Source organism: Bactrocera neohumeralis, chromosome 4, assembly GCF_024586455.1.
Source record: "Bactrocera neohumeralis isolate Rockhampton chromosome 4, APGP_CSIRO_Bneo_wtdbg2-racon-allhic-juicebox.fasta_v2, whole genome shotgun sequence".
Classification (NCBI taxonomy): domain Eukaryota; kingdom Metazoa; phylum Arthropoda; class Insecta; order Diptera; family Tephritidae; genus Bactrocera; species Bactrocera neohumeralis.
In genome coordinates, this window is record NC_065921.1 from 48385033 (window position 1) to 48529211 (window position 144179).

Here is a 144179-nt window from a genome sequence, read left to right on the forward strand (position 1 = left end):
TTAAACTAATAGCGAGCTCCACGTAATGCTCGTCCTCCAAGTCACCGGTGATGCGGCTAATTGAATGGTGCGTCTTTGTTATACGCATCCAAACGCTCCAAATGATTTCTGTAATATTAAAAATTTTAATTACACACACGACATTCAATTCACAATGCTTACCTTTTTCTCGTTGTTAATCTTTTTCGTTTACTCTATATAAAAGAAATTAATAACATATATAGTATAAATGTATATAAGAAATTAATTATAAAATGTCAAATAATGAAATAACGAACTTACCTCTTTAAAAACCAAAATAAACTGCGCTTTTCGTTTTCTTCTTCTTGAAAAATTGGGCATTCGTCTCTCCTATTCTAGCAAGTTAATATTACAATATGTTTAGAATGTCGATAGTTTTTCTCTATCTTACTTAGGTATTTTCCCATTCAATTGAAAATTCCAGAAAATGTAACAGTGTTAGTGAACAGCTGAAAATATTTCAATGTGTTTGTGCAATCTGTTACCTCCGTCTTGCAGGGTTACCTTCTTGTTGAACGAGCACGAATTACATGCGTCTTTCAATCGTTTTTTTATTACCGTTTCTGGGATTTTCTTTTGGGTCTATTGACATTTCTATCTTATTTGATGTTTTCGCCTTCGCACTCATTCAAATAAATCAAGAAATGAAAGAAAATTTTTTTCATCGCATTTAGGTAAAAAAAAATTACCCGAAAATGTACGTTGGTGTTAGTGCATAGAGAAAAAATGTGTAGTTGTATTGAAATATTTGAGAAAAGTGGTTAGCCGTGACTGGCAGGGAGTTCAACTGGAAATAGCACACACACATAAAGTTGCAGATCTAAACTTAAAATAAAACAAAATAATCACCGTTATTCACACTAAATAAAATCTTAACACCTTCTACCCGGCGCATTTTATCTATGTTTCTACATATGTATGTTGTCAAAAAAATCTTGCGGTATTTTCGCTAGTTGGCGCTGAAAGCGCGTAGTTCTAGTTTTATTCGTCGCATCGGGTCATGCTACTCGTATACCTTTTTGGAAAGCTCATTTCACGCGCTAACACGTGTTTGATTGATTGTCGTTTCTTTTAAGTGGTTCGTGAGTAATAGCGTCGCAAACATGGAGCAAAATAAAGATAAAATTCGGCATATTTTCCAGTACTACTACGATAAAGGCAAAAATGCATCTCAAGCCGCCAATAAAATTTGTAGTTTATGAACCCGATACAGTTTCCATTTCCACCGCACAACGATGGTTTCAACGTTTTCGTTCTGGTGTAGAGGTGGTCGAAGATGCGCCACGCTCCGGAAGGCCTGACGTCGAAAATTGCGGTAAAATCACTGAATTGGTCGAAAGAGACCGGTATAGTAGCAGCCGTAACATCGGTCAAGAGCTGGGCATGAGTCATCAAAAATTCATTTCAATAAAAAAAAATTCAATAAAAACACCGCAAGACTTTTTTGACAACCCATTATATTGTGTGAACAAGATTGCCGAGTTTTTCGTATAACGACACTTTTCTAATTGTTTTGTTTTAGAAAGAACTATAAAAAATAAATCTATATATATATATAAAAATCAATGCCACTTTCTTTGTAATTTCATCACTCATAAACTGCTGAACCGATTTGGCTGATTTTTTTTGTTGTATTTGTTATTATTAGGAGAAGGTTCTTATGTAAGAAAAAATTACGAAAGTTGCCGTAAAATCCCTAAAAACAGCCCTTTTCTTTTTCCCATACAAACGTTTTATTTTGTATGTACATATATACATAGTATGTATCTTCATGAAATCAGAAGTTGTTCGCTGTGGATCTGGAAAGGGTGAGATGTAAAAAAAACCATATACTTTTCATAAGGAAAAGTCGAAAAATTGGAAATTTCCAAAAAGTGACTTTTCATACAATTCTTTATTGTTTTGTTTTTCAATATTTTGATTTGTAAATTATTTGAATCGTTCAATTTCGGTTGCTTGCTTTTTTATTCCGGCTATTTAAAAGAATAATTATTGAAAATTATTCAGTGAAAACTTTATGTGTGTTTCAAACGAAGTGATCATATAAGAAATTATTTTAAAGAAAATGCCGGCACGTCCAAAATCAAACACAGGTCGACGGACTCGAAATGCTCGGGGCGTGTTGTCACAAAGTGCAGTGCGACGTCCACGAAATAGATTTGAAGAAGCTCATCATGCAAGAAATCCAGCAAGACCTACGCGAATACGACGTCGTGTTTTGGAAGATATGTTCCTTGCTGCATTTGATTACGACCCTTCAATCGACTATAATGTACATGGATATATTGGAATGATGGATGTTATATGCCCACATGGTGAAGCGGCTAAATTCTCGGGTGAAACGGCTGGAATGTGTTGCGCTAACGGGAAAGTAAAATTTTCGGAATTTGAACCGCCTCCTGAAACATTACCATTAATACAACTCATAAATACAAAAATTATATTTCAAATAATAAGCATTTTTTCAAAATTTGAATATTTCATTTCTTCAATAAAAAAACCTCACTTCTATATATCTATATATGTATGTATATAAAAGAAAGTTGTTGTTAGTTACACCATTTATAACTGAAGAAGAGCTAAACCGATTTGGCTCAAAATTGGTAGGGAGGTAGCTTAGATCCAGGGTAAGGACGTAGGATACCTTTTATCTCTTTATGTCAAAATTTAATACAACTCATATATACTAAAATTATATTTCAAATCATAAGCATTTGTTCAAAACTCATATTTGCAGGAATCATTTGAATATATGCCTACAATTTTATACAGATTCTTCTTCAAAAATAATACAATTTCTAAGTATGTATTTGTAATAGTAGAAAGGAACTGCAACTAAATACACAGTTCAATGGATTATAACTGGCTCAGTAATCAGTCCTTGAGTATGTATTATACAACATGCATTCGAAAAGACTGATGTCATAACCTTTCCATCCGACTTTTTCGTCTTTCCACGCCTAAGAACCGGTTCATCATATGCAGTTCACTAGAATGACAGTCGACACACACCGACGCAAAAATTCGGTTTTATTACCATTAAAGAGCGCTTAAATACTTCTCAGAATCAGTTATTCGTTGTTTTCATTGGATTATGAACTTGTGAGGCACCCACTTTGCACATTGCTTTCGAATCTTTAGAGCATCTTTGTCCTCGGTACTCAATTCGCCTGTTTCCAGCTTAGAAAATATCTTTTCAACGGTGTATCTCCCTGAGCCCAAATTCAACAGTATTTTCCATCCAAAAGCAATACTTTATTAACAACCGAAATGCTTTATGATCCATTTTTTTGTAAACTAACACAAGTTGCTTCACAAAAATGCTATATCGCATTAACAAATAGTTATTATCCAACTAATAGAAATCATATAGATGGTAATAGTAGTATTATCTATCAGCCACAGTGAAGCGTGGACGGGTCCTCTAGTTTTATATACATTTGTTGAAAACGCCTACAACAAATATACTCACAAATCCCGAATATATTTTATTTCCACGGTCCACGCCGCCAGATAAATGAATTTGCCTGTGAACCACCGGTGGTCCACGCCGCCAAATAAGCGTAGTGCCCGTGGACCACCACGCCGGTAGAACGTGTTAATACTTGTATATGATCAAACCTCAAAACAAATCTGGACATATGAAACATCGAAACATCAAATGAAAATGATTCGCGAAATTGGATCGAAACATGCAACAAGGCTACAGTATCATGAAAGCTGGAAGAATCAACTAAAAAATTTTATTATTTATAGATTTTGAAAAATATTGTTTTTTAGAATACTTCTTTGTGCTATTCGCAATTGAATTAAATGTAAACCCATAACTTATTCAATAAAAAACGTACATATGTTTTAATAAAAAAAAAATCCAAGAACAATGCAATCAGAGGTGCAATGATGCATTTGAGGACATAATAAATGGAAAGTACTTTTAGAACTTCATAAATCAAAAACTTATTCCTTCCCTGAATGATTTCAAGTTTTCTCTTATGTATAGCTAAAAATTTAATTAGTAAATAACTTGAATCAAAAAATTTTTAGGTACTCTGCGGATATTAAATACTGCAAACAAAAGGTTATTTGCTTGTGAGAAATTCTAGCAACAAGGAATGCAGGAACGTAAGACTGGCAACCAACAACGTGACTTAAAACCATTTCGACGAAGATGCATGTTATTGCCTGCGTGGAGCAGATTGGAATAGTGATACGGAAGGGTAGTAACTAGGCCGGAAGCAATGGGGCGCATGAAGCGTTGCAAAATTTTAGTTATTTCAGATTTTGAATACTTAATTATGAAACTGTCAGATGCAAAGCATTTTGGGTGGTAAATTCTTATGGAAACTCTTCCCGCACTGCTTAAACCTATGAAATAATGGATATGATGTTGTTTTTGGTGTTTTTGTAACAGCTATTGTCTTGTTTGTATTGGACTTGTTAAAAAGAAACAGCTCCTGTAGCTGAAATGCATTCATAGATGTTGTAGCAACATAAAGTATTAAGTAAAAGTACAAGAACAGTATGCATACGAATGTTGTTGTTGAAACGTAATTATGCATCCAAAGTGTGACCAAGCATATTATTTGCCGTAGCCGGGTGAGTCGCAGGCGCGGGTGGCACTAAATGGTACGTGAAAAAACATGTAAAAATTTCAAGACGAATAATTTGTGAGATACATATAACGTGTTGAGCGTCGCAAGTGTTCGCATTTCTGAAAATACTAAGTCGACAGCCTTCCGAATATCTTCTTCTTTACTGGAGTAGAGGAGGTATTCCTCTTCCTCTGCTTCCCCCGACGGGTACTGCGTCGAATACTTTCAGAGCTTGAGTGTTTTCGTCCATTCGGACGATATGACCTAGACAGCGTAGCTGCTATCTTTTAATTCGCTGAACATTACGTTGTAATAATATGCCGTTTCCAAAAAGGGCCTTACGGTACTAAAGATTTACCTGCTTACACTCATAACTCGAGGCGAGGTAGTCTCTAATTTTTCAATATTTGGTGAAATCTTTCCTTGATAAGTAAATGTCTACTTTAATTTTTTCTTCTGTTATTACATACGTCGTGCTTAATTAAACCACATTACGTTCAGTTTTATACAAAACGCTATAATTAAGTGAAAATTGTGTTTGCCAATGTTTCAATTTTTCGTTAAAATTTATATTCGTTCATAAGCGTTTCTGGCATATGCTGCAACTATAAATACTGTTCGGTACATCTGCGGCATCCACAATTTGTCGAATATGTTGGAAGCACATTAACGTAACATGGAATATCCCCCTCACACATCCAATACATACCTAATGTCACCTGAAAGTAAGTGAGGGGTGCGAAAATGTTTGCGTACACGCACCAGCATTCGCATCCGTACATATGTACATAAGTTGGCATATACACACACATATGTATATGTACATATTTGCATATTTAATGTGTTGGTCGCACTGAGTACGAAACACGTGTACACCTCGCCGACCACCTTCACCACAACAGCACGTGTTCGACAACAACATCTTTTTATGCTGCGCTGCGGTATGGTGGAGCGGGAGAAGCAAATGTACGGAAATGTATGTGAACGTCACATAGCAGTAGTTGAGAAATTATAACATTAATCCTACAATAACAGCCGTCGTTGGTACGGGGAGAAGGTGCTTGTTAGACTGCTGCTGGCATCGATCAATGCAAACTAAAATGTTAACCCGACTGACCAAATTTCTCTTCCAATACCAAAGCAGAGTGATAGGAAAATTCGTGAAACACAACTTTATTGTGAACTTGAAGAGAATGTAAACTATTGGTTTTAACTAGTTTATTTAGTTCCTCGAGTAATTGTTAGAAAGCATGAGCCTTAAATTATTAAATTGTCCTTAAAAACGCTTAGTTTTCTTTAAGTGAGTTGTTGGGAGCCAAAGTGACTTAAGAGAGCAACGACCTGACGATCGCTGGTGTAGAAAAATGTTTTAGCTTTATTATAGCGTGAGCCGCAAAGCGAATAAGTTCTCTTCTCTTTGAATAGTTGTATCCAAAAATCCGTACATATTTAAACAAGTAAGGAAGGGCTAAGTTCGGGTGTCACCGAACATTTTATACTCTCGCATGATAAAGTGATAATCGAGATTTCATTATACGTCATTTACATATTTTTCAAATACCGTATTTTTGTAAAGTTTTATTCCGCTATCATCATTGGTTCCTAATGTATATACTCGTATTATACAGAAAAGGCATCAGATGGAATTCAAAATAGCGTTATATTGGAAGAAGGCGTGGTTGTGAACCGATTTCATCCATATTTCGTACATGTCATCAGAGTGTTAAGAAAATATTACATACCGAATTTCATTGAAATCGGTGGAGTAGTTCCTGAGATATGGTTTTTGGTCCATAAGTGGGCGAGGCTACGCCCATTTTCAATTTTTAAAAAAAGCCTGGGTGCAGCTTCCTTCTGCAAGTACTTTAGTAAAATTTAGTGTTTCTGACGTTTTTTGTTAGTCGGTTAAAGCACTTTTAGTGATTTTCAACATAACCTTTGTATGGGAGGTGGGCGTGGTTATTATCCGATTTCTTCCATTTTTGAACTGTATATGGAAATGCCTGAAGAAAACGACTCTGTAGAGTTTGGTTGACATAGCTATAGCAGTATGGGGCGGGGCCACGCCCACTTTTCCAAAAAAATTAAGTCCAAATATGCCCCTACCTAATGCGATCCTTTGTGCCAAATTTCACTTTAATATATTTATTTATGGCTTAGTTATGACACTTTATAGGTTTTCGGTTTCCGCCATTTTGTGGGCGTGGCAGTGGGCGTGGCAGTGGGCCCATCTTCGAACTTAACCTTCTTATGGAGCCAAGGAATACGTGTACCAAGTTTCATCATGATATCTCAATTTTTACTCAAGTTACAGCTTGCACGGACAGACGGACGGACGGACAGACAGACATCCGGATTTCGACACTACTCGTCACCCTGATCACTTTGGTATATATAACCCTATATCTGACTCTTTTAGTTTTAGGACTTACAACAACCGCTATGTGAACAAAACTATAATACTCTCCTTAGCAACATTGTTGCGAGAGTATAAAAATATAGGAAAGATAAGTGTTGAAATATCGGAAAGCAGAAGTTTTATTTGGTTATTGTTGCTGCACATTATTGTAATAACGGTGTAAGAATCAAAATAATTTTCGCGTTTCTGGTAAAATACAACGGAAGAGAAGGCTTCTTTAGGTGCATAAATTATATACCAAAATGGCAGAATTCCGATTCCTTTGGCGACGCGATTTGCGATCAAATTTAGAAAAAAAATATTTCGTAGTTTCGTAGTGTTATTATTGTGTGATTTTAAGTCGTGTGCTGATTAAAATATTTTATGAAAATATAAATAAAGTTCGAAGAGTTTTGAAGTGTGCAGAAAAAACTATAAATTTTGTGAATTTAGTGCGGAATTGAAGTGAGTTTATTTCTTACAAATTTTTTTTTATTAAATTTTCACGTGCATTCATTAACAACTACACTAACCTACAAATTAATTTGTATAGCTCTATGATTTCATAACGAATTTTTTATTATTGTTGTTATTAAATTTTTTTGAAATCTATATATATAAAAGAAAGTTGTGTTAGTTACACCATTTATAAAGGTAATGGCTGAACCGAATCATTTGAATATATGCGTACAATTTTAAACAAATTCTTCCTCAAAAATAATACAATTGCTAAGTATTTGTAATAGTAGAAAAGAAGTGCAACCAAATATGCAGTGAAATAGATAATAACTGGCTCAGTAATCAGTCGTTGAGTATGTATTATACCACGTGCATCCCAAACGACTGATGTCATTACCCTTCCAGCCGACTTTTTCGTCTTTCCACGCCTGAGAATCGGTTCATCATGTGCAGTCCACTGGAATGACAGTTGATTGGACTTCAGTGGGAAATGATGGAGCTATGTTTCTACTGTCACACACCGACGCAAAAATTCGGTTTTATTACGATCAAAGAGCACTCAAACACTTCTCAGAATCAGTTATTCGTTATTTTTGTTGGATTATGACCTTGCGAGGCACCCACTTTGCACAGAGCCTTCGCCTCTTTAAGCTTAGCAAATATCTTTTCAACGGTGAATTTCCCTGAGCCCAAATTCAACAATATTTTCCCCCAAAAAGCAATGCTTTATTAACACTCGAAATGCCTTATGATCCATTTTTTTTTTAAACTAACACAAGTTGCTTCATAAAAATGCTATATCTCATTAACTAATAGTTATAATCCAACTAAAAGAAATCATATAGATGGTAGTAGTAGTATTATCTATGGTTCAGCCACAGTGAAGCATAGACGGGTTCTCTAGTAATTAATAAAAAAAAGCAAAGAAATAAAATCACATGTTTTTTACCCAACAATAATATATATATATATGTATATATATATTTACAATAAATCTTTTAAGTAAATTAATTGAAATTTCATCTTCAATAAGTAACTCACATTTAACAGCTTCTTATTTTTACAGAAAAATACCACGACTTCGTGAAGAGCAAGAAATATTGGTCGACGTACTCAGATCGCGCAATCGGTTGATGATCGTCGATTTAATAGATCAGTCGAAAAACAATCGGCAGATAATATAAATTTAAGAAATCAAGTTGCACGTACACGTGCAAATAAAAATTGAGGGCAACGCACTTAACGTCTTCGTGCTAATACCTTAAGACAACGAGGTGCACGTCAACAAGCGACCAACGCACATAGAGAAAATAACCAACGGCGAATGCAGGATAATCGAGCATTGGAACGAGCATCACTTAACCGTCTCGCGTTTGAATATGATCCTGAAATAAACTCCATATCGTCATATCCATTAATCACGATCGGTAGTATGGACAAAGAGTGTCAACATTGTTATGCTTTTAAGTACAAAGGTGAATCAGCTGGTTTATGTTGCGCATCTGGGAAAATGTCATTGTCATCTCTCAATATACCACCCGAACCACAATTTTAGCTGGAACTACATCTCAATCGAATTTTTTTTTTGCAGAAAATTCCTAAATTCAATTCATAGTTCCAAATTCAAGACCCTTTCTAACAGACTGCAAAACGACAACTACGTCATTGTCATTAAAGCAGAAAAATTGCCCTATGGAGAGCAGGCGGCAACTGTATAATGTTCGAACTATTAATGAAGTTGCAGTTGTTATGGCTGGTGACCCATGTGAACGTCGAGACGCATACAACGCAGAGATAATACGAAGCAAATAATTCAAGACAATCATCGTTCTTACGATGCTTTGCAGTATCTGTTGATATTTTGGGAAGGAGAAGATGGATATCATTTAAATATTAAACAAAGAAATCCAACTACAGGTACCACTTATAGATTATCTTACAATTTTTTTAAGTCAATAATTTCTGTTTATATCATAAATATATTCATTTGCAGGAGAAGAACTGATGCAGACAGTTAGTGCTATGAACTTCTACGCATATCGGTTGATGATTCGTGCTAATGAAGACAACAACATTCTCCGATGCAGATAACTATTTCATCAGCACATTGTAGATACATATGTATGTATGTAATTATCGAAAGTGAGAGATTGCGATAAATAAAATTTTATCAAGCAAAACTTCGTACTGATGAGTACATTAATTTGCGCGATGTCATAATCGGTAACGTAGATGCAACAAAAGACATCAACAACATCGCTACTGCATATATCCTCTCATCATCATACATTGGTAGTCCAATATGCAAGAATATATTCAAGACGCTATGGCTTACTTACGCGCATATGGCCGACCAGATCTTTTTATCACATTGACGTGTAATCCAAAGTCAAACATCGGTGCATCGCCATGATATCACTGCACGTGTCTTCAAACAAAAATTGAAATCTTTGATAAATTTGATTACACATCGGTATTGGGTGAAACACGTTGTTGGCTTTACTCTGTTGAATGACAAAACCGAGGTTCACCTCATGCGCATATTTCGATTTGTCAATTCTTCCACGGTCAATTATATGTTACATGTTCCAGAGTTGGAAAACCATCGAATTTGTTTGTTTATACGCCTCAAGGATTAACCAAAAATATTGTACATACATACAATAGTATTACGATAAACTAAGTTTGTGCAAATTACAAAAAATATATAATAACAAGTCCGTTCTTTTCGAATTGGTTGAATTGTGATAAGTGTACCTGTATTGAGGTTAGATATTGTAATAAATTTTTAATAATAATTTTCATCAAAAAGGTTCAGATTGTTACAGCTTATTGAAAAAAGTTTGAAATTTTCGCATTAAAGACTACACACGTCAGGACTACGTCTATCGGGTCAGCTAGTATACATATGTATATAAATTATCAACATGACGATACGAGTTGAAATCCGAGTGACTGTCTGTCTGTCTGCGTAAGCTGCAAATTTGGATTAAAACTGAGATATCTTAATGTTATTTGGTACACCCATTTCCTTGGCAGAAAAAAATTCCTAGATGAGCGTAATCGAAAAACTGCCACGCCCACAAAACGCCATTAATTTAAAATGTATAAAGCGTCTTAACTAAGCACTAAATTATTTTAGTTATATATACAGGGGATCGCAGTAGCTAGAGGCACCTTTGGACTGAAAACTTGAAAAAGGTGGGTTGGCCACGTTTAATGTACAAATCTTCTAAACTACTTAAGTTAAAACAACCAAATTCCCATAAGACTAATCCCTTAAGCATCCCAAATGACACTGAGAAAATGGATGAAAACGGAAGATAATCCCGTCCACTCCCAATATAACGGTTCTGTTAAAAACTACTAAAAGTAAGATTAATCAATAACTAAAAACTCTGAGACATAAAATTTTACGACCGAGATGGTATGAGAGGGATTTATTCTTCTTCTTAATTGGTGTAGACACCGCTTACGCGATTAAAGCCGAGTTAACAACAGCGCGCCAATTGGATATTCCAAGCGTAGCCAGGTCCTTCTCCACTTGGTCCATCTAACGAAGTGGAGGTCTTCCTCTGCTTCCCCCGGCGGATACTGCGTCGAATACTTTCAGAGCTGGAGTGTTTTCGTCCATTCGGACAACATGACTTAGCCAGCGTAGCGCCTGTCTTTTAACTCGCTGAACTACTTGTATGTCAATGTCGTCGTATATCTCGTACAGCTCATCGTGCCATCGAATGCGATATTCGCCGTGGCCAACGCGCAAAGGACCATAAATCTTTCGCAGAACTTTTCTTTCGAAAACTGGCAACGTCGACTCATCAGTTGTTGTCATCGTCCAGGCCTCTGCACCATATAGCAAGACGATTGAGTGACTTATAGAGTTTGGTTTTTGTTCGTCGAGAGAGGACTTTACTTCTCAATTGCCTACTCAGTCCGAAGTAGCACCTGTTGGCAAGAGCAATCCTGCGTTGGATTTCCAGGCTGACATTGTTGGTGGTGTTTATCCTGGTTCCAAGATAGACGAAATTATCTACGACTTCAAAGTAATGACTGTCAACAGTGACGTGAGTGCCAAGTCGCGAATGCGACGACTGTTTGTTTGATGACAGGAGATATTTTGTCTTGCCCTCATTCACTGCCAGACCCATTTGCATTGCTTCCTTGTCCAGTCTGGAGAAAGCAGAACTAACGGCGCGGGTGTTGAGGCCGATGATATCAATATCATCGGCCTACACCAGCAGCTCTACACTCTTATAAAATATTGTTCCTGCTCGATTAAGTTCTGCAGCTCGATTTATTTTCTCCAGCAGCAGGTTGAAGAAGTCGCACGATGGGAATCACCTTGCCTGAAACCTCGTTTGGTATCGAACGGCTCGGAGAGGTCCTTCCCAATCCCGACGGAGCTTTTCGTGTCGCTCAACGTCAGTTTACACAGCCGTATTAGTTTTGAGGGGATACCAAATTCAGACATCGCGGCATAAAGGCAGCTCCTTGTCGTACTGTCCAAAGCAGCTTTGAAATCGACGAAGAGGTGGTGTGTGTCGATTCTCCTTTCACGGGTCTTTTCCAAGATTTGGCGCATGGTGAATATCTGGTCAATTGTTGATTTGCCAGGTCTAAAGCCACACTGATAAGGTCCAATCAGTTTGTTGACGGTGGGCTTTAGTCTTTCATACAATACGCTCGATAGAACCTTATACGCGCTGTTGAGGAGGCTTATCCCACGGTAGTTGGCGCAGATTGTGGGGTCTCCTTTTTCGTGGTTTGAGCAGAGCACACTTAAACTCCAATCGTTGGGAATGCTTTCGTCTGACCATATTTTACAAAGAAGCTGTTGTATGCACCTTATCAGTTCTTCGCTCGGCCGCTTTGTTGTTCTTCAGGCGGGTAATTGCTATTCGAACTTCTTCATGGTCGGACAATAGAACGTCTGCTCCATCGTCATCGATTGAGGAATCGGGTTCGCCTTCTCCTGGCGTTGTACTTTCACTGCCGTTCAGTAGACTGGAGAAGTGTTCCCTCCATAATTTAAGTACCCTCTCTGACTAGATCACCATTGGGGATTCTACAAGTGTATGCTCCGGTCTTGAAACCTTCTCTAAGCCGCCGCATTTTTTTGTAGAATTTTCGAGCATTACCCCTGTCGGCCAGCTTATCAAGCTCTTCGTACTCACGCATTTCGGCCTCTTTCTTTTTCTGTCTGCAAATGCGTCTCGCTTCCCTCTTCAACTCTCGATATCTATCCCATCCCGCACGTGTTGTGGTTGATCGTAACATTGCAAAATAGGCAGCCTGTTTCCTCTCCGCTGCGACACGGCACTCCTCGTCGTACCAGCTGTTCTTTTGCATTTTCCGAAGACTAATGGTTTCGAAAGCAGCTGTACGTAAGGAGTTTGAAATACCGTCCCACAGTTCCCTTATACGGAGTTGTTGTGATTGCAGCTTCTCGACGTCGAACCTTCCTTGTGCTTGTTGACGTGCGCTTTTTCTGCACAGAGGCGGGTGCGAATCTTGGCTGCAACAAGATAGTGGTCCGAGTCGATGTTAGGACCTCGGAACGTACGCAAGTCTAGAACACTGGAGACGTGTCTTCCGTCTATCACAACATGATCGATCTGATTGTTGGCTTTTCGATCCGGAGACAGCCAGGTAGCTTGATGTATTTTCTTGTGCTGGAATCTAGTACCACAGATAACCATATTTCGGGCCCCGGCGAAGTCGATCAGCCTCAACCCATTTGGGGATGTTTCGTCGTGGAGGCTGACAGTAGGGCCAAAGATACCTTCTTTGCCCACCCTGGCGTTAAAGTCGCCAAGCACGATTTTGACATCGTGGCGGGGGCAGCTCTCATAGGTGCGCTCCAAGCGCTCATTGAAGGTTTTTTTGGTCACATCGTCCTTCTCTTCCGTCGGGGTGTGGGCGCAAATCAGCGATATGTTGAAGAACCTCGCTTTGATGCGGATTGTGGCTAGACGTTCATTCACCGGAGTGAATAGTAGTACTCGGCGACGGATCCCACACCAAACTTGCGTTCCTTTATATGGCCACTGTAGTAAATGCCACAATGTGCCAAATGTCCTTGTCCCGTCCATCGCATTTCTTGGACGGCGCTGGGCAGCGTCATCTTCCCAATTAAGAGACCGGACATTCCAGGTGCATCGTAGTCCTTATTTCGTTTGCCATGGTCGTCATCAAGAGGGGGTTTCTCTTCCGAGGCTGTTGGTAAATTTTCATTGGTAGAGTTTTTTTACGTGGCGGGTCCCAAGCCCAGCACACAACCCTAAAAGGGATGTTTCGCCTTCTCACTTTAGCTCGCCTTCGAACGGATGTTCTGAGGCTACCCAGAGGATACTTGGTCAAAGACCGGAAGTCGTGAGCTGCTTGAGCCATGTGTAAAAGAATTATTTCTGGCCACTCCCAAATAAATGGCGATCAGAGAAATTTCCTTACTTGCGTGAACTTCCACACATGACACCATCCATTTATTGGAGCCGAGGTAAAAATTGGACGATGACCCTAGCACCGCCCACTATTAGATCACATATCTCGTGACCCAACGAACCGATTTCGACTAAACTTAGTGCAGGGCATTGTTCTCACATTCCTATGCATGGACTATATCGGACTACACCTACGCCTACTTCCCATATAACACAGTTTTAAATTCCACTTGATTCTTTCACTTACCAGTACACAAATCAAGAGCAATTAATATAATGAGATAAAACCTTGCACTAATAATTTCATTAAAGTATGCCACTTTAGGACCAAACATTGTCCAAATCTAACCAAAACTGTTCAACCGAATATGTGGACTCCAGTTTCTATAGTTGACTTTTGACCGAAAATATCGGTCAATACGGGAGATATATAATTGAAATTCAGAGAGAATCTTTTTCTTATAATAGTTATTCTGTGTATGAAAAATGTGTTAAATCGAGTCAATACCTCCCTGATTACCCAATATACCTAATATAAAAATTTTCGAACTTCCGGGTGACCTTATACCACATATCTCAGCAAATATGTGAGTTATCTTAATAAAATTGAGAGAGCGTGTTTTACTTTAACAGTGTATCTCTGTGCCTAAAAAGGATAAAATTACCAGGATTTTCGAACATCCGAAATTAGCCTTTCCTTACTCGTTGAATTCATATTTATTTATGATAACGTTTCCGAATACATTTTTTGATGGCCTTTAATAAATTCTGAAAAAACATTAAGGTTTAGTTAATACACATTAATACACAAAATGGTATATTTTGTTGTAATTGTTATAATTACCAGTTTATACTCGTACTAGAAATTGCAATCTTTAAATAGATAAACATATAAAGAAGATAGATAAAAGTCATCTTAATAAATAATCTGACCAATTATCGTCTAAACAAGGTCCCAAAAAATTCCGAGATATAACCAACTATGAGATATGTTGGGTAAAAGAGGCTTCTAAAGAAATCTTTTATCAACAAAATAGCTCTATCGTGATAATTTGGAGTTTTCGAAGCCTCTCGTATATATAACATTATTTGATTTCAATTCTATTTTTTGAAGGGAAGACCTCCATGTCTCTCTTTTGGCGGCAAACCATGCTTGAAGACACCAACTATTCCCAATTATTTGCAGCTGACGCTGACCAACGCTTGCCAAGCTCCTCCCAATAAAGCATTCAGAGAAATCCCATGCCAGTGAAGCTCATCATCGTACCCTCCACTGGCAATCAACAAAATTCTACTGCAGTTGTTTTGATAACTGTGGCTGAGAGTGCGTCGCAGCAGTTGTCGGCGTCACATGTTACAAACTCGTAAAAAAAACTCTCAGATATAACAATTGAAACAACAAATCGCCTCAATACATGGTTTTGCGCTGGGGGTGGCAACCTTTTTCTGTTAAGCTGCAAGTTTAGACAGCTGCAACAGTTCGCACAAACGACAATGAATCGCATCAAACAAGAAAGTGGCAATTGTGCCAAAAGCTCCACGCAATATTTGTGGTATGTACACATGCTCTCCTACACTAAACCGCAATGAATATTGTATTTGCATTGGATAGAGGGACTGTTTAATTGGTTAACTTATTTCTGGTATACCCGATATTACGTGGTTATTTTCCACATTTATAAAATTTATATAATTATAATTTATTATAATGTTTTTTTTTACTTTACTCTCACTCTATCTTGCTGTTGCTCTCTAAGGTCTAAGTCTAAGGATCCTTACTAATATAGGTTATAAACCACAACATGGATCATCCAAAACGAATATCAGTATTCTTATTTACATAGCAGTTTTTTGGTTGCAAGAGGCAAGATTTAAAGAAATGATTCTAAACTAGAACTAATTATAATAATTATAGAAAGAGATGAAACTATCTTAAAAAACTAGGATAACAAAGCTTGTTATGGACCAGGCGATAGAAACATATGGCGTGACAGTTTCTTTGACAAAGGAAATAAATTAAACAAGTAAGAAGTGCTAAGATCGGGTGCATTTGAACAATATATATCCTTGCTTGCAAAGATCAAAAATCGGGAAATTCATTCAGGTACTGGAAAATGTATTAAAAGAATTAAATATATATTATTATACGGAATCATGAATAGATTATAATCAAAGCGAACAATGAAATGCTCCCTTCATCAAGGCTCCTCACATATAATCACCATCATATGGAGCGAAGTCAGCCGGATGTTCGAACATTCTGATTTTAGTTATATAGGGACTGAGCCAAGTTTTCGCCCAATTCGATCTATTTCAAGGATACAATGTTATGAGTAAAACACGCTTTGTCATTTTCATTGAGATAGCTCACATGTTGGCCGATATATGAGATATAAAGTCGAACTTCCCGAAAATCTTCAACCCATTTTTGACATATGGACCGATTTTTTAAGTCAAAAGTCAACGGTGGGTACTGGGCTCCATATTATCAAGCGGCTTGAACAGTTTTGGTCCGATTTGGATAAATTCTGGTTATAAGATGACAAAGTATTTCAAAGGCAATCTTCGTGCAAAGTTGTATATCGTTATATTAATTAGAATTGATTTGTATACCGGAAAGTGAAAGAATCAAATGGAATTTAAAATTATGTTATATAGAAGAAGACGTGGCTGTAGTCCAACTTCACCGATTTTCGCACTGTGACATAGAAATTATATTAAAAGTTGACTAGTCTGATGTATTTAGTTTATTTTTAACAGTACTATTGGAGAGTGAGCGGGGTCATGAACCATCATCCATTTTCACTATCGGTAGGGGTTCTTTTAGGATTTATCTCGAGCGAATTTGGTTATTTTAGCTTGAATGGTTTGGGAGATATGTACGTTACATCAATTAGGGTGCGGGAGCACGCTCTTTTTTCCAAAAATTTTGGCTCACACATACCCCTTTGTTATTGCGATTTCCTGTGCCAAATCTATATCTTAATTTAGCGCTTAGTTAAGGCATTTTATAAATTTTAGACAGATATCCAGATTTCAACTCGTCTCTTCATGCATGTTCATTTATATAATAGTATATTTAACCCTATACTAACTCGAATAGTTTTTTTTTTGACAAACAATCATTAAGTGAACAAAACTATATAACTATACTATACTCTGCAGCAACACGTTGCAAGAGTATAAAGAACGGTTCTTCTGGAAGTTTAAGTTTAAGTAAGTTTTAAAGTTTATTTTAAACTTAGAAATGACTTTTTTGAATTTGGCGGCAGCGAATGTGTTGATAATCCTTTGGAAATCCAACTTCTTGGGGAGTTCTGCCTCTAGGCACATGGTAGCTAATCCTGAGATCCTACCCTAAGACGAGCATTATTGATGAACATTTTTGATCCTTGCTAAAGCACTAAACGAACGTTCACCACTTAAAACACAAACGAGTAAAGTGCAAAATATTACCAAAGCGATGCAAATATTTAGGAAAAATCTTCCAAATTTTTTAGCATTAATGGCAAGTTGTATGAGTAAGATACATAAACGAACTACTTTTCTGCAAAATTTTTTGAATCTGCGTTGAGTTCATCTTATGACACTTACGGCGGCGAATCTCTCAATTCCACAGCCAACGCTGTGAAGTCTGACGCAGAAAGTACATATTTCTTTGGAATTCAATTTCTTCTTTACTGCGATTTTCATCCGCATCTTCATCTAGGTCAACAACGTCTTGGCAAGCCTTAAATTCTCTGCAACAATTTTGCATTAATTATAAATTGCTGTCCACTGATCGACCATAAACTGCAAATTTATAATAAATTGTTTTTAATAATTTTAATAATCCCCTGTACCAAATTACTGAATTCTGCCATTATTTGAAGCTTGATAGTGGTTCGATTGTGACTATTGAGGTGATTAAGACAGGATATTTCCTTAAGCTTAATGTCATTGAAGCCTAACATATATTATCGAAATCGTTACATATGCCCTTTATTTTTTAATTATATTATAAACAGTGAGAGATTAGATAAAAAAAAATTAAAAACTCATTCCTACCTCCACCGACTTAAAAGTGGATGTTTTGAAATGCTCCCTATAGCATAAATTGATTTCACACTACAAATTAATTCATAATAATAGCGAGTGTAGATGTGTATTTTTTTTTTTTTTTATTACCAAACTTTGAACAAAATCTTAATTTTTACTATTTACAAAGGTATCTAATTTTAACTTTTCTAATAATTTGGAAAGTGATTACGATAAAACCTATATGTGGACTATTTTGAAAACTCCAGCTAATACAGGTCACGCCTGGGACCACTTCTTCAACTCGTTCTAGTCAGTGGAAGTTTGCAAATATCCTACTTCTTATATTGGGGATTCGTCTTTTATACACAAACGCACTGTGCATTCTAAACAGTAGCATGCCTTATCGCGATCAACAGTTAATGGAAGATGTCGTAATTAATAGCGAAAGGAGGAAATGGTAAACAAACGGCATTTCCGTTATTATACACATGTGTACAGATATATAAACATCCGTAGCGAAACCTTAGATAATGCATTGCCAAAGTGTGCTTCTTGAACCAAAACGCACAGTTGCATTAACAACGTCTCGCAACATGTTGCACAGAGTACAAGTTTTTTTCAGTTAACGGATGTATGTAAATTCTAAAACTATATAGTGTTATATAAAATCAAATTATCAGAATGACGATAGAAATTCCATTCGTGAGATACCCTACTGACACCTTAAGAGCATGATGGATTATACCTTTGAAATTTAAATTATCCATCGTTGACGGAAATGCAAAGCATTTACTCACGGCGCTCAAAAGCACAGCGGATCAAATCAATGCGTTGATCAGCGCCCTGAGAATGCAAAGCATTTTCAGTACCAATTGGCAGTGTGGAATGGACACACTAACCTCCTTGGGAGGGTTCGAGGCCCATCTAAAACCTCTGCCGTGCTTTGGGTCCGGCACCCGGTTGCAATGCAACTCCACATTCAACTGACAAAGTCAGTTCTTCCCGCGATTTGGGTTTAACCACAACTACCACGATACTCCCCGAGGGGCCAGTCCGCACGAGCAGGTTGGAGCGAACTCCAAGGGCTCCTGCTCCCCGTGGTACCAGAATTAAGTCTCCGGTCAGACCTCGTAGCCGAAACTACTACCAGTTGAGCTTCCATACGGCTCTGGACTGGTGGCCAGGGGTTGGACCCCATACACACATCACTTACACACACCAATCATACAGAAACTAACCCTAACTTCCAGCTAACCGCCTTCGCCGCTTAAACAGTTCACGCGCAAACGACCCTAACTGTTCGGTATTCCGACTAGTGGAGATCACACCACTAACATCTAATTGTCCATCAGTCCAGCTAATCCCTATACCACCCCAATCCCTAATGTCCGAGTACATCGGGCACTCCGCAATCAAATGCGACCAATTTTCCAACACCGCCCCACAAAAACACCCCGACGTATCCGAAAGGTGCCTCTGATGCAAAAAAGCATTCAGAGGTCCATGCCCCGTAAGCAGGAAACCCAGATACAGACAAAATCTGAAGTCTGGGTTATCCACAACGAACCCCACGTCCCGAATGTACTCGTACGTCACTCGGCCGTTAGAACTATTGTCCCAACGTTCTTACCACCTACACCTAACCCTATCATCTAGGAGCCTCTTGCTCCCTAGATATCCCTCCCTCTCCACATCATCGTCGGAAATCCAGTCATTCCGCAGCAATGACACACTCAAGCCCCTTCTTAACCTGAATGCAACAGCACGCTGTATGACAATCAGGTCAAGAGGGGGTGCATCTAACAAGACCTGCATCGCATCCGTTGAGACGGTGCGACATACAGGCAAACAAGCAAGCATCATGCAACGCTGGATTGAGAGGAGTTTTTGAGACCCCCAGACGTGGCTGTCTCCCACCATACAGGGACTCCATAAGTGGCACAGGCCACAAACAAGCCACGATATATGGTGCGGACAGCACGACGTCTGAGACCCCAATCGCGCCTCAAAATCCGTCGAATTTTGCCTACAGTTGCCTGCAGTCGATCCTTCACATTCGCCAAGTGTGGAGTAAAACACATCCTTTCACTCATGGTCAGTCCCAGATATTTGACTTGCGTCACATACCTGATGCTGACCCCATTCACACGGACAATCGGTGGACGAACCGGTGACAATCTGCCCTTAAGCAGCATTGTCACCGTTTTTTTCCTCGACATGTTCACCCCCACACCTAAACCCCAAGAATTAACAATCTCTAAGAGATCTCCTCCCGAACGCTCTAATTCAGCCCTCGAGCGACCTTCAACCATAAGAAGAAGGTCGTCCGCATACGCACAACACTTACAGAGTGGCTCGAGCTGCCCAAGCAGAGTGTCCATCATAAGGTTCCAAATGTATGGACCACAGATGGAACCCTGCGGGCAGCCACGAACCACTCCAATCTCCACACTCCCAGTCATGCCGAAAAGAGAGGCCTTTCTGTCCGAAAAATAACTCCGCCAAAGAGTAATTTCCGGACAACCAAGCTCCTCCAGCCGTTGCACCACTCGATCCCAGCTTAGGTAGTCAAACGCCCCCTTGAAGTCAACAAATATGCCAAGGACATACTTGTTGACATTCTCCCTAACGACATTCTGTACGTAGAACCACGCATCCTCTATACTGCGTCCTTTCCTGAACCCAAACTGCCTATCCGACCACATACCCCGCGTTAGCTCCTGAAGCCGTTCCACAATGACTCTTTCCAGCACTTTTCCAAGTACTGGAAGGAGACTGATGCCCCGATAAGATCGAGGATCGCTCCTGACCTTATCAGGGGACAGCGACCGACGGAAAGCAAAAATGTGGGCTTTATGATCAGGGTACACATGAAAAGCACATTTGGGTTAGTTGACTCGGTCCAAGGAAGAGTGTCGATTTTGCTGTTACCTGAATCATGGCAAATCAACGATGAAAGTTCAACATAGCTAAAAACGCTTAAGTTTCTTGGCGACAGTCGGAAGTGGGATCTATACAGCTCCGAAGTGGGCTGATCCCATCTTTCGTAATTGAATGACGGAAACTCTAAACTTTGTTTTTTATACGTTGATGCTTAAGTTGAAATCTATCAACCAGTTGAAGACTAAACGAAAATGTGCCTTGTGGCTTATGTTAAGGGACGTTGATGCATTAAAAACGTCGTCAAGGTACGCGAATACGAAGTCCAAACCTCTAAACACTTCGTTCATTAGGAGGTGGATCGTTTCTTAACCCAAAAGTCATATGAGTGAATTTATATAGTCCAAACGACGTTGTGATGGCAGTTTTGCAAATGTTATCGGGATGTATTGACTCCTGGTGAAAGGCTTTTTGAAGGTCAATCTTTGAAATTACAATTTTACCTGCTAAGATTATAGAAATGTCCTGCAGGAAAGGCCGCTGCAGTAACGGTGCGGTACTTCCACGGCGTTCAGTGCTCTAGTCGCCACACGGCCTCTACGACCCGTCAGCTTTTTCCTAGTTTAATTAACAACTAAAATTCTGACCTCGCAGCTGCTAACTTTTGCAGCAACAGTCGTCGTGGGCGGGTGTACGTAGCCGGTCGTGATAATACGATGAACCACAGATGTGTTAGTTCGAATATCAAGTGGTGTCGGATAGGTAATTTCAGAAAACTCTTTTAGGATATCGAAAAATTTCTGCGAAGTGTCGATTGTAGAAATGCTTGGCGTTGTTAGTCGTGTTATTGGGAATGATGCATTTAGCTGGGTGGTGCGATCGACAAGGCGCCTCCCTTGCAAGTATATAACTAGACCATGGTGTGCAAGGAAGTCGGCCCTTTATGTGGCCTGTGAGTCGTCTGCTATATAAAATTCCATAGGAATTCACAGTTCACACAGTTGCATTGAGGTAGGGTATACACAAGCTAGCTTCGTAGACCTTGGAAAATGTATGTTGGCTGATGTATCCACTGCCTGAGAGGTCATGAAGTATGATTTCGCAAAGCACAGGCCCTGCGCAGCGCCGCATTTCATTGTATTCGCTAAGTTCCAGGACGAATACTGTTTTTATTTTAAAGTTGCAATTTTAAGACTTTGTCAGAGTTGCCCTGCGCACAGAATGACTCCGCCACTTATATACATACATATATACATTTTTTGATAGGTTTTTCGACGTTTCCTTCCGGGTGTTATAAACTAGACTAGACCCAAACCTTTCCTTTCGAGATTTTTATAGTGTATTTTATATTTCTTTAATACGTTAAGTAAAAAGTTTTTCCATTTTCGAAGATGCTTAAAATAACAGATATTTTGCATCAAATTTCTACAATGACCCACACTATATGTACATCCGTCTAGAATTTTTATACTCTCGCAACAATGTTGCTAAGGAGAGTATTATAGTTTTGTTCACATAACGGTTGTTTGTAAGTCCTAAAACTAAATGAGTCAGATATAGGGTTATATATACCAAAGTGATCAGGGTGACGAGTAGAGTCGAAATCCGGATGTCTGTCTGTCCGTTCGTCCGCCAGTGCAAGCTGTAACTTGAGTAAAAATTGAGATATCATGATGAAACTTGGTGCACGTATTCCTCCATAAGAAGGTTAAGTTCGAAGATGGGAAAAATCGGCCCACTGCCACGCCCACAAAATGGCGGAAACCGAAAACCTATAAAGTGTCATAACTAAGCCATAAATAAAGATATTAAAGTGAAATTTAGCACAAAGGATTGCATTAGGGAGGGGCATATTTGGAAGTAATTTTTTTGGAAAAGCGGGCGTGGCTCCGCCCCCTACTAAGTTTTTTATACGTATCTCAGAAACTACTATAGCTATGTCAACCAAACTCTACAGAGTCGTTTTGTTCAGGCATTTCGATATACAGTTCAAAAATGAAAGAAATCGGATAATAACCACGCCCACCTCCCATACAAAGGTTATGTTGAAAATCACTAAAAGTGCTTTAACCGACTAACAAGAAACGTCAGAAACACTAAGTTTTACGGAAGAAATGGCAGAAGGAAGCCGCATAAAGGCGGTTTTTAAAAATTGAAAATGGGCGTGGCCTCGCCCACTTATAGACCAAAAACCATATCTCAGGAACTACTCAACCGATTTCAATGAAATTCGGTATATAATATTTTCTTAACACCCTGATGACATGTACGAAATATGGGTGAAATCGGTTCAGAACCACGCCTTCTTCCAATATAACGCTATTTTGAATTCCATCTGATGCCTTTTCTGTATAATATATACATTAGGAACCAATGATGATAGCAGAATAAAACTTTACAAAAATACGGTATTTGAAAAATATGTAAATGACGTATAATGAAATCTCGATTATCACTTTATCATGCGAGAGTATAAAATGTTCGGTGACACCCGAACTTAGCCCTTCCTTACTTGTTGTTAATCGATTTCTAACAAAATAGTTACGTTTGTCTGCATTATTTCACCTAAAGCTTTAAAGCTATTGTAAAAGTAGTTGCCAATTTTAATGCCGACCGCATACCAAACCAAATGCGATGCTGACCAACGTGTTGTCACAACGGTTGTGCCACTCAGCTACAAAGCGTGTTGGTGTCGGCCATTTATCTCCATAAATGTTTACCGCGAAAACATTTCTGCGGTGCAACAACCACTCGCCTTCTGGGGCCGTGTCTTCTCAATAAGCCTCGATTAGTAATCAATGTGTTTACACATATACATATACATATGTACATGCATGTAAATACCGCCTGTTAGCTGTGAAATAAAATTCCGATAAAGACTTAATATGAGAAAAAATCATGTACTCCTGTTATGATACTTTTAACGGTAATATTACCAGTTGTCACATGCACAACAATTTCTGGTAAACAGTTTCTTTTGTTTTTAATACCTAAGACCCATTTTATTAAACCTAATCCTCAACTTGTTATATAAGATTTTAAGACTTTGGGATCGTTTGCTAGCATCAAACAAAATGCATTAATTTTTCTAAAAAACCGCCAGTACTCATCCAAATATTTGAAAGCAGTCATCCAATACGCTTGATTAGCTTTAAAGCGTTTGAAAAATCGGCATTGCCTGCGACTTGTTAAAAAAAAACAAAAAAAGTTAGATGTACATACATATGTATTTAAACCCTAAAAATATTCTAGTGGATAATCCCCTGAGCTTGGAAGACCCAGTGGTTCTCGACAGCTCACTTGCTGTTTCTAATTGCCACTAACTTGTAAACAAAATGAGAAAGCCAATACTTTTTTTACTACAAAATTTCTTCTTAAGTTCCGAGCTTATTGGCTAATTTTCCTTTAAATCCGAAAAACCCTGATCCTACTGTATTTTTTTTACACGTTGTGACAGTTCATGTTTCCACGTGCGAAACCATAAAATCAATTACTCGCCAAAATTTCAATTTAAGAACACATTTAGCAAATCAACTTTCATATAAAGGGTTTACCTACAAGAACAACGTGATGTTAAAATGAAATAAAACGCTCAAATTTTATCAAAATGGTTTATGTTTTTTCTTTAAATGTTGGTACGCAGCTCTCAAGTAATTGCTCAAGAAAAAAAATACATTATTTCTCAAGTAATTGACAGCTGGTTACGCATTGTGAATGATCTACATTAGAAGAGCAAGAGAGAATTGTGGCAACCCCAAATGCAACTCTGCAAAAAGCATAGATTTGGCAACCCAAAAACTGGATAAGCTGTCAGCTTGACGAACCGCCATTTTTCCTTCTTCTTGGCGCATCATCCCGACTGCTAGCACGCTTCATCATTTTCGCTCTCCATTTCATTTTCATTTTCAATCATCAACTTTGTATCAGTATTTTATATTTTAATAAATCTAAAATTATTGTGGACATCCCACATATTGGTGACCCCGACGTGATCGAAAAATGACGGAAGAAGAAGAGGTAAACCAGGTAATACAAAATTTGCAGCATTGGGGCCAATTGGCAGAGGATATCCAAACCCGCAACGTGGAAGTGGCTAAAGTTTCCATCAGGATCCCACCATTCTGGCACGCAAGGCCAGAACTGTGGATGGCGCAGGTCGAGTCACAATTCATCGCTGCAGGTATAACGAGTGACAAAACAAAATACCACACCGTCGAGGCCGCGATCGAAAGCAACGTGCTAGCCCAAATAAGCGACATAATTCTTAATCCACCGAACAGTGAACTGTACACCACGCTAAAAAATCGAATAATAACACAATTCGCGGACTCGGAGCAAAAACGTGCAAAAAAGCTACTGCAGGAAGAAGAGCTTGGTGATAGCGGTAGCGAGATCAACGATAATATACTAAAGTCCATTTGGATGAGTCGGTTACCTTCCAACATGCGACTAATAATTTCCATTAGCAACGAACCGCTCGACAAAGTTGCCCTGCTCGCGGACAAAATATGTGAGGTTAGTGACACCCCACACGTACACGTGGCCGAAACTCCAGATACAGCAACACGCAATCAATCCAGCATCGAGCAGCAGCTAGCCGAAATCACGAAAGAGATAGCATCAATAAAGGCGAACATAAATCGTCGGTCTAGAAGTCGCAGCAGAAGCCGTCCTCCGTCACGTTCCGGTATGCAAAACAACAATTCGAATGGTTTGTGCTGGTACCATCACAAATTTGGTAACGATGCCAAAAAATGTCGTAGCCCTTGCGTGAAAAAGTTAAACTAACTAGTCTGTCGTCAATGGCGGTCGACGACAGGCTCAACGATAAAAACCGCCGCTTAATCGTCCGAGACAAAAAATCCGCAATAAACTTCCTCATCGACACGCAAGCTGAAGTCAGCGTAATTCCACCGACGCAACAACAACGTAGATGCCCGGACAAAAACAACTACCTCTACGCAGCAAACAAGTCCACCATAAAAACTTACGGCGAAAAAACTATGTTCCTCAATCTGGGTCTACGCCGCCAATATTCCTGGAAGTTCATCATTGCTGACGTGTCACAAGCCATCATCGGAGCTGATTTTCTATCGCATTTCAACTTAGCAGTTAACCTACGACAACCCAAACTCATCGACGACGTCACAATCACCAGCAAACTGTGTTCAATCTCAACAAATAAAAAGGTAGTTTCCAATTTATTTTTCACCAAAGATTATCACCCGTCTATGATTTATTGAGGGAATTCGAAGACATCACGATGGATAAGTCTTCAGTCAAAAAACCACAACACTTTGTCACGCACCATATCGTCACCAAAGGACCACCAGTCTTCTCTAAACCGAGACGCTTATCTCCCGAGAAGTTAGAAGCTGCAAAAGCCGAGATACAACTCTTGCTGAACGCAGGCATCTGTCGTCCATCGCGCAGCCCATGGGCAAGCCCGCTGCACATGACAAAGAAGAAAAACGGCGAGTGGAGGCCTTGTGGGGATTTCAGGCGACTAAACGTCGTCACCGAGCCTGACAGGTACCCCCTGCCACACCTGCACCATTTCACTCATTCCCTGCATGGTTGCAAAATTTTTTCCACACTTGATCTGCGTCGGGCCTACCACCAGACTCCTGTGGAGCCGAACGACATACCAAAGACTGCAATTACAACGCCATTCGGCATGTTTGAATTTCCGTTCATGTGCTTTGATTTGAGGAATGCCAGTCAAACGTTCCAAAGATTCATGGATCACATCTTCCGTAAATACGACATCGCCTGGCCATACCTCGATGATATTTTGATATCATCGAAGGATATGAATCAACATCGTCATCATCTACAGTTAGTATTTAAAAAGCTACGCGAGTACGGCCTTGTTATCAACCGTTCGAAATGCATACTAGGTCAGCCGCAAGTTAAATTTTTAGGTTTCAAAATAAACAGCAGTGGAATTTCAGCCACAGAAGAACGAGTGCGGGCAATTCAAAATTTCAACCTACCTTCGAGAGCATATGATTTGCGACGCTTTCTCGGTATGGTAAACTTTTTTCGCAGATTCTTGCCTGGCGCCGCAGAAAGGCAAATGACATTATTCAACCTCATAAAAGGGAACAAGAAAAACGACACATCGCCAGTTGATTGGACAGTTGAAGCAAAGCTGGCATTTCAACAATGCAAAAACGACTTATGCAAAGCAACTTTACTCGCTTACCCAAAACCCAGGGCGCAACTCAGTTTGACGGTGGATGCGTCTGGAGCTCTGGTAGGAGCTGTACTACAACAACTCGACAACGACCAGTGGCAACCACTAGGTTTTTATTCCGAACGCCTTACTGAAACACAAACAAGATACAGCACCTACGATAGTGAACTTTTAGCGGCATACAAAGCAGTCAAATATTTTCAACATATGCTAGAAGGAAGAGAATTTTTCATCCTCACCGACCACAAGCCATTGCAGTATGTGTTCCAGCAAAAGCTTGAAAAGGCATCTCCGCGTCAAATGCGTCATTCGGAATTCATCGCACAATTCACAACAGACATTCGGTACATCCCCGGAAGAGAAAACGTAGTAGCTGATGCAATGTCACGTATTGACGTCATTCATACTCCAAGAACTATCGACTTCGCCAAACTTGCGGATAGTCAAAAGTCTGACTCAGGCACCGCTGGAGACATTTTTTGTGACGTAAGCACCAGCCAAGTCCGACCGTACTTAACTCCTTCGTTTCGCAGAACAGCTTTCGACTCCATACATAACATGGCACACACCGGCGCCGCTAAAACAACTAAATTGATGGCAGAAAAATTTTTGTGGCCGAGTCTCCGAAAATATTATCGATACTGTTTGACAATAGTCGATCGTTATTCCCGATGGTTAGAGGCACTCCTGCTCGAAGACATGACGACAGAGACCATTGCTTTCGATTTCTACACGCACTGGATCTCTAGATTTGGAGTACCGAGTAGAGTAACAACGGATCAAGGCAGACAATTTGAATCTACACTATTCTGAGAACTATCCAGACTTTTAGGCATCAAGCACTTACGTACCACTGCGTATCACCCCGCGTCAAACGGAATTATAGAGCGATGGCACAGATCATTAAAAGCAGCGATAAAATGCTACATGACAGACAACTGGGTCGAAGTTCTCCCACTCATCCTCCTAGGTTTTCGTTCCTCATGGAGAGATGATTTAAGAGCGGCACCCGCAGAGATGGTTTATGGAAATACACTTCTATTACCTGGCCAATTCTTTGCCGAAAAACATACGCACAATGCCAACGAAGGTGAATTCGTCGAAAATTTACGTATACGCATGCAGTCATTAAAGCCGTCACCAACTACAAACAACTCAGCGCACGTACCGTTCGTAGAAAAGAACTTACACTCAACACCATCAGTCTTCGTGCGAAACGACTCAATTCGTCCACCTCTTCAACCACCATACGAGGGACCATTTCCCGTAGTCGAACGCGGCGACAAATTTTCCCAAGTCAAAATCCGAGGGAAGGATGTAAACATTACCATCGACCGGTTAAAAGCTGCTTTCATCGCCGAAGATTACCAAACCCCGTCGAATCAAACAGTTCAACACAAAGAGCAACAAACAAAATCTGGTCGTCGAGTACGCTTTCGTCTTCCCGATGGGGGGGAGTGATGTGGCAACCCCAAAGTAATGTGGCAACCCCAAATGCAACTCTGCAAAAAGCATAGATATGGCAACCCAAAAACTGGATAAGCTGTCAGCTTGACGAACCGCCATTTTTCCTTCTTCTTGGCGCATCATCCCGACTGCTAGCACGCTTCATCATTTTCGCTCTCCATTTCATTTTCATTTTCAATCATCAGCTTTGTATCAGTATTTTATGTTTTAATAAATCTAAAATTATTGTGGACATCCCACAGAATAAACAAAGAAAACAAACTTTGTGCGTAATATGTATGTGTGTATGTGTATGGTAACATAAATATTTTCATTGAGATTTAAGAAATGTTGTTGATGATTGGTAGGTTTTATACAACATTTCAAAATGGAATATACATACTTCATAATAATGATTTCAACTAATTTAGGATGAATTTGACGATTACTTCGAATTTCCTTCAAGAAACAATTGTTGATTTGACGTTTCTTCGCAAAACCAGGTTTGCCATATTCACATTTTACTGAAAAAAGTATCAAAAATTAGTTCTAGATTTCTTGAAAGCTGCGTACTAGCACAAGTAAATTTATCGCAGGAAAGTTTCTTGACCGTTTCTTAAGCGTTTTTTTATATGAAGTTTTTACGTTTCATAAGAGCCGTTGCTGTTTGGTTGGCTTAAATCTTTGATTTAACATACCCCCAGAGAAAATAATCGAGCAGTTAAATCGCATGATCTTTGTGGTCATTTGACTGGACCATTCCTCGAAATTAACGAGTCACCACACTTTTCTTGCATGACCGTCTTTTTGGAATGATTATAGAGATGATCCGGGTAAACAAATCAGAGAAAAAAATCGATCAACAAAGTGGTTTAACGTTCTATACTGATTGCAACGCCACTTAATTTCGAAAGAAATAAGGCCAAATGATACCGCCATACGAAAATTAGCGCCAAACCATCAACTTATGGAGATGCAATTGTCTCATCCCAATAGCAACAACCTTATTGCACAATGACACCCACGAACTGTCAAAATCACGTCATCCCTATTGGCGAATGCTGTATACGAGTATGTAAGATCGGAATGTACCACGTTCATATATATGTACATATATGTGGCAACACCATGATCTATTACTTTTAAAATGCAACCGTATGCTATCCTGATGTTGCCTTTAATCGTATCGTCGCTTTGCACTTACATTCGTTTTTGAAAAGGCAAGGCATCAAACACTGCAACTTTGAGTTTATGCCTTCTTCTGTAAAAACCCGTCAACGAGTAAGGATCACTACATTGTAAAACCTTTAATTGGTGACCCCGACGTGATCTATGTAGCACCAGAGGTAATTCAGCGCCCAGATTAATCCGGTGTTCAACGTAATCCATCACCTGAAGGAGTCAACGCCTTAGTTCATCCAGTACTCGAGTGCTCAACGCGATCGCGATCCTGTGCCATCTTCCTTTTTCATCACGTGCACGTGCAAAGGCGTGAACGGTGCAGCTTAGATCATCGATTTCCCGGATTCCAGTGACATGATGAATGATAGCATGGCCGTTTCAGGTGGAAGCAGCGGTGTCGAGCATATTCCAACCCAAAACGTTTCGCGCAGACTTCCGCTGCCCTCGATGTCAGAGGATAACATCGAGGCATATTTTTATTCGCTAGGTTTCTGGTTTGAAGCCTCGTGAGTTTTTGACGATTCAGTGAAATTTAACATTGTGTTTGCAAGTGTGCCTCCGGCAAAACTAATTGAAATGCGCACTATTATCGACGCCACGCCTCTTACGGATAAATACGGGTATATTCGGCGGAAAATTATTGATATTTTCACCGAAAGCCAGCAGCGCCGCCTCCAACGGGTTTTAAAGGAGTTACCGCTGGGCGATCGTAGACCCAGCGAGTTGTACCACGAGATGCGACGCACTGCTGGACCCGCACTCAGCGAGAGCATTCTGCACGATCTGTGGGTTAGTCGTTTACCGCCGTACGCCCAGGCGGCCATTATCGCGACAAACCTATCGGTGAGAAGATAAAATCGCGGATTCCATCTCAGAGTGCTTAGAGATGAAAGTTGGTAACCAGATTTGCGAGGTTAGCACCGAACCGTCATTTCCAGATGAGTGGTCGAATCTTCGAGCTGAAGTCGCCGCTTTAACAAAGCAAGTCAATCAATTCATGCGCAACAGCCGCACACAACAGCGCTCTAGATCTTCAAGTGCCTCACGCAGCAGAAGAGGCACGCTCAATGTAACGTGCTTGTGCTGGTACCATACGAAATTCGGGGCAAATGCCACAAAGTGTCGACAGCCGTGTACATTCACACAGTCGCCGCCTCAAAACGTCGAGTAGGTGGGCGGAGCTAATCCAATATCAGGGCTCGGCAAATACCCTGATATACAAAGGAGCTATCGACTCTGCATCTACGATACATCAGCAAAAATGAAATTTCTCATAGACTCAGGTGCAGATGTCTCTGTCATACCCAAGTCAACAAAATTAGCTCATGCTCACCCATCATCAACACTCCTGTTTGCCGCGAATGGCTCCACCGTATCCAGTTACGGTGAAGTCATGCTTAAACTTAATCTTAACCTGCGGAGGGAATTCCTCTGGAATTTTATTGTCGCAGACGTATCACAAGCCATTCTTGGTGCCGATTTTCTTGGGTACTATGGCTTGATTGTCGATTTGCAAGGCCAGCGTCTTGTTGATCGCTTAAATCACCGTGTATAATAACGCAAGGCCAATTTTCGAAAATCTCAACAATCAACGCTTCGCAAAAATTCTCAGGTATTCTGAAGGAATTTTTAGAACTCACGTGTCTCCCAGCGCCAGGCAGTCGAACAGACGCTTCCATAGTTCATCAAATCACTACCACCGGTCAACCTGTTTCTGCCAGGCCACGACGTCTATCACCGGAGAAGCTCGCCGCTGCACGCGCCGAGTTCGAATTACTAATCAACCTCGGCATTTGTCGCCCTTCAAAAAGCAGCTGGGCGTGCCCGCTCCACCTCGTTCGGAAAGCTGACGGATCATGGAGACCCTGCGGCGACTATAGGGCATTAAACGCTATCACCATTCCAGACCGCTATCCGCTACCATTTCTGCAAGATTTCTCAACGGTTTTAGCAGGTAAGACAATCTTTTCTAAAATTGATCTGCAAAAAGCCTTCCACCAGGTGCCAATACACCCTCATGACATCTGTAAAACAGCAATTACGACACACTTCGGGTTATTTGAATTTACCCATATGACCTTCGGTTTCCGGAACGCCGCACAAACCTTTCAGCGACTAATCAATGAGGTGTTTAGAGGATTGGACTTCGCATTTACGTATTTAGACGACGTTTGTATAGCATCCAAATCAACTGAAGAGCACCAGGAACATCTCCGAAAGAAAAACGATAATCGCAACCTCATTTGAACAGAAGACGCCGTACGCCATTTTGAGGCCTGCAAAAACCAACTTGCGAACTGCGCTGTTCTAGCACACCCTCTACCCAACGCAGAGCTGTCGCTTTGGGTAGACGCATCCGACCTCGCAGCTGGGGTAGTTTTAAATCAAGTAGTCAACGGGGACCTCCAACCTCTTGGATTTTTTTCGCGCAAATTCTCTCCAGCAGAAACACGCGCTACAGTACCTACGATCGCGAACTCACCGCACTCTACTTGGCTATGCGCTACTTTCGTTACATGGTGGAAGGAAGGTGTGGAAGGTCGACTCTGCCATGTGTATACCGACCACAAGCCGCTTACTTTCGCGTTTTGTCGGCAGTTACACAAAGCATCAGATCGCCAAGTCAGACAGTTGGACTTCATTTCTCAAATCACAACTGATATTCGGCATGTTAAAGGGGAAGAGAATGTCGCAGTCGATTTACTTTCGCGGATACAGTCAATCACGGCTGCTACTATCAATTACGATGCACTTGCGGATGATCAACAAAAAGATAATGAATTGCAGTCATACTTATCCGGTAAAGTTCATCATTCACTGAAACTTAAAAGTTTTCCATTACCTTTCAGCATCAAGAAAGTGGTTTGTGATGTGTCTACAGGTCGATTTCGTCCCTTTGTAACATCGAAATTTCGTTAAGTATTTCTGCAATCTACGCACAACCTATCACACCCTGGCACACGAGTCACCGTCAGGCTCATGGTGGAGCGATTTGTGTGGCCAGGAATTCAACGTGACAGCAGGGCTTATGCAAAAACTTGCTTACAATGTCAGCGAAACATGGCCATCCGACACAATTCGAGTAATCTGCTACGTCGAAGCATGCCCAACCAACGTTTTGGACACTTGCACATCGACATCGTTGGACCGTTTCCACTGTTGGAGGGCAATAGGTACTGCCTAACTGTGATCGACCGCTTTACCCGATGGCCAGAGGCATTCCCTGTTCCGAACATAACAGCACCGATCGTGGCTAGGGCTTTGTTAAACGGCTGGATCGCACGCTTTGGAGTGCCTTCGGATATTACGTCGGACCTCGGCCGACAATTTGAGAGCGCCCTGTTTCAGCAGCTACTCCAATGGCTCGGCGTGTCGCACTTGAGGACAACTCCGTACCACCCACAAGGTAACGGACTTGTAGAACGATGGAACACTTAAATCTGCCATACTCTGCCACAAGGTAGACCAATGGACAACATATCTGCCGCTTATCCTACTAGGTCTTCGCTCTGCCTTCAAAGTCGACATTGGCTGTTCGCCCGCAGAGCTGGTGTATGGTACACCGCTACGACTTCCTTCGGACTTCTTCATCGAGCAGCGTGGACCAGCCAACGAATCAGAAACCGTGCGAGAGTTACGGCGCATTATGCAGGATATTCGCCCTGTAGATATAGCCTGGCACACTACAAAGACACCATTTGTTCACAGTGGCCTCAAGGCATGCGAGCACGTCTTCATTCGAGATGATTCTGTTAAACCATCGTTGTCACCACCGTCCCGAGGTCCATACAAGGTCGTCCAGCGTACACCGAAATATTTCATAGTTGAGGTAAACGCAGGCAAAACCAAAGTTTCTGTTGACAGCTTGAAGCCAGCTTTCATCACACCTCCAACGACTCACTAGGAGGGGAGTACTGTGGCAACACCATGATCTATTACTTTTAAAATGCAACCGTAAGCTATCCTGATGTTGCTTTAATCGTATCGTCGCTTTGCACTTACATTCGTTTTTGAAAAGGCAAGGCATCAAACACTGCAACTTTGAGTTTATGCCTTCTTCTGTAAAAACCCGTCAACGAGTAAGGATCACTACATTGTAAAAGCCTTTATATATACTTAACCCTCTTTAAAAGTTCACACCAAATTATTGGCTCGACTCATTTTGGTTCATGAAAGTTTTAGTTACGCGTTAAAGATCAAAACAAAAACGAAGAAAAATGCTTACGGAAATTACATAAATATATGTGCATACATCCATATGTACATATACATATATAAACAAAAAAAAACTTTAACTTCGACCGTACCGATGGCATAATACCCTTCACTAATAAAAGAGATTACATACAAGGACTTGAGTTTGAGCGATCAGTTTGCATGGTAGGTATATCTATACGGCAGTTCTGAAAGTTTTAACTCAAATATTGGGAGAAAATATGGTATGCCCAATTTCAGATCGACGCCTTAAAAACTGTGGGAAAAACTGAACAGTTCATGTACGTATGTACATACATATACATATAATGACGAACAGGCAGACGACTCAACTCATTAAGATTATCATTTATATACATATATATACACTTTAAAGGGACTCCGACGTTTCCTTCGTGGAAAACTTAATATACCTTGTTGAGGGTATAATATTGCAAAGTTAACAGAACTAGGTAACGTAGAATGTCGAGCGCTTGAATGGAGCTGCGCACATGGCCAGAAAAGGGAACTTGTAAATGACGTGAATATTTGAATAACGTGAGAAGTTTTTTCATAAAGCCAACGGAAGGCAACAGGGGTGTTGAGAACACAAGTTAATATCCAAAATTCAATGCGTTTCATAAAAGTATCCATTATGGACAATTAGTGTTAGGGATGGAAGGGAGAGCCATGAATTATCCAATATTAAAAAACTTGGGCGACGGAGACGTTAAACGATTCGAAACGAAAATCGAGTTGCTTAAGAGTAGATATCGACACTAATTTCTGTGCTGTTGTCGTTGTGTACGCCACCTGGAATTGACATAAAAATTTGTAATTGCTACACAAAAAGTTCGCGTTAATTAGAAATATGGGCATGATGGGTTTAAACAATTGATTTAAAGCAGACGCACTATATAATACATACCAGCGCAGTACTTAATCAGTTTCTGAAAAATTTAAATAATTTGATTAGCTTTAAACTCACTAAGCCTTTTCGATTTCAATAAAAATTGGAAGATTTATTAGTACCGTTATCACACGTTTATTTGGGTAGGAAGTTTTGATTGCAAATGAAGAATGATGGTGAACATATATTTATTCGAGTTTTTATTGTAGTTTTTTATCTATAAATTTACATTTATATGTATCTCAAGTCCCATATTCACATAAAACAAGGCCCTCTGATTTCAAGTATATTCAAAGAAAAATTGTATAATACGTTCCATTAATTACTTATTATATTGCACACCAAATGTTCAGGTAGGGTTTTCCGATAAGCTATCCCTGCAATATTGGTTGAACTTTATGAATAAATATCCATTATGGACTTATTGCCAATAATTATTATATTTATTGTCCTATTAATTTCTACAACACCTCTAGAATTGCCCAAAGTCTTCAAGTTGATCCAAGTAATAGTTTTGGAGATACGGCCTCGTGCGCTCGAGGCTAGCGCGTTTTTCTCGAAACAGTGATTTTGAAGTCAGTTGGCAAGTTTTCTGGAGAATTACTGAACCGGTCTTCTTGAAATTTTACATAAGTCTTTAAAGTACAATTCCTAAAGACTTGGATGAAGGATTTTTTTCAATTAAAATGTCGCGAAATTTTCATTTGTTTGTAAAAATGTTTGCCAAAAATCCAATTTTAAGTTTTTTTTTTCAACCAAGTTTTAAGTTAAGGTTTTAACTAAAACGCGTATTTTTTCACTTTAGATGGTTCTGTAAGAAGTTATCCTGCCAACGCGGGCGCATCTTTTTTCCAAGGGGTCACCTCAAATGGCGTCACAACGCCCGTGTTTAAAATATTTTTTCCCAAAAATCTCTTTGTTAATAGTATAGTTTGTAACAATAAAATATTGTAATAGAATATTTCATTTTTTATAAGAAAAAATTGTTGAAAAAGGACTCTCTTTTACCCGAGGAAACCCTTGTCACCCCTTAATAGAAAGTCACTAGAAAAACAAGTATAGAGCTACACATATTGCATATAAACTCAATATTTGTTTTTAAACGAAGTTTTGAAAAATTACAATCATACTAACTTCTTATCTTACGCTAATACCGAATATAAGATTTGAGATTTTTTACACATCGCTTTTTCCAATTTTGCGAGGGTATAAACGAACGCTTTTAACATCAGAAAGAAAGCATGAATTGAAATTGAACCTGTCATCAAACATTTTCTTACGACTGGCAAGAGTAAGAAAGTTAATAGGCTTTACACCATTTTATCTGGAGGAACATTCTTTTGAGAGTTGCACGTTGACATAAATTTGGTACACGTGTTCCCTGGCAAAAAATGGAGGAGTAATCGAACCACTGCCACGCCCACAAAGTGCCATTAAAGTAAAACTTATAAAGGGTCGTAACTAAACACGGCGTGAAAATGAATAACCCCGCTTACTACTCATATAACGGTAATGTTAAAAACAAATTAATTTTTCGACCGAGATGGGACTAGACAGACAAAGACAAGGCATAGTATGAAAAGTATAGCTACTTTACATACCCAATACAACCACGCCTACTTCCCATATAACACAATTTTAAACTCGTTTTGATTATATGACTTTCCGGTATACAAATCAAGAAGAAAAAAATCAACGCAATAAAACTGTGCAAGATTAGTGCCTTCAGGTACGTCACCTTACGACAAAAAATTGTCCGAATCGAACCAAAACTGTTCAAACCCCTAGGTACTAATCATTTGGACCCCAATACCTATAGTTGACTTTTTACCGAAAATATCGATCAATCTTTTCCTGATAGTATGTCTGTACGTGAAAATAGCTTGAATTGGGTTAATTTTTCCCTTAGACCACATATACTTAAAAACCACTGAACGAGCGATAAATCAATAACTAAATATGTCCGAGACATTAAATTTTACCGCCGAGATGGAATGAGAGTGCTTAATGGGAGCCGGTGTGAAAATTGGACAATGGGCGTGACACGGCCCACTTTTCGGTGAAGTCCCACATTTCGGGACCCAACCAACCGATTTCGACAAAATTTAGTTCATGGCATTCTTTTTAGATTCTTATGTCTTGTTGGGAAAATGGACGCAATCGGACGACAACTGCGCCCACTTCCCCTATAGCACAATTTTAGATTCCACTTGATTCGTTCAGTTACAAGTACACAAATCAAGAAGCAATTAATATAAAGGGATAAGAGTTGGGAAGAATAATGTCTTTAGTGTTTGCCACCTTCTGACTAAAAATTGCTTAAATCCAATAAAAACTGTTCAAGCCCCTTGCTACCGAATATTTAAACTCAGGTACCTATAGTTGACTTTTGATTGTAAATGCCGGTCAAAATCCTTTTACTATAATGGTATGTCTGTATGTGAAAAATGGGTTGAATTGGACAAATACTTCTTTTAGCCCCCATATACATAATATAAATATTTTCGAACTTCCGGGTGACGTTGTACCGCATATATCGCCCAATATCTGTTTTACTCATAACAGCGTATCTTTGTACCTAAAATTGATAAATTTGAGCGAAAACTTGGCCTAGCCCCTATATAACTAATATCAGGATTTTTGAATATTCGGCTGACTTTATTCTATCTGATTAATTTTACACCTTAAAGTATTTACCTGCCTTTGATTCTTGCAAGCTGCAAGAGTTTAAAATGTTCGTTTGCACCCGAACTTAGCCTTTACTTACTGGTTAGTGTACAAATTGTTGATTTGGGCAAGTCAAACTTATTAGAAATGTAAGATAAAGACTTTCCTTTATCGAAATCCTCGAATATATTCATTTTGTCATGCAGTTAATTTCTTTTTTGTTTCCATGTTGTCCTTCACTAAAAATCAAGCAAAACTTACAACTCGAAGAGAAAAGGCAAATGAAAAAGAAAGCAATCAAGAAATCGAGACCTACTGTTATTGGGTGGGCATTTCATATTTCTAATCTAACTTCAACATATTTTTTTATATTTATAATGAACCAAATATGTACCATTTTCGTCGACCACTTTTTGCCATTTTTCCGTTAGCAACATTATTCAATCAGTGTAAAACTCTTCTGGTTTCTCGGCGGAAAACTGCGACAAGTAATTTTCACAGGTTTCTCTTGAAGGGCTATATGGTGAATGCTACTTTCCCAGTTTTTGCGGAGTCATCAAAGCAGTTTGGGGTCCTGATGGAAGACGAAGCCCTTTCTGTTGATCAGTTCTGGCCGTTTTTTTTTTGATGCTTGCTTCAATCTCAGTCAGTTGTTGACAGTAAAACGTAGAATCAATCGTTCGATCAGGCTGGAGCAGCTCAAAGTGGATAATTCCTTTCCAATCCCACCAAACACTCAGCATAACTTTTCGTAGCGTTAATCCTGGCTTTGCGATCATTTGTTGAGCTTCACTAAGCTTCGTAATTGATCTAGTTTCCGTCTTCTGTTACCATTCGCTTCAGAAATGGTTTGATTTTATTTCATTTCAGCAAAAAATCGCAGATATTAATTCGGTCCATTAAATTCTTCACAGACAATTCATGTGGTACCCAAACATCGAGTTTCCTTTTGTAGCCAGCCTTTCTTAAATGGTTTAAAACCATTTGGTGATGAAAGTTAAGTTCCTTAGTGGTGTCAAGGCTGCGTATGTGACGGTCCTGGTCAATCTTTTCCATAATTTCATCGACTTTTTTAAGGATAGGTCCATCAGAGCGAGGTGCATCTTTCATTGTTGTGCTACACGAACTGATATAGCATCGTCTCCGTAAACTTCACAAATTTCATTGGTGGCTTGCGTGGCATTCATCCCTTTTTATACTCTCGCAACAAAGTTGCTAAGGAGAGTATTATAGTTTTGTTGTTTGTAAGTCCTAAAACTAAAAGAGTCAGATATAGGGTTATATATACCAAAGTGATCAGGGTAACGAGTAGAGTTGAAATCCGCATGTCTGTCTGTCCGTCCGTCCGTGCAAGCTGTAACTTGAGTAAAAATTGAGATATCATGATGAAACTTGGTACACGTATTTCTTGGCTCCATAAATCGGCCAAAACTGCCACGCCCACAAAATCGCGGAAACCGAAACCCTATAAAGTGTCATAACTAAGCCATAAATAAAGATATTAAAGTGAAATTTGCACAAAGGATCGCATTAGGGCGGGGCATATTTGGACTTAATTTTTTTGGAAAAGTGGGCGTGGCCCCGCCCCCTACTAAGTTTTTTGTACATATCTCGGAAACTACTATAGCTATGTCAACCAAACTCTATAAAGTCATCTCCTTCAGGCATTCTCATATGCAGTTCAAAAATGGAAGAAATCGGATAATAACCACGCCCACCTCCCATACAAAGGTTATGTTGAAAATCACTAAAAGTGCGTTAACCGACTAACAAAAAACGTCAGAAACACCAAATTTTACGGAGGAAATGGCAGAAGGAAGCTGCACCCAGGCTTTTTTTAAAAATTGAAAATAGGCGTGGCGCCGCCCACTTATGGACCAAAACCATATCTCAGGAACTACTCAACCGATTTCAATGAAATTCGGTACATAATATTTTCTTAACACCCTGGTGACATGTATGCAATATGGGTGAAATCGGATCACAACCACGCCTTCTTCCAATATAACGCTATTTTGAATTCCATCTGATGCCTTCTCTGTATAATATATACATTAGGAAATGAAAATACAATTCAATGCTCAAAGTACACAAATTGATCTAATCTAATTAATTTTACAGCAAAATAAAAAAATATGTAAATTATTATCACTTTATCATGCGAGAGTATAAAATGTTCGGTGACACCCGAACTTAGCCCTTCCTTACTTGTTTAAACAAAAATTTCAAAATAAAGCGAATTTCTTCATTATTTTCACTCATTTTTGAACAACTGTAACGTTTTTTCAACTTCCCCGAATTTAATTTTGTATGGTTTAATAAAGCTTAAAATCTCACCTTTTCTGTTGAAATATGGTATGATAAAATTTGATTGGTAGCACTGGAGATATACGACTGCAAAGACATCTGTTGACAAAATACGAAAAGACCCAATATTATACGCAGTTTGAAAAGATGGGATTTTTTTTTGTAAATTTCAATATATTTACAAGCTGTTTATTTACAATATTTACAAAGAGTTTATTTACAATATTTACAAAGCTTAATCTCTAAAAGGTAAATCTAAAACGTGATTTTTTTTAAGCCTTCGAGTTGTATCACTATTATCCAGTAGTGTTATTCCCAGAACATTTTCATGACCATGTATCTTCTCAACATACCTTGTGCTTATACTTTTTATTTCTTCTTTAACGTATTTAATATTTAAATCTTTGTGTATTTGATCATTAGCCACAAACCAAGGGGCGTCAACAATAAGACCAAGAGTGATGGGCTGATATCGTTGAAGGATTTCAATATTTGATTGGCTTGCAGTACCCTATAACTGGATACCATAGGTCCACACAGGCTTCAAGATAGCCTTATAAAGTCGAACTTTTTTCTCCAAACTGAGTTGTGATTTTCGCCCAAGAAGCCAATTTAATTTTTTCTTTTAATATTGAGTTTCTTTCTCAAGCTTTTAATGTGGCTTTCCCAATTTACTCTTCTATTTATATCGAGTCCGATATAATTTGCGGAATCACTATGTCGAATTTGTGTACTATTCAAAAATACCGGCGGACAGTCTCCTCTTCTCAGAGCAAATGTGAAGTGTTTCGATTTCTCAGCATTAACCCTTATTTTCCATTTCTTAAGCCATCGCTCAATTTCTATTATTTCATTTTGAATAACTTGAGTTACTTCTACCGCAGTATTTTTTGATACAATTATAGCTGTATCATCAGCGTAAGTGGCTACTTGAACAAGTAAAGGACAGGTCCCAGAACACTGCCCTGTGGGGCGCCAGCACGGATTTTGCATAGTATTGACGTTTCTCCTTCCATTTCAACATAGAAGTGGCGATTGTTTAAATATGATTTCAATAAGAGAAAAAATGGAGCAGGAAGTAGTTTTTTCAGTTTATATAACGAGCCTGGATGCCAGACTCGGTCAAATGCTTGTTGTATATCAAGAAATACTGCCGCAGAATACAGCTTTTCCTCGAAACCATTTGTAGTTATATTCACTATACGATGACATTGCTCTGGAGTCCCATGACCTCTCCTAAACCCGAACTGATGCTCCGGTATTATATGTATTGCATTTATCCAAAACTGGTAACAATCTACTCATAAGTATTCTTTCGAAGACTTTAGAGAATGTCACCAGCAAGCTAATAGGACGGTAGGACGACAAAATATTTTCAGGTTTGTTTGGTTTTGGAATCATTATAACCTCCGCACATTTCCATTGTGTAGAAAAGTGATGTAACCTCAAAATTGCATTATAAATTAGTGATAAAAATATAATACTCTTTTGAGTGAGCATTTTCGTAACTCTTCCGTCAATTTTATCGTAGCCTGGTGACAAGATTTGAATTTGGTTGAAACGTTGAGTATAAATGTTGTGCAAATGCTTCAACCTTATCTATGGCAGTTTTACAACAATCTCCGTTATAATTATTATTTGCCAATTTGTCAAGTCCTCTGGTTGGTTTATTCATTTCAAGTACCGGCGTATTTACTTCGAGCAGAATTGAATGTGATCAGATAGGAGATCCGAACAGGTGGTAGAGCGTATGTACCTTGAATTAGAATCTTTCGAATTAGCAAATCCAAGATGTCCTGCGATAGGTTGTGTCGCGGAGGAAAGTAGAAGGCAGATATCGTTAAATTTCAAAGAGGACTGGACAACATTACCATTGCTACTTGAACCCAAGGATATTGTAAAGGTTCAAGTTCCATATAAGAAATACCAGATTTTATAAGAACTGCAGCTCCGTCTCTTGCTTTGCTACTAAGATGATTTAATTTTATAAGATCGTACCGTGCCCTTTTAAAATATGACATATCATTGAAATGAGTTTCTGCTACAAGTAGAAAATCGATGTTGTTAGATTTGACTTAGTGTTCGACTTCAGCACTTTTTAAATCTTGATTAATTGATTTCATGAGTTGAGGAGTCATTTGTTTAAATTGAGCAGTCATCTGCATTTGCTAAATAAGAACTTTTATTTTCTTCAATATTGATTCCTCATTAACGACTGAGGAGGACATGGATTCAGAAGGGTCCTGACTGGACCTCAGGACAGTTCAACATCAAACTGACAAATTTAGCACCAGCAATAATTTGACTGGGTGGAGTAGACCGAGTTATGGACTGGTAGTTTCTTCAATTTAAAAAAACGTTGGGCTGTTTGCTTGTATACTTTGCACCCTGTGGACAGTGTGCTCTTCTCCACAATGCGCACAGCAGGCTGTTGTTTCTTTCGATTTAGTGCAATCAGATGTTACATGATTTTCTGCACATTTAACACTAACTATTTGTTGAATCTGTGCATATGTCCAAACTCCTGGCATCTATGACACTGGATTAGATCATCAAATTTACTTGGTAGTTCGAAACATACAATCGCTCGGCCTTTTGACATCGGTAACTTGCTTGGCAAGCTCACTATTGATGTATTCCAGAGGAGTTGTGTAATGAAGACCTTTCAGCACTGCTTTATACGCACGCTCTTCTTCCAGTTGATATGTGTGGCAGTCTATTTTAAGGTTTTTTTTTTTTTTAAGTAGGCGAAGCATCAAAAGCCGAAGTGCGGAACTTTAATCCGCTAAACCTAACCTACTCCCAACTCCAGACTCTCCCACGGGACCACCTGATTAGGTATTACTTCGTGGTAATTTAACATCAGTGAGAGCTCTTTCTACTTTTCTATAGCCATCACTATATTGAACATAACCCTTACCTTGCCATCCCTACCTGACTTGTAGATAAAAATGTCTTTACTCGCAGCTTACTCAACCGTAGTTAACAGGCCTATAATATTACTGTACGAACGTGCTCATCAGGGGATGTTTCCATATTATTAACACTTTTGGAGAACTTTCAGTAAAGCAATGCGTAGCGATTCGAGCAGCTTGAGAAATGGAATTTCTTGCTTTTTGAAGTATTTTCCTCTATTTTCCGATGAATCAGTGTCAGAATTTTGTATATCTGAGTTCATTGGGCTCTTCTTTTAACTGTTGCCTTCGGAGACATCCTTTTGCGTTTAGGGGGTGCTGTCAGCCATTTTGTTGGCAACTGTCAGGAGACCAGCTCAGGATTTGACATCAGACACTAAAAAAACACTATAACACCAAACAACAAATGGACTTTATTTAACTTTTTGCTATTGATTTTAAAAAATTTATTACAACAGAAATTTACGAATTAATTTTTTATTTGAACAGAACAGAAAAAATAATGTTTCCTAATACCGAACGGTACATTTTTCATCCGACCAGGGTTATTTTTTTTGAAGCGCGAAAAAAACCTGATACACCCCGGTGTTTGACCGATCAGGGTTATTTTTTTTATAGGTTATAGATTCTCGTATTTGCGGTATAATCTGTTTACTTTATTTCTTTTAGTTATTTTACAAATGATGTCGCGGCCGCGCTTCAAAAAATAACCCTGATCGGTCAAACACCGGGGTGTACCAAATTTTTTGCGCGTAGAACTCCTTTTCGCGTGGGCGACTTTCGGCCGCGCTTCAAAAAATTTACCCATATCGATCCAAAACCGGGTGTATACATTTTTTTTTCTCCCGTAGAACTCATTTTTACATTGGCGGCCGTCAGGCCCTTAAATTTTTTATATATATTTTGTATTTAGGGTATAATGTTTCTTTATATTTTTTTTTGTTAGTTTGTAAAATATTTTAGTATGGTAACACTGATTATTTGACAGTTTGTAATTCATTTGTTATTCTTAAATAATCATAATTCAACAATAAGTTAAATGTATATTAAAAGCTATTTTTGCGCTATATTATATAAAATAAATGTGTACAAATGAATTAGTGATGTGTTAGTGTATATAAAATTGAAAAATATAAGTGCAAAATTAATTTTATATGTAGAAAATATGTAATTAAAATATTGCAAATTTTCAACTTTAATTCTTGTTCTGGAGAATCTCCTCTATCCGACCACACCCATTTTATTCCCGAAATCCTGGGACGGTATACTAAAACCGACCCCAATTTTCCCTTATTATGAATCCATAAATGTATAATATACTGCATTCGTATTATTGGACATTCGCACGAAGGAGCTTTCGTTTACTGGACGTCGATTTTATTAGCCATTGTAGCGAATTGACCATTTTTGAATTTTGCGCCCAAATAATGCAGATGAATAATATGTTCCACAATTTTCTTTCCTGTTACAATCAAATAATATCACAACATTTCACTTGTTTATAGATTTCAAGGCGGCAAACGATAGTATAAATAAACCGCTTCTCTACGAAGCCTTAGATCAGTTTGGTATACCCAATAAACGAATTAAAGCCACAATGGCGAACGTACCGAATCGGAAACACTATATCAAGTGAATTCATTTCGAAAAACGGCGGCAAAGAATGGACTTTCATGCCTACTATTCACTCTTGCGCTTGAAAAGGTTATAAGAGGGTCTGGAGTAAATACCATAGGTACAATATTTTTCAAATCGACTAAAATTTAGACTTATGCTGACGATATAAACATCGTTGCAACATTTGTTGACGATTTAAAAACTGCAATTATAACAAGTAAGAAAGGGCCAAGTTTGGGTGCAACCGAACATATTATACTTGCAAGAATCAACGGCAGGAATCAACCATAGGATCGGAATCTAAACAATTTTATATATACATACATATACTCTATATAACTCATACACTGACCGACAAATTCGGTCATCATTATAAGCAGTATATGGGAGTTGGAGTAGTACTCGTAGTATCGACCCGATTTTATTTATAAACTATTATCATTAAAAAAAATGTTCCTTGGGTTTCATTAAGGTATCTCACAAACAATCACCAACCATATGGAGCAAAATCCGCCGGGTGTTCGAAAATCCGGCAACATTTATATAGCGGGTTGGTCAATCCAATTATATCTATATTAGGCACAAAGATATACTGTTATAAGTAAAACATGTTTTGTAATTTTCGTTGAGATAAATCAAATATTGGCCGATATATTCAGCATAAAGTCACCAGGAAGATCGAAAATCTTTATATTAGGTATATCAGGCTCAGATAAGTATCAGAGAACTGTAACGAGTAATACATTTTTGTTCATAATCGGGTATTGGTCCGGTACTCTGTCTAATTTTGTCAGTTCGATTCATGTACACGAATTGAACCATTTGTCTTCAAATCAGCGATAGAGAACAACTTTGAATCACTAGCGATCAGCTTATACATGATTTATTTATGAACGTTTGCATTAGCAGAAAATACCCGAATACTCATGCTTCAATGATTGAAATGATCGACAGCGTTCGGTTTGTATATCATTCCCTAAACACTGATTTACTCATGCTGTTCTGTTCTATTTCAAATACATACATATGTATGTATATTCATATGTTATATGTATAATGGAAGTTCCATCGAATACATGCATACAACAAATGTACATATGTATATACATATGTATGTACGTAATCGATAGAATTTCCATTGTTTACGCATCGAAAATGCATGCGCACATTTTCAAAGCTGATACATTTTTTGCCACAAGTGATTCAAATCAATCCAACAGAAAATTGTTGTTGTTTGCTGTACTCGTAGATTTTCTTGTAGTTTACCCATAATTTCAAATCGATTCAAACAATCGTCACAACGCTATGAACTGCCATGATACAATTTGAACCGAAGCCAGCCATACAGTTTTCTCGATCGTGATTGACGAAGAACAGATTGTTCATGTTGCATCAAATCACTTGTCGCTGGTCGGTACTCGAATTGATCAACAATGTTGGCTATGATGAACTGAATTGATTTGATTGCGTTTTTGCCACGATTTTTTTTTTTTTTTTTTGTTTTTGTTCTGATTTAATCATACTCGTTGCAGCTCTCTGTTAAGTATGAACTCAATTTAATCCATTTCTGATACTACTGTCAGGTAAAAATTCTCTCTGATTTTCAATTGCATATCTCCCGCATTGACCGATATTTTCGGCCAAAAATCAATTATAGATACTGGGGTCCAAACATTCGGTACCCAGGGGCTTGAAAAGTTATGGTTGGATTAGAACAATTTTGGGTCAGAAGGTGGCATACTAGCCCGTTATATCAATTGCTTCCTGATTTGTGCACTTAAAAGCGAAAGAATCAATTTAATTTAAAATTGTGTTATATGGGAAATAGGTGTGGTTGTAGTCTGATTTCGCCCATTTTCACATTGAAACATAGGAATATGAAAATGCCTAATGGCCTTGTTACACGTAACGAGTACAGTGGCGAGACAGTATTCTGCCGAGTATGATACTCGGTCGAGAGAGTTGCGTTGGCGAGTAGAGGTTTACACGTATTTTGTTCATCTAGTTAGACAGTGAAGTTTTTCAAAGTTTTATTTGCAATGTTTGGTAGAAAAAGACATTTTAAAAGAGTTTTTAATGAAGTTCTACCGCATCTCATAAAAGAGTTGTGGGATTTATTGGAAGCAGAAAATAATAGAGTGTGGACAAGACCGTGGATATTGAGGCGATCCGCTATTGGTGCAACAAATGCCCTCTTTAGAGAATTGGAATCAGAAGATCCTGAAGAATTCAGGGCGCTTTTGCGCATGAATATAGAAACCTTCGAAACCCTGTTGGAAAACATCACTCCAAATATACAAAGAACAGATACTGTCATGCGAGAGGCTATTCCTGCACGAGTTAAACTACAAGTAGCGTTAACTTATTTGGCAACGGGAATGAGCTATCGCTATTTGCAGGCAATGTACCGTATTTCCCTCTGAGCAATATCTGCAGTAATACCAGAAGTTATGAAAGCTATTTCACTTTATTTACAAGAATTCTTAAAGGTAATTTGTAATTGAAAAATAAAATTCGCCTTCAGTAGCCTTTATTTAATGCAAAAAATAATTATAAGAAAAAGTTATTCAATTGCAACATGTTCAATATTATCTGTATTAATAGCTGATTCCAGTGCAGCTTGAATTATATCGCTTGTAACCACCACTTCCGATGATGTAGTATCAGTGCCTTCCACTATAAATGAATAATTGACATGACCTTCATCAAAATTAGGTTGGTTTGATGGAGGATTGGAGAATGAATCATAGCTGTAATTGGAAAACGATGTTGTACTTCTGGACTTCTCTCTATAATCTTTTATTCCGATTTCACTTAAAATGCATTGTATTTTCTGTTGTGCTATTAATGCATTTTCAAAAGAAAGATTTTTCAATTGTACTGCCACATTTTTGCCAAACACATTAAACGAGCATTCTTCTTCTTGTTGGTTTATTGAATCATTCAATGTGCTTAAAGAATTAATGGCTTGTACGATGTCTCGGCACCTTTTTTTTCCACGCATAGAAGTAGGAACCGCCTTATTTGTTGATGCGACATTAGAGCTACTTTATTGTGTTGAAGTTGCGCATTGCTCAGTTTCAATTTCAACAGTTGAAGACGATGCAGGAATCTGTAAATTGAAATATTAAATTTATATTATTAAATATTATTTCAGGTACCGGACGATGATGAATGGAAAAAAATTGAAAACGGATTTAAAATCAGGTGGAATTTTCCCGGATGCCATGGCGCCATTGATGGCAAACATATTGTTATTTCTGCACCTCCAAATTGTGGAAGTGAATATTTTAATTATAAGGGCACCAATAGTGTTGTCTTAATGGCTGTCGTGGACCATAATTATTGTTTTCGCTGTTTAAATATTGGAGCAAATGGAAGAAATGCGGATGTAGGAATCTTCAATCAAAGTGCATTGCGCCAAGCCCTTGAAAACAATATGTTACCCAAAGGTGGATTTTTAGTGGGCGATGACGCTTTTGCATTGAAGTGTTATTTATTGAAACCATACGGTGGACCAAATCTCACAACAGCATAAAAAATTTTCAACTATCGTTTATCTAGAGCACGAAGAATAGTCGAAAATGCGTTTGGAATTCTAGCGAGCAGATTCAGAATTTTTCATACACCTATTCCAACGGATGTCAAAACAACTGACAAAATAGTTCTTGCTGCATGTGCTCTGCATAATTGGCTCAGAACTAAAAGCTCAACTACATATTTCCCAAGAGGATATCAACTCTGGTGTAATAGTTCCAGGAGCTTGGCGAAGAGAACTTGTTCAAGGGCTGCCCAGTATTACCGATCATAACACCAACTACGCTGGAAAGACAGCTAGGGATTTGCGTGAAAAATATACGGAATATTTCTCCAATGAGAGTGCAGTGCCATGGCAAAACAGGATGATTAGTTAAGATTAATAAAGAAATATTTAATAAACTTACATTTTCAAATGTTTGTCTTTTTAGTTCGTTTGCGAACACCTCTTCCATTTCGTGTAGCCACTTTATGTTTGATTTGTAGACGTTGGTGAGTCCAGCTTCTGATTTTTTAGAATCTTCAATTTTTTTTCTCCTGGCTGTAGGTCGATCTTAAATTTTTTATTTTGTTCTTCGCCTCTGTCACTCCAAAGTCTGTTATATTCATTTCTTGGACTATGGCAAGAAGTGCAGCCTCACGTTTGTGTTTGTTTTTATAATCCGCAGATGAAAAATTCCACAAGCATTGGTGCAATGTATAATTTTGAATAAATTTCACAGTTGTATTATAATTCCACTTATTTGCCATTTCAATTCTTTCACAATGCAAAATGCAATTGAAACTAAATAAACAACATAAAAATCGACCGAGTGGCGAGTGAAGACCGAACGCGTGTTCCCATGCAACGAGGGAGTCAGTGATTAGCTGAGAAGGGGCAAAAGAGTGAAGAAAAAAGAAGCACTCGGCCTAGTAAACAAAATGTGATTCTAGTGACTCTCTCGCCACTACACTCGCCCACTGTTACTGTTTAAACGAAACGAGCACTCGGCAGAGTCACCGTCTCGCCGCTCTACTCGTTACGTGTGATCAAGGCATAATAAGGTTTGTCGAAATCAGTTGGTCGGGTCCCAAAATATGTAATTTCATCAAAAAGTGGGTGGTGCCACGCCCATCGTCTAATTTTCACACCGGCTCCCATAAAACCTTCTTATAAAATCTCGGAAGTAAAATTTAATATCTCTGGTGTCATTAGTTTTTGATTTATTGCACTTTTAGTAGTTTTGAACAGTACCGTTATATGGGGAGTGAGGGGGGTTATCTTGCGATTTCATCCATTTTTACATTGTCGGTAGGAGTTCTTATAATATTTGCGCTCAGCAAATTTGGTTGTTGTAGCTATAGCAGTTTAAGAGGTACATATGTACATTATATTTATTAGACCGAGCGACCATGCCTGCTTTTTCAAAAAATTTGGCCTACAAGTGCCCCTTGCTACTGCGATTCCCTGTGTCAAATTACAATTTTATATCTTAATTTAGTGCTCTTCTTATGGAACTTCATAGGTTTTCGGTTAATGGCGATTTGTGGCCGTGGCAGAAACGAAAGTTGTGTTAGTTACACCATTTATAAATATAACGGCTGAACCGATTTGGCTGAAAATTGGTGGAGAGGTAGCTTAGAACCAGGGTAAGGACATAGCATACCTTTTATATCTTTATGTCAAAGTTTAATACATACAACTCATAAATACAAAATTTATATTTCACATAATAAGCATTTGTTCAAAATTCATGTTTGTAGGAATCATTTGAATATATGCGTACAATTTTAAACAGTTTCTTCCTCAAAAATAATACAATTGCTAAGTATTTGTAATAGTAGAAAAGAACTGCAACCAAATACGCTGTGGAATTATAACTGGCTCAGTAATCAGTCGTTGAGTATGTATTATACCACGTGCATCCCAAACGACTGATGTCATAACCTTTCCATCCGATTTTTTCGTCTTTCCACGCCTGAGAACCGGTTCATCATGCAGTCCACTAGAATGACAGTTGATTGGACTTCAGTGGGAAATGATGGAGTTATGTTTCTATTGTCACACACCGACGCGAAAATTCGGTTTTACTACGATTAAAGAGAACTCAAGCACTTCTCAGAATCAGTTATTCGTTGTTTTTGTTGGATTATGAACTTGCAAGGCACCCACTTTGCACAGAGCTTTCGCCTCTTTAAGCTTAGCAAATATCTTTTCATCGGTGGATTTTCCTGAGCCCAAATTCAACAGTATTTTCCCCCAAAAAGCAATGCTTTATTAACACTCGAAATGCCTTATGATCCATTTTTTTTTTTTAAACTAACACAAGTTGCTTCATAAAAATGCTATATCTCATTAACTAATAGTTATAATCCAACTAAAAGAAATCATATAGATGGTAGTAGTAGTATTATCTATGGTTCAGCCACAGTGAAGCGTGGACGGGTCTTCTAGTATATTATAATTCTATTTCTATCTCGATTAGTTGTAGCTGATACATACATACAACCGTTAGGTGAACAAAACTATTATACTTTAAAGCAACAGGCAAGAGTATAAAAATAGAACAAGCTGTAAAGGTTATGCGTCTTACAATAAACGAAGAAAGAACGAAAGTACTAATATTCTCAACGACGAAATCAGTGTACCATACGGACAAAACTTAATATTTGGCGAGCATAACTTTGAATTGGTTGTCGGGTTTAAGATCTTGTGATAAATATTAATAATACGAACAAAATATCTGTGAAAATAAACCAAAGGATTATAGTCGTTATCAACTGCTATTTCAAGCTAAGCAAACACATAAGCCGCCGCATCCTCGATAGATCGGTGATAATTTCAATCTATTGCACACTGATTGCTCGTGAATTGACATCACCAATGAACCGCTTTTAGACCCATAGTCCCCTAAGCAAAGTTGTTTAGAATGATCCGTAGAGCATTTGCCGCATACGCGATTTTTTCCGTTTTTGGTTCCCAGTAAATCGACTCGCTCTTATGTACATATGTATGTATAAAATATTAATAAACTCCTTATGTATGTATGTATATTTTGGTATAAATATTATTATTATTTAAGTATTATTTGCATTTTAAATTATGGTTTTATGAAATCTTTGGAGATTGATATTCATACTCGTATGCAACAATTTTCGTATAATTTTCAGTTACTTTGCACTACCCCATAACTTCTCACAACCTACTACGACTTACCTATTTGGCACAATTCCGATTTCTTTGGCGCCGCGATCTGAAGGTACCGTTGGAAAGAGGAAGTCCTCCCCAAAATTCGAACATTTCAACAAGCTATTTCACCACATTAAACACACTTTACGCACATTTTTTACTTCAAATTAATTAAATTAACCTATAAACATTTAAATAAATCCATATTTTACACTTTTTGCAGGCTTTTTACTTAAGAAATCTTTATTTTAAAAATTACTTTTTACACTTGTAGTGAACATCATTTATGTGTTAACAATTATGAGGACATGGAACGCTAACATATGATAATAAGCAGATATGAGCAATTCGCTGAAATTTCTCTTTTCGCTATAATTCCTCTTTCTTTATTTAGCAATCTTAGTTCTAATAAAAAGAAGCTTCTATAAATTATATTTCAAATTAAAATGAGTATAAACAATATTTCCATGCATATACATAGATATGTTCTTATTTAAATTTAATAAACAACTTAGTTTTATTAAATAATAATAAAATACTTAGAGTTTTAAAGGAGTACTATGCGAAAGTACTTCAGTCACCTCGATATGATATAAATTTTATAATATTATCATAGAGTTTTACTTACTTGTGTATATTAAATATAAATCACATATTATACATATATACATATGTATAAGGAAAAAGTTTTCACACCCCAATTATAGCTTGGAAAATCTTGTAAAGTATTTTTTATTATAGTTAATATAGAAAAAAGAGCACCCGGGGTGACGGAAATACTTTCGCGTAGTACTTCTTTCTACGTTAAAATAAAAAAAATATATTGAGTTTCGTTATAAAATGGTTAAATTTTGGTTATTATATCTGTCAGCGCTTTCCATTTATTTTTGATAATACGGTGTTTTGTATATTAGGTGACAATATATATAATATTATTATATAATATTACTATATAATATTACTTATTTGTTTATTAAATTAAGTAAAGAACATATCCAAATGAATGGATAGAGGAATTTTTGGGAAAAAAAGAATTTCAGCGAATTTCATTATTAAATATCACATGGCAGCGCTCCATTCCGTCGTAATTTTTAGCACACACATGATGTTCACTACGAGTGCAAAATGTAATTTTTAAAATAAATATTTCTTCGGTAAAAAAACTGTTAAAAGTGTAAATGTGTAAAGTGTATGTGGATTTATTTAAAAGTTTATAGTTTAATTTAATTAATTTGAAGTGAAAAATGTGAGTAAAGTGTGTTTAATGTGGTAAAATAGCTTGTTGAAATGTTCGAATGTTGGGAATTTTTGAACTTTAAGGTCGAATATCTCGTAAACTAAGCGTTTGCGGTACCTATGTATATATATTTTTTAATCAGGAGGACTTCCTCTTTCCAACGGTACCTTCAAATCGCGGCGCCAAAGTAATCGGAATCGTGCCCTATTTTCGTAAGTATACTTGTAATCTTTATGAATCGATTTGAAAATTCGTTCTCGTTTTGCCGTTATTTATTAGTAACGAAATGAATATAAACATAAACTTATTCCTTTGTGCTTTACAAGTTTTGAAAGTTTAGTTTCGATTAAATTTTTCTCATTTGTCTGACTAGTAAGCTTCTTCAGTAGCTTTTTCGCAAAGCTCATATGAAAAAGCTTTTTTACTCGCTCTGCTTATTATATTATTTATATGAATTTGTATGAGCATAAGTATGTAGTTACATACATATGTGTTGGTGCTCACTGGAATGGCATATCGCCAATGACAAGCAACAAGTGGTCAAAGCTTATTTTCACAGCTGATTGTCAAATTATCGAACTACATGGAAGATAGATACACAGGCGCGTACGTGTTCCGAAGTTAATTATTAGAATTCCATAGTATATTGTATATATTGAAGTAATGACGAAAATAGTTGTGGCCAATGAATTAGAGGTGATCGAGCGACTTACAACCGAAATTTCGAAATGCGCGAAACGAGCAATTGTTGAAAGCGGCGTCTTTCGCGTTGGACTCTCAGGTGCGTTTGTTTTTTGTTCTTAAAGGTTGCTATGTAAGCAGCAATGTTTGTATACTTCAGTGACCTTATAGCTCTTATTCTGTATACCGAAATATACCCTGCTTTAAACAAAATAACAGTAAAATATGTATTAATTAAAAAGGTGGTTCCGTGTTAAATTTCCTAAGCAAAGCAATTCCACGTATTCAAACTGACTTGAGTAAATGGAAATTTTTCTTCTGTGACGAGCGATATGTTGACGAAACAGATCCGGAATCAACTTATGGCACTTATAAAATTAAACTGGTGCCACAAACAGAACTACAGTTACATCAATTTGAACCAATTAACGTGAATTTGCCACTGGCAGAATGCGCCGCTGACTATGAGAAAAAAATAAGAGCAGAGTTCGGTGCAAGCGTTGGTTCAATACCTGAGTTTGATTTGTTACTTCTGGGGATGGGGCCTGATGGTCATACCTGCTCGTTATTTCCCAAACACGCTCTACTCGATGAGAAAACGCTATTGATAGCACCCATTGCCGATTCACCTAAACTGCCGCCACAGAGGGTCACGATGACCTTGCCGCTTATCAACAATGCCAAGTGTTGTATATTTGCTATGTGCGGTACAAGCAAAGCAGAAATGGTTAAAGTGAGTATTGCCAATAATAACAATAACAATTCAAATAAATTTGTTTCGTTTGTTAAACATAGCGTGTGTTCGTTGATCTGGAGAATTTACCAGCTGGAAAAGTTTCGCCTAAAAATGGTGAACTACTGCTCATACTTGATGCTGAAGCTGGCAAGTATTTACAAAAATAAATCCACTTTCAAAGATATGGAAATCATAGGCTACATCTGTACATATCTCCATAATTTCTAAATAGTCTTTGGTGCTTTTAATATTATTAAATGTAATAAATTTTATGTAGCATTTGGTTTTTGTTAAAAAGTTTTGAGAAATGTTTTTTATTTAAAGCTTGTACTGGCGAAGTATTTTAAATTATGGTAAGTACATGTTTAAGAAAATTTAGATAATAAGTTTTCACATTTATTTTAATATCTATAATACTAAAATTTGGCAAGCCGTAAACAGCACCCGCTGTTTTAAAAATCACTTGATCAAAATGGTTAACCAGTTAAGTTCTTCTTGATTTTACTCCAGCAACTTGTGTTACTCAAGTCGTTGCCGTGTGCCACATCTTTGTTGTATTGTTCGCGAAGTAAGGGATCTGATGGACCCCAGTTACTTTCGGGTCTGAACGCACCATGGACTTTTTCGGTTAAACTTTTTCCTGGTTGGCGTATAATAGCAACTATTGCCCATATTGGAACTTGGAGAACACCCAAGGCAGTAATTGTCCAACCTAATGCTGAAATTGCAGACAAAATAATTTTTTATATTTGTGTTATTTTAATTCTTATGTAAGAGTTTACAATGCACTTACCATATGCCCAGCTTGGATAGTGAACATTGTTGTAGGTTAACGATTCATATGTCGCATAAAAGTAAATCAGAATCAATGTCATAATGCCGGGTGTGATGAGTGCCCAACACCAACGCCAATAGTTCCCTACTCTATGGCCTATCATGAATTCAATGTCCGTGCATAGCCGATCCACGCCATAAACCCAACCCAAAACATAGAGCTCCAGTATGCCTAAAATCAGTGCGATCATAGAAGCGCCATAGAAGTCCACCAAAGTCAAAATAAATTGGCCTCCCTAGAAGTGTATACGACCAACTAAACATAAAGAACTTTGTTATAACTGACCATCTTACCGGTGTCACATAAGCTAACCCAATAAAGAAACTAATAACGGATATAGCCAATGCACAGTGCCATTGCTTAATGTGGGGAAAGCTGTCTCGTATTGCCGTTATGGTACATGATGTCATTGCTATGTTTGAGCCGATGCCAAGAATGAAGAGCATCAGGAAGAACAATACTGAAAATATTTGCGGCAACGTTTTGAATTTGGAAATCGCATCCGGGTACGAAATAAATGCAAGTCCGGTGCCACCTTTAACTACTGTACCGATGTCATCCGTACCAATTTCATAGGCCAAATTACCCAAAATGCCAAATATGGTAAAGCCCGAAATAAGGGATGTGAACGTATCCAATGTGGTGACAATCATTGCGTCGCGATGTATGTTATGATCAAACTTGTTGTACGAAGCGTACATGATTATGTTACCAAAGCAGACGGATAGTGAGTAAAAGCACTGAGTGACGGCGGCATACCAAACCTACAAAAATTATTTATTAGATTATATTGGTCAATGCATTCACGTATGTACACACCTTAGGGTCCAGAATTTTGCTCCAATCGGGTTTTATAAAGAAGATTATGCCGTCCGCGGAACCTGGTAAAGTGACTGCGCGCACCAATAACACAGCCATGATTACATAGGGAAATAAAGCCAAAAAATACGAAGCTTTGCCTGAACTTTTCACACCTCTGTGTACAACGAAAAATATTGTTGTCCACGATACAAGAAGTCCTAACACCAGTTCCCAGTTCGGCAAACCAATGCCGTCATCAATGTTATCCTTCTCGCGCAGTACATCCTTGCTGCAGTTATTCCAGTTTGATTAAATCAGACAAAAAATTAACTAATGATATTATTTTAATCCACAACCCTTAAAACAAAAAAAAAAAACTATTTCCATAAACTCTTAGGTGTAACTTACACAAAATAAAATTCCGAACTCGAGATTATGCGCTTATTATAGTCCTTTGTTAGATTACTGTAAACCAAACTCCAATTGCCAGTTCGAACTGTGTCTATGAATTTGGCTCCATCGAGCCAACTATGGGGCGCAGAATCAAAACAATTCGATCCCCACTCCGGTCGACAGTAGGACCAGGGCAGCGGGTCACGGAATGATTGCACCAGATAGTATGCGATAAGTGCACATATGGACTCGTAATATGTAGCCAATAGGTATACCATGAAAGCCTGCCCTAAGCCAATACCTTGAAAGTGTTAGATGCAAATAGAATGTAGTAGTGAATAGCATTATGTATAGGTACAAGCGTGTACATACACTCTTGTAGATAAAACTATGATATGAATTTATGTGTTTTAGAGATATGAACTAAAAACGAAATAACAAGTTTAAAAAATAAGGTTAAAACTTAGAAAGCGGTATGCAATATGACATCGACGTAATCTGCAACATCACCGAAAATGAACATATGTATGTATGTAAGTATGACGGGCTTCAGGTACAGATCTCATGGAAGAACAAGGAAACTAAATTTTTTATAAGCCAGTTAAATGAAGACATATGGTTGTATACTTATATATTAGCCAATTGTATATACTATATACTACTTTATATACTATATTTGGTAGTAGAATATAAAAATAGATACTTATATACATATGTATGTATGTAATAAGAAGTAATGAAGTTACTGATGACATTTCAGTCGCATGCGATATATAATTTTTAGTTTATTGCATGATATATTATTGTTGATTAGATTTAGTCTCATGCGAAATATTTTTTTTAATGGCAAGCGCTTCCATTGACGAAAATTTGTAAAGCGGTAACAGCCAGCTGATGGTTGAATTTTGTGAGAATTATATTTTTTTGTTTACAAACTAATTTGCAGACAATCGCCGAATAAAGTCAATTTACACTTCGGGTTTGCGACATACGAATTTGGAGCAAACATTTACTCACATACAACCGCGCAATAATGTATTTTATACATACATACGCCCTCCAATAAAAAATTAAACTATTCACAAAATATGTACGTTTAGAACTATTTCTGTTTTTTATTAAAATCGCACTAGTGAGAATGAGATTTACACATATTTTTCGAAAAGCGGATTCACCGTAGAATCTCATTACGTCGGGCAATCAATTTTTTTTTTCTGAAAAATACCGAGGACCTACACAAAATACAGATTAAAATGATTACAGGAAATATAAATTGAACTAATAAGGTTTGCTTCTGTTCTGAAGCAGTTAGTAAGTGGTATATTTCTGTCCAGAATTTGATAATAAACATTACGTAGGATACAAACACATGAAAAATACCCGGCAATTAACAAACTAGTTCGGCTTGCGGTTGATCCGAGTTGTAAAGCTGTTTATACTCGTGTTTAGTTGAAGTAACTGCCCCTTGTTTTATTTGTTTTGACTATATATTTATCTGCTATTTGATTCACATTATAAGACAATTAAGACGGACCTATTCGGAACCACTGCGAGGAGTGTCAGTCTCCTCTTTAGGAGTAATCTGTGAATCCGAATTAGCCAGCTAAATTGCTTTTGCTTGTTGCTATAATAAGTGGAAATTAGTATTATAATGGAAATTACAATAAAGGTTTATACTAAAAAAAAACATCTGTGTTTTAATCGCGGGTTGAGTCATGACCTCTTAATTGTTAATGACGCGAGTTCGATTGTTTAAAGTTGAAACTTTCAATCACAAAACCGATTTACACTTTCGTTTTTCTTAATCGACCTATTTTTTAATGCTTCGTACTCACATCTATACATGGTCGAAAATATAGAAAAGTGAAGAAGGGAAAAGAATTGTATCTTCCTTGAACATCGCGATACAAAATTCTCTCTTTTGGTAAAGTGCCGAAGCATTTTCCCGACAGGGTACTTAGGCAAACTGTTTTGTGAAAATATTTCAATTTGACGTGTCGGCTCGAAGCAGTTTTTATTGATTAATTAAATCGATTTTATTTATGAATGTCTCACGCAATAACTGTAAAATCAGCATCATGCATACATATGCATTCCAAATGGGGCTTGATTATAACTGAATACCAAGGAAATAAGGGAATTGAATGGATGACAGGGAAATTTTTGAAAGCACAAATATGTTATATCTTACTGAGCATGTCGGTTAGTAATACAAATACAATCTTACAGTAATTATTTAAGAAACATATATAATATTAAACTTACATAAAGTACAACTCTGCAGATGAAATGGTTTTGGTATGATGAGGCATAACACTCGCGTTTATGAGCGTACTGACATTATGTAATGTGTTGTTGTTTACTACTGATGACACTCCAGTTGAAATTTCTATTATGGGTTCTGGCGCGGGCATTGTGCCAGATGCAACGCAGGCTTCACTCCATGCATCGTCACAGACTGTCCACGGTAACGGGGATTTGAATGAATCAAACAAATAGCGTACAATCATGCCCATAATGGCCACATAGTAAGTGGTCACAAACGAAATGGACAACACTTGACCAATACCAATACCTTTCAAATGATCAGAAGCATTCACAAATATGAGATGAAATTAAAGTGTTACATAGTATGACAAATTTTGCAAATAATTTACGAAAAATATTACGAATGAATCCATTAAAATACTTAGAATTGAAAGAAGAACATGCCTTGATATACAGTATATTCATGCGTACGTATGTATATACAATTAGTTGGAAATTGATTTCATAAATGCAGGAAGTGGTTTCGACTTCAAAACAATAAACTATATCCCCTTCCGGTATATTATCAACTATGTTCATATCCTCGTGTTTACTATTTATATTATCTATACGAAACAGCACCCTTTTTCTAACTTAATTACAATTTGTGGAAAGTCACATGAACTCTTTCCGAGTTCCAACGTGGAAACGGTACTTAACTATATCTATGTATTTATTTCATATACGTAGATACTTACAGTTCATTCGGATTATGACTTTGTAACTCACAAGAGGTTTTTTACTACATTAACCTAACTCGGCTGTCTTTCGATACATACTATGTCTATAGATCTCATCCGTAGTCAATGCTATCAAGAAGTAGCTTTAAACTCAACTAACATAACTGATAGATGTTAAAGGTATTGCAAATGTACACTTATGGAGTTTCACCCCTTTTAAAATTAACTACATATACAACGTACTTCAACGTCATTATGGCTATTAGAAAGCACTCTCACAGTAAAGCTTTCTCTTATTGGGCATATCTTTTGAGGTTACGTAGTAATGATTTGCTTGAACAAAAAGTTGTAAAGATGATGAAAGTATAAAACTTGCTTTGTAATTAAAATCTCTATATGAAATTTCAAGTATCATACAATCCCTTAGGTAGTGCTGCTGTCATATACATACATATGTATTTCTAATGTCTCTATTCGGTGCTGTGTTATTAGCATATAAAATTGTCTTGACTCTAAATTTTAACAATGATAAATGATTAAAGGAGAATATTTCTTAAAATAAGTTAACTTTTCCGGAAAATCGTACTATGTACATACAATCAAAATGTTATAAAACAGTTTCCTTTAATTTGTATGCTACATTTTGAATTTAATTCTGTTAACTTGTTTCTCAACTTGTAAGATATATAAGCATAAAATATGTATAACTACGTACGCAGGCATGTACTCCAGCTAAAATTCATAAGATACAGAGAAAATGAATATAGTTGCAACTAAAGATGCTTTCTTACCCTTCATCGCTGGACACAAGTTGAATACTTTCACTGATCCACTGCTCGAGAATTGTCCTATCGCCATTTCCAAATAATAAATCGGCTTACCGATTAAAAATAATACTATTAGATAAGGTATCAAGAAAGCACCACCGCCATTATCCAGCGCCGTAAAAGGAAAGCGCCATACATTCCCCAGTCCCACAGACATGGCAATACAAGAGAAAAGAAACTCTACACCTTTGCCCCACGTGGCGCGTTCATTCTTCTTAGAATCATTTTCAGATAGCTTCTATTTGGACAAAAACAAAATTGATTTGAGTTTTATTTTACAACCATATAATACCAATACTTACTGCCTCTTCATCCGAATTTCGCAAGGTCCTCGATTGGCCGCGTGCAGATTTTCCATCATCTCCAATAAAGGCTGGATTTTCATGAGGTAGCTCCATTGTATGTGTGTAAAGAAAGTGTTCTAGAAGTAAAAAGTAAATGCATGAAACCTAAATAACCAAGAAATGAATAAATAATTTTCTTGTTTAAACTAGTAAAAGTTGTTGAATTCCGAACGATTCCTTACGGTCTTTATGTACAGTGCGTTCAAAAAATAACATTTCGGTTTTCCAAAATGTAGGTAGCGTTGTTGTAATTATGGAAAATACATTGTTTTGTTATAGCTGACGTTTATTCATTACTTTCTCCAACGTTGTCACGCGTTGTCAATTATAGTCTGACATCTTGGAGGCAACTTGCAACTAATTTAGCCGAAGAAAATTTTTTGTTGACTTTAAATATTTTCTTGATATTTTGGCTTCCATTAAAGCCCAAAAATTCTCTATTGGACTGGCGTCTGGTGACTGTGATGGTCAATCTAATCTTGTTTCCATTGGGTACAGAATCTACTTCTATGTTTCGAATCATTGCCTTATTTTTACCGTGAAGCATTTCAATAAAACCTTTTTATAAAATTTTATCATTCTAACGGTGTTAAATTTTTCTCAGAAGCACCTGAAAACCAAATTAATGAGAAGAGAGATGCACCTTTTACGGGTGCTTAACACACCTTTGAATATACATATGTTATGTCCCTTTCTTAGACATACACGTATGAAGGGGCTGAACAATGCAAAAGTTGACGCATCTGTAGATATTACAAAAAGTTTTAATTATAGTACAGCTGTGTTTAATACTACAACTAAATTTAAATATTTTTTAGCTGCTCTTAGACTGGCGAGAGGTTTCATCACAAACAGGGAAACAATAGCTTTGTTCTCACTTTGAGAGATTAGTGATTCCTTCCTCCTTCTGGTTAGTCATTTATGTACATTTCCTATTTCTCCAAAATGGTCGAACACCTCTTCCAAAAAGTACAACTCGTATTTAAAGATCATCAACATAAGGAGATCGAAAAAAGTGATCGAATTGGACTCATCAGTGACCACAATTGAACAAGAGTTTATTTTCAAAACAAAAAAACACTTTTTTCTCGAAATGATCGCGTAAAGAAAAACCGTTTTTTAAAAAGCATTTGGAAATGTTTATTGTTGTCTAATTTTATATGTAATGTGTAAATTTTTATCACGATTGCACAGTCGACGATTATTACAGCCTGAGTGTAATAAAATAAAAGTATTTATTTGTAAACTCCCACTTTTTTGCACGCAAATATTACTCTCTGAACTATACTTTATAATTTTTTTTATTAATTTCATCCAGTTTGTGATTCATCTATTTTCAATATCATACTGATTATTTTCTCGTTAAATGTTCATCGTTTGCTGCTGCTTATATAATTCAATAAGTGTTTTACAATTATTGCTTTGAGCGCGCTTAAACTTGCACATTATGGTATTAGTACTGCGATAAAATACTCTAAGTTCTGATAAAATATACGCTGTATGGTGCCATGATCATGACCATATGAATCATTAATTACTTTGTATTATTTCTTTATAATTTTAAGATAATATGTATCATTTTTTGCATCTATTTATAGCCCCTTTTTTGTCCCAATGGGTGATTTAAATGAACAAACGTGATGTCACTAGTAGAATTATTTGTATTGGCTTCACTTAAGGAGGTATTCTAGTCTAAAAATTTGGAAAAACTTAAAAAGACAATTTTTCGTAATTCAATAGTTTAGATATTCAAAAATATCTCCCTGAAAGGGTTTCTCAAAATTCAAATTCTTTCCGAAGTTATAGCGGTTTTAGTGTCTTGGCAACTGGATATATTTTTTTAATTGGATAAAATAAAAAAATAAATGGAAAAATCTTTAATTTTGAGTAGCCCCCAATTTTATGAAATTTTTTTTTTCAGTTTTGCAGCTTTTTGAGATAGCGTGTTACTAACCAAGAATATTGTGTTTTCCCCCACTATTTCAAAAACGCATAACTCTATGAAAATATGTTTAAATTAATTTGTAATTCAGTATTATCTATAACAAGTCGACAAGTTGAGTTGCAATTATCTTCCCTATACTAATCGACGTGGTTGTGAGTTGATTCAATTTCAATTCAATTTTGTATTTGAAGTCGAACATAAATATCGTATACTTATATGTAATATATATTTTAAGTAAGATGGCAAAATCTAACTTCTTTTAAATTAAACTAGGAACCCATTAAACGTTTTAGCAGAAATATAAAACTTTTCTAGTATACAAATTTTAATATTTGAGGGGACTTTCCCTTTTGTCTCCAAGCATACTGAGATAAAACTGCGAATATTAAGTATTTATTTTCGTTGGAAACATCCGGTTTTTTAATTTAATTATTTTATGCCAAAGATCGATTACCTGTTAATATTGCTACTAAATGAGATACAAACAACTTGTATGTATGACTCATTACAAAAAATATCGATTATACAAGGTGCATTCCAAAGTAAACAGGACTAAAAAAAAACAGAACAACTGTTTTTTCGGCAAAATCAATTTATTTTATTCAAAATAGTCTCCTTCCAAAAGAATGTCGAACGGTTTCCATCTAATTTTATGATGAGAACACACACACTAACACATATACATATGTGGCTTAAAGTCCGCTAAAATAAGGAATACTTTTATATGTAGTATATAGGGATAATTCGTTGACCAATTTTATATATTACAAATTTACCGACTTTAATTCAACGGAATGCTTGAAATATTTATATTGGGAAGCTAAAGTAATAATGACCCGATTTCATCCGGCAAAATGAAACACTGTAATTAGATAGAGATGATATTTTATTTCTATAAGATATCCCACTGATTGACCGATATGTTCGATAAAAAGTCAGCCAGGGGCACTAGGAACCATATCCTTGGTATTTAAGGCTTGAACAGTTAGTTATTATATGTATAGAGCTGAAATCGCACTCTTTCAAAACACTACTTGTGTAACGTTTTAGTCCGATATATTCATTGGTGCTTGGTTTGTATACTGTAAAATGAAAGAATTATATGCATTCTTAAATAATGTTATACTATGTGAAGTGGTTTTCGTTCCATTTCGCCAACTTTCTCAGCGTAATATATGTAGATACATCGGAATAATGTGGCATACCGAATTTGCTTAAATTGCCAAGTACATATGTATGTGTTTTTACCTAAAGCTAAAGCCTAGCGTCTCTGACCCACTTATTTTAGTAATTTTCCTCACAAACTTTATAAGGCGAATATTTGGGGTTATAATCCAATTTCACTCCGCACTGTCCTGAGTTATTTTGGTTTATTTAGCTTAAGTGGTTTTGAAGATATGTACATTAAACATATTACCAAACAAAAATTTTTATCTCATTTGAGAGGTTAGTTATTGCACTAAATAAGATTTCCATAAAGTTAAAAGCAATTGTTTGCTGAACAAATCTATAATACTCTTTAGCAACATTTTGTGAAGGTATAAAAATATACACATATACATATGTGTACAAATGCACGTATTTACTAATTTGCATTAAGTCGAGAGATTCTCGTCTGCGAAGTAATTAATTTACGTTTGAACAAGTAAAAATCGACAAGAACACTGATATAATATATATATAATATATGTCTGTATGTCAAAAATGGATACAATCGGATCAATAATTCCCTTAGCCCTAATATATAGTACATAATAAACATATTTTCGAGCTTCTGGCTGACTTATACCGCATATATCAGCAAATACATGAATTAATTAATAAAATTTAGGAAAGAAGAAATTAGGTGAAAACTCGCTTTAGACCCCATATAACTAACAAACCTTATGCAACTGAAGGTATTTACCCGCCTTTGATCCTTTGAAGTTGCAAGAGTATGAAATGTTCAGTTACGCCCGAACTTATCTTACTTAATTAATTATTTATCAGCATATGTATCCACTACTGCTTTCAGTAAACTTTTCTCACTTTAAAAACTTCTATTATATTAATAACGATTTATAAACAGTTTATTTAAATTTGGTAAGAAAATTATGCTTTCAGAAAAGCATAATTTCCTTTAATACTTCTTACTTCTTCTTCTCCCTTACAGGCGTAGAAACCGCTTACGCGGTAATAGCCGAGTTAACAACAGCGAACAAGTCGTTTCTTCTTTTCGCAGAGTGGCGCCAATTGGCACATTCGAAGCGAAGCTAGGACCTTCTCCTCTTGGTCCTTCCAACGGGGTGGAGGTCTTCCTCTTCCTCTGCTTCTCCCGGCGGCTACTGCGTCGAAGCGTCAGAGCTGGAGTGTTTTCGTCGATTCGGACGACATGCCCTAGCCAGCATAGCTGCTGTCTTTTAATTCGCTGAACTATGTGAATGTCGTCGTATACCTCATACAGCTCATCGTTCCATCGAATGCGATATTCACCGTGACCAACGCGCAAAATACCATAAATCTTTCGCAGAACTTTTCTCTCGAAAACTCGCAACGTCGACTCGCCAGATGTTGTCATCGTCTATGCCTCTGCACCTTATAGCAGGACTGGAATAATGACTGACTTATAGAGTTTAGTTTTTGTTCGTCGAGAGTGGTCTTTACTTCTCAATTTCCTACTTAGTCCGAACTGACGTTGATATTGGTGTTGATGCTGGTTCCAAGATAGTCGAAATTATCTACAACTTCGAAGTTAAGACTGTCAACAGTGATGTAGGTGTTTAGTCGCGAGTGCGACTACTGTTTGTTTGATGACAGGAGATATTTCGTCTTGCCCTCCATTCTGGACAAAGCAGAATTAACGGCGCGGTTGTTAAAGCCGCGGTTGTTATCAACATACACCAGCAGCTCTACACTCTTATAGAAGATTGTACCTTCTCGGATTGCAGCTCGAATTATTGAATCAGTTTGTTGACGGTGGGCTTTAATCTTTCACACAATACACTCGATAGAGCCTTATATAGGATATTTAGGAGACTTATTCCACGGTAGTTGGTGCAGATTGTGAGGTATCCATTTTTGTGGGTTGGGCAAAGCGCCCTTAAATTCCAATCGTTGGGCAAGCTTTCGTCTGACCATATTTTTTAAAGAAGCTTATGCATGCTTCTTATCAGTTCTTCGCCGCCGTGTTTGAATAGCTCGGCCGGCAATCCATAGGCCCCCGCCGTTTTTTTGTTCTTCAGACGGGCAATTGCTATTTGAACTTCTTTATGGTCGGGCAATTGAACATCTGCTCTATCGTCATCAATTGGTGAATCGGGTTCGCCTTCTCCTGGCGTTGTGATTTCATTGCCAATCGGTAGACTGGAGAAGTGTTCCCTCCATAATTTTAGTATGCTCTGGGCATCGGTTACTAGATCACCTCCTTGTGTTCTACAAGAGTATGGTCCGGTCTTGAAATCTTCTGTTAGTCGCCGCATTTTTTCGTAGAAATTTCTAGCATTACCACTCTCAGCCAGCTTGTCCAGCTCTTCATACTCACGCATTTCGGCCTCTCTATTTTTCGGTAAGCAAATGGGTCTCGCTTCCCTCTTCAACTCTCGGTATCTATCCCATCCAGTACATGATGTGGTCATTCGTAACGTTCCGAGGTAGGCAGTCTGTTTTCTTTTCGTTGCGGCACGGCACTCCTCATCAAACCAACTGTTCTTTTGCATATTCCGAAAACCAATGGTTTTGGTTCCCAGTTGTACGTAAGGAGCTTGAAATGCCGCCCCACAGTTTCCTTATACCGAGGTGTTGACGAGTGCTCCCAGAGGGCAGAAGTGCAAGTCGAGTAGAAAATCGTTCGGCTATCGGTTGTCTTTGCAGCTTCTCGACGTCGAGCCTTCTTGTGTTTGTTGAAGTGCGGTTTTTGCTGCACAGAAGCGGGTGTGAATCTTGGCTGCAACAAGCCGATGTTAGGACCTCGGAGCGTACGCACTTCTAGAATACTGGAGACGTGTCTTCCGTCTATCACAACATGATCGATCTGGTTGGTGGCTTTTCGATCCGGAGACATCCAGGTAGCTTGGTGTATTTTTTTATGCTGGAATCTAGTACTACAGATAACCATATTTCCGGCCCCGACGAAGTCGATCAGCCTCAACCCACTTCTTACTACAAAAAGTTTAAGTGCCAAATTCTCTCTATAGAAATAAATCCAAATAATCAATTACTTCACGAATTTTAAAGAAGTTAAAAAAAATATGAGGGACCATGTAGAATAGTAAATTTTCTAAAAAACTATAAGATTTCCAATTTATAACGATTTTTTTCATTGATTTATATAATTCATTAGAAAACAAATTGGCCTTAAAATAATGAAATTACAAATTAATGAAATTGATACATACATTTTTTCAAATGGTTTGTAGTGATATTTAAGTTTTGATATCTGATAATAAGAAAACAATAGAAATCTGTAAAACGTAGGATCTTCCCGTTAAAATTAAGATATCATACTTGGATATATTTTCTTAGAGTTGTCTAGGAACCAATTTTTCAGAGTACCAAGCAAAAAAAATCTTTTATTGACCCACCCTAATATACATATATTATAAAATTTCTATATTTTAGGTCAAGTTAGCTTGAGCATAACTTTTCAAAACCTTTATACCATTTATTATTTTGAGATTTACCTGTTGAGATATCTCAAATTACTTCTAAAAATGAAGACGGGAGAAATTTCTACTTTTTAAAAGTTAAAAGTTAAAAGTTTACAATATGCGAATTTTTGAAGTTGATTAGTATTAAATAATACATGTGTATACTACAATTTATCTCAGTAGACAATTTTATTGGCCATGTCATTAACCATTGTTAGACTGATTGCACATTTTAAAATTATTGCCGAGATAAAAGCATTCATAAACAAGTACATGCATAATTGCTATGCTTATTTATCATGTGAATGTGTACTTAAAGTTTTAGTGGCGTACACGATAAATATATCAAGGAGGTACTAGGTATACTCTGCATTTTCTTATAATTCCGTTTAAAATATTATAAATTCATATATTTTCAGAATTATTTTGAATTATTTTCGTTTTTTTCCATTTATCCATAAATAAGATCTACAAGCACTTGACTCCTCTTATAGGCTCCTGTTACACCGAGTTACTCGAAAGAGTACACAGAACTCTTTATACTAGTTAAAAAAAAATAATAATAAAGTGCTTTAGTCTGAAGTTGCACAAAAATTCATATTCAGCTGTTCAAATAGAGTGTGTCTGTGTAGACGGAGATATGTTCAAAGTATCCACTCTACTGTCATAAGAGACTATACAGAAAGTACACAAGTGCATGCATACATATGTAAGTGTCTAAGTATTTGCTTGTTAAAAGTCGATTTTTTTCTGCTACAAACAAAGTAGTACTGGGGTGGAGAAAAATGCTTAGGCTGAAAAATTTAATTAATAATGACGGACACAAATGCGCCTGTTGATTTTTTACCATGGCTGAGGGAGGCTATGAAAAAAAAACCATAGTTTTTCCCATTTGCAAAAATTCGTTAATGTGATTCGTTCCTTTGAGAATCTAATGATAATTCACTCAATGACCTAACAAAACTTCCAGGGTGTTTTTTGTGATTCATTTGCTAAGTACGGTTGCTACGAAATTTAATAAACCAGTACTTCACCTTTGAATTTGTTGATACAGATTTAACGCAACACTTATGCGGCTGTGGTTTTGCAACCGCGGCGTTTTCTAATAAAAAATACTAGGTAAGGTTACTCTGAGACCAACTATAGAACTATGAAGATATGTCACGCAACTTGGATAGAATTGCAGTAACAGTATTACGATAGTACTCTAAGCCAAGATTAAATATAAGGAATGCTACTGGAGCGATATTGTAGAAGGGTTGGGTATTACTATTACGGTATTATTTGAATATGAGTGAAGCAGTTAGTACGTTAACAACATAAATATAAATAACTTTATACATATGTTCGTTGATTGTTCGTTAATTTTTTACCAAAAAGAATAGTAAAGATGCCACAGTGACTTTTTTCTATTTAGAAAAATAAAAAAAACGTTAAGGCACCGTCGTTTTACAAGATAGTGAAAATAGCTGAGAAAGCTACAAGCTATCTCAAAAATCAAGCTTGGAAAATATTCCAACGATTGAAAGAAGCGCTGGGATAAGTGCATAATATAGAATGGAGACTATTTTGATGGCAACAACATTGACATAGACAGATGAATACATATTTTTTTCAAAAAAATTAAATTCCAGTCAAAAACCTGATATACATATAATCGAAAAAGTACGGTACTATAAAGAAAACAGCAATTGCCTCTGCGCACAAATTAATTGCACATATGAATGTACATGCGTTTGTTTCATGTAATATTAGCTGAAGAAATTTTGTTGCTGTCATTGTCGCTTTGTCATGTATAGTCAATTCATGACCGCGAGTCACATGCGTTGTTGGGCCCTAGTTTACTTACGCTGACACAGTGAATACCCGATCAGCAACATATTATGCAGCCATCTCATACGTGGAACCGCTAGCAATAACACTAACTCTTGAACAAAGTAACAACAACAACTTATGGGTATAACAAAGCTCGAAATCAAGGAAATTGCATATACGTCATACTGAGCTACTAGGTCTCGGTACTGTTGAGCAGTCATAGCCAGTTTTGCGCTTACCATACACTTACTCCCTGATATACTATACATATGTACATGCATAACTACATAAAGACGTATACGTCTTATTGTATTCATAGTATGTTACCATGAATGAATAAAGAAAATAATATTTGGATTTTTTTTAACTGTGATTATGGATTCACGCTTAGATGCAGTCATAATTTTGTGGTTATAGTTACGAGTATAAGATGCATGGAAAAATTGAACTTTATTAGTTGAAATATCATATTTAAGCGTTAAAAATAAAAAAGTCAGGAAAGGCTAAGTTCAAGTGCAACCGAACATTATACACTCTTGCAACTTGCAAGAATCAAAGCCAGGGAAACCGTTAACCAGAGGATAGGAATTCAAGCAATTACATATATATGTACATACACAGTTGAACTTCCCTAACTTTAATCACCATAATACACAAAAAACTTCGAGTTATGGAAATTCCTATATATACATATGTATGTACATATATATTTGTATATATACTCCTACATATAATTTTGTTAGAAAAACGAACATCATATAGTAACTATCTTGGAGTTGGGAGCAGTATCGATCTCATTTTATCTATTTTTGTTAATAATACATACTAATAAAATGTTCCCTGAGATTCAGTAAGGTAGCTAAATACCATCACCAATCATATGGAGTTTTCACCCAATTTTCTCCATTTTAAGCACAAAGACATGCTGTTATCGGCAAAACACGCTCTCTCATTTTCAGTGAGAGTACTCATCTTGGTCGATATATGCCGGAGATAATCCCTTATCCCTGATATATGCAGTATAAAGTCAACTGGAAGTTCGAAAATCGTGTTGCGTATGTGGAAGCTAAGGGAAGGGGATAGGCGTGGTTGCAGTCCGATTTCGCCCATTTTCACACTGTGAAATAAGAATATGTATCGAATTTCGTTAAAATCAATCGAGCAGGTCCTGAGGTATGTGATTTTACTTCAAAGTGAGCGATGCCACGCCTATTGACCAGTTTTTACACCGGCTCCTATAAAGATGTCGCATACTATCTCGGGAGTAAAATTTAAAATCTCTGAAGTAGTTAGCTGTCGATTTGTTCTGTCCGCGGGGTTATAATCCGATTTCACCCATTTTCACATTGTCGGTAGGGGTTTTTGTGAGATTTATCTTGAGCTAGTTTAGGTATTTTAGCTTGAATGGTTTGGGAGATATTTTATAGGTATGCTTTATGGTATGGTGATACCGTTAGGTGACAAAACTGTTATACTCTGTAGAAACATGTTGTAAGAGTATAATAATTAGAGATATATCAGCACAGTCGTATGTGTACATAATATGAGTAAGTGAGGTGTTGTTGAATGTATAGAAATTGGCATTGACTTATGTATTAATTATTGTTTTTAGTACTGTACGTCTATTGTACTGTCTTTCATAATTGCAACAAGGAAATTCACTATTCAAAATTTAGATACGTACACTCGGCGAAGAAAAAACCCACGCACTCTACAGAGTGCTTTTATATAGCGCAAAACTTGGATTCATACTATTCTAAGTTAAACATTTTTCTTTGAGGGTCAACCACTTTTATTTAGTTTATGTTTCAAGCATTTTTATATTAAAACTTATAGTTTAACACTTGTTATAGTGAAAAATGTGAAAACACACATATAACCACAGAAGTAAATTTTGTTATGAACAATAATGTAATTTTTGAACAAGTTATTTACATATTTTATGTCATATATGATTTTTATTTAGCATTAGAATACACAACGAATCAAAATAACGTATTTTGTAAAAAAAAAACTTAGTATTTTGTAGAGCAACACCCCCTCCTCCTAATAACCCACGGATATTTGTTTAGGCATCGATTCAAAAAAAAAAAAGCGTGTAAGATAATTTTTAGCTTCAAAAATATTTTCTATTTCTTTTAGACTTTTTGGACGCTTTTCTCTTATCATTTTGCCCAAATAATGCCAGCAGTTCTCAATTGGATTGAGATCTGGACTGTTTCCTGGCCACGTGAGAGACCCTATTCCATAAAAATCTTTTTGTTTTGAAACCTGTAAGTGTTTGTAATAAATTATTGAAAAATCTATTCCAATAGTTTTATGCTTTGGTTACCGCTTTGGCTCTATGAAAAGGGGCTGAAATGCCCTGAAAATAAACTTTTTGGGCGTGTTCGGACAGCTGTTCAATAGTTGGCAAAACGACTTCACTCAAAATTCCAATTTATATTTCGGCATTCACAGATCTTTTTAGAATAATTAGCGGCCCAACACCAAACTTGGTTACAGCTCCCCACACCATTAAATAAGGCGAATGCTTTCCGGTGGGCCAAACACAGTTTTCCAAAAAACGCTCCCCTTTCCTACGACGCACTGTGGCATTTCCGTCGGGTTTCAACAAATTAAATTTGGATTCATCAGAAAAATTAACATTTCCCCAATCAGATGTAGTCCAAGTGTTGTGCTATTTTGCCCACTCTAGTAGCTGTTTCTTCATTCGCGTATTGAGAAGTGGCTTTTTTGCTGGACGTCGCGGTCGGAATACAAGATTATTCAGCACATTTTGCCGTTTAATTTGTCGTTCTTGACGAGGTTTTACTGTTTTCGGACGTCCACTGCCCTTTTTTCGAGCTAATCAATTAACATATGTACCTATTTGACCTTTGGATAATTTATTTTATATAAAGCTAAGATTTCTGATTTATTTTTTGTTGACCCCACCATGTTCAACTTTACTTGTTTTCAAAGCTTATTCAAAAGAAAATACCGCAAATTCTGTAATAAACACGTGCGGACGCTAGCGGTTTTAACAATAAAGGTAAAATAATATAGTCACATGACATAACAACCAAATAAGACAAATGGTGAATTTTGAGCAAATAGTGACAGTTCAAAATAAGAATATTAGAAAATTTTCGACTGCGTGGGTTTTTTTTTTGCCGAGTGTATATTGATACATACAAGGCTATTAGCATTGTAAATGGCAGGAATCGGATCATTGTTACGCTCACAGAAAAAAATACGATTTAAGCTAGGAAGATCCAATTTTGTACAATTATTATATACCGTATACTCCTTCAACTCCTTGCCTGGTCGAGAGTACTAGCCGTAGTTGGAATAATGGCAAAGTTTAATGACATTTCATCCAATCGTTCTGAAGTTACTATGTAATTTTTTGGATTCACATGGCATTATGTCGAATAGACCTTCTAACGTGGTAAAGTAATCAATAAATAATATCTTTAATAATATTGTCCTTTCAATTGACTATGGTTTCTACTAAAATGTTCAACCTGTGTTTATTCATTGAACTAAAAAAACTTCATTTTCTTCCTTTATTTAAATTTATTATGTTTGCAACTATTTCACTTCTTTTTTTTTATATAGCATAAGAAGTGGTCTTTACCAGATTACTAAACAGTTTCAGAAGTTAAACATTTACAGAATCTTCATATCCTGAAGCAACATCCGGGTAAATTTCTTTTTTTTTGTATTTCATTCTTTTGTTAAAAAGAGCAGAATGAAGTTATGGCACTTATACATACATATGCAAATGTTTGTTTATACCGGATATTTTCAGTGAATTAGTGACGTCTAAATGGATCCAGTTGAGTTCTTTTTAATGTTTTTATTTTTGGTTTAACTTTGCCCTAACAAAAGTTAATAGTTCTTCGACAGCAGGTAGCTTTTGATGTTGCTGAACAAAGTATTGAGTTAATGCAAATAAACAGTGCTACCTTGTGACTGCGCCAAAATATATGTATATAGTCGTACATATTTGTCTTTCTATGTGTGTATATGTACATTGTAGTTCACTCACCTAGTTAAAAACTATTTTACTATACAAAAAACTGATATTTTTTACAAATTGATGTACTACGAGATGGGCTACATAACTGCCAGATTAATTTAAATATGTACATATATACTCAAGAGAAGAGTGATATTTTGAACTTTATTCAAGTCTTCCATGGTTTTATCAAAAAAATACTGATCCATCCTTGAAACTTTGAACCTCTTTTCACTGCAGGACATATACATACATACATCCAGTCTGATAATGAATGTAGACTTTACCGGTAGACACAAACCAATGCACATAGTTACATGGTACATAAACAAACTTATATTTCATATTATATGTGTATATACTTTAAGCACATATTTACAATACATATATTCTAACTCTTTTGCTGGAAAACTAAAATGGTTTAGCCTTGGCAAACGCCGGAAAAGTAATTAACATATTCATGTGTGTGTACGCTTAGCAATTTCAAGTACACATGTTGCAACAACGCGCTAAGTCAGTGCAATTCATAGAGTAAGTGTTTAATTAATGCAAATCTATTCAGACCTCTAGTATGTGGTTATTAGCCAAGAACCTGAAACTATTTGTTGTGCTTATTAAGGTATAAAACTATAATTGCTAACAGTATTCACATAATAAATCGCGCATTGACGACTCACCTTCTACTCCTATGTTGTTGTTGTTGTTATGCTTCGCTGCTTCACGGCTAATTTCAGCACTTCAATTCACAACTGACTTTTTATTCTTTTTGTGCCGGTGGTATTATTGGTGTTGGCTTGGGTAAACCTCACGCAAAGCCGAAGGAAATGTTAAACAAAAACACGGTTATTGTGGAACTGGTTGAAACCGCTTCAAACTGAAACACACAATTACATTTCAATCAATACGTAATAAGTATGTGTAAACTTTATGCACAGGCGTACGTAAATATATAATTTTATTATTTTAAGTTTTGAATTTATTGAGTTAATCTTTCTTTATAGTGTCTTTTATTTATATCTTCAAATTTTTATGTCGTATGTACATATGGCCATAATACAATTTAGAACTGATAATTTAACAACGGCACTAGGGAAATTTGCTGTTTGTCGAAGAAATTAAAATTTTTGTATATTGTATTTTGCATTAAAGTTTTAATATTCGCGCGTTTGCTTTCCTTGCATAGTTTACCGCTTTACTACTCGTTACAGCAGACTGTCAGGCCCGGCAGCCAAAACCAACTGAGCACAGATTTTTCTCAGCCAACATTTTTATAGCCAACAATTTTGCGCCTCCGCTCATTTGAAGAGTCGATCAGTGTTTACGGTGCCAAACTCAGTGAATCAACTGGCACCTGGGTCGGTATCGCACACGGCGTTTATATCTTTTAATGAGAGCGTTAATAAAGCATCATTAATGAAGGGAACGGAATACTTTAGATATAATGCCGATAAAGAGGTGTGTGCTTTTAAACTTCCGCTTGAAAGCTCCGCATTCAGTGTTATATTCCAAAAGCTTGTCAAATTAAGTTTGAAGTCTAGTGTAGTAAAATGCGCTACCAGACTCTGGAAAGGTATACATTACCTTACATACATAGCTTTATACATTTGACATTCCTTAGTAAAATTTTCGTATTTATATTGAAGTTTTCAAGCTTTCAATTTAGTGTGCTATTTTTTAAAGCATCTTTAGATGCATACACATATGTTTACTGTACATACACATTAAGAACAAGTAAGGAAGGGCTAAGTTCGGGTGTCACCGAACATTTTATACTCTCGCATGATATAGTGATAATCGAGATTTCCTTATCCGTCATTTAAATATTTTTCAAATACCGTATTTGTGTAAAGTTTTATTCCGCTATCATCATTGGTTCCTAATGTATACATATATTATGCAGAGAAGGCATCAGATGGAATTCAAAATAGCGTTATATTGGAAGAAGACGTGGTTGTGAACCGATTTCACCCATATTTCGTACATGTCATCAGGGTGTTAAGAAAATATTATGTACCCAATTTCATTGAAATCGGTTTAGTAGTTCCTGAGATATGGTTTTTGGTCCATAAGTGGGCTACGTCACGCCCATTTTCAATTTTTAAAAAAAGCCTGGGTGCAGCATCCTTCTGCCATTTCTTCCGTAAAATTAAGTGTTTCTGACGTTTTTTGTTAGTCGGTTAACGCACTTTTAGTGATTTTCAACATAACCTTTCCATGGGAGATAGATGTGGTTATTATCCGATTTCTTCCATTTTTGAACTGTATATGGAAATGCCTGAAGGAAACGACTCTATAGAGTTTGGTTGACATAGCTATAGTAGTTTCCGCGATATGTAGGGGGCGGGGACACGCCCACTTTTCCAAAAAAATTACGACCAAATATGCCCCTCCCTAAAGCGATCCTTTGTGCCAAATTTCACTTTAATATCTTTATTTATGGCTTGGTTATGACACTTCATAGGTTTTCGGTTTTCGCCATTTTGTGGGCGTGGCAGTGTGCCGATTTTGCCCATCTTCGAACTTAACCTTCTTATGGAGCCAAGGAATACTTGTACCAAGTTTCATCATGATATCTCATTTTTTACTCAAGTTACAGCTTGCACGGACGGACGGACAGACAGACATCCGAATTTCAACTCTACTCGTCACCCTGATCACTTTGGTATATATAACCCTATATCTGACTCTTTTAGTTTTAGGACTTACAAACAACCGTTATGTGAATAAAACTTTGTTGCGAGAGTATAAAAACTAAGTAGCCTATTAATAACTCAACTTTATGTTCACAACTGAACTTCATTTCAGTTAAAGCTTCGAAATTTGATATGTGTGATTAGAACTCACATTTAAACTCTTTTATGGTATTACCGTTTACAACATTCTTCTGGTGCGATTGTCGGCAATCCTAAAATTTGATCAATAAAAAGAAAAAATAATGATATTTTAAGTATTTCTCGTATATTCTCCTTTTTAGTCATGACGCCTTTCCCGAATTGATCAGTTATTTATTTCTTATTAAAATATATAGGTACTAATGCGAGTATATTATCCACAGAGCATCTGTATACAAAAATATTGGGAAGTCGAAACAGTTTTTTTCGTATTTCAAATCAAACTTCAACTTATTTATTTTTATACACTGAACAGGGTTTATTAAGTTTACCACTAAGTTTGTAACACCCAGAAAGAAGCGTCAGAGACCCTATAAAGTGTATATTTAAACGATCAGTATGTTGAACTGAACCTGTATATACAATAACTAGTCCCTCAGTTTTTAAGATATCGTTTTGAAATTTTGCAAACGTCATTTTCTCTTCAAGAAGCTGATCATTTGTCAGAACTGCCGATATCGGACCATTATAACATACAGCTCACATTTGACAATGTATCTTCACAAAAGTTGACACAGGTTATTTTTTAAGATAATAATGTAATATACGAAGAAATTGTTCAGATCGGCTTACTATAGCATATAGCTGCAATACAAACTGAACGATCAGACTCAAATGCTTGCATGGGAAACTTCCTCATTTACCGTGGTATCTTCACAAAATTTGGTATGAGTTATTGTTCATAGAAGTAATGGAATATCGGGAGAAATTGTTTAGATCGACTCACTATAGCATATAGCTGCCATACAAAACGAACGATCGGAATCAAGGGCTTGCATGGAAAACTTTCGCATTTGACGTAATATTTTTACGAAATTTTACATGGATTACTGCTTAAGGTAAGGATAAAAAAAATAGTTCACATCGAATTACTACAGCATACAGCTTCCATAGAAACTGAATGATCGAAATCAAATGCTTGCATGGAAAACTTTCTTTCTCACTTGACGATATGTCTTAACGAAATTTGGTAGAAATAATGGAGTCATGTGTAGAAGTTCACGCAAGTGAGGAAAGTTCTCTGATCGCCATTCACTTGGGAGTGGCCAGAAACGATTCTTTTACATATCACTCAAGCAGTTCACGACTTCCGGTATTTGACCAAGTATCCTCTGGGTAGCCTAAGAACATCCGTTTGAAGACGAGCTAACGTGAAAAGGCGAAACATCCCCATAGGGTTGTGCGTTGGGTTTGGGACCCGCCACGTAAAAAAAACACTCCGAGGAAAAAGCAACGACAGCCTCGGATGAGAGACCCCCCTTTTGAAGACGACCATGGCAAACGAAATAAGGACTATGAATTGAGGGAATGCACCTGGAATGTCCGGTCCCTTAATTGGTAAGGTTACGCTGCCCAGCTGGTTGATGTCTACGTAAAAATAAAGGCTGACATCACCGCCGTCCAAGAAATGCGATGGACGGGACAAGGACAGAGACAAGTAGGTCCTTGTGGCATCTACTACAGTGGCCATACAAAGGAGCGCAAATTTGGTGTAAGATTCGTGGTGGGAAAGAGACTCCGTCGCCGAGTACTATCATTCACTGCGGTGAATGAACGTCTAGCCGCAATCCGCATCAAAGCGAGGTTCTTCAACATACCGCTGACTTGCGCCCAAGCCTCGACGGAAGAGAAGGACGATGTGACCAAAGAAGCCTTCTATGAGTGCTTGGAGCGCACTTATGAGAGCTGCCCCGCCACGATGTCAAAATCGTGCTTGGCGACTTTAACGCCAGGGTGGGCAAAGAAGGTATCTTTGGCACTAGGGTCGGTACATTCAGCCTCCACGACGAATCATCCCCAAATAGGTTGAGGCTGATCGACTTCGCCGGGGCACAAAATATGGTTATCTGTAGTACTAGATTCCAGCATAAGAAGATTCATCGGGTCGGCTTTAGTATACCATCCCAGGATTTCGGGAATAAAATGGGTATGGTCGGATAGAGGAGATTCTCCAGATCACGAATATATATAGCCGCAGGATGCTTATAGTTTTCGAGTTATTCGCGTTTTAAGTGGAAAATTTGCAATATTTTAATTACATATTTTCGATATATAAAATTAATTTAGCACTTATATTTTTCACTTTTATATACACTAACACATCACTTATTCATTTGCACACATTTATTTTATATAATATAGTGCAAAAATAGCTTTTAGTTAACATTTAAATTATTGTTGAATTTGATTATTTAAGAATAACAAATGAACTACAAACTGTCATATAATCAGTGTTACCTTATCGACATCATTTGTAAAAATAAATGTGTCAAATAATCAGTGTTACTATAGTAAAATACTTACAAACTAAAATAAAAAAAAAAAATATAAAGAAATATTATACCCTAAATACAGGAAACATAACCGTAGATAAACATTAAAAAAAATATAAAAAATTTAAGTGGCTGCCAATGTAAAAATGAGTTCTACGGGAGAAAAAAAATGTATATACCCGGTGTTGGACCGACCAGGGTTATTTTTTTTTGAAGCGCGGCCGAAGGCCGCCCACGCAAAAAGGAGTTCTACGCAAAGAAGTAGCAATGTCATAGAGGGCATAACAACCACTCTAACATCAATGCGATCTAACGGATATAAGTACTGCTACTTTTAAAGCAAAGTACCGTTGCTTTTATTTGGCATTTTTATAATTATTTCGTGTTTGGAAGATTAAGCTGTGTGGACATATAATTATATTAATTTTTATTAAAATTACGGAAATATTTTTGAAAAAAATGGAAAATAATTCTTCAGGTATGATAAATTAAATATTGAAAAGAATATTTAAATCATGTTTCTAATACTTTGTTATAATTATATGTAGATCTGAAAGAAGAAGCGACTATAAATGTTCGCAAATCAAACAAATTGAGCGTGTCAGAGGTGAAGAGAATGTGGAATATTTCAAAAATAATCAACGCATTTCAAACAAAGGAGAGCTGCATATTATTTTGCGAAGAGGAGTTTCTCATTGCCAGAGGAAGGACTTGCAGGGTGCATAGACTGCCGATGGTGCTCTCCATGACGGGAAATAGCACCGTCGGTACGTTTAGGTGCCGAAAAGGATCTTGCCGAATGCGTTCCGGAATATCTCGATCCACGGGCACCTGGCTGGAAAATGTTAGAATACCATTGCCACAAGTTTTTTACCTAATGTTTTGCTACGCATCGCACTGGTCGCATGACGTAGTAAGGGAAAACAGTATTGTCATGGAATCTATTTTATCTAGCGCTACCATATGTGACTGGTATAATTACTGTCGCAAAGCGGTAGTTTTATATCAAGTGGAAAATCAGGAGGCGGTAGGTAAAATAGGTGGCCCTGGCAAAAAGGTCCAAATTGATGAAAGCAAATTTGGGAAGAGGAAATTTAATAAAGTTAAGGTTAAAATATACAATATTAGGTACTTACTTATATGTTTTTCTCATTTTAGACAGGAGTGTGGAAGGTCACTGGGTGTTGGGGATGATTGAGGATGGGAGCGACGACCTGCGGCTGGAGGTATGCCCAGATAATGTTAGGTCTGCGGAGGTGCTAATACCCCTGATTAAGAAGCATGTTGCGCCAGGAACTACAATAAGCACAGATTGCTGGAAGGCGTACGATGGTTTGGCGAATCACGGGTATGAGCACTGAAAAGTGAATCACAGCGATTTGGACAATCCATTTGTGGCTGCAGATGGAACGCATACGCAGCGTATAGAGTCCCAGTGGCGTGTGATTAAAAGGTTTTTTGCGAGGAATAACCACAACAATCCCGAAAACTTCGCCGACCTAATTTTTGAGTATGTTTGGCGGAAAAATGTGGCCAATAGACACGAAGATCCTTTCGTCAAATTATTAGAGGCAATAAAATTTATATAAAAGCCTTAATACACGTTTGTTTTATTAGATTGAAATAATTTCTTTATATTTTATGTTTTCCTTTCTCTTATTTGGGGTATAATTTGTTTACTTAATTTCTTTTAGTTATTTTACACGCAAAAAGGAGTTCTACGCGAAAAAAATTTGATACACCGCGGTGTTGGACCGACCAGGGTTATTGTTTTTTATAGGTTGTTGATTTTCGTATTTGGGGTATAACCTGTTCCCTTTATTTCATTTAGTTATTTTACAAATGATGTTGATAAGGTAACACTGATTATATGACAGTTTGTAATTCATTTGTTATTCTTAAATAATCAAATTCAACAATAATTTAAATGTGTATTAAAAGCTATTTTTGCACTATATTATATAAAATAAATGTGTGCAAATGAATAAGTGATGTGTTAGTGTATATAAAAGTGAAAAATATAAGTGCTAAATTAATTTTATATATCGGAAATATGTTATTAAAATATTCCAAATTTTCAACTTAAAACGCGAATAACTCGAAAACTATAAGCTTCCTGCGGCTATAACCATATATATTCGTGATCTGGAGAATCTCCACTATCCGACCATACCCATTTTATTCCCGAAATCCTGGGATGGTATACTAAATTCTTCCCACAACTCGGTATAAGGGAACTGTGGGACGGTATTTCAAACTCCTTACGTACAGCTGCATCCGAAACCATTGGTTTTCGGAAAGTGCAAAAGAACAGCTGGTACGACGAGGAGTGCCGTGTCGCAGCGGAGAGAAAACAGGCTGCCTATTTCGCAACGTTACGATCGACCACTACACGTGCGGGATAGGATAGATACCGAGAGTTGAAGAGATAAGTGAGACGCATTTGCAGACAGAAGAAGAAAGTGGTCGAAATGCGTGAGTACGAAGAGCTTGATAAGCTGGCCGACAGAGGTAATGCTCGAAAATTCTACAAAAAAATGCGGCGGCTTACAGAAGGTTTCAAGACCGGAAATTACTCTTGTAGAATCCCCAATGGTGATCTAGTCATCGATGTCCAGAGTATACTTAAATTATGGAGGGAACACTTCTCCAGTGTGCTGAATGGCAGTGAACGCACAACGCCAGGAGAAGGCGAACCCGTTTCCCCAATCGATGACGGTGGAGCAGACGTTCCATTGCCCGACCATGAAGAAGTTCGGATAGCAACTGCCCTCCTGAAGAACAACAAAGCGGCAGGGGCCGACGGGTTGCCCGCCGAGCTAGTCAAACACGGCGGCGAAGAACTGATAAGGAGCATGCATCAGCTTCTTTGTAAAATATGGTCAGACGAAAGCATGCCCAACGATTGGAATTTAAGTGTGCTATGCCCAATCCATAAAAAAGGAGACCCCACAATTTGCGCCAACTACCGTGGGATTTGCCTCCTCAACATCGCAAATAAGGTTCTATCGAGCGGATTGTGTGAAAGACTAAAGCCCACCGTCAACAAACTGATTGCACTTTATCAGTGTGGCTTTAGACCTGGCAAATCAACAACCGACCAGATATTCACCATGCGCCAAATCTTGGAAAAGACCCGTGAAAGGAGAATCGACACACACCACCTCTTCGTCGATTTCAAAGCTGCTTTCGACAGCACGAAAAGGAGCTGCCTTTATGCCGCGATGTCTGAATTTGGTATCCCCGCAAAACTAATACGGCTGTGTAAGCTGACGTTGAGCAACACCAAAAGCTCCGTCAGAATCGGGAAGGACCTCTCCGAGCCGTTCGATACCAAACGAGGTTTCAGACAAGGCTATTCCCTATCGTGCGACTTTTTCAACCTGCATCTGGAGAAAATAGTTCGAGCTGCAGAACTAATTAGAGAAGGTACCATCTTCTGTAAGAGTGTACTACTCCTGGCGTATGCCGATGATATTGATATCATCGGCCTCAACACCCGCGACGTAAGTTCTGCTTTCTCCAGGCTGGACAAGGAAGCAAAAGAAATGGGTCTGGAAGTGAACGAGGGCAAGACGAAATATCTCCTGTCATCAAACATACAGTCGTCGCACTCGCGACTTGGCACTCACGACACTGTTGACAGTTATAACTTTGAAGTCGTAGATAATTTCGTCTATCTTGGAACCAGCGTAAGCACCACTAACAATGTCAGCCTAGAAATCCAACGCAGATTAAGTCTTGCCAACAGGTGCTACTTCGGACTGAGTAGACAATTGAGAAGCAAAGTGGTCTCTCGACAAACAAAAACCAAACTCTATAAGTCACTCATAATTCCCGTCCTGCTATATGGTGCAGAGGCTTGGACGATGTCAACAACGGATGAGTCGACGTTGCGAGTTTTCGAGTCAAAAGTTCTGCGAAAGATTTATGGTCCTTTGCGCGTTGGCCACGGTGAATATCGCATTCGATGGAACGATGAGCTGTACGAGATATACGACGACATTGACATATGTAGTTCAGCGAATTAAAAGACAACGGCTACGCTGGCTAGGTCATGTTGTGCGGATGGACGAAAACACTCCAGCTCTGAAAGTATTCGACGCAGTACCCGCCGGGGAAAGCAGAGGAAGACCTCCACTCCGTTGGAAGGGCCAAGTGGAGAAGGACCTGGCTTCGCTTGGAATATCCAACTGGCGCCACGTAGCGAAAAGAAGAAACGACTGGCGCGCGGTTGTTAACTCGGCTATAATCGCGTAAGCGGTGTCTACGCCAATTAAGAAGAAGAAGAATGTTACCTCCGAAGAAATTGTTAAGATCGGTTAGCTGTAGCATATAGCTATAAACTGAACGATCGGTGTGGTTTATTCTCCAAGGTAACGCTACAATAGTTGGAGTAATTTTGCAGGTCGAAAAATCAAAATTACTTAAGTTCTTAAGTGACAAGAAATGTTCATGAAATTTAGAATGGATTATTGCCTAATAGCCTTGACAGACGGCAGCGTTAATCCGGATTAACTGCGCACTTAATCAGATCCGAATTTGTAGGTGACAGACGGCAGCTATGCGAGTTTGAAACTCTCATAAACAGCTCATTGTCCTTTTTATAATATTTTCAATGAAAATTGATAGAAGATAAACATTACGGTTGTTAGCCGACCAATTTTTACCAAATCATTTTTTATTACAAAAAAATATCAACACATTATTTTTAAAACTGCATCATAACATAGAAGTTTTATTGATATTATATTGAGAATTTGATAAACAGCTGTCAGGGTTGCTTGTATTTCAATCACAATAGATGAAAATTGGCCATTTTTAACAATGTTGCAAACGAAAATCTCACAAACTCCCTAAAATTTTGAGAGTTATTTTTGGATTCAGCAACGGAGTTAGCTGTGGTAACTCCTGAATTAAAAAAATAAAATACAATTAATCTGGTTTAACGCTGCCGTCTGTCAATGCTATAAGATACCGCTTTAATTTTCAAAAGAATTGTTAAGGTTGGACTGCCAAACAAACTGACCAAACAAAATCAAGTTCACATATAGGCAACTTTGGCTATATGTAGTATGTAATTGTCATGTTTTAAAACCCTAATTAACTGATAGGTACGAACAAAACAAAACCTAGGTACAAAACAAAGTCGGAAGGTTAGGTAAAGTATAACCAGATAAAAAAATTATTTAAATAGGGTGGTAACACAACCGATTATTTCAGTTTACGCGTGCAGCTTAAACTTTGAACAACACAAGCAACTTTCAAATTTATCGAAAAAAATCTTTTTTTTTTTTTAATTACCATTATTTTTTTGGAATATATTGTTATTTATTATTAATTTTTATACCCTGAACAGGGTATATTAAGAAAAGAAGACGTCGTGAACTTTCTCCTGATGCACTGCTAGTAGAACAAGCACGTCAACGTCGAGCTGCCAATATCTTTGATAAGTAAGCATTTTTGATAAAAAAGGGCCCACTGAAATATCGGTGTGTTGTGGGGGCACTTGGTTCCCTCACCAAGTAAAAAAGCTAGAAAAACGTCAGACCTCATCAAAGTTCACGCACTTGGAAGATGCTAAAAAAGTTTTTTACTTTTCATCGAAGTTTCCATCTTCGGACCAAAAATATAATATCTGCATCACCTGCTATCGGATTGTCAAACAAGGTAAATTACCAAATATCTGCCTCTCAGAAGGATTGGAGTTTCCTGATATTCTGGAATGTCTTCGGGACTTAACGTCTCTGGAGGAAAGGCTAATATCCCTGAGAATCCCATCCTTAGGATATGAACGACAATGCTAATCGTGGAGCAGTAGTAAATATCCCGATTTCTGTTGTAGAGACAGTCACCATGTTGCCACGAAGATTTGACAATAGCCATCTTATTCAAGTGAACCTGAAACGTTGCTTGGAATATCAGCAAAGTTTTATGACGTAGACAGTGCGACCAGCAAAAATATTGCAGGCACCGAAATATCTGTTGGGTTCAGAGCTCTAAGTCAAGCACAACATTCAAATGTCAAGTCATGGCAAATGTAGGAAACGAGGAAACTGTGCCATTTATTGCGGATCCTACAGATGACGTCCATGAAAACTTATAGCAAAATTGCGCGATCTGAAGTACGACGCTATGATCGACGTTGCGTGCGTGCTTCTGTATATTTGTAAGTTCTACGAGTTGGAGCGCAAAAAGTCTGGATGAAGAAATATAACTGCTGCAGAGACAAAATAGCCGGAGCTGTTGGTCATATTAAACAAACTAGTCGATAAAGTAGACATTTCGGAAGAAGAGGCCACTGCCCTATCAGGTTCTGAAAAGGCGAGACTGATAAGGACAGATCCAGTTACATATTCCAGATATTTCGACAATGGTTTCCGCCAAATGCCGAAATTGTTACAAAACTGACTGTTTGGAGTAGTCCGTTAATGTACTGGTTAAGCGATGCACCGAAATTGGAAAGTGATGAAATCATCAACACAACTGAAGTTGAAACTTTCATCGACCGACACATTACGACTGATGGGGATGATTTGGACTTACAGGAATTTATTCAGTACCAAAACCACAGACATGGTCAAGTTTGCCTAAGAGACCAGCATGGAAAACAAGTGTGCCGATTCAACATGCCATATCCGCCGATGCCGCGGGCAGAAATTCTTTTCCCCTTGGAGAATCAGGAAGGTATTGAGCAACACAAACTTCCAATTCTAAAAATACAGGAACTATTAAATCTAACGGATCTCGCAGAAGATGAAACAATATGGTTGAAAATTTGCTTTGAAAATTGTTTGTCGAATGAGTGCATTAACACTGACTTTGAAGGATACAAGGTCGCTCTTCACTCATCTGTAAAAACGCCACACATTTTCTTAAAGAGAAAATTTTCGGACAGGCTTCTAAATGCTTACAATAAAAATATATTTCACTTGCATAGAGCAACGCCTACGCTTGCTGCAGCTATATAATTAATTATATAAATAAATCTAATAGAGGGATATCAACACTACTGAGACAAGCCATGGAGGAAATAAATGCTGAGAATTTCTCCATTAAAAGAAAACTGCAGCACATCGGAAACATATTTGAAAACTGATCGGATTTGGGACTGCATTTATCGGAAGCGAGAAATGGGGAGATATTTATAAATACATCACATCCAAACAATCGAGCAAGGATGCTAAAGCCCAGACGTGAATTGGATGCTTTACAGGAGAATTCTACTCTCCTGTAAAGTTTTTTTTAAAGAATTCTCTGTGTGACAAATTTTTATCCAACTAGCTTGAACGGATTCTGAAAAATCTGTTTCAGCGGATGAGAGCGTTGCCTCTCAACTTTTGGATCCAGAGCAAGTAGGAGATGTTAATGTTTTTCACGAGGACAACAATAGTGTGGAGAGGTGAAGATCAAGAATTTGCCATCGCTTTAGAACACATGTCAGAGGGAAATATGACACACGCTGACATCCAATTAATCAAAATACCTCTAACGAGATACCCAATGAAGCCATCCATCTCTTTTATTCAAATGCTGGAGCAAATAATTTCAATACGACAAAACTGGCGAACACGATGACCGACGAGTTCATTTCGACTGCGAAGGATACAATTAAGTCAAGTTCCTTAACAGAACGCAGCAGGGCAAACATATTAGAAGCTGTGAAAGGTTTCCAGCCATCAGAAACACAGGAAATGCCTCATACATTGCAGCTCAAAACATCGATTAAATATATGTTAGCAGTCAACATAAGCACGAGTGATGGATTAGTAAATGGTGCTACAGGGGAACTAAGCAGGTGGATACCGAATCGCCTGGACCCAAAAGCACAGTGTTGCGACTATGGGTGAAATTCGCCGAATCAAAAGTTGGAAGCTTTGCACGTTCCAAGCAGCTGCATAGTCGCATTGCACATTGGACACCAATCATGAAGGTGGTCTGATCATTCGAATACAAGCGAAATGGACAAATAACTATAGAACGTAGACAGTTACCTGTCATTCCAGCTGAAGATATCACGATACATAAAAGGTGGAACATGCGGCCAAGTTGCGGTACCCTCTGTAGAGTTAGCAGGTCAGCTTTATACAGCCTTGGGCTTTATCTTAAGAAGAATTTCCGATAGAGGGCTATAATGTTATTGCACGCATTGATGGAAAAACAAGGTCTTCCCGACGACGCCCGGCCAACGGCCTTATAATATAGACTGACTTCATAAACGCAGTTTGCAATGCAACACTGGAATGCATAGAGTTCACAAATGCCTTTGCCTTATTTTTGGCAATGCCTTGAGTTCGTTATTGCATGGCAACTCTTTTCAATGCGCAACAGATGTCGAATTTGTGCATTGTTTTCGTTTGTGATGCTTATGGTTTTTTTGCGGTTGAAATGACGGACATATTATGGTAAGTTAAATTTTTATACGAAGGTGGCCGTCGCCCCGGGCGCAACGCCTTGGGGGCCGCAAAATGATCTTCGCTGTTTTTTAATGTTCAGAAAAAAATATTCAACAAATTTTTTTACAAAATTTATTATAAAAGATAAAGAGTTGTACACTCACAATGTAATAATCTGAATAACAATGAAAAATATTAATTTTTACTCGAATACTCTTCATTTTTTGAATTTGTCGTATATCTTTTGGCTTATATCTCTCCTAAAAATAGTGATAGAGCTTAAAGTGCAGTTTGCACTTTTCTAGCTTTGTCTAGCAACAGTTACCCTATGCTTTGAATGCAGCAAATACTTTTATTTCTCCAAATTTTCAAAAATGGTATTTAATCAAATTCCTGCGAATTGTGTCAAAAGTGTACAAGATATAGGGCGAAATGGGTTTTTTCTATGGGTTTTAATAAGACGTCTTGTAAATTTACTATCAATTTCCCAAAAACCGTATTGTGAGAATTTTGGAACTTCAGAATTTGCGTGGCTTCTAGTTCCTAAATTTTATAAAATTAATATCGAATATCGAAAAATTCACTTTTGTTCGTAGGTAGATAGATAAAGGGGGGCGGCAGAACATCCTTGGCCCCGGGCGCCCTGAGTTGTAGCTAGGCCACTGCGCAGTAGCGTTCTTGTGCCAAGTGAAATGATCGAAAGTTCACTTCATAATTTAATAGCAGATGTAACAAGTGATGGCCCTTCGACACCGACCAATAACCACTCGACAATGAACTCAGATGTGACACCTGCAGATTTCACAACTCCAAGGTGTGTAATGAAACGAAAACGTTGCAAAGTCCTGGATTTTTTGAACAAAGAATCTGAGGCAGATGCCAAAATTATGAAGAAACTGCTGGACATGGAGACAGAAAAAATTGCGGTGGAAAAAGAGAAAGTAGCTGAGTTAAAGGAAATTCGTACCTTATTCCAGAGAGTTGTAGAAAATTCACAATAATTCTTAATTTGTTTACTCTAATAGGCTGAAGTCTTTTTAACCCGTTACTGCCCAGAACTTTTTTTCTTTCAGACTTTGCTGAAATTAAGTAGACTTATGTATTTTGACCTCCTGAGCACGAAATTGATGTCCGTTTTACGATTCACTATATAACTTTTCCGGAAAATGCGAAAAACCAGCGTTGCCATATGGTAACCGTGGGTCGCCTAGGGTGCAGGTTTTTTGCTCTTCCTTTTTGAAATAAAATCTTCGAAAAATCTTGTTTTATGCATTTTTATTGAAATTTTAAGTAAGAAAAAATAAATTTTATGACAATACAGTTATGGTTTGGTATGGTAGTCTGCAAAACACTTGACGCAAAGTCCAACGTTACATTTTCCACATGCTGTTCGCCCGTTAACGCTACAATTTTCACCCGCACAACGTCTACGATTTGATGGCACTACAAAGTGCCCAGTTTGATCGTACCGGAGAGTGTGTTCTACGCGACTTAGTTGCTGGGCATATCTGTGAGAAGTCATGGGACCAAGCGATTTGGCTTTGGTACCATAATGTCTGCAGTAGTATACGGCCAGTTGTCGTCGAAATTCAAGTTGCGTCATTTTTGGTTGCTCTTTTCGATGAAGCTGCCAAGCATTTTGAATAGGAGCATCTATCAGCCAGGTAAATATGCTAGACGACCACTTTTTTCCCCTGTAAGCGATGCGGTACTGGGCCAAGTTTTGATCGAAACGATCTACTCCACACATATATTTGTTATATTCAGTGATCGCACAAGGACGGGGTTCGTTTATTCGGGATTTACTCTGCTTTGAATAACGTTGTGCCATTGACTTAGGATTTTCACCAAAAGTGGTAGACAATAAGCAGACAACATTATTATCTTTCCATTTCACCAAACGAATACCAGTACTTTTCATAACAATTGATTCCGAGTAACCTCTATCCATTGATTTAAAATTTTTCTTGTGCATCAGAGGACAGCTTGCAGAAATGCGGTTTTCACCGATTGTTCCCATGGCATTATATCCACATCTTTTCAGAAAAGCTAACAAAGGATAACTAGTGAAAAGGTTGTCGAAATAAAACGAAAACGGCAACACTTTTAATGAATCAGGAAAATCGTCAACCATACTGACCAAAGGAGCAGCTCATTTTCCAAACTTCGCTTCATAATCTTCGTTTGCACGAGGATTCTTTCCTTGGTAAATTTCGAAGTTCACAATATAGCCCGATGGAGTGCAAAGGGACCAAACTTTATACCCAAAACGTAATGGTTTGCCCTTGATAAACTGCTTACATCCGTGTCTGCCAAAGTAGGAAATCATACTTTCGTCAAAGAATAGATTTTGTTCGGCATGAAAATGATCAATCATTTTCGCTTTTAAATGATCAGTCAATGGTCGCAATTTCCACATTTTATCGGGATTGGCGTCGCCGTTTTTTGAAGAAGCATTAGAGTTGTCTTCGAAGTGAAGATTTTGCAAAATTTCCTGAAATCTATTTCGACGCATTGTGTTACTCACTAAGCTGTTGCGAATATCTCCATCTTGACTCCATAGATTTCTGAAATTGGCGTGGTTATTGTATCCCGTAATGACCAATATGCCAATAAATGCTCGAAGTTCGCCGACTGTTATGCTTGGGTTAGGTCTATTCTCTCCGATCGCATACATTGCACTTTGTTCGCAAATGTGTCCCAATAATTCATCATCGAAAAACTTTTCAAATTGCTGATGCGGTAGTAAATAACGACAATCCTCGTAATTTGCATCTGGGAAAATGGGAATAAGAGATGACGCGTCATCTTTTATCCATTGAAATGTTGTTTGTTTATTACTTTGTGGCAGTGAAACATTTGAAGATTTTGGTGTCACTCTACGTAACCGCTTTCTGTCTGGTGATGTACAATTGGATGCTGAAGGTTGACCATTAAAATCCATACTTTTATATTCTTTTTCCACAATAACGACGGGCAAATCTTCGATATTTGGAACTAAAGAATCCAAGATAATTATTATTATGTAAATATGAAGCAATATTGTTTTCAAACATGCCTCCAATTTCATCTTCATCAAAATTTTGTAAACGTCGTCCACTAGCCATTACAACTTCACATCCGCTTTTAAGCTGAGCGGGACAAACATTATCTGGTATTCCCCCAGATTCGTCTTCCGCATCATCTTCATCAGATATATTGCCATCCACAGGAGGTTCAATATAAATAGTAGCTGGTACATCATTTTGATCACCTGCTTCGTCAAGCTCTTCAATAAAATCAAGCATTTGTTGCAACGATAAACCTCTAAGCAAAATAAAACATATAAAAACAAGAACATATACAGACATTTGTTTAATAAAAGCATAAAAATACTTCGTACGCGATCCAAAATGCAAAGAAAATCACAAAAAATTAAATGAAACACGAATAAAAAACCTGTCCCCTAGGCGACCCACGGTTACCATATGGTAACGCCTAAGGTAAAATGTAAAAAAATAGTAAAAACCAACTATTTTTTGACCAAACTGAATTCGCATTTTATAGTTTATTTATATAGCTATCGATTGGTATTATTAATTCTAAAGTCTGTCGAAATATAAGCATTATATTAAAGCACTTACCGACATGCCATATCGAAAAACGAGATTTTTCACCTTTGCTTTCGTCAACTTATTTTCAGATACGATAATTACTCGAATTGAACTCCCAATAATTGAAATTTCACAATTCTGGAAAGCTGCAAATTTTTCGCATAAGAAAACTGTTTGTAGTTTTGTAGTGTAGCTTTCAAGTTATTTATGAAAATGTAACATGACATTTTGCGTTATCATATGGTACGCATGGGTTATTTCGGATTAAGTTGAATTAAAACCTAATATCAATGCAATAATTTTATTGTTATGAATTGAATTCAATAAAACATGTTAAAACAAAATGCTCTTTATAATTCAATTTTTCATCTCCCTTTGCTTTTGCATCTCTCCGTCCAGATAAAGTGGTTTCCTCGAGCGTTTCAAATTCGATGATGTTTGTTTCTTCTATTATTTCATCGGTATTGCTGAATTCATTTACAATAATAATGTTATGAATTATCATACATGCCATTGTTATTAATTTTGGCATATATGGACGTTGAACTTCAATATATTTTAGTATTCTAAATTTATTTTTTAAAACGCCAATTCCACAACAACCCGAGTTGAGCTTAGAATTACATTATACTTCATTTGCATTTGTGTTAAGAATCCGTTATCACGATAAGGTATCATAATAAACTTTTCCAACGGATAATCTCCATCGCCCAAAAAATTGTGATTGGAATAAATATAAATTTTTTTTATTAATTATGGCCTTCCTGATAGAACTCATTTGCCATATCGATGCGTCATGGCATGCACCAGGGCAACCAATATAATACATCTATGAATTTCATGCGACTGTCGACAATAACCTTGCAAAAAAGTATTCAACTTAAAAAAATATAAGTTAGGGTAAAAAACTTTAAATATTTACTTGAGCTAGGATTGACTTTGTTCTCTTTCGGTTGCGATAACTGATTTCATCTTTGATTGGTTGTGAAATTGGAACATGTGTTCCATCGACGCACCCTAGAACAAAGGGGAATGGATTGAAGCAGAATTGAAAATTCTTCACTGATTTGCTTTTGTTCAGCTGCAGTCTTTGGAAGTTTTATAACATCTGCCTTTATTATTTAAAAAGAAAATTTTATATGCTAGGCCAATTGCTACACTAAAACGATCGCTGACGTCTCTAAAAGAGCAATTGTTGCCCAGCTTCCGTTATTTGTTCTGTTGCTGTTCGTTATTTGTAATGATTTTTGTGCGGAGGCCACCAAGGATTTATCATGCTTTGTAATAGGTATCTTTAATAAAAAAATATGAATTATTTCTTATAAATAATAATATTTAGTAGCAAATACTTTAAATGTGATCTTCGTCATACGAAATTGCGAGTAAACCACATCATCTTGCATAATTTCAATGGTTTTGCAAAAATATGAGGTTTTAGGAATCCTTCTTTTTGAATCGCGCATCTGTTTGCAGTGTTGCATTGCAAACTACGTTTATGAATTCAGCCATACTCTAAACAATATCGGTGCCCAGATCTATCAGAAGGATCATTTTCAAGGAACGTCACAGGTTCAGCAAAGTGGTTTACCAACTATTAAACGTAAATTCGACAGTTTCTTTATCATTTGTGTACAGGAACCCCACGTATAGACTGCCACAATTTAGAGAGCAAGTGGTAAATAATATCCGTAAGATAAATGCGTAGTTTAAAGGACCATCAGTATTCCTTGGAGACTTTAACATACATATGTATGTCGCCTCACAGCAACTGAGGCTCGATTACAACAGTTGGGATTTCAATCTACATTGGACAACGCCGCCACGACAAAACAGCAATAGATTGGGTATGGACAAACATGGATCCAGCAATGACCTCATGTATCACATATGAAGCACCATATAGTGATCATGACGGAATATTTTTAAGTTTTAGAAAATAGATACGTTATATATGTAGATATATATTAGAATCAATTCTAATATAATTTAGTATAATAATATTAGGTGCAAGTCATAGATATGAGTAAAGTAATCTATATAGCATAAATATGTATTATAGATATATTTATATATATCAATATAAATATACATTATATTTGCTCTGTGTTTTTATCAAACAAACTGTAAATATATACATATATGATATATATGTAATAATACATAAATATAATAATCATTAAGTTTATGTTAACAATAAATCTTCTTAAAATTTTAAATAACTTTAACGTTTCTAGCAAACAACGTGGCTAAAAAGAACCAGTAAAATGTTTTCATTTGGATGAAAACCACTGGCCGGTTATGTCTTTAGATTTACTTAAACACATAGTTACTACAAGAAATGCAACTGTGAAGGGTATATTAGCTTCGGTGCAGCCGAAGTTAACGTTTTTTTCTTGTTTTGAATTTATAATGAACTTTAATGAACCAAATATGTACCATTTTGGTCGACCACTTTTTGCAATTTTTCCGCTAGAGACATTATTCCATGAGTGTAATTTTGTTTTCTGTTTTTTCCCGAAAAACTGCGACAAATAATTTCACATGTTTCTCTTGAAGCCACCTTTACTCAATTAAGGGAGTTCTGCATTGATCGAAACAAATGGTAGTGTCAGGGCTCTATGGGGGATGCATCAAAACTTTCCAGCCAAGCTCTCCCAGTTTTTGCCGAGTCATCAAAGATGATTATGGTCTAGCATTGTCCTGATTGAAGACGAAGCTCTTTCTGTTGATCAGTCCTTGCAGTTTTTTTGAATTGCTGGCCTCAATCTCAGTAAAATGTAAAATCAATTGTTCGACCAGGCTGCAGCAGCTCATAGTTGATGATGTTTTCAATCCCACCAAAAACTTAGCATAACCTTTCGAGACGTCAATCCTGGCTTTGCGACCATTTGTTGAGCTTCATCACGCTTGGACCATGAGCTTTTTCGCACATTATTATCGTATTTGATTCTCTTTTCGTCTCCTGTTACCATTCGCTTCAGAAATGGTTTCCGAAAAGGAAGAAGTCGCGCGGTCCATATCAAGTGAATACGGTGAGTGGTTAATGGTTAAAATGTGATTTTTGGTCAAATAATCGGTTACAAGCGTCGATCGTAATTTCTGGTCGTCAGTCAATTTGTGCACACAACTTTCGTAAGCTCATATGTTCGGTCAAAATGAGATAAATCGATGTTTTGAAGTTGTTCAATTCCATTTCTATGAATTTCAATGATAATTTCGGCTGATTTTTGATGAATTCATGCACAGTTTCGTCATTTATGTCCTCACGACCACTTTGAAAACTTTGAAACCACTCGTGCACTCTGCTACGGGATAGGCAATCATCGCCATAAACTTGTTTCATTAATTGAAATGTTTCGGTAAAAGTTTTACCAATTTCAAAACAAAATTGAATATTGACTCTTTGTTTGAAGCTCATTTTCGCACCGACAACACAAACATAGTGACACTTAAAATACTTCACTTCCAATCAATGAAATGTCATGAAATTCTCACAGGACAATCGATAAAAATAGCAGATTCTAACGCACCAGTCGACATATAGATGGCGCCATCAGGGGCGCTATATTCAAAAAGTCCTGTTAACTTTGGAAAACACCTTGTAGTATACAGATGCTTCAAATTAACGTAATTGCTCTGCTTGGCGAGTACTAATACCATTCACAAATAAAAAAGTTTCCATACAAAAACTTAATTTTGATCGGCAACTATATGCTACATTGGGCTGATCCGAATAATGAATTGATTAATCAATAACACAAGCCAAATTTCCTGAAAATATTTCGTCAAATAAAAAAAGGATTTCTTATAAGAACTTGATTGTGATCGGTTACCAGGTTGTTCAATAAGTTTTGTCGTTTGATAAAAGAGGGCGTTGCTACTACATACGTATATATGTGAAGTTTCATTTCAATCTGTCAATTCATTCTTTGTTTACAAGCCATTTAGTGTCGCCGTGTCACAGTATTTTTTTACAATGGAAAAAATTGGATATCGTGCCGAGATAAAATTCTTATTTTTGGAAGGTGCAGCACCAAAAGAAATTCACGAACGAATATTAAAGGTGTTTAAACATAGTTCTCCTACAATTAGAACAGTAGAAAGATGGGTTGCTCAATATAAACATGATCGTAAAAGGTTTGAAGACTATCCACGTAAAGGACATCCAAAAAGCGCATCAACACCAGAAATCATAGCCACGCAAACTGGTAAAACAATTAATTCTGAATATTATTGCAACCTTTTGGACCAGTTGAAGCAAAAAATTCGTGAAAAAAGACCCGGTTTGCTGAAGAAAAAAAATCAGCGACGTCCATTTGTTTCCAGAACTCAAAAAATTTATGCGTGGCTAGCGTTTTTCATCAAATGAAGGGGTCATAATGGCTGCTGAAGCCTATTTTGCAGACCTTCCGGATTCTCACTCCAGGGATGGGATCCACAGATTGTAGCAAGTGTATTAATGTTCAGGGAGACTATACTCAATAATAAAGTGTATTTTGAATCATAAAATTGTATTTTTCTTATCAAACGACAAAACTTATTGAACAACTTGGTAATTTATAACTTGTGATCTAAGTCTATGCGGACAGTCCCGCTTCGATTCAGGCCTTGAAGTATAACATCACGCGTGTCATTCGAAATGCTCGAAGGAGTCATCGAAAATTGAACTCAACGGATGGACCATCTGAGAAGTAGCCGTGGTAAACATTTGAAAGAGATAATTTTACTTTAAATACTTTAATACTTTAAATCTTTCAAATTTATTTAATTCGCATAAATTTACAAGAAAACATTTTTAAGCCTAATAATTTCATGGGATATGAGTCATTTTTGGTATCTAATCTGTGAAATAATGATATTAAACCTTAAACGTATAAGACAAAAGTGGCTGATATTGCTGCGAAAAATGCTAAAAACGTAGACGCATATAATATGGCACACGTTGTCTGCATCCAGGAAATCAATGGACCTATGGACAGCGAGATTACCAGTTGCGCTATAAATACCATACTACTTATGATGGCCACGTCGGTGCCCAAACCACGCGCCTGTTTTAGCGGAACCGACTCACCATTATGCATGCGGAACTACAAAAGGGCAAAGAAAATACAAATAGACTAAAATTTAGTTATGAGCAGCAGTGGTAAAGTACTTACACAATCTTTGGCATGATAATTGGCTACCAAAATGTATGGAATTGTGAAAATAGTGCCGTATAATATGCCGGCCGAAGTGCTGAATACGATTACACCCCACTTGGATGGCCAAATGGCCAATATCAGCATACCGACGCCATAATACACAATACCAGTAATATAGACAACCTTAGTGCTGAAATAACAAAGAAGCGGAATATTGTGACACTGTTTACAGCAGTTATTATAATCATATGTGACTTACCCTAACAGTTTCCTCAGCTTTGATACTGCTATTGAGTAAATGGAGCAGGATAGAGCATACACAGACATGCCCCAGCAGCCAAAACGAACGCCAGCTTCATATAACTGAGCTGCTTCTGTGCCCGGCAAAGCCTAAATATGAAGGAAACTCTTGAAATATGTACGACAGATCAATTGAGACAGGAACTCACCGTTGGATCACCATTGAATACAGCTTCGCCCACAAAGTCCGTGAAATACAAACAATATGTCACATGACCCATCCAGCAAAGCAGATTCGTTAAAGCGAGTATGCGCATTGAAGTCGGCATAATAAAAATACTCTTCAGGTACTTCGCCAAAGTTATGGGCGTATCCACACATTCATCTAATTCAATAGCCATAGTGCTATTGTTATTTGATTGAGATGGCTCGTTTGATTTACCTGTAATTTCCTTAGATGGTGAAATACCGTTCTGATAGCTACCCATTGGAGTCATTGTATTGTAATTCTTTTGGGCTGTAGCATTTTGTAACTCCAGCACATCAGTCTAAATCGGAAGAGCTCATAATTAATGCAAAAGCCTAAACAGCAACTGCTTGAATACTAGGTACGTCAAACTCATACCTCTTTAATGTAGTATATGGCATTGTTCTTTTTACTGATTTCTTTCTTGATAGCTGACGCTGAAAGAGGTCTCAACATTTCGTCACGCTCAATCAGGTTTAGCGGAATTTCGCGGAACGTTGTAATGGTGACAAAGTAGCAAATTATGAATATAACGGTAACCATTCCGAAAACTGTAGGAATATTACCGCCAAGTGCTGCACCTACAACCATTAATACGAGCATATATGTATTTCATACTAACATACAAGTCGTACAAGAAAATTTAATTGTACAAACCAAATTTTGTTTTCTCCCAATTGATACCTCCAATAGCGTAGCCAATTGTACCACCGAATCCTGCCAGTAGTGAAAAGGTGGTGAGCCCACGAGCTTGATCCTCGGGTATACACACGTCCAGCATGTACGTACGAGCCGGTGTTTGACACGTGTCAGCATCCAAATCTAACATCACCATACCCAAAATTGTCAATATTGCGGCAAATTTGAAATTGGAAGGTAATGGGCCCTCTGCACTGTCCACTTCACTTGATACCAAGGCAGCCTCTAATCCCTCATTCACAACACTCAAATTGCTGGTTGTTGTTACATTATAGCCGATATCACCCAATAATATCCCAAGATCCTTTCCCCATGGTACCAATATCAAGCCAAGTAATATACCCACCGACAGGAAAGTAATAATCGGTCGACGTCTTCCCCAATTAAGTGTACAACGATCACTTAGCGAACCTAATAGCGGTGAGATAAAGAAACCGATTATCGGCGAAACACCCCAAGCCATAGTCATGAGTTTGTGGTCAATGCCAATCTGTAACAATATCGGCGAAACAAAAGACGTTTCTGCGGCATAGGCGAACTCAATGGCCATCGCAATGACAGAGAGTCGGAACATTTCGAAACGTGTCTTGCGACGAAAGACATGGGAGTAGTCGTATTTCTGATTACGTGCATGATTCTCTCGTGTTTTCAGCATATACTTTATCATAGGATTCTTCGTGGACGACATACTGTGCTCGTTAGAGCCGGCAGCAACACCAACCATTTTTGGAGTTTATTTGTCCTATCTTTGGGTTTAAAATCCGACCTGGAAATAAAAATTTACAAAGGTTTTTATTATAACTATAAAAGCAAAGAATTATTAAATCTAGTCATTGATTAGCTTACATATAAGTCTTTATTCAAATTGATTTTAATGAGTCAATATGTTTCATTATCTCTATTATTTGATAGCCGGCTGTTTAGTTCATAAAATTAGCTTGGCTCCCTTGTGTCTTAATTATCACCACGAACAAGAGACCCTTTTGGGAGGAATGAATTCCAGTCGAAGCGGGCAATTTAACAGTATGGGCATACATAAGTACATATGCGGAAAATGATTCAGTGCGCAACGCTTACGCAAAAGTAAGCGAATGCGCGAGTATCATATTCTAAGCGTACTATTTGAATCCAAAAGCACCAGAAATTGGTATATACATATGTATGTATTTATGAATATACATTGCTTACATTACTGCAGTATATATAATTATAAGAGGACTGTCCGTATGTAAGAAAAGGTTTTAAAAGAGATTTACAAAGCCTACAACTCTGACTGATTGGATTGAAGAGGGTTGTCATATGTCGCAAATGCTAAAGTTTACAATTCTATACTTTATGGTATTACTAATTGAAGCAGTGATGTTAAAAAATTCTTTTGAAAAAAGGTACACCGTAATTTATAGATATTTAGTTCACTTTACACTAGTTTACAGTCATTTTGCAACAGTCATATGTTAGAGGCTGTTTCTTGCTCAATTTTCGTCGCTAAACCGGAACTGATAGTAAAAATTTCCAAACACGTAGGATTTTTTGTGTTGTGCACAACTGGTCCCAAACCACCATTTACTAAAATGACTAAAACAGCTACTTATATGTGATGAAAAAATTTTGTACTCAAATTCGTAATCAGGGCACCTTAAATACCCCAGAGATCTCTTAGCACATCAGTCGGAAATTTCTCCTTGAGATTTGTTGAGTACTGTTACACTTTTGAAGTAAAAGCTGTATGAGATAACAGAACACCGAAAAATTAAATCAATTGTATGATCTAAAGAAACACCAAGCGCAAGGACACATAACAAAAAAGTACTTCAGAACTTAAAAATTTTCAAAATAAATTTTTTAAATACATATATCACTTTAGAATACACTTACTATAAAAGAAATTTCACTGCCATCACTATCTTACTTAACCAGAAAACTATTACTGGATCCTGAGCATTTACCATTTTTTGAGTAGTGAAAGTTTTGCATTTGGTGTGCGTATGAGATGTGGCTCTTTTCCAGTGAGTGTGCGATGTCTACATATAAACCCACGTGCGTATAAGCATTCCAATTTAACACGGCGGATGATTGGGTTAGCTGGATAAAGTCATTAGAAAACGCGATTCGAGAAATAAGTCTTAAAATTATTCTCCACCAGACCCACCTAACCTAATATTTTGAAGCCTGTCATTTAAATAAGAACTCAATTTTATAATTACCACTTGCAAATGTTTATACATATATGTAGTTGTTTATTAATTCGAAAAATTTGGTAAATTTTATTTTTGTTATCAAAAAAGCATACCGATTTGTTTCAAGCTTATTCCCAGACTCTTTTGTAAGCTCAATAAATTTCAACACTTTTACAGGGTGGCGCACGAATCGTGCTAAAAAGACAAACCGTAATAACATTGCTAGTTATTTTGAGATTATAATTAAATTTTTTGTTTATGAATTCTTGGGATACAGAGTCCGTTGTGTTTTTACGTGAATTCCTGCCTACGAAGGCCTAACTCTACGGCGCTTTCTATTGTTAGAAGCACGTAGATCAATACAATGCGTTGATCAGCACCCCAAAGCATAAATGCATTCAGCACTCATACTTTGGAGAACCAAAGCATGAGCGCATTCTGCACTTATACCTTGGTTCCAATTGGTTCGGGTGAGACGCCCTAGCCGCCTTGGTCGGGTTCGAGGCCAACCCCTGGCCGCAATGCGACTCCACATTGGACAAATGCCCTGCCTGCATTTGGGTTTAAACCACAGCCACCACGAATCTCCACAATGGGCCAAACCCAATGAATGTATGAATATGAAGTCTATAATATCATTTCAAGCTGAGTATTATTGCACTTGTTCTGATTTAGACCATGATGACATTCAAACCAAGACCTGTAAATATCATACACAGTGCATGTGAATATTAGTCCGATATAGTAAAGAAGGTTTGGATAGTGCAGCTTCACCATGCTTTGTAGAGCGTCAATTCGGTCCAAAAGAAATTCAGATGGGTTTTTGGCCGCCCTCGAGTAGATGGACCATTATGAGATTGATAATGTTTGCGGAATCTGGAGATATCGCAAGAAGGCCGTAACATCGAGATCCGTATGTTCGTTTTCAAAAAACATTCGCGACTGTTGCACCGTCAATTCTGGCAAATCCAAGAGTACAACTTGCAGTTAGCAGACGGTCATTACAAGGGACAATTCATGATGACTTATCGTTTTCGTACAAAATTCAAATAACAAACCGGTTAAACCCTCTAGATTTGTCTATTCGCCTCAAATTTTGCCAAATAAATATTGAAAATTATGTCTGATGAGGCCCATACAAATGTAAACAAGCAAAATTGCCGTATATGGAGGGAATCAAATCCAGAAATAATCCACGAGACGGAACTTCACTTACAACTGTGTCGCACGCAGTTTCATCAAGGTGTATTGTCGGGCCATACTTCTTTGAAGAAAACGATGTTACTGTATCAATTTACAGATGTTGAATAAGTTTTTTTAACCAGTTCTATATAGAGGTAAAACCATGATATGGCATAAACTCGAAAAACAATAAAATTTCATAGATACGTGTTAAGAAAAAACCATAAAAAATATTATATATGTTTGTATATTCCCCAAACAGAATATATTTTTATGTTTTTCATATATAAAAGGGAAAAGAGTATATAAATGATCAGCATGTCGAACTAAGTCCATTTAGCCATGTCCATCTATACAATGCACGAAATAGTCTCCCACTTTTTGAAATATCGAAAAATTTTCACACGACCCCCAAAAAACTGCTTATTTACCGAGGCCGCCGATATTGGACCACTATATTTATTTCATAAAATATCGTCACGTAATTGGGCATAAATGATTGCCGAGACAATCCTACAACTTCTGAATATATTGTTCGAATCGGACCACTATCTATATAATATAACTTCTTCAAGAAATTTAACATGGATTATAGCTAAAATATTGGAAAAAAATTCCTTAGGTGGCTCAGCAAATCAAACCAAAATTAAATATTGGGTAGTCGAAAAAGTCCCTTCGTATTTCGTCAATAGATGTCATTGCAGTCGTATATCTCTACTGCTAACCAATCACATTGTATTATACCATATAGTGTTAGAAAGGTTATTTGACCAAAACAAATTAAATTCGGGGAAGTTGAAAAAAAGTTACAGCTGTTCAAAAATTATTGAAAATAATGAAGAAATTCGCTATATTTTGAAATTTTTGTATAAAAAGGGGACCACCAATGAAACCAATTAAATTTGTGAAGTTTACGGAGACGTGTTAACAATGGTTTGCTCGTTTCCGTTTCGGAAATTTCGATGTGAAAGATGCACCTCCCTCTGTTCGACCTATCTTTGAGAAAGTCGATGAAATTATGGAAAGACATAAACAGCCATAGCATCACTAAGGAACTTAAAATTCATCATCAAACGGTTTTGAACCATTTAAAAAAGGCTGGCTACAAAAAGAAGCTCGATGTTTGGGTATCACATAAATTGTCTGTGAAAAATTTAATAGAAAAAAAAAACGAATTAACATCTTCGATTCTTTGCTAAAACGAAATGAACGATTGATTCTACATTTTACTGTCAACAACTGATGAGATTGAAGAGAGCAATCGAAAAACGGCCAGAACTGATCAACAGAAAAGGCTTTGTCTTCCATCAGAACAATGCTAGACCACACACATCTTTGCTGACTCGGCAAAAACTAGGAGCGCTTGGCTTGGGTTTTAATGCATCCACCATATAGCCCTGTTTCGGTTAATGCAAAACTCTCTTAATGGAGTAAAGTTAGCTGCACGAGAAGCCAGTGAAAATTGGCAAAAAGTGGTCGACCAAAATGATACATAGAAAGAAATAGCAAATGGATTACCCTTGGATAGGTTTTCATGGCAAAAAAATTATTTTTAATTCTTAAATTCGGATTGAGTAATTTAATTCGGACCTTTTGTACATTATTGAGCTTACCTTTGACAATAAGGGGATGTTTTTTTGTCAGTTTTTTAGACGCGTTTTTCTCAAAACTACGTTTTCAAAGTCCGTGTTCACTGTCATTTCAAAACTACTTCAGCGATTAATTTCAAACTTTGTACATATTTTTGACACATAAAATACATCCCCCCATAGTTTAGCATTTTTTTGTTTTTACATTAAGGGTGTTGTCCACCCATAATAGTTTTCACTTTAAATGGGCGACAAAAATTTTTAAATGAAACATGTAAGGAAGGGCTAAGTTCGGGTGTCACCGAACATTTTATACTCTCGCATGATAAAGTGATAATCGAGATTTCATTATCCGTCATTTACATATTTTTCAAATACCGTATTTGTGTAAAGTTTTATTCCGCTATCATCATTGGTTCCTAATGTATGTATATATTATACAAAGAAGGCATCAGATGGAATTCAAAATAGCGTTATATTGGAAGAAGGCGTGGTTGTAAGCCGATTTCACCCATATTTCGTACATGTCATCAGGGTGTTAAGAAAATATTATATACCGAATTTCGTTGAAATCGGTTGAGTAGTTCCTGAGATATGGTTTTTGGTCCATAAGTGGGCGTCGCCACACCCATTTTCAATTTTTAAAAAAGGCCTGGATGCAACTTCCTTCTGCCATTTCTTCCGTAAAATTTAGTGTTTCTGACGTTTTTTGTTAGTCGGTTAACGCACTTTTAGTGATTTTCAACATAACCTATGTATGGGAGGTGGGTGTGGTTATTATCCGATTTCTTCCATTTTTGAACTGTATATGGAAATGCCGGAAGGAAACGACTTTATAGAGTTTGGTTGACATAGCTATAGTAGTTTCCGAGATATGTAGGGGGCGGGGACACGCCCACTTTTCCAAAAAAATTACGACCAAATATGCCCCTCCCTAATGCGATCCTTTGTGCCAAAGTTCATTTTAATATCTTTATTTATGGCTTAGTTATGACACTTTATAGGTTTTCGGTTTCCGCCTTTTTGTGGGCGTGGCAGTGGGCCGATTTTACCCATCTTCGAACTTAACCTTCTTATGGAGCCAAGAAATACGTGTACCAAGTTTCATCATGATATCTCAATTTTTACTCAAGTTACAGCTTGCACGGACGAACAGACGGACGGAAGGACAGACAGACATCCGGATTTCAACTCTACTCGTCACCCTGATCACTTTGGTATATATAACCCTATATCTGACTCTTTTAGTTTTAGGACTTACAAACAACCGTTATGTGAACAAAACTATAATACTCTCCTTAGCAACTTTGTTGCGAGAGTATAAAAATTATATCAGAGAACAATGGGGGAAAGATTTGGTTATAATTTGACTAATTTTTCTTGCCGAGTTATGGTGAACACCGCAAAGTGTTTTTTTCTCAAGACGTTCTGGGAGAAGCTCTATTATCAGCTTATGCTTCAATATTTTTACATGAAAAAATTATCCTAGATTGTCAAAAGTATGCATCAATAATGCACAAACGGTCCGAATAAAATTACTTAATCCATATTTAAGAAATAATTTCGCAAAAAAAAACCTTTTTTCACCTTAAAACGTTTACCATAAAAGATGTTTCTTTGGCGTACATACACAAAAATTGACAGTCATTTTACTGTTCATTTTTTCAGTGGTGACAGAAAGAGTAAAAACAGTGACGTTCAGTTGTCAAACATACTGCTCGTCACGACTGACCTAAAAATGTGAGGGCATTTGTGAACCCACAAGCAGTTTCTTGCAGTCATATTACATTAGTTCACACATCGGTTTGATCTCTATCACGATATGTGGCACAGTAAAAGTTATTCACAATTGGTTTGCTCACTTCTAGTGCCATAGCAAATAAATCAGCCACATTCAGCATATTTGTATACATGTATGCATCATGTATGTATGCTCTAGTTGTTGATTCCCATTGAAATGTGTTGCTATTTGTTTCAAGTTCGATGACATGCTAACCAAGAGAACTTGATCAGTTATTCATTAGAACTGTTGATTGATTACAATATATACTCTTATATTGCATATACACTTTAATACATACATATACATATAAATATACAGAATGAGTAAATTTTCATGTGATTTATTTAATCAGTAATCTGTTTTTCAAATAGACATCTGATAAAACATAATTCGTAGATTGTATTTAAGTCGACAACTGGAGTATTGCAGAGAAAGTATTCTTAATCTAAATATATTCTCCAACTCTATATGTAAGTTGTATATAGATATATATATACATATGTATATATATATATATATATATATATGTATATTAAGAATATTAAAAATATTTGACACAAATCCTTCCTCATATACAATACTTACGTATGTAGAGTACATTTAATTCTGTAAGTAGTCTCTAGTCACTATTTGAGACATTTGAGGTAAAGTCTCAGTTTGTGACATTCACAACACACAAACACAAGTGCTGAACACATATGTAACTATGGTAACATAAGCATTTTCGAATATCCTATTGTCTTTTCTCCGTATATATTGGTAATTATTTGTGAGGTACCTCAATGAAACTCAAAGAAATTTTTTTTAGTATGTGGCATGATAGTAGGATAAATAAAATCGGGTCGATACTACCCCAACAACCATATACTGCATATGTATAGTGATTTTCGTTTTTCTAAGAAACCTTATGTGTCTGTCAGTGTATGAGTTATACAGTGAACCAATAAAGCTTACATACACCTAGTTCTATTAAATTACGACACGTTTATTTGTTATAAGATAAGTTTTGGGTCGTTATCCTGTTGTAAATAAAAGTGGCTGCTATTAACAGCCGATTTAGGCACACTTAAAATTTAAATTTTTTCTTAAAATTGATTGACGTCAACGCATACTCACCAAATTTTTTTCATATGAATTAGGCGCATTTTCAGCTTTAGCATTCATTTTTTTATTTCTGTAAGCAAAAATGTTTTTGATATGCTATATTTAATGTTAAATATACATATTTTGAAATGGATGAAAAAAAATAAAAATTTATTCATTTTATAACAAATAAGCGTTTCGTTATTTAATAGAACTAGGTGTATGTAAACTTTATTGGTTCGCTGTATATAGTATATGCATTTATAAAATTGCTTGTATTTCGGTCCTCTGGTCGACGTTAAGGTATTTCCATGGCTTAGATTCTTGTAAGTTGCAAGAGTATAAAATGTTCGGTTGCACCCGAAATTAGCCCTTCCTTATTTGTTTTACTTTTTATGTGGAATTATGCTTTTTGACTGTGATATAGAAAATTTAATATTTGTTATCTACATACATTCATATTTATTTTCATTCAAGTTTATATTATTCTTTAATAACGAAATGTAACAGCTGATTAGGCCAGTTCGTTTTAGATTGAGAGTTTTTTTTATTATTACGTACTGAATTGCAAAATCGTTTCAAGTCTCAAAAATTTTCTCTAATTTAAAATCTCAAATTTGGAGACTTGTGACTGTATCACAGTACAGAATTCCAGTATTTGTGTAGGTAGGACTTGATATACATATGTATATATAGTAATATTTGATTAAAACAAGAAAAAACGTTAACTTCGGTTGCACCAAAGCTAAATACCCTTCACAGGTGCATTTCTATTAGCAACTACGTGTTCAATTTGTATGGAAGCTATATGCTATAGTTAACCGATCTGATCAATTTCTTCGGAGATTACATTGTTGCTTTAGAAAATAACATGTATACCAAATTTCGTGAAGATATCTTGTCAAATGTGAAAGTTTTCCATACAAGCATTTGATTCCGATCGTTCAGTTTGTATGGCAGCTATATGTTATAGTGGTCCGATATCGGCCGTTTCGACAAATGAGCAGCTTCTTGAAGAGAAAATGACGTTTGCAAAATTTCAAAACGATATCTTAAAAACTTAGGGACTAGTTCGTATATATACAGACAGACAGACGGACAGACGGACATGGCTAAATCGACTCAGCTCGACATACTGATCATTTATATAAGTATATACTTTATAGGGTCTCCGACGATTCCTTATGGGTGTTACAAACTTCGTGACATATTCGTTAATATACCCTGCTCAGGGTATAATTAGCCATTACTTATGTCAATTCACGTTATAAATGTTATTTGGTCCATGCAAAACAATCATTCGTCGAGGGTTTGCTGAATACAATACCGCTTATATGAGCACTAAAGGCTATGAATCCAGTGGATGTCAAAAATCGCTGTAAAAGGCTCTTACAAATGAAAACGTCAAGAAATTCAAGTGACTTAAGATAATCACAAAATGAAGTTGATCGAGATCACTGGCACTCAATAGATGTCAATGGAACGTGTTGGACATGTACACAAAGGGTTTGCTGAATACAATACCGCTTATATGAGCACTAAAGGCTATGAATCCAGTGGATGTCAAAAATCGCTGTAAAAGGCTCTTACAAATGAAAACGTCAAGAAATTCAAGTGACTTAAGATAATCACAAAATGAAGTTGATCGAGATCACTGGCACTCAATAGATGTCAATGGAACGTGTTGGACATGTACACAAATGTTTGAGTTTGTGAAAGCTAAGTTAATGTACATATACTCAAACATACATATAAATATGCTTACACACGATAAACAACAGAAAAAAAAACCGGATACGTGCGTAGAAATGTAACTGATCATCGGCATTGCCGTTTTGGTCGGGTGATGGTTTGGTTGGTAGGCAATATTTTTTATCAACTGTATTTAAAATGAAAGTTAATCTTAAGATTTGTTAGCTTAACAAAACATGTAGTACTTGCTATTCATACTAACTAAAATATAGTCAAGAATGACAACCACGTTGGGATAATTCCTCATTTTTTCAACTCCAAACACCAAATGAAATTAAAAGAGGCTTAATGCAAAATTAAATACTGTAGTTTTATTTTAATGATAAAGATGATAAATAAATTGGTAGTTTTGCAGCATTTGTGGTAGACATTTTCGTACGCAAAGATTTTCTCAAGTGGCAACGCTGTGGATATCAATCGAACGAACGAACAGTCTGCAGACGATCAATCGAATCCAAGGCGTAAGTATCAACTTAGGCGATTGTGTACTCAATAAACATTCAAATGCATAGTACTCACTGTTTTGACCTCAATCTGCACCTATGCAAATTTATTCATATGTAAGTACTATTTAATCTTTGTTCATATATACATTCATTTACATGTAAAATACTGGAGTGTTTTTATGTACCTGTAGGTGTGAAGCAAACTCCGAGTCTTTATAAATCAAAATGCTTCTCAAAAACTTTATTTGTTTTGCATTTAATTAAATTCATATAAACATGGTAAATAATAGATTAAATAAATCGGCAAACAATTCGCAAAAGTCATTTACAGACATACAAACTTGTACTTCAATATAATGTAATTATTATTGTCTTATCAGTGAATTAAGCAAAGAATAAAGAGGTTTGCAAAAGCATTCATTAATATAGGAGCAACAACAAAGTGGGGAAGTTATTTATGGACATACAAATATACATACATATATACGGTGCGTTTGCACGCCTGTAGACGTGTGATGGATTTAATTGGGGTTAATAAAATAGTATACTTGTACTATTGATGACCGACCAACCGACGTTTGAAATGAAAAAGAAATATATGTATACATATGTATATTAGGGTGGGTCCAAAAAATTAGAAAATTTCATAAAAAGGGTATATACAGTTTGAATTTTAAAAAATTCATTTTTTTATGTTATTTTCTTAATGTATGTATATTTAAGAATAAATACAGAAAATTTCATATCGTTCCGGTGGATATTTTCGAAGTTAAACGCAAACTTGATAAGGCGTTTCAGAGTGCTTGGGAGTACAAGGCCAAACTTTAAACGTGTTTTTCTCAAAATTGTGGTTTTAAAGTCGGCGACCAACATTAGGTACTTTGAAAAATAGGTTCTTATACACATCAATAACAAGCAATTCAAGTAAGAGAAAAAAATCGATTTTGACCCACCCTAATATATATATAATAGTGACAAGAGCGACGCATTTATTTTCATTCACAACACTGAAAGGCGATCAAGAAGTGCCGGTATGGGCGTTGCTTGATGAATAGAGATCAGCTTGCTGTTCAAATTGAATGTCTAGCTTCCATCAGTTATAATACAACAAATCTATAAGTAGTACGCAGATTGGCTTTTATATTTCAGGATCTGGCAACTATAGCGTTGCAACCTAAAAACTCAGAATTTTATCGTTTGACATTTTGATATTGTACATACTCAGAACGTTTTGACATCCAAGCTATTTTTGTGTTCTTTACAGTGACTTAAAAAATTCATCTCGGCCAAAGAATATAATTGAGTCCCGAACAATATCGCGAGATTATTTTTCACAACTTCCGGTGTGGTCTAACTCAGCAACAGGTATAGTGAATTAAAGCAAGATCGTAGATTACTCCAAGAAGAATTTTGTGTAGGTCGTCTAAAATCAGTTGCCGTTTCGGAAACTATTGACGCTGTGCAAAAACTGATATTGCAATATTGTGATGTGATCTATCGTGAGATTGAGGTAACTAAAGCCATTAATGGGACCAGCATACATTCAATAATGCATAAATATTTCATTGTAGAAAAAATGTTTTCATGTGGGATCCCACACAATTTGTTGCGGTAGTGGTGATTCGAAACACGTCTAGAACATTGTGTCAGGTGATAAGTCGTGGATTTATGCGCATGAGAGTAATAGCCCTGACAGACGACAGCGCTAATATGCATTAGCGGACTTAATTTACATTTACTTGTGCATTTGAACCATGTTAATGCACAAGAATTTCGTGCATTTAGCTGAATTTACCAAATTTGAGTAAGCAACACTGCTCAAAAATGGCCGATTTTTGCTATTTTTTGACAGATGTCGCTTTTAGTCTGCTGCCTCTTTTGCGTTTACAGCATCAGAGGTAATCAGTTTTATATTGCTAATTAAATTATGTACAAGTATATTAACAAAAACAAATTTTAATATTTTTAAATGGCAGAAAATAAACAACGCACAGTTTGCTATCCATTTTTCCAATATTCTTAACTTTTTCGCACACTTTTTCCGCATTACAGTCAATTATTGCTTTCAATTTCACTCTTAAGGCGCATTAATTTTGCTCGTCTGTCAGGGCTATAAGCAGCAGTCAACAAGATGATTAGAAATGGGTTTCTATAATAGGTGAATATTTGTTTGTCGGCTGTCTTTCAAGAAATTAGGAAAACCAATCGTTAAAGGCAGATTACTCTTCATCGCGACAATGCGAACTCGGTTGATACAACTGCATTTTTAAGCAGGCAAAGCAGCGATTTGATAAGATGTCCACCGTTAAGTTGTGAGTAGGCACCGAATTAAATCTTTTATTCCCGTTTTTCACCTAAAGAGGCGGTTGATGCATTCAGAACGAATGTTTCCTAGATACATCAAACAAAAGCAAACAAAAGTGCACAGATCGTAAAGGAGAATATTTTAAATAACAATAAAGCGATTTTCGATGATTAATATTTGTTTTTGTTCTCTGATTCCAAAATGTAAAAGGTAACCCGTGTATTTCACTTTCTCGAAAAAAGAATCCACCAGTCTATTTGGCGTAATGATGACACTTATGCTTACATATGTATCTACGTAAAGCAAAACTATTTGACCGATTGCTCTTAAATTTAGACACAAAGGCTCATAGTCACTTAAACTATAGTACAATACATAATAAAACATATCTTTAAGGGGCTATACCAGTATAACGCATGAAAAATTAGGCGATTTTCGTGAACTTTTTTAAGAGAAAGTACGCAATTGAATATTTCAAAAATCTTTTAACGTGATATTTTTTATTTTACAAATTTGAAAAGTTTTTTAAACATAAAGATATTTCCTATACAATTTTCCATGAAATTCGCATTTTTTGGTATTTACCTCGTAAATGACAAGAGCTATAGTAAAAATTCAAATGAAAAATTTTATTTGTTGTAAAAAAATCCATGGTCAAAATCGCTATCATTAATACTTCTCGAGATATTCAGCTTTTTAAGTAACGCTGTATGCAATTTTTCTAGATTTTTTAATACATACCATCCATAAAAATTCTATAAAACCTTACTTAAAAAGCCGAATATCTCGAGAAGTATTAATGATAGCGATTCGGAAGTTCGAAAATCTTTATATAAGGTACTAGAGGACCCGTCCACGATTCACTGTGGCTGATACATAGATAATACTACTACTACCATCTATTTGATTTCTATTAGTTGGATTATAACTATTAGTTAATAAGATATGGCATTTTTATGAAGCAACTTGTGTTAGTTTTCTAGTGTTAATAAAGCATTGCTTTCTGAGGGTAAATACTGTTGAATTTGGGCTCAGGGAAATCCACCGATGAAAAGATATTTGCTAAGCTTAAAGAGGCGAAAGCTCTGTGCAAAGTGGGTGCCTTGCAAGTTCATAATCCAACAAAAACAACGAATAACTGATTCTGAGAAGTGCTTGAGTGTTCTTTTATCGTAATAAAACCGAATTTTTGCGTCGGTGTGTGACAATAGAAATATAACTCCATCATTTCCCACTGAAGTCCAATCAACTGTCATTCTAGTGGACTGCACATGATGAACCGGTTCTCAGGCGTGGAAAGACGAAAAAGTCAGCTGGAAAGGTTATAATATCAGTATTTTGGGATGCACGTGGTATAATACATACTCAACGATTGATTACTTAGCGTATTTGGTTGTAGTTATTTCCTACTATTCCAAATACTTAGCAATAGTTTTATTTTTGAGGAAGAATCTGTTTAAAATTGTACGCATATATTCAATTGATTCCTACAAACATAAATTTTGAACAAATACTTACATATGATTTAAATATAATTTTAGTATTTATGAGTTGTATTAAATTATGACATAAGGAGATAAAAGATATGCTATGTCCTTACCCTGGTTATAAGCAACTTCTCCACCAATTTTCAGCCAAATCGGTTTAGCCGTTCTTCAGTTATAAATGGTGTAACTAACACAACTTTCTTTTATATATATAAATTGAATCACCCAATTTATTACTTAAGAACAAACAACTCTGTCCACATTATGAAAACTTGTCTAGAGATGTCGCCTTTTTCTTTGGCATCGTTTTGTTTATTGCACGTTTACGCCAATTTAAGGTTTGAATATTGGATACTGCGATGGTAGCGCAATCTATCGGATCCAATATAAAATATTCCAAAATTAGCAATTAATTACCAATGAAAAATTAATTTAAAAAAACATTTTCCAGTGGACCAAATTGTGAATCTAAACCATCCTCGAATCTCCTTAAACACACACAAAAAATTTCATCAAAATCGGTCCAGCCGTTTAGGAGAAGTTCAATTACAAACACATGGTCAGAAGATTTATATATATAAAGAAGATATGGGAGCTTAGAGGTGTATTGACCCATTCAAACCATTTTTAATACATATATTATTGTAAGGAATAAATTTTCTTTGAATTTCAATTGTATATCCCATATATTGACCGATATTTTCGATCAAAAGTCAACCATAGGTACTCAACCCACATATTCGGTAACTGGAAACTGGAACAGTTTTGGTTGGATTTGGACATCTTTTGGTTATAAAGTGTAATAGCAGAAATAGCGAAAAACGCTCCTTCCTTCCTCAGTTGCCGTACGTAGCGAGCAAAATGTGTCAAAAGTTCAGCCCGTAGAAATCAGCCATCTTTGTTTGTTTTCATTTGAACAATGTTGCCATTGCTCAATACGCATATATAGTTTTGTACACATCTAAGTTTTCAATTAAAATTTTTCATAATATAAAATATCAAAACTGAAAACAAACTATTAAAAATAGTTTACATATTTATAAATAATAGCGTTCGACTCTGATTTTGAGTTAGTTTAAGAAAATTTCAAACATATTGAAGCCAATTTTTATAATTACTACAGTATAGCGAGAGTGGTAACCCTGTGTTGTGAGAGAGCAGCTGACATGTTTCTACGGCAAAAATCCAAATACCGTAGAAATCTACGGTAAAGCGGGCGGTAGAAGCGGTGTTGGCTGATAATTTACATTGCGCTCCCATAAGATAAGTAGGTCGTATTAGCTGATTCAGACCACGGTTTTGCGGAATTCGCTGTTGGCGCTCTCATACTTTAAAGGAATTATTCGTGCGAAGTTTTATCACGTTAAATTAATTGCTTCTTGATTTGTATACTGGAATGTGAAAGTATCAAATGGAATTGAATCACATTGCGACATAGCAACATGAGAAGAATACTACGTACTAAGTATAGTCGAAACTGGTTGGTCGGGTCCAGAGACATGTATGTGATTTCACCAAAAAGTGGGCGGTGCCACACCTATCGTACAATTTTCACTCCAGCTCCCATAAAGCCTTCAAACATCATCGTTATATGGAGGTTAGCGGGGTTATCTTCCGATTTCAACCACTTTCACACTGTCGGTAGGAGTTCTTATAATATTTGTGCTGGGCAAATTTGTTTGTTGTAGCTTTAGTGGCTTGAGAAATATATACATACATTAAACTTATTAGAGGGCGGCGCCACTCCCACTTTTCAGAATTTTTCGCCCTCAGGTACCTCTTGCTACTAAAATTTCACTTAAACACTTTTTGGTGCACAAAAATGTGGATGACTTGGCAAGTAGCGGCATTTATAGAGCTACCTCAGAACGCGACGATTTGGTTATAAGGAACATTTTCCAAGCTAACCCAACCATATCCTTTAGAGCACCAAACCAAGATTCTTCACAGACAAGTTCTCGTATTGAATGACGAACACAATTAAGCATGCTTGGTCCACTAAAAGTGGTAAGCTACTCTACTGATCAGGTTTAAGAATACTTCACAAGACAAGGACTTGGTAAACTAATCATATTCAGGAAATATTTGGATGCCAACTTCATGAGAACGATATACCGTCGTGGACTTCCGCCAACATCAGATACGTGATTTGAGGTAGGAATGCGGTATTGGTTTCTTCAATGACTCAAACATCGGAGTCGCTTGTATAGCAGATGGGAAGAAGAAAAAATTATAGCTTTATTAGATTGGCCCTCACAGTCGTCAGATGCGAAGCCGATCAGAAATGTTCGGGCACTTATGAAAAAGTTGCGATCAATAAACCAATTAAAACGGTAAATATGGCGAAATTTAACATAGTCATGTGCTGAAAAATTAGTCGTTAGCATGTATTCCCGTTGTAATGAAGTTATAAAAAATGGTAGTGACTGGACGCCTACTAATATATTTGAGCATTGAATAAATAAAAATAATTTTATAATTTAGACTTTTTTAAGTCGGTTGCTTTCTTGTTAAACCAACTGTACATACTTGAAGTAAAGATTGATCCGGAAAATTTGTGGAAACTATGGATAAATATAAATAAATAAACACTAATGCCGAATTCAAACGAAAATCAAATTAGTTTTGAGGTTATTTTACATTAGATGTAGCCAACCAAGAAAGCATATTAAAAACTGCATAACATTTTTGCTAACTAATTGATTAATTTGTTGATGGCCGTGAAAGTTCCTCAGCAGGCTATTGTATGATAACTCTTTCAAACATCACATTCTTGGTGTTTATTATATAATATTATAAAAAAGATTATAATTTTAATAATCCCCGGATCCCAGTCTCTTATGGCATATAAAGTATACATATGTATGTATTTAGAAAATAATTCTCGTCAAAACTTAGGTACTTTGTTTATATTTCCGCTATTTTTCCTGCATATCTAAAGGTGTTAGATCTGAGATATTGATTAATAATGACAATTTTAAAGAATCTGAACAATTATTTTACTTAAAAAACGCAGTATTATATTAGTTTAAACATATTAATATACAAAAAGACAAACTCGGCAGATTTGATAAAGTGATAACAGTAACCGGTTTTATTTGTGTATACGTATACCTGCCGTCTATGGGTAACATACATATACAATAGTACGTCTGCCTGTATGCTTCGGTGTGGTTATCAGCAATTGGCATTAGTGTAAAACAACAGGTTATCTCGTTACCTCAGCAATGCCGCTTCAGTAAGCGTGCAGTGCTGATTTTTATTCAGCATCTGTGTAGAAAATCCTTGAAAACGGTATAAAACAGCCGCATACATTTTGGCAGTTTCAATATCAACGACAAATTCGCATAAATTAGCAACATTAAAATATATTTTGTTTATCCACTTTCCGATGAGCAGACACTCGCTTACTGATATTTCATACGCTCACCTTAACTTCACCATTAGCACATCTGTCCTAAGTTTTCATAGTTTGCATATTTCAATGAATGAGCCGGCCCGGCGAAATAGTCAAGTTAGACAAATTACTTTTTTATATCCTGAACAGATATAAGCTTAGAAAAGGCAGATAATTTGGAAAATTTTCCTTATCAGATCGCTTGCAAACTTATATTATTATATCTTTGTTTAATCTATCAAACTGATTTATTTTATACACCTAATTTCTGAGTAAAATTATTTATAAATGACTAAGGCACGATTTACCACCCCAATTAAATATAGAGATAGCAACCATTTTGAGTTTTGCTTTCTTAGTGGAATAAGTCTAAATCAGGAAAACAAAAATTTCTGCAAATTGATAAAGTTGTGCACTGTATTATTTGTATTAAAATTAGTTTATTGTAATGACAATAAATAAAATTGAGCTGTATAAAAAAAAGTTTATTGTAATGACAATAAACAGAGAAGACAAATATATGCAGGAAAAGGTTAAAATATGGGCATACAAATGATCAAAATAGAAGAAGCAACATTTTCGAATGTTAGAATTGCAATTTACTCTTGTTTAGGCTAGCGATAGAGCAGATTATAGTTTGAAGTAAACCTGTAAAAGATTTAAACACACAAATTATTTATGAATGCACTTTTTTAAAGGCATATTTATGAATTTGATCCCACTTACATATGTATACATACATACTATATATGCACATATTGTATAAGCAAATTTAATTATTGGTTTTCGTTTAAAAGTGAAAACTATTTTAATGGTAATTGTAATTTTTTTGTAATTGTGGGAAATAAAAATTCCAAATTGTCAGTGTGGAATGACAATGAATTGTCGCGATGTAATCGGATCTGGCTTGTTGTGTTTATCACACATTGCGGCCTTCCTCAACGTATTCAGTTTCACTCTCAAGACTCCTACACCTTCAATTTTCATTACTCACTTTTGATCAATATCCAGTCCTACGGTACGATTAGACATGGCTACCATTATTTCAACTATCTTTGATATCAAAAAATTAAATAAATAATTTAAAATTTAAGTAAACTGTATAAAGTGATTCCCCCGGCAACATAGGAACCAAATTGAGCTGTATAAAAATAGAGGTGTATAATAATTTCCTTTTAATTTTTGTATCAATAAACCAATGCATAACCACGTATACGTCCCAACGAATAATAAATGATCTTCTGGAAGAACTTGAGCAAAGAGTTGGTGAAGCCATTGCTCTTATGGTAAAAGGACAATTTCTAACTACCGCCAACCAACTAAAACTGAAATGCTTTTATTTACCAAGAGGTATAAAACCCCAGGCGTTCCTTCTTTGGAGGCTACTGTCTTCAACTTGTTTCTAAGGTGAAATAACTAGGCGAGCGTTCGAAAAGGCTAGGATGCTTGAACGTGTCCATAAAATGGCTCTTATCGGCTTCACTGGTGCATTGCGGACTACACCAACAATATCACTTAATTCCATTTTACACTTAGCGTCCGTGGACATTGTCGGCGAAGGTCGCTCTAAGGCTGAGGGCACGAAGACACGCTGGAATTCTCTCCTCCTTAAAATTCCTGAAAAATTTGCAAAACTGCGTCGCAAAGGCTACTCTTTTTCTGCTCGCATATACTTATGTAGACAAGTAATATATGTATGCACGGATGGCTCGAAGCTGGAAGGAAGATTGGATGACGGAGTTCTTTATAAGGAGTCTTCCATCAAGGTTAGTTTTAGGCTACGGGACCACTATTATGTTTTTCAGGCTGCTTTTAAGAATACACTGTTACGAAGTAAAGCCACTTTCAAAAAGGCGAGCATCCACTCCGACAGCAGAGCAGCAATACTAGAGCCGACCTCGCTAGCTATCTGTTCAAAGTTGATCAAGGAGTATCAATTCTTAAGAGTTGCGAGAGTATAAAACGTTCGGTTACATCCGAACATAGATCTTCCTTACTTGTTTAGTTTTAATATGAGCGTTATAAAAATTACCTTATTTCAATCATCCAACAATTTTACTTAAAACTCGCAAAACTTTAACACAACAATTGGCATTTAAGCATATCGAAACTTACACTAAAATTTAATTATAGTACAAAAGTTATATATATTAATAAATATATTATGATTTTTTAACACTATCTCTTTAATAAATAAATTATTATGAATTAAAAAACCCCACTGGGTTCGATAGATATTGCCATCAGTGAAAATAGCAGCAGGTATTTGAGAAATTGAAATGTATTTAACCTGCAGTCCACTGGGCTTAAATAACATATGTAGGTATTCTAACTAGTGTGAAATTAGGTATAAACGCCAAGCGAAAACTAGTTACAAAATTCTCATGGTTCTCATTACTCATTACTCTCATAGTTGAAAGATTTTATGCAATAACAATTCTTACCATAGTTTAAGCAACTTATTATTTTTAACTACCAAAATTTTTCATAAAAACCACTCACCTTATTAAGATATTGGAGCATATACAATAGAAAATAGGAGTAGGTCGAATATCTACGCCAATATCACTGTACTTGTCCCGTTCAGCTACACTGAGACTCTAAGTTTTTCAACCAACAATTAACTTGATCGATTTACCAACACTCACGAAACTTCTTTCATTAATGATCAATGAAGTCTTTTGTGTTTTAAGTGTTAATAATTTTGTCAAGTGTTGTTCGAAATCTATGGATTTGCGTTTACATAAATTATTAAACATAAAATATATTTGTAACTTTTTTAATTTCGACTTGAGATTGCAATCCTTCTCCAGTGCGACGATCTCGAATTTTTTATGACAACTTTTAGATGCGTCGAATAGATATTCCGGGTTTCGTTTGTTTCGATAGGGTGGCGGCTGCAGTGTATACGGTGACACTTTCATAACTCTGACCATACAAGGGGCGCAAACAAAAGCACTATCACTATCAAATATTTATTTGATCCAATATTTAACTAATAAAACGAATGATATTTCACGCAATTTTTGAATTTTATAATCACAATTATACGATCTAAATTGTACCTATTTTATTATTTTTCGTGGCTGTCCTTTCGCAAATTTGCATAATTTGTCTGTTGACGTAGACAAAGCATGAATGTGACTCTTGAAATCAAATAATAAATTTTCCGCGAATGTTTTCCACTCAGCGAAAATATTTTAACTCAATACAGTAATATTTTCTGCGACCTTAGCGATTTTTTACTTGCAGAAATTTTCCTTTTAACAAAAATAGACACTTTTACGGCGTCTCGACGTCAAATGAGTTTTCACTCTGATAGAACACAAATCAGTAGATATTTATTTGTATATATTTTTAAGTATATTAGCTTGTATATTAAATGCTCCGAAAGCACTACGCAAAATTAATGTAGACACATATTTATGTATGTATGTTTGTTTGTTAAGTTGGTTTGTCTGGACCAGCTCACTTGCGTTTGGTGATCTTCTTGTTCGGTTTAGTGATCCACTAAAAGTCCGTTGTTGCTTCGATCTTTTATGTTGCGTTGACTACTGAACGGCTGCAAATACTCTGTACGACTGCCCACTCGCTCATCGTGTGGGCCGATTTATGCTTTTCTTTCAGCGGCCAGCTCAACGTGCCATTTCGCCAGTTCTCGCACTGAGATGTTTTCGAGAACGACGCTGGGAGATAGTCGCCTAGATAGGCGTCGGTGCTTTGAGCATACAACTAAATAATTGTAGTTGCTCACGAATCAATTGCGGCGAATTTAGTTGGTTAATAGCACGTACTAATATTTAAACTTCTTACCACAATTGAAATATTATCACGATATACCGATGCCAATATATATCTACATACATAAATTTCCACGTGAAGGAAAAAAGATATAATAGAAATCACTCATATTAAAACAAATGCTTATGATATATACTTATATATTATATATGTAATATGAAGTATTAAATCGTAAGCAATAAAAACCTGAATTATTTGACAATTTGTAATTCATTTGTTATTCTTAAATAATCATAATTCAACAAAAATTTAAAGGTATATTAAAAGCGATTTTTGCACTAGATTATATAAAATAAATGTGTACAAATAAATTAGTGAAGTGTTAGAGGATATAAAAGTGAAAAATATAAGTGCAAAATTAATTTTATATATCGAAAATATGTAATTAAAATATTGCAAATTTTCAACTTTAAACGCGAATATCTCGAAAACAATAAGCTTCCTGCGGCTATAACTATATATACCCTTGATCAGGATAATCTCCTCTATCCGACCATATCCTTTTTATCCTTGAAATCCTTGGACAGTATACTAAATTCTTCCGAAAAAAAGAATACGTACTCGATTGTTGGGACCACAAAATCAAAATAACCCAACGATTACCCTTCTTTCGACCAACCGTCAAGAGGAGGGCAATCCGCGTACTTACCGATTTAGTCGAGTCATGAAAGGCAAGAGAGTTTTTAAGCGTCGAAATCTAAAATTACTTAATTACAGAAACCAGAATTCCAACAACTAAGATTTAAAATTAACAAATTGTTACGATTCATTTATTAAGATAAAACAATAAGTGCTTTTAATATTGAAAAGTGAATCACAAATGTGCACGAATGTGAATTAAGAGCATGATATATGAGGCGGAATGGTTCGTTTAGCCCAAATTTTTGGGTCAAACGAAGAAACAGCAAACTGTTTCATTCATAAGTATTATGCCAAATACTTCTCTACAAAGTTTAGGTAGATTTATAACTTTTAAAACCCTAGCATATAGAGAAAGACTTATCCTAAAATCGGAAATGCTCTAAGGCGAAAAATACAATTGTTTTTCATTGTCACAATGGGTTTTGGTATCCTTACCCAACAATCACATTTCAATATAGGCCTATCCAAAGTTGTTGAAAGTATTTTAGTATATACAGATCTCTAAATTCTTTAGATCTACACTTAACACCCAAATCAACAAAGTAAAAAAAATTTATCTAGTCTATATCTCCCACTACATAGAGAGTGGTATACAGGTCTACAGAAAGAGCACATCGTCTTTGAAATTCAATGAGAAATTATTTCTATTAAATCAAGCAACCAAATTATTTAAGACTGCCACCTTCATCAGTTGAAATATATGAATTAAAATGCTGGCTTATAATAAAATTTTGAGCACTTTATTACAGAATAAATATCGTTAATAGAGAACAAGAACAGAATCGGCAACAGATGATTACCTTGCGGAACACCTGAAGAGACATTAGTTCGTTATGTTATATAATGATATATATTATAGTCATTTTAGTTACTGTCGTCACATAAATAAACTTAGAGATATTTCTCTCATTGCTAAGCAAATGAGAAGTGTAATATTTTGAAAAAGTCGTGAAAACATCTTCCTTTCCTTTTGAGTATTCGTAGTTTTCTTACCAATACTATTTTCTAAAATTATGAATAAATTACCCAATAACCGATTCCTGGAATCTCTCTATATCTCTGGGTAAAACGCAAGAAATGTAACTTAAATGTAATGAACGAAAATAAACAGAATTGGATAGTTTGACCGATGAAATGTTAATCCTAGAAATATTTTCGATGATTTATATTTACTTTTTAATATATTTTAAAACAATTTAATTGAGTTATACTGATCCATAAACAATTCGAGGCCTTTTACAAAACCACTCTCTCATAGAAAATAATATACATATAAGCTTCGTTATCGAAACTGCCCAAACTGACACTTCTCGTGTGATACTATATACCTAAAATAGATAATATTTTTTTATAAACGTTAACAAAGGATTAGACCAGCTGTAAGTATTGATTCTTACGTTGACATGACAGATATAAATAAACATATTCGAATATTAATATTCGAATGTAAGCGAACATTATACGAGTATACATATGTACGTATATTTATTCTTTTTACTTCAGGTGTACGAAAACTTTATTTTTAACAATGTTCACCCCTATCATGCACTTTGATTACGTTCCCGCTCTACGCTAAGCCGGAGTCGAAATTAGGTATCATGCGTTGCAATTGGATTGAAAGAAGAAGAGGAAGAGCTATAACTCTTTCGAAAGCAGCTGTTTGCCTTGAAATATGTGAAACTGGAACATAACAAAGCAAAAATACACAAATTACTGGTGTTCAAAGAAATTAAATAAAAGTAAAATTTTTATATTGTTATTATTTTTATTTAGCGTAAGTATGGAATCTTTATCCGCGGCGATATTACTGGTTGAGGAGGAGAGCAGCGCATCTCAGAATGCTGGGGTGAGAATTGAAAGGAGAAGATTACGAGATATGTATGTGCGATCCCTTCCAGATGAATGACGGGCTGTAAGTAATTGCACGTGAAAGTAGACAATTTTCTTACAGTTTTTTTACTTATTTAGATTCAAAAAAAACTTTCGTCTGAATAACGACGCATTCAAGTATGTCCTAGATACTTTTGCGGAAGAAACGACGGCAAGTACTTTGTCCTCGTTATCTCCGCTTAACATTTTAGTATCCGCTTTAAGATTTTTTGCGGAGGGCAGTTACTAGCATGGAGTTGGCACAGACCACAATGTTGGAATGGCACAGTCAACCGTGTCAAAGTGGCTGTCTCTCTCTCTGTTATGGCTGCTAGCTCTGCTGGTTGACGGCACATCGCCTGAATGTGTCGAAATGTCCATTTCGGAGGTTCGGGCTGCGTCTTGTGTGCTATCGCTATAATCGTACGTATTCTTTATTCCACTTGTACTCCTTTCCAACCCCGTTAAGCGCACAATTTTCTCCTCAAGTGGACTTATACGTTGTGAACGACATTGGCCTCGCCCTGTGCTCATCATTTTCTTCTTATGGCTAGTTAGCTTGCGTTTGATACATATATCACTTCCAGTCAATCCAGACCTGTAACAAAACGTTAGATTTTACAAATTCGTTTTCAATTCAATTAATACCTTACCTTTCTCCATGCATTTGAGTCTTTTGGTGGTGGACCAAGTGCATTTAAATTTGATGCTACCTCTTTCCAAAAAGCCTGCACATCTTCTTTAGGACGTTGGCTTACTCTCCATCATATCTGTCAATTTTCCATATTGCTATGGTGTTGTTGTTTTTGACCTGAAAGCATATCAAAACACATCATTAGAGCGCAAAAACTGGAAATATCGTGTGTTTTACAACTTTTAAATGCAAGTTTTACTTACATTTTTAGTAATTTCAAAAAAAATCACGCAAATAATAAAATTTTCGCAGCAAAATAAAAACACAAAAAGTTCTCCGCCAACAAAATTGCAACTTAGCAGAACGGAGCTACGATCGAAATGCATGATAGGCAGAATTCTAAATTTCGAAGTTGAACTGAACGGGAACGGAACGCATGATACCAAAGCTGCCAAACGGAGAAAATTTCAATCCAAGTCGAAATGCATGATAGGGGTGGTTGTCTCTGTTCGATGAAACCGTGAATGAGTTACAATCAAATTTGTATCATTTTAACTTATAGTGACTTGACATAAATATTTTGCTCCCGACGCTGAAAATTGTATTAAAAGCAGCATCAAAGAAAACATATCTGACATAAACCCAATCGAAGAGGCTAACTAAATATAATATATATGGGGGTATTCATCTTCAGCGTTAAACCACATTCCCAACCTAAACGGTCTAAAGAATGGTGGGAAGTCGGAATTCACTTTAGGGGTCAGTAGGGTAATCTGGCCTGTTTATTTTTTGACATTTTGTTTTTCATAGACTATTTTATTCTACAATAGAACTTTTTTCACATATCATGAGGTATATCGTGGAGTGTATAAAAATTTTTTTTTTGGGATTTTTTGATGACATCTGTCGGAGAAATGGCTGGGGAATGAGATGCGTTTTTTCACTGGCGGGAACGTTTTCTCATTTTTGGATCATCTGAAACACAAAAATCCAATTTATTCTTAAAAAGTACGTGAAAGGTTATCGTCCCTACTAGAATCATCCAATCCAATGGTAAAGTGGGTTTCTACATTAATTCTAAGGAACAGAAAATACCAAAAAAAATTTTTTTCAAAAAAGATTACCCTACTGACCCCTTTATAGGGTATATTGGGGGCAGAAAAGGTGTGGACGGACATCTTCCGTCGGTTTGTTAGAATAACGAAATTTATTATATAATAGTAAATAAGAGTTTGAGTAATTCGTAGACGGAATATATTAGTCAATATACCGGTATACAATATGGAGGCAACGAGGAGGAAGATTAAAAATCTTATATGCATTAGGTGTATTGGAAAAATGTCTCCTGAGTTTCATTAAGGAACCTCACAAATATACAAGTATAAGGAGAAGTTTCAAATAGATGTTTGAAAATCCTGATATTAGTAGTAATAGGTCTAAGGTAAGTTTTCAGCGCGATTTTTTCAATTTAAGCACAAAGATGCACTGGTATTATAAAAACACGCTATCTCTATTTTAATAAGATAACTCATATATTTGCCGAGATATGCGATATAAACTCAGCCTGAAGTTCGAAAATATGTCTATTATGTAACATATAGTAGGGCTAAGGGAATTATTGATCCGATTCTATCCTTTTTTGATATACAGGCATACTATTATCTAAAAAGGATTCTGTCCAAATTTCTATAATATTTATCGCAAATCGACCTATATTTTCAACAAAAAGTTCGCTATAGGGCCTGAGGTCCACATATTCGGTATCTGGTCTGGCTTGGACAGTTTTCGGTTAAGGCACTATTGGTGCAAAGTTTTATTCCGATATAAGTATTTATTGGTTCTTGATTTGCATACTGGGAAGTGAAAGAATCGGATGGAATTTAAAAATTAAAAATGTTGGTATCTCTGCTACCCAGAGAGTACTCAGATTATAACTCATCTCGTCATTTTCATAATTTATATACACTTAACTTCATTCATTCATCTCGATTAGTTAGGTAAACAAAACTTTTATATTCTGTAGCACCATGTTGCAAGAGTATAAAAATGAAATATTAGCTAATCATGAATATATGTACATATGTATTTATGAAAATGGCATAAAATGAAAAAGCATAAAATTAACCGAATCGAGTTGTCGTGTGTAAATGTAATGAGCAACATCAAAAGCGAAGTACATTTTCTACGAGTATATTGATAATGGGATTATACCACAAAACTCTGCAGAAACTTCCAGAACTAAGTATATAATCTGCAGTAGTTCCCATGTAAGTTCAAGTTATGATATTTGCTTTAGTGAGTTTCTTTTCTAATGGAAAATTTTTAAATAGAAACAATAACATAGACTAAATAGCGCAAGTCAATATAGAACAAGTAATATACATATGTACGTACAGTATACAAGATCTTTACAATGTACAATGTCTTTACAAGAAGATTACAGCAGTCCCTGGTTAAATGAACTTTAATTGCATAAATCGTCTAATAGTAATTGTAATAATCCAAATATTTAATTAAAATAATCTTATTTATCTACGCCAATTAAGAAGAATCTTATTTGAGAGATCTAAGTCGAGCTTCTCGTACAAGGTCTGCGATTAAACTTTATCATAAAATAGGCCTTTTTATCTTTATTTATCATTCACTAACACAGGAAATAACTCTATAATGTTATGGTAAAGATTTAAGTTTGACTAAAATTATTGTGAAACACAAATTCGGCAGATTATTTTTAACCACTCTTTCTGTAATAAAAAATAATTTAAATACTTATATTTTTAAATGATATTCCAATTTAAAGTTTTCAACCAAATTTCATATTCTTTCAATAAGCGCTCACATGAAGTAAGTTCTACTGTACGTTGATAAAACTTTGTAATATGATATCTTATATTTTCGGAAATAAACCGCTTATTATTACTAAAGTAAACCACCGTCAGTCAATGTTTACTTTTTTGTATATAAAAGTATGTACAAAACTATTTTTGAATTGCAGATAAGAGCTGATGCAAGCTGTTTGTCTCTGAAACATTTGCCGCATGTTCACTTTTTGTGTGTAAATGCAAATAAACCTACTTGCATTTATAATTGTACTGGTAAAAAATTTTCCGCTCAGCCGTATATACTAACATACTTTACTTCATTACGACTTTCCGGGATTACCAATTTTACTTAAATACTAGTAATTAAATCCAATTTTTTATTGAAATATTTTAATTATAGTCTGCTTACTATACGTACCATACTATACTTGAAAAAATCTTAGTTTTTGAAAGCAACAACAACAAAAATCAGGGCTGGATTCAATACAAGAGAGTAAGAAAGCACCCTTTCTAACTCTTATGATTGTGCTCGTCTAGAGTACATTATACCGGTTGTTCGATTGAGCACATCATATGTTTGTATTAAACGCAGTTAGCACATTTTTCTTAATATATACAAAAATATAAGCATATACATATGTACATACATATTTAACTTTTTAGAAAACTTAACTTTTCTTGAGTGTCACTTAACTAACACACCAATTATGTGAAACAAATATATTTTAGTAGCCAGGTATACTTTGTATGACGTTCATGGTATAATGGTCTGGAAATATATACAAGCTACCAACTGGAGCCAATGGAACATTTTGGCGCAATCATTACAATTTTTAATATGGACATACATATGTATGTATGTATGTAGGATGTAAGATATTCTTTAAAAGTATTCCAAAACAAAAAATTATGAAAGTAAATATTATTCGAAAAAAGCATGATGTATATAACGTGTAACGATTTCTTGGAGTAAATTTTGTCACATATTCAGTTGGAAACGTCCATAAACAAATAATGCAAAGTATACGTATTTTTTCTAAAAATATTCAAAGTACAAAACTCGCAAAACTCTGTAGACCACTGATTTTAAGCCGTTAAAAAAATTGAGACTGTGATTTCTGATAGCTATTAAAAATGTATATTTTGATATAATCTAATTCTAGCCAACAAAATATACACTTGCGATCAATAAAAATTCACCCCCACTTTTTTAACTATTCTATAAATATAAAAAAAAAAAAATTCTATTAAATCTTCTTGGCACTGAAAAATTAATTATGTTTTATGAAATTAGGTTGAACACTCACTAGCTCAGTTATAATCGTTGTGTATTTGGAAAGTTGCTCAAAATTCCAAATGAACAGAGGAAATTGACGGGTAACCTAAAAACTCGAGTATTGGTGTAAGATGAAAAAAGAAATCTTCTCGACAAATAGCAGCTAGATTGATTGTAGCTATTAAGCTATTGTTCGTAGTTTACAAAAAAGGGAATAGTGATGTTTTGGAGCGTAAAAATGGATCAGGTGGTCCTCCAAAGTCAACTGAGGAAACATACAACCTTCTGTGACAGATACCTTAAGTGACCCCTTTAAAAGCGCACTTTCTATAAGAGCGGAGATGTAAAATTTTCACCAAGTTTTCGAAGCCATGCGGTGTCAACATAGAGTTGTGGGTTTATATGGAAGATGCCCTGCCAACCCTAAACCATATTAACCCGTAAAATGAAGGCTATCTGACTTTATTGGGCTAAAATGTATCAAAATTGAAATCAGTGTTATTGTGAAAGCAAATTTAATTTCCTAAGCTCATAAAATTTGGTTTGCGTGCGCCGTTCAAGTAGTAAGAGGTTCCAGGATATACTTATATGTGTAGTAAAGAAAATTAAGTTTCCTCAAAGGCAAATGGCTTGCTGCTGTTTTTCATACCATGTTTTGGAACATCTACATCTTGTTGATATGAATGCTCAAAAATATAGGACAGTGGTTAACAATTTTTAGTACCCGAATTTGAAGAGCATTTTCCTTATATCGATCGCCCAATCTTCCAGGATGACTCAGCGACATGCAATCGTGCCAAATGGCTAAGTATTGATTGGAAAACAAATCTTGTATACAAAATCTATACAATAGTGGTGCATACATATGTTCCTATTTAGTTCGATTAAGTAACAAATTGCATATGTGTTATTATTTCAATTATATTTGATGGTGCGCTTTCATTGACCGCAAGTGTAGCAGAAATATTGGCTTGCTGCTAACTTTACTGATGTGTGAATATGCGCTTAGAATTGTTCAAGAATTTCGGGTTCCCTACATATGTATGTACGTATTCAACAACGTTTTAATATTCAACAAATTATTTTGTCGCGATAGTAATTGTAGTAAATTGCAATTATCTTGGCATTTAATTTATTCTTAAAATGTATACAATATGTCGACAATAGTATAAATGTACGTGTGCGACTCATCAGGGGGCGTTTACTAAATAATGAATTAAACGAAGTTTCGATAACAATCGCTGAACTGTAACACGTCCCATAAAGTTTCAAAGATATGTGCATATATACAGAACGTGCTGTCGTAATTTAATCGAATCATTAATTAAGTACCTATTTAAACCGTGATGTTAGGTAATGATTTAGATAAAAATAGGTGTTCCATTCGCCATTTTTCTGCTTATCAAGAAATTTATATTAAAAAGCAACAACAAAGATATGGAGTTGAATTCGATAAAAGATAGCATAAGGATATCTCAAAGCATGGTATAACCGATTTCTTAAATACATCACGTTGTGTTTTACACAGTTATGACTAGTTTTACAAAAGTGAAAATACTTATGTAGTTAGGCTTAAAACGTGAAATCAGTAAATATTTGCCCAAGAAGAACCGTTACTTAAATATATTAATCAAAGGACATGTTAACGTCGGGTAACCCACAAGTGTTGCAGTTTGTTTCAACAATACGAGACGTATTAAAAAATAACGGGAATTTTTGTTTTATGAAATAAATATTTGGGGCCGTAAGCAAGACTCCTTCTTTTGGTAAATTATATTTTTTTAACCGGAACTTAACTAACAGATGGCTGCTAACCAGACATTAACAAAAACGTTCATTTGTCTACATTAATGTTGTCGCCTTCAAAATAGTCCTCATTCGAGATTATACACTTATATCAGCGCTTTTTCCAATCGTCTCAAAAATTCCTAAACTTTATTTTTTGAAATAAGAAAAAGTCACATGAAACCGTTTCAATATGGAGGCTGGGGCATCGTTACAATATTGTTTTTAGCCAAGAATTACCAAATTATAAGCCCGAGAACGAAATGACCTTTTATAGACCAATAAGTCTGCTGACAATATTCTCTAAAATATTCGAAAGAATATTTCTTCGTCGATTATTGCCAGTTTTGGATTCCTTATCCGTTATCCCAGACCATCAATTTGGATTCAGGCAACTACATGGAACGCCTGATCAGTGTCATAGAGTCGTCAAAACCATACTAAAATGTCTCGAAGTGAAACAGGATTGTTCGGCAGTTTTCTTAAACATTCAACAAGCCTTTGATAGAGTCTGGCATGAGGGGTTGTTATTTAAAATAAAAATTAAACTACCAGCTCCATTCTACCTATTTCTTAGGTCATACCTATATAGATTGCAGACATTTTTACGTTAGAATTAATGATGACACGAAGTCAAAGCAGGAGTTCCGCAAGGCAACGTGCTTGGCCCAACACTGTACACGATTTTCACTGCCGATATTCTAATAATAAACGACGAAAATATATCTGTTGCCACATATGCGGACGACACCGCCATTATTGCATCTGCTTACCCTGCAACGAAGCGTCTGAAACTGTTCAAAAACAACTGAACGCAGTTGAATCCTGGCTTCGAAATTGGAACATTATGGTAAATGAAAGAAAATCAGCGCATGTTACCTTCACCATGAAAGCAGGAGATTGCCCAGGCATCAATCTCAATGAAACAATTATTCCAGAATGCACTAGCTCTAAGTACCTCGGGATGCGCTCAGACAGAAGACTAACATGGCAGCAACACATAAAAATTACGCATTTTAAAACCGATTTGGGCATATGGAATACAAATCTGGGGAACTGCATGTAAGTCGAACTTAGAACTAATTCAAAGATATCAGTCGAAAACATTCAGGTTGATTGCAAACGCTCCATGGTACATCAAAAATATTAACTTACACAAAGACCTTGAAATAAATATGGTGAAGAGCGAGATTCAGAAACTCAGTTCAAGATATCTTAATCGCCTAAGCTGCCACCCCAACATACAAGCCATTAACCTACTGGACAATAGTGAAGATACTCGCCAACTGCAAAGGCTACATCCCTTAGACTACCATTTAGATCTTAAGTTTAACTGAATTAATTAAATTGTAAAGTATATATAATACTAAATTAAGTGAATGGTGGAAAATTTATACTTCAAATGCATTTATGTAGTTAAGGAACAATATGCAATTTTAGCATCAAAGTGAATCTTAGATATAATAACATTTCCTTATTGTCACACGACAGATTTAAAAAAAAAAAAAAAAAAAAAAAAAAAAAAAAAAAAAAAAAAAAAAAAAAAAACTTTGCGTATTTAAACCGCAATGAAGTAAGCAAGGAATATTTATTACTTTCTTTCCTTTTAATTTTGAAAATCATTATATAATAATATACGGGAGCTGGGGAAAGTACAGGGTGGGCCAAAAGAAACCAAGGGGTGTAAAAGTTTAATAACTTTTTCGTTTATTAATTTTTTTTATTTTTTCTTTCAGATTATATAGTCAACACTTGGAGAATTTATAATGGAGAGGTACACAACTGAACAGAGAACCAGAGATCGACATTTTAACGTCAGAATTTCGCCCTCTGAAGCAATGATTCGTTGCTTAGTTGATCGTCATCACCAACATGGCAGCGTAACAGATTTGCTTCGAACCGGTAGACCACGTTTAAGTCGCACTGCGGAAAATATTGAACGAGTACAGCAAACGAAGCACCAGAAACATCGGCCAGAAGGCGTTCTGCTCAGCTAGGAATTTCTCGTACGTCACTACGGCGAATTTTAAAAAAATATTTTCAGTATAAGATGCAAATGGTGCAAGAATTAAAACCCGCAGATCATCGGCAACGTCTAAATTTTGCAGTTAAATTTCAAGAGTTGACCAGAAATGAAATCAACTTTGTTAAAAATTTGATTATGAGTGATGAAGCTCATTTTCATTTGAACGGCTTTGTTAATAAGCAGAACTGTAGGTTTTGGGGTTCTTAAAATCCATGAGCCATTCATCAACGCCAATTACACCCCATCAGGTGTACAGTATGGTGTGGGATCACATCTGAAAATGTCATTGGGCCTTACTTCTTCGAGAATGAAGATGGAAGTGCTGTAACCGTAAATGGAGAGCGGTATCGGCTTATGATAGAAAATTTTTTTTCGTCCTGCTCTTGAAAACAGACCTGGTATGTGGTTTCAGCAGAACGGAGCTACTGCCCATACTCCCCGAGACACAATGGCACTTTTAAGTCAAATTTTTGGAGGGCGAATAATTTCCAGAAATTCGTAAATTATTTGGCCAGCGCGATCGCCAGATTTGACAGCACCCGATTATTTTCTTTGGGGTTATTTGAAGGAGCGAGTGTATGTGAACAAGTCAGAGACAATCCTTGAACTCAAGGCAAACATTGGTGCAGAAATTCGAACGCTACAGCCACAAGTTTTGAAAGATGTTATGGAAAATGTTAATGTTATTAAACTTTTACACCCCTTGGTTTCTTTTGGCCCACCCTGTACATATGTATGTATTTCCTAGTTCTTGATGGATTTATACTGTATTTAACGGTCATTGCGTAGCAAAATTAAGTGAACGCATTATATTGGATTACTATAGTTTAATTCTGAAAGCATGTGAAATCGGACACTAACCACCCCAGCTTCCATATACAACTTTAAATGATTTTCGTTAACCTTTTCGTGAGTTATAATTATAAAATTGTGTAGAAACATTTGCGGGAGTACATTCTTAATAGAGTAATGCCGATATTTAATGCAATCAAACCAAACATGCACCTAGTCCCAAGACCTCACTGTTTATGTTGGTCGAAATGTGCTGATATGTTTTCTTAAACATAATGTAATTAAACCCTGAATTCTTATAAATGAAATGAGCAATAATGAGTACTATCTAAACCTCTTTACGTAATATAATGTTTTCTTTTTCTCTGGTTTACTTTTTCCTGATATATCAAATATATTAAATTTAGGCACTTTGCTTGAGTTAATCTCACTTGAGTTGAATGAGTTGATAACACTTGAGACAATAAGCAAAATATATTAATGAAACTTGGTGAGCTTATGAGATGTAATATAATATAAGTTAATAAGATACTAATTGTGATTGCATTCCATTCAATGTATCGTCGAATAACGATTTTTATACCCTGAACATGTATGGTATACATGTAAGTATAGATGAGCAGCGTGACGAGCTCAATTGATTTAGCTGTCCCTCTGTCTGTATACACGCAATTAGTCTCTCGGTTTTAAAGCTCTGAAATTTTACACTCGTCCTTTTCTCTTCAAGAAGCTGCACATTTGTTAGAACCGCTGATATCGCATCACGTTAACATACATTTAAATTGAACAATCAAAAACAAGTTATTGTATGGAAACTTTCTTATTTGTGACTAACCAAATTAACGTTTTTTCTTACATTATATACAATTTTGCAACACCTGTTTGCTCTCCTTTGATCTGATCGAGAGTGGAAAATCTCTGATTGTACAGGAACTTCCTTATTTGTTATACTCTTGCAAAAGTTTGCTACAGAGTATAATAGTGTTGTTCACGTAACAGTTATGTAAACGCCCCCTATAAGTTTAAAGCGCAAAACTGTGCAAAAGCGTTCATGTTATAATAACTAAATTCGTTCTGGGAAATTTTTTTTAATCCCTTCCCTTTTTGAATTCGGATTATAACCCCGCCCTCTCCTCGTATAACGCTTTTGTTAAAAACTGCTAATAGATAAATCTATAAATAAATGCGCCCTAGACATAAAATACACCCGAGATGGTACAAAAGAGCCTTATAAGAGCCGGTTTTAAAATTGTATGACAGGTGTGTCAAATGATACCACTTTCCACTTTTCACCTTCCAAAATAGTTACAAAACAACAGAACAAAACTTGGTACGAATAATGCCTTTGAGGTGTGCCACATAACAACTAAAAATTGTCCCCATCAAACTAAAACCTTTGGAATTTCAAGATACCGAAAATGTGGTCCCCAAGTCCATTTGCGAAATTTTTATCGAAAATATCGCTCAATCTGTTAGATATGTTACAGAAATTTGAAGAGAATACTTTTCTTATAATAGTATATCTGTATGTTGTGTCATAAATGGATTGAATCGGATCGATATCCTCATATGTACATATATCTAATAGAAAGATTTTCGAACTTTTTTCTGACTTTATATAGCATAAATCGGCAATTGTGTGAGTTACCTTAATGAAATTCAGAGAGCATAAAATCGGGTCAATACTGCCCATAAGCCTACAAAAGATTTTCAAACTTCCAGTTGGTTTTATACCACATATATTGGCCAATATGTAAGATATCTCTTGCAAAATTAACTGAACGCATAAAATTAGATATAATATAGTTTAATGCCCGAACTAAGTGAAATCGTCCACAAATTACCCAAACTCACACCTACTACATATATTGGTCTATGTATGAGTTTTATAGTTATTTAAAAAATTGCTTGGAAATATTTTCTCAAGTAGAATCATCTTCGTCAACTGTAATGATTTTTGAATTTTGGGACTCCCTGTATAAGTTAATCAGATACAAATTTTATAGTAATCCATTCACGATTTCGTGGAACAATGATTCATGAATTCTTTCGCAACAATTTTCAAATAAAGTTTTGCTAACACCTAAAGGTTCTTCTCTCGCTTTGTTTACACGATTATAAAATGGTCGTTTACACCCGAAGTATGTCCATTTATGGGTGTAAGTACATATTAAGTTTAAATCTGTATAAGGTAAATAATATGAAGGTTACTTAGGACAAGTGCAAGTACAAATGAAATATACTTTTAGGTATGCAATTTTTTATCTTTATTTGATATTTATTAATATACCGAAAAAACGTTAACTTCGGTTGTCTTGAAGTTATAATACCCTTCACAAATACAAAAGATTCTTTATAAGAACTTGATTAAGATCGTTCAGTTTGTATTGCAGCTAATTTCATAGTGATCCAACTCTTCAGAGATTGCTTTATTTGCCTAGACAATAACTCACTCCAAATTTCGTGAAGATATCTTGTCAAATGAAACAGTTTTTCATACATACATATATACATACATTTCTTGGGAGAAAAGGACGTGAGAAAAGTTTTAGATGGATGTATCTAAAACTGAGGGACTAGTTTGTATATATGGAGACGGATGGACGAACGGATATATGTACATACAGATGAGCATATCAAAATCAAATCGGTTCATCAATCTGATCATATATATATATACTTTATAGAGTCTCCGAAATCTTCTTCTAGGTGTTACAAACTTCGTGTCAAATTTACAGTACCCTGTTCTGGGTATAAAAATCAAAAGTCACTTTTGATTTAATAATAATTACTGGGTACTCGCCTAACACTGATATAAAAAAGTAGACAAGCAGCCAAGTGGACGAGATAACTCAATTACTTTTTAATAAAAATCTGGCTTGTTAGTATTTACTGTGACAGTATTATATCATTATCAGAAATACCGGGTTGTTGAAATATTCAAGTACCTATATTTAGAATTACGATCAATGTTTATGAATTTGGGTATGAATATTTAAAAATATTGAGTGTCTTTTTCCCTCACTCAATTAGTTTGAAATCCATTACCTCAGTATGAGTTAACAATCAATATAATCCAAAAATGATGTTGGTTCATTTATTCTTACCCTCAGTAAAAAATATTGAGACATCTGTCCGTACGGTTAATTAATTAAGTCAAGTTTGTTTGTCAGTGTTAACATTAGAAAAATTTGTTATAATATTGAAAGAGCTTGTTCTATGACTTTTCTCCTTGAAACAGAGGTTTTAATCATTTGGTGATAAGGGCTTTCTGAATTCGTTAATGCGATATTAGTAAGTTTAAATTGACCCAATTCCTTCGACAATAGCTCGCATATGCAATAAAATATTTCCATTTAGGCTTACCTCAATTTGTTTAACTTAAAAAAATTGTCGGGTGAACATACTAAAAAAAATTAGTAAGTAAGTTTGTTAGTAACTGAGTTAACCGAAACCGCCTTGGGGTCTGCAACAAATCTCTGCAATACCACATTCATTGTATCCTTAAATCAATTTATATGTTATTTTAGTTATTGATTCATGTGCTGTTTAATGTTCAATTCTTTTAAATTTTGAAATTGTAGTAGTATCTCAGTAAAAGTAACGAGTATCGAGTTTTATAGAGAGATTTTATAATGGGACATTTACAGTAAATTCTAAACATGACGGCTTTAACGAACAAACAATTGTTTGACACCAGAATAAAAGTAAAATTTGGTTATTACATGCTTGCATACATACTTATGTGTAAATTCGTATAAGAACGTACCTCAACACCAATTACTCACACTTGCTAGGTCAGCGACGACCAAAAAATTGGTCCAGTATATCAAATTGCTAAACTTTTATATAAAATTAAATAATATTTTAAGGGGGTAGTATGGCAAAAATTTTTCAAAACATTGAAACAATTCTTTTTGCTGGTTTGATTACTTTAAACCCTTAAAAATAATGTAGAAACCTTCCTTTGACTCAGATGGTAACGGAAAGTTTTTAGAAATCAGATCCGCAGCAAGGTGTCGTGCGCTCGAATCGTACAGCTGGCGATCTTCAAACGCGTTTTTCTCGAAACAGTGTTTTTTGAACTGAAACCCATGATCCCAGCCAATCTCCTTGGCCGATTTGTCTAATTTTTTTTAGATTTTTCAGAAAAGATTTGGCTATCTAATGACCTATAATCATCATTGTTAATAGATATTTGACAACATTATGACACAATTACTAACAAAAAACAGGCGAAAAAAACAATAAAAAACAAGTAATGAAGGGCTAAGTTCGGGTGTCACCGAACATTTTATACTCTCGCATGATAAAGTGATAATAATTTACATATTTTTTTATTTTTTTATTTTGCTGTAAAATTAATTAGATTAGATCAATTTGTGTACTTTGAGTATTGAATTGTATTTTCATTTCCTAATGTATATATTATACAGAGAAGGCATCAGATGGAATTCAAAATAGCGTTATATTGGAAGAAGGCGTGGTTGTAAACCGATTTCACCCATATTTCGTACATGTCATCAGGGTGTTAAGAAAATATTATATACCGAATTTCATTGAAATCGGTGGAGTAGTTCCTGAGATATGGTTTTTGGTCCATAAGTGGGCGGCGCCACGCCCATTTTCAATTTTTAAAAAAAGCCTGGATGCAGCTTCCTTCTGCCACTTCTTCCGTAAAATTTAGTGTTTCTGACGTTTTTGTTAGTCGGTTAACGCACTTTTAGTGATTTTCAACATAACATTTGTATAGGAGGTGGGCGTGGTTATTATCCGATTTCTTCCATTTTTGAACTGTATATGGAAATGCCTGACGGAAACGACTCTATAAAGTTTGGTTGACATAGCTATAGTAGTTTCCGAGATATGTACAAAAAACTTAGTAGGTGGCAGGGCCCCGCCCACTTTTCAAAAAAATTACGTCCATATATGCCCCTCCCTAATGCGGTCCTTTGTGCCAAATTTCACTTTAATATCTTTATTTATGGCTTAGTTATGACACTTTATATGTTTTCGGTTTCCGCCATTTTGTGGGCATGGCAGTGGGCCGATTTTACCCATCTTCGAACGTAACCTTCTTATGGAGCCAAGGAATACGTGTACCAAGTTTCATCATGATATCTCAATTTTTACTCAAGTTACAGCTTGCACGGACGGACAGACGGACGGACGGACAGACAGATATAACCCTATTTCGACTCTACTCGTCGCCCTGATCACTTTGGTATATATAACCCTATATCTGACTCTTTTAGTTTTAGGACTTACAAACAACCGTTATGTGAACAAAACTATAATACTCTCGTTAGGTTGCTAACATTGTTGCGAGAGTATAATAAAATTTATCCCGTTCGTTTCAGATCATCCGAATTTTATTACCAAAATCGTTCGGTTCGCGCTTTACGTCCTTTTTTAAAAGATGGCGTCTTCCGGTCAGTTTACTTTATCCACCATATCTCTGTTTCTGAGAGGTGTGGCCATTGGGTTTGTGTTATTCGACCACATGGAAGATTTTACGCAAAGATCTTGGTGGATATCAAGCTCTAGAAAAGTTGGCAGAAAAATCGACAAATTTTATTGAGAAACAATTTTTTGGTTTGTACGCTGGTGGAATAATACATGCTATCGTTCGGATAATATACATATGTGTTTCAAAAATGGCGCTACATGCCACACAGCTCGCGATTCTTCTCAAATCGGAGAAAATTTCAAGAAATGGACCCGTAAGTTGGCCACCAAGATCATACGATTTAACGCCTTTAGACTATTTTGTGTGGGGCTACGTCAAGTCTAAAGTCTACAGAAATAAACAGCAACTAAAAACCGAAATGCTTGGACTTTCCGAATGGACCACCTAGAAAATTTAAATGAAATTATCTTAATCATGAACCAATCTAACGTTCCAAATAAAGAACCGATGAGATTTTGCAAATTTTATGCGTTTTTTTTTTAAAAAAAAGTTATCAAGCTCTTAAAAAATCACCCGATATATTTCTTGCCTAATAATGTAAATAGGCATATTTATCAACGAAAATGGTTTATTTATTTTTTTTGGTTTTTTCTTTTTTTCGATTGCTGTTTTGTTTCGGGCTCATACGCATAGATCCATGCACAGTGATATAGGATGGTGCTTCATAGCCATACAAAGATTTTAGTTCATCGATGCACTCTTGTCGTGATAATCCATGTCGAAAGTTGTGAAAAATGATCGCACGAAAGTGTTCACGAGTTAATTCCATTTTTTGGCCGAGATGAATTTTTTAATTCCCTGTAAATCAAACAATTCACGATTAAATGACAAAACGTTCTGAGTGATGTTATGCTAAAAAATGTCAAACTTTCCAATGGAAATGTCAGATTGCACCTGGCAACACTTAGTGTTGCCCTAAGCCAGAATATATATAGCACCCCTAGTACTACCTACTTAACCTGAAGGTATTCTAATAACAGACGTAAAATTCGTATTCATACCATGCACCCCTAATTGAAACTTATAGCAATAGCTTAAATTAAAATAAATTAGTATTTACTGGGATATCCTTTTTGTTTAATAATTGCGTACAATCGCCGTTGCATTTTCACCAACTTTTTCATAAATTTTGACTTCTTCCATTGCTTTTGCAATGCTTTTTGTTTCTAGTTCCTAATATTCTAATTTTTCAATCTTTTAACAGTTGACCACAAATTTTCAGTTGGGTTTATATCTGTGCTTTGCGGTGGTGTTTCTGGGTAAAATGGACACTTGACCAAGACCAATATCAAGCGTATCAAGCGCAGTAACTTTGGGTTCATTATCGATGTTGAAACTGATAGCAACTCCCTAACTCAAAACTTTCACCGATCCACAGCGAAAAACCTCCGAAAATTTCATCAAGGTTGGTTCAGAAGTTATTGAGCAAGTGTATAAAGCGCAGTATCTTTGGGTTCATTATCGATGTTGAAACTGATATCGACCCCCTAACCCAAGCTTATATGCTCATTGATTGAAGTTTGCTCTTCAAATATCAATGTATTTCTATATTTCATTCGTAATTCCGGTGATGGTGACAAATTGCTGCTCCAGCTGCAGCAAAATATTCTGTACATGACGGAACCTTCACCGTGTTTAAATGTGGGTAGATGGTTTATGTGATGAAGACGTGCATTTTTCTCGCGCCATATTTTTACCCTCCCATCACTGTAACTAATATTAAATATTGATTCATCTGTGAATATTACACGCCCCCAGAATCGAAAATCTTTATTTCTGTACGTTCTGGCAAATTTTCAAGGCTTAATTTGTTCGTTGCGCTTATGTATGTACGAGCTGTGTTCAACAAGTATCGCGAATTTTGTTTTTTTAAAAATTATTTATTTATTCATGAATATCTATTTTGTCCCCCTCAAAGTTATCCCCATGAGATATTATACACTTGTGCCAACGGTTTTTCCAATTTTCAAAGCTCTTCAAAAAAAAAATTTTTTTTTATCTTCTTCAGCTCCTCCTTCGATGCCGTCTTTATCTCGTCAAGAGAAGCGTAACGTCGTCCTTTCATGGGCCTCTTCAGTTTTCAGTGTGTTTTTTTTTTGGCCAAAAAGTCGCGCACAAGCAACGACGTGTGAGCAGGGGCGTTATCGTGGTGCAAAAGCCAATTTTTGTTCTTCCACAAATCCGGGCGTTTCTGGCGGATTGCTTCGCGCAAATTGCGCATAACTTGCAAGTAATATTCCTTATTGACCGTTCTTCCCTGTGGCAAGAACTCATGATGCACCACGCCCCTGCAATCGAAGAAAACTATCAGCAAACTGTCGCGATACTTTTTGAACACACCTCTTGTGTATGTACATATACATATGTATCGGGTGATTTTTTAAGAGCTTGATAACTTTTTAAAAAAAAAAACGCATAAAATTTGCAAAATCTCATCGGTTCTTTATTTGAAACGTTAGATTGGTTCATGACATTTACTTTTTGAAGATGCGTCTTAGGTGGTCCATTCGGAAAGTCCAATTTTGGGCAACTTTTTCGAGCATTTCGGCCGGAATAGCCCGAATTTCTTCGGAAATGTTGTCTTCCAAAGCTGGAATAGTTGCTGGCTTATTTCTGTAGACTTTAGACTTGACGTAGCCCCACAAAAAATAGTCTAAAGGCGTTAAATCGCATGATCTTGGTGGCCAACTGCCCATGCATCCCGAAAAATGCACTGTTTGGTGTGGTTTGTACGCTGGTGGAATCATTGGACCGTATTTTTTCAAAGATGCTGTTGGACGCAACGTTACGGTGAATGGCGATCGCTATCGTTCGATGCTAACAAACTTTTTGTTGCCAAAAATGGAAGAACTGAACTTGGTTGACATGTGGTTTCAACAAGATGGCGCTACATGCCACACAGCTCGCGATTCTATGGCCATTTTGAGGGAAAACTTCGGAGAACAATTCATCTCAAGAAATGGACCCGTAAGGTGGCCACCAAGATCATGCGATTTAACGCCTTTAGACTATTTTTTGTGGGGCTACGTCAAGTCTAAAGTCTACAGAAATAAGCCAGCAACTATTCCAGCTTTGGAAGACAACATTTCCGAAGAAATTCGGGCTATTCCGGCCGAAATGCTCGAAAAAGTTGCCCAAAATTGGACTTTCCGAATGGACCACCTAAGACGCAGCCGCGGTCAACATTTAAATGAAATTATCTTCAAAAAGTAAATGTCATGAACCAATCTAACGTTTCAAATAAAGAACCGATGAGATTTTGCAAATTTTATGCGTTTTTTTTTAAAAAAAGTTATCAAGCTCTTAAAAAATCACCCGATATAAGTTTTCCTTACAACGGGTTCGCTCCTTATTTTTTGTTTTCGAAGAGTGTTACGAACGGTTTGCGCTGTTACTGTCACACCTTAGAATTCAGTTAACACTTTTGCTAACTTTGTGCCGAAATTGTTGCATCGCTATGTAACTCCTTCACTAAAGTTTGTTTTAACATAAATTTTGGCGCATTTTTTCACTATTCTGTATTTTTAAATGTATTTATTATATATTGAACTGTTGCACGGGTTCGGTATATTATTTTTCCATTTTCCCCGTAGAGATTTTCTGCTGTGATGTATTTCTAAAACCAATTCCCGAATATCATTTTGAAATTCCGAACTTATTCTACCCATTTTATAAAAAACACTCCCTTGTTGACGACCAAATTAAAAATTATGCATAATTTATGAAAAAATAATACAATCTTTAATTCAGGAATTGAAATATCTGCTCTAGCTAAGGGTTATTTCAACCCATACTCAATTAGCGGTGCGTGAATATGAATTTTGCCGCGCTAACTAAATTTTACGCATTCCTGGAAAATCTTTAGTAGGATTGTAAAGTTACCATTATTCAATTACTTCATATTTGTTTAAATACAATTTATTTAAATTTTTTTTAATTTAGACAATTAAATAGGAAAAATGTTACTATTTTTAGAAGAAGGTGGTGCTGAATTCTTCTGTACTATCACCACTGACGGTTAATGTTTACGCGTTTTCCAAAAGTATTTTTTGTAGATGTCAAAAAGGTACAGCAAATAATTCCATATGAGTTTGGTGATATTGACATTGGAGAACGACATTCTTTGCGAAAAATCAAACAAGGTTGAACTGAATATTAAGTAAAATGAAACGAAGATATTTAGTCAGCTGAGTCGCAATGGTGCCAAAAATGCTTTTGTTTGAATTTATTATTATTTTAATTGCATGTGCATTTTATACTCTCGCAACAATGTTGCTAAGGAGAGTATTATAGTTTTGTTCACATAACGGTTGTTTGTAAGTCCTAAAACTTAAAGAGTCAGATATAGGGTTATATATACCAAAGTGATCAGGATGACAAGTAGAGTCGAAATCCGGATGTCTGTCTGCCCGTCCGTCCGTCTGTCCGTCCGTCCGTCCGTGCAAGCTGTAACGTGAGTAAAAATTGAGATATCATGATGAAACTTGGTACACGTATTCCTTGGCTCCATAAGAAGGTTACGTTCGAAGATGAGCAAAATCGGCACACTGCCACGCCCACAAAATGGCGGAAACCGAAAACCTATAAAGTGTCATAACTAAGCCATAAATAAAGATATTAAAATGAACTTTGGCACAAAGGATCGCATTAGGGAGGGGCATATTTGGACGCAATTTTTTGGAAAAGTGGGCGAGGCCCCGCCCCCTACTAAGTTTTTTGTACATATCTCGGAAACCACTATAGCTATGTCAACCAAACTCTACAGAGTCGTTTTCTTCAGGCATTTCCATATACAGTTCAAAAATGGAAGAAAGCGGATAATAACCACGCCCACCTTTTTTTAATTAAATATATGTATGTGTATGTATGGCACACCACATGGGGTTGTTTTCAAGTGCATATGTACATTTGTAACCAATTGCCCAAACCTAAGTAAATATGTCTATATTATATTTTTTGAGTGCATGCGTATTACATATTAATGCATACGTGCCTCATATATGTATGTGTGTTGCATATAAATGCATATATTTTTATGTGTTTATTTATGTACGTTTTGTATTGTCTCTAATATATGTGGACTGTATAATTTATTACAATAGCTAGAATATTTCTTATCTTATTTAATATTTGAAAAAAATATAAAAATATCTAAATACAAGTGTATTGGTACATTTCGCCTTTCTGAAACAATGAGCATTTTCTATTTTGATAGTTTTACCTGACGTTTTTTTGTTACAGGTGGCTTTATTATTTGACCACGAAAAATCTACCAGTGAAAAAGAAAGAAGATTTTGTTTTTATATTAAAATTTAGCTTTTAAAACCTATGAATGCAATTTTTTTTTTTATTTTGTGATTTTTTTTTCAATTTATCTATAAAATGTAATTGCTATGAATTTATTACCGTAATGTTTATGTGCCTTAATTGTGTGAGCACAAGTGTACTTATGTCTCTGCAAGTAATCACAAGTGTTTATATAGCCACTTATTGTACTAATCTATGTCGTAAAATGTCGTTATTAATTGATAAGTGGTTTACATCACTTCATTACCGACACAAAGACTTCAAATTAGATTCGCTCGTGAAAAAATTTAGTATATGCGAATCAACTAATCTTACAAGGTGCGTTCCAAAGTAAGCAAGTCTTTAACAAAAGGAACAAATGTTTTCCTTCTGCTTCAATACAGCTTTTTGCACGGTCCAAAAGCATGCCGAACGAGTGTTTTACCTCGTTGGCCGGTATATTCGCCAGTATGCCGGTGCAAGCCTTTTGAATGGCCTCTACGTCTGCATAACGCTTTCCTTTCATGGGCAAATGCATTTTGCCGAAAAGGAGGAAGAAAGCACTGTGCCATATCAGGTGAATACGGGGAGTGGTCAATGGTTAAAATCGTCCTTCGAATGTTGGATTCTGAGCAATTTTTGTTCGTCAGTCACTTTGTGCGGAACAAACCGTGCACACACCTTTCGTAAGCCCAAATGTTCGGTCAAAATGCGATAAATCGATGCTTTGGAGATGTTAAATTCCATTTCCATGAATTTCAATGATGATTTCGGCTGATTTTTGATGAACTCACGCACAGTTTCGATGGAATTTCCGGTGATCACGGATATTGATTGACCTACTTACTTGTTGATCGTCATTTATTTTTAGTTCTGAAGATCCAGTTCTGTATTTTTTTCCGCCACGTTAAAATACGACCATCTCCTACGATAGATACTAAGTTTACTTTCATCGGAAAATAACACTTTTTCCCAAAATGAAATATTTTTTGATTGGTGCTCTTTTGCAAAAATCCAAGCGCTTTTTCTTATTTACCTTACTTATGCAAGGGTTTTTGCGACCAACCCCTGCATTGAACCGAGCTTCCTTCACCACACGTCGAACTGTGCGAGGGTGTACGGTTATGTCAAATTTTCAGCTATTGTTGCTGCAATTTTGGAAAATTCTGTTTTGGGATTTTTCTTCAACATTCTTGGTATTTTACTATCTACGTGCTTCTAGCAATAGAAAGCACCGTGGAGTCAGGCTGTCGACAGCAGGAATTCACGTAAAACCACAACGGACTCTGTCAAGAATGAATATATGGAATATTGTTTATTGAAATATAACGTAAGACCTAGATTATTTTTTTTATTTTTGTCTCTAATTCATGTACCGCATGTTCAGTGGCGAATACTTTGTCCATTTGTAGGTGTGACAACTTGAGTCGTGCATTTTCTTTTACAACACTCTCTCAAATTTTGTAAGTTCCATACACGCGGTGCAAAGAAATGTTTTGACTTGCTAATTTTTATAATTACCCTTGTCACCCTTTTCTAAAGCATTAAGGGTCGATTTCTTAATATCTGGCTTGTAGCCATATGTTGGTTAAGTTCTAGTTAAAAAAAGGTTCTTTACCGAAAGTAGAGTCTTGGTTAAGTTAACTAGAACCTTAACTGACAGATGAATCTCAATTGAACATTGAGAAAACGGTCTTAAATATTCACTACTATGCTGAAATGGACTAAATTCACCTTTCAAGTTGATCACAGTAGTATACTTATAGTAGTATTATCAATGAAATCACTTATCAAAAATAACTTGATTTGGGAATTTTGTTTTGTTCACATACCTGATGAGTTGAATTTGGGGTGACTTTTTGCGTCCGTCTGTCAGCGCAAGTGATAACTTTTGTAAGAATTGAAATTTCCTAATTTATTCTAAATTTTTTAGTTTCAATTTCAATTTTTTAAATTGTTTCTTATCTCATTTGGAATTACTATTCTGCTTACTTGTTCGCATAGACTGGTAGGCGCTAAAAAAATAACAATGTATGAGATAATATACTACATATATGTATGTATATGTATCATAAATTTATAAAAAAAAAATTTAAACACGCATTTTAGTCCGTCGTTTTAATAAATGGAGGCTGGGGTTTTTTGGGTAGCATTTGTCGAAATATAAATTGTATGAACAAAACAAAATTTGGGTATAAAGAAATGTGCATTTTGGTTATATTAACTGTTGATAATAAAATTGGTAAAAAATTGTGTAAATCAACAAGCCGCTTACTAATTACAGTTAACTTTGCAGATATTTCTCAGTTGTCGGGTACATTAGTGAACCCAAGTTCAATAATGTGCAATACGCCTTCATGGATTTAAACTGCTTTTCTGTTGCGACGCACTAAGTCAGCATTGAGTTTTCTTCCAAATTCTAAGATATGCCGTCTCGCATTCAAAATTTAAATCAAAATCGGGGTATCTTTCAAAATTTGATTAACTTCCTAAAGTTTTCAATTATCTAAATACCGAATATGTCCACCTCAGTACCTATGGTTGATCGGGTCATCAGTGAGATATGTTAGTAAAATTCAGACAACATCTCTCACTTAAATGAAGGAGTGCACTTGTTTATATAAAAATCAATATATTAACCATTCTGCTTAGTGAAATCGAGAGCGTCTTTCTTTGCTATCTTTTTGCATTTTCATATACAGGGTGGGCCAAAAGAAACCAAGGGGTGTAAAATTTTAATAACTTTTTCGTTTATTATTTTTTTTTTTTTTTTTCTATCAGATTATATAATATACAAAAGGAAATTTTTTTACACTAAGTATGAAAAATGATGTCTCTGAAATGACCGCCGTTTTCAGCTTCGCACTGATGGGCTCTTTTTAGAGGATTTTCCATAACATCTTTCAAAACTTGTGGCTGTAGCGTTCGAATTTCTGCACCAATGTTTGCCTTGAGTTCAAGGATTGTCTCTGGCTTGTTCACATACACTCGCTCCTTCAAATAACCCCAAAGAAAATAGTCGGGTGCTGTCAAATCTGGCGATCGCGCTGGCCAAATAATTTCCGAATTTCTTGAAATTATTCGCCCTCCAAAAATTTGACTTAAAAGTGCCATTGTGTCTCGGGCAGTATGGGCAGTAGCTCCGTTCTGCTGAAACCACATACCAGGTCTGTTTTCAAGAGCAGGACGTAAAAAATTGTCTATCATAAGCCGATACCGCTCTCCTTTTGCGGTTACAGCACTTACATCTTCATTCTCGAAGAAGTAAGGCCCAATGACATTTTCAGATGTGATCACACCATACTGTACACCTGATGGGGTGTAATTGGCGTTGATGAATGGCTCTTGGATTTTGAGAACCCCAAAACCTACAGTTCTGCTCATTAACAAAGCCATTCAAATGAAAATGAGCTTCGTCACTCATAATCAAATTTTTAACAAAGTTGATTTCATTTCTGAAATTTAACTGCAAAATTTAGACGTTGCCGATGATATGCGGGTTTTAATTCTTGCACCATTTGCACCTTATATGGGTAGAACTGTAAATCTTTTTTTAAAATTCGCCGTAGTGACGTACGAGACATTCCTAGCTGAGCAGAACGCCTTCTGGCAGATGTTTCTGGTGCTTCGTTAACACTTTGCTGTACTCGTTCAATATTTTCCGCAGTGCGACTTAAACGTCTACCGGTTCGAAGCAAATCTGTTACGCTGCCATGTTGGTGATGACGATCAACTAAGCAACGAATCATTGCTTCAGAGGGCGAAATTCTGACGTTAAAATGTCGACGATATGCTCTTTGCGTTAAAATAATTGATCTCTGGTTTAAATAATAAAATTCTATTGTTCTGGTTCTCTGTTCAGTTGTGTACCTCTCCATTATAAATTCTCCAAGTGTTGTCTATATAATCTGAAAGAAAAAATAAAAAAAAATTAATAAACGAAAAAGTTATTAAACTTTTACACCCCTTGGTTTCTTTTGGCCCACCCTGTATATTTACGTACATGGGTTCTAAAGGCAGTATTTTTCTACTTCAACTATATTTAGCACCACGACAAGTTATTACTATATAAATATGCTGTCTAAGTTTCATTAGGATACCTCACAGATTAACTAATACATATGCTTACCGAATGTTTGACAATCCTTACATTAAAAAGCTTAGAGAAAGATTCACCCGATTTTATTTATTTTAGGCAAGAATAAACGCTGCTTTTGGTAAGAAACGCCTTCGCCCTCTGAAGAGTTAGCACCCTTACCAACATATCATGTATTGTATATGTACTTTGGAACGCACCTTGTATGTATATTCCACACATGTGTAGAGCGAAGTCAGTGTGGGCGGGAAGCATTCTAAGAAATATTTACAAGTTTATGAACAATAAACAAAGTTTTGAAGGCACAAAACTCTTTTTATCGCCGTATAAAAGGAAAAGAAAAATAAAAACCATTTCTTTTTTTTACTACGATTTTATTAGCTTCACTTGTATGTAAGTTTGTTTGTAACTTGTTTAAGTGGTACTGAAACCTAGAATATTTGAGCGACACTGTAGGAAGGCGATAGTAAGTTTAAGCAGCTCACCAAAAAGATGCGCTAAAAAGTATGCAACATCTACATATATAAAACTAGTTTTGGTGACATTTGAATAGCATATGTATATACTGAAATATATGTATATCCTTAAAGAAAGTATACCAGAGAACATAAAAACATAGAGAAGATGCAGCAGAGAACGTATATTTATAGAGAAGGTTCACGATGACGAAAATTTAGGGATATTTCAATTTTGGGATATTTACTGTTTTGGATGAGCGTGTTTCACCACAGAAAATTATTAGCGTGTTTCACCACATCAACATCTTAACATCAGGGGACACGAAAATAGCAGAATTGAGCGTTTTCAGTGT

General features: G+C 36.2%; 6 protein-coding genes, 3 long non-coding RNA genes and 1 pseudogene across 14 annotated transcripts in view; 5 read left to right on the forward strand and 5 right to left on the reverse strand.

The window, feature by feature from the left end:
- The window catches only part of LOC126754668 (uncharacterized), a 616-nt gene extending 204 nt beyond the window's left edge, over positions 1-412 (reverse strand). Inside the window, exons 1-3 of the long non-coding RNA XR_007666321.1 lie at positions 283-412; positions 163-194; positions 1-108 (exon numbers count right to left, since the gene is read on the reverse strand). The exon at positions 1-108 is cut by the window's left edge and continues 204 nt beyond it. This is a non-coding gene — a long non-coding RNA (uncharacterized LOC126754668). The remainder of the gene's footprint in view (positions 109-162; positions 195-282) is intronic.
- Positions 413-24812: 24400 nt separating this feature from the next.
- On the forward strand, positions 24813-25601 carry LOC126755735 (uncharacterized). The gene has a single exon (XM_050468479.1). It carries the CDS (start codon positions 24813-24815, stop codon positions 25599-25601), a length of 789 nt encoding a protein of 262 aa, XP_050324436.1.
- Positions 25602-28029: 2428 nt separating this feature from the next.
- Positions 28030-28473, forward strand: LOC126755736 (uncharacterized). The gene has a single exon (XM_050468480.1). The coding sequence runs from the start codon at positions 28030-28032 to the stop codon at positions 28471-28473; it is 444 nt and encodes a 147-aa protein (XP_050324437.1).
- Positions 28474-52751: 24278 nt separating this feature from the next.
- On the forward strand, positions 52752-53910 carry LOC126754603 (probable 6-phosphogluconolactonase). Its single transcript, XM_050466712.1, has 3 exons — positions 52752-52974; positions 53117-53607; positions 53670-53910. The coding sequence occupies exons 1-3, from the start codon at positions 52857-52859 to the stop codon at positions 53775-53777; spliced, it is 717 nt and encodes a 238-aa protein (XP_050322669.1). The 5' UTR covers positions 52752-52856; the 3' UTR covers positions 53778-53910.
- Positions 53890-73491, reverse strand: LOC126754529 (sodium-dependent nutrient amino acid transporter 1). Of its 3 annotated transcripts, XM_050466604.1 has the most exons (9): positions 73377-73491; positions 72866-73062; positions 59756-59874; positions 59418-59691; positions 57905-58214; positions 55265-55535; positions 54739-55209; positions 54404-54680; positions 53890-54328 (listed from the first exon to the last, which is right to left on the reverse strand). In XM_050466604.1, the coding sequence occupies exons 3-9, from the start codon at positions 59849-59851 to the stop codon at positions 54087-54089; spliced, it is 1941 nt and encodes a 646-aa protein (XP_050322561.1). In that variant the 5' UTR covers positions 59852-59874; positions 72866-73062; positions 73377-73491; the 3' UTR covers positions 53890-54086. The 3 variants fall into 3 exon arrangements, with proteins under 3 accessions (XP_050322561.1, XP_050322562.1, XP_050322560.1); XM_050466605.1 differs by lacking the exon at positions 57905-58214 and adding an exon at positions 55655-55940 and having other exon boundaries at positions 72866-73437; XM_050466603.1 differs by having other exon boundaries at positions 72866-73436.
- A 4558-nt stretch (positions 73492-78049) lies between these two features.
- Positions 78050-78941, forward strand: LOC126755737 (uncharacterized; annotated as a pseudogene).
- Positions 78942-87900: 8959 nt separating this feature from the next.
- LOC126755738 (piggyBac transposable element-derived protein 3-like) lies at positions 87901-89382 on the reverse strand. Its single transcript, XM_050468481.1, has 3 exons — positions 89372-89382; positions 88807-89054; positions 87901-88745 (listed from the first exon to the last, which is right to left on the reverse strand). The coding sequence occupies exons 1-3, from the start codon at positions 89380-89382 to the stop codon at positions 87901-87903; spliced, it is 1104 nt and encodes a 367-aa protein (XP_050324438.1).
- A 4692-nt stretch (positions 89383-94074) lies between these two features.
- On the reverse strand, positions 94075-116473 carry LOC126754531 (proton-associated sugar transporter A). 3 transcript variants are annotated; one of them, XM_050466609.1, is made up of 8 exons: positions 116342-116473; positions 97959-98040; positions 95627-96434; positions 95348-95550; positions 94932-95270; positions 94742-94872; positions 94498-94672; positions 94075-94428 (listed from the first exon to the last, which is right to left on the reverse strand). In XM_050466609.1, exons 3-8 carry the CDS (start codon positions 96390-96392, stop codon positions 94207-94209), a joined length of 1836 nt encoding a protein of 611 aa, XP_050322566.1. In that variant the 5' UTR covers positions 96393-96434; positions 97959-98040; positions 116342-116473; the 3' UTR covers positions 94075-94206. The 3 variants fall into 3 exon arrangements, with proteins under 3 accessions (XP_050322566.1, XP_050322565.1, XP_050322564.1); XM_050466608.1 differs by lacking the exon at positions 97959-98040 and adding an exon at positions 115372-115594; XM_050466607.1 differs by having other exon boundaries at positions 115372-116473.
- Positions 106812-107696, forward strand: LOC126754723 (uncharacterized). The gene is made up of 2 exons (XR_007666405.1): positions 106812-107190; positions 107252-107696. It is a non-coding gene; the product is annotated as an uncharacterized LOC126754723 (long non-coding RNA).
- Positions 116474-118447: 1974 nt separating the features above from the next.
- LOC126754676 (uncharacterized) lies at positions 118448-120244 on the reverse strand. Of its 2 annotated transcripts, XR_007666338.1 has the most exons (4): positions 120079-120244; positions 119835-119992; positions 118710-119779; positions 118448-118640 (listed from the first exon to the last, which is right to left on the reverse strand). It is a non-coding gene; the product is annotated as an uncharacterized LOC126754676 (long non-coding RNA). The 2 variants fall into 2 exon arrangements; XR_007666337.1 differs by having other exon boundaries at positions 118448-119779; positions 120079-120228.
- Between the last annotated feature and the right edge of the window lie 23935 nt (positions 120245-144179).

Excerpts from the sequence above, each read along its gene's own strand:
- LOC126755736 (XM_050468480.1), top strand. The coding sequence starts at position 28,030 with ATGGTTTATGGAAATACACTTCTATTACCTGGCCAATTCTTTGCCGAA.
- LOC126754529 (XM_050466604.1), bottom strand. The coding sequence starts at position 59,851 with ATGGAGCTACCTCATGAAAATCCAGCCTTTATTGGAGATGATGGAAAA. Across the intron at positions 55,536-57,904 it reads TCTGCAGAGTTGTACTTTAT|CAAGGATGTACTGCGCGAGA; the intron begins GTAAGTTTAATA and ends GAATAACTGCAG. Across the intron at positions 54,681-54,738 it reads GGTTAGCTTATGTGACACCG|GGAGGCCAATTTATTTTGAC; the intron begins GTAAGATGGTCA and ends ATACACTTCTAG.
- LOC126755738 (XM_050468481.1), bottom strand. Across the intron at positions 88,746-88,806 it reads TGATGAAGATGAAATTGGAG|TTCCAAATATCGAAGATTTG; the intron begins GCATGTTTGAAA and ends TGGATTCTTTAG.
- LOC126755735 (XM_050468479.1), top strand. The coding sequence starts at position 24,813 with ATGACGGAAGAAGAAGAGGTAAACCAGGTAATACAAAATTTGCAGCAT.
- LOC126754603 (XM_050466712.1), top strand. The coding sequence starts at position 52,857 with ATGACGAAAATAGTTGTGGCCAATGAATTAGAGGTGATCGAGCGACTT. Across the intron at positions 52,975-53,116 it reads CTTTCGCGTTGGACTCTCAG|GTGGTTCCGTGTTAAATTTC; the intron begins GTGCGTTTGTTT and ends TTAATTAAAAAG. Across the intron at positions 53,608-53,669 it reads GCAAAGCAGAAATGGTTAAA|CGTGTGTTCGTTGATCTGGA; the intron begins GTGAGTATTGCC and ends TGTTAAACATAG.
- LOC126754531 (XM_050466609.1), bottom strand. The coding sequence starts at position 96,392 with ATGGTTGGTGTTGCTGCCGGCTCTAACGAGCACAGTATGTCGTCCACG. Across the intron at positions 95,271-95,347 it reads CCATATACTACATTAAAGAG|ACTGATGTGCTGGAGTTACA; the intron begins GTATGAGTTTGA and ends CTTCCGATTTAG. Across the intron at positions 94,873-94,931 it reads TATTCAATGGTGATCCAACG|GCTTTGCCGGGCACAGAAGC; the intron begins GTGAGTTCCTGT and ends CTTCATATTTAG.